At 50.1% G+C, this 120,784-nt stretch overlaps 6 protein-coding genes across 9 annotated transcripts; 3 read left to right on the top strand and 3 right to left on the bottom strand.

Moving 5' to 3' along the window:
- Window positions 1-4,501: 4,501 nt before the first annotated feature.
- Window positions 4,502-12,513, top strand: GNPNAT1 (glucosamine-phosphate N-acetyltransferase 1). 2 transcript variants are annotated; one of them, XM_069018625.1, is made up of 6 exons: window positions 4,502-4,584; window positions 7,073-7,260; window positions 8,463-8,525; window positions 9,682-9,809; window positions 10,411-10,472; window positions 10,713-12,513. In XM_069018625.1, exons 1-6 carry the CDS (start codon window positions 4,505-4,507, stop codon window positions 10,858-10,860), a joined length of 669 nt encoding a protein of 222 aa, XP_068874726.1. In that variant the 5' UTR covers window positions 4,502-4,504; the 3' UTR covers window positions 10,861-12,513. The 2 variants fall into 2 exon arrangements, with proteins under 2 accessions (XP_068874726.1, XP_068874728.1); XM_069018627.1 differs by lacking the exon at window positions 4,502-4,584 and adding an exon at window positions 4,651-5,652.
- A 1,002-nt stretch (window positions 12,514-13,515) lies between these two features.
- Window positions 13,516-30,514, bottom strand: STYX (serine/threonine/tyrosine interacting protein). The gene is made up of 11 exons (XM_069018628.1): window positions 30,260-30,514; window positions 21,403-21,435; window positions 20,526-20,579; window positions 19,714-19,811; window positions 19,236-19,296; window positions 18,424-18,460; window positions 17,850-17,889; window positions 17,715-17,765; window positions 17,170-17,242; window positions 16,568-16,661; window positions 13,516-16,379 (listed from the first exon to the last, which is right to left on the bottom strand). Exons 1-11 carry the CDS (start codon window positions 30,314-30,316, stop codon window positions 16,306-16,308), a joined length of 672 nt encoding a protein of 223 aa, XP_068874729.1. The 5' UTR covers window positions 30,317-30,514; the 3' UTR covers window positions 13,516-16,305.
- A 2,450-nt stretch (window positions 30,515-32,964) lies between these two features.
- On the bottom strand, window positions 32,965-43,823 carry PSMC6 (proteasome 26S subunit, ATPase 6). The gene is made up of 14 exons (XM_069018629.1): window positions 43,698-43,823; window positions 42,860-42,939; window positions 42,579-42,618; window positions 42,158-42,210; window positions 39,951-40,018; window positions 39,435-39,549; window positions 38,817-38,904; window positions 37,936-37,997; window positions 37,731-37,854; window positions 37,550-37,611; window positions 36,455-36,575; window positions 36,284-36,364; window positions 34,002-34,073; window positions 32,965-33,461 (listed from the first exon to the last, which is right to left on the bottom strand). The coding sequence occupies exons 1-14, from the start codon at window positions 43,819-43,821 to the stop codon at window positions 33,343-33,345; spliced, it is 1,209 nt and encodes a 402-aa protein (XP_068874730.1). The 5' UTR covers window positions 43,822-43,823; the 3' UTR covers window positions 32,965-33,342.
- Window positions 43,824-46,061: 2,238 nt separating this feature from the next.
- ERO1A (endoplasmic reticulum oxidoreductase 1 alpha) lies at window positions 46,062-65,600 on the top strand. Its single transcript, XM_069018630.1, has 16 exons — window positions 46,062-46,192; window positions 53,378-53,497; window positions 54,785-54,868; window positions 56,352-56,390; window positions 57,312-57,388; window positions 57,480-57,553; window positions 58,236-58,356; window positions 58,753-58,790; window positions 59,916-59,927; window positions 61,095-61,121; window positions 61,292-61,384; window positions 62,616-62,862; window positions 63,702-63,771; window positions 63,913-63,999; window positions 64,312-64,445; window positions 65,205-65,600. Exons 1-16 carry the CDS (start codon window positions 46,109-46,111, stop codon window positions 65,263-65,265), a joined length of 1,368 nt encoding a protein of 455 aa, XP_068874731.1. The 5' UTR covers window positions 46,062-46,108; the 3' UTR covers window positions 65,266-65,600.
- A 1,931-nt stretch (window positions 65,601-67,531) lies between these two features.
- Window positions 67,532-82,367, bottom strand: GPR137C (G protein-coupled receptor 137C). The gene is made up of 7 exons (XM_069018631.1): window positions 81,934-82,367; window positions 74,654-74,697; window positions 73,793-74,021; window positions 71,285-71,434; window positions 70,650-70,772; window positions 70,440-70,555; window positions 67,532-69,574 (listed from the first exon to the last, which is right to left on the bottom strand). Exons 1-7 carry the CDS (start codon window positions 82,264-82,266, stop codon window positions 69,427-69,429), a joined length of 1,143 nt encoding a protein of 380 aa, XP_068874732.1. The 5' UTR covers window positions 82,267-82,367; the 3' UTR covers window positions 67,532-69,426.
- Window positions 82,368-82,632: 265 nt separating this feature from the next.
- TXNDC16 (thioredoxin domain containing 16) lies at window positions 82,633-120,206 on the top strand. 3 transcript variants are annotated; one of them, XM_069018632.1, is made up of 21 exons: window positions 82,633-82,688; window positions 82,987-83,251; window positions 88,171-88,374; window positions 89,338-89,420; window positions 90,162-90,235; window positions 91,009-91,083; window positions 91,399-91,520; window positions 92,020-92,110; window positions 94,099-94,255; window positions 95,347-95,513; window positions 95,834-95,894; window positions 97,366-97,504; window positions 98,213-98,359; window positions 98,824-98,883; window positions 105,429-105,597; window positions 105,890-106,026; window positions 110,417-110,501; window positions 114,142-114,280; window positions 114,843-115,003; window positions 116,848-117,038; window positions 117,990-120,206. In XM_069018632.1, exons 3-21 carry the CDS (start codon window positions 88,206-88,208, stop codon window positions 118,262-118,264), a joined length of 2,502 nt encoding a protein of 833 aa, XP_068874733.1. In that variant the 5' UTR covers window positions 82,633-82,688; window positions 82,987-83,251; window positions 88,171-88,205; the 3' UTR covers window positions 118,265-120,206. The 3 variants fall into 3 exon arrangements, with proteins under 3 accessions (XP_068874733.1, XP_068874735.1, XP_068874734.1); XM_069018634.1 differs by having other exon boundaries at window positions 116,848-116,947; window positions 117,990-118,140; XM_069018633.1 differs by lacking the exons at window positions 114,142-114,280; window positions 114,843-115,003.
- Window positions 120,207-120,784: the final 578 nt, after the last annotated feature.

Below are 120,784 nucleotides of genomic sequence, written 5' to 3' on the forward strand. Positions count from 1 at the left end.
AGCTGGCCTGGAACACTTCCAGGGATGAGGCAGCCACAGCTTCTCTGGGCAATTTATGCCAGGACCTCCCCACCCTCACAGGGAAGAATTCCTTCCTAATCTCCGATCTAAACCTTCCCTTGTTCAGTTTAAATGCTCCATCCCTTGGATGTATCTGAGACCACCAGTTCCCATGGCTGGCTCAGATCCCAAAGCCCACCTGTCCCCTTCCACCCCCAGGAACAGCTGCCCCTCGCTGGTCTCACACACAGGACTCTTCAAGTCCTTCACTTGGGACACGTAAATATATCCCTTAAATAAATCCCCCAATGCCCATGGAACGGGAGGGCAAGAGATCAGGGCTGTACCTCCTTTGGAGAAGCTTCCTGAGTTTAATGGAGCTCATGGAAATACAACCTTCAGGAAACACAGAGCTCCTTAAGTGCCCCACGGAGGGGACATCAGGTGACAGCGTGTCTGCAGAGACAGTCACTGGGCAAACACCATCTTGGTGCCACCTTGGTGGAAGGGAAAAAGGTAAAAGCTGCTATTTACTCACTAATCCATCCAGGAAAACTCGCTAATCCATTCCAGGCTTATGGAATCCACAGTGTGCTCATTTCACACGGGAAGATCCGTCATCCCGAGCGCTCTGCCTGTGGCAGGTGAGAAAATGCCCTTTTACCCGCAGGGACCCCAAATCTCTGGAGTCACCAGCAATGTGCACACCCCTGTACCTGAAGCACTTTGGGATCAGAAGCACCATTTGGGCTTCATCCCCCATTTCTCACCCTGAAGCCACATTCGTGCTGGATCTGATCCCAGCTCCCATTTTTTGGGATGAGCTGATGTCATTTTACTTCCCCTAAAACAGCCACATCCAAAGGAGGGTGAGAGCCATAATTAAATTTCTTGTTGGAGCTTTTTTTTGTGTATTTTTAAAAATAGACAAAAATACACAAGCCTTTACTGAGCTGGGATATTGGAGCATTAATAAGGTGGGATGTTGTCAGCTTTAGGCAGGGATTTTCTCCATTAAAAAAATGGGTTTGGGACATGGGCAGGAAAGATGGGAAAACCTGAAGACACTGAACATTTCCAGCCTCCATGGATGGCAGCCTGGGGCTGCAACACCCCTGTGGCTCCGAACACTTTCTGGGCAGTTAAATTACATTTGGCTGCTTGGTTAAAGATGGGATAATTATTTCCAGCGAGGCAGACACGGTCCAGATGCACTTCTCCTTCCATAACTGCACTAATGCTATCCCAAACCCCAAGGAAATGCCATTTCCCAGTCCCAGGAGGCCATCTGGATGGCAGCAGAGCTTTGCCAGGTTTCCTCTTGACTTTATTAAGCTGGAGCAGGTATTTAGTTTCTCATTATCCGTCTGCAGGAAACACTTGGGGAGACACAGCAGCATCTTTCTTTCCAAAGATAAACAGGCACTGGGTGCTCTGCAAAATCCAGGTGCCTGGAGCTGGTTTGTGCAGCTCTTCAGACATTTCCACCCCTCAGGATTTATTTGTGGCTGGATACAGCCCTGTCTAAGAGAGGTTAAAAGGGGCTGGTCCCAGGGTATTCCAAGCCCTGAGCATGTTTCCAAAACAGAATGTAAACACTTTTATTGTGGCAAGGATTGCTCCATTCTTCCTGCCTTCTGTCATGCAGCCGAAGGAAAAGGAGAGCACTTTTTCTCTCCTCATAAAGCAGGGTGTGTTCAGGCTCCGACATTTACATCAAACAAGTGCATGGCTCCCTTCCCATCTTTCTGGCTGGCCCGTGGTCATGGATTTGCAATTTCCCTGCTGGCAAATCCGGAGCAGCCGAAGGATATCACTTTGCTGGAGTTTTATTTTCCCCCTCTGCAACAGAAAATGCCACAGCGGAACCCGCGGAGAGGAGATGTGGAAATGAGGAAACCAGTGGAAAGGTGTTATTTCAACTTTCCCCTTGGTCTTCAGCAGCCAAATCCTGGCCTCGGAGATACCAGGGAGCTGTGGCCTTGTTGTTGGCCTCAGAAAGAATTACAGAATATCCTGAGTTGGAAGGAACCCACAGGGATCATGAGTCCAGCTCCTGGCCCTGCACAGACACCCCAACAACCCCACCCTGGGCATCCCTGGCAGTGCTGTCCCAATGCTCCTGGAGCTCTGGCAGCCTTGGGGCTGTGCCCATTCCCTGGGGAGCCTGGGCAGTGCCCAGCACCCTCTGGGGGAAGAACCTTTTCCTGATATCCAACCTAAACCCACCCTGGCACAGCTCCAGCTGTTCCCTCGGGTCCTGTCACTGGTCAGCAGGGAAGCAAAGCCCATCTCAAGGGTGGACTCAGCAAAGTGGCTGATCCCTGACCCAGATTTTTCCATTCTGGGAACAGTAATCCATGTAACTGACCTGTTGGAGTGAGTCCAGAGGAGGCCACCAAGATGATCAGAGGGATGGAGCAGCTCTCCTGCAAGGAAAGGCTGGGAGAGTTGGGATTGTTCAGCCTGGAAAAGACTTCAGGATGACCTAATTGCAGCCTCCAGTACCTGCAGGGAGTCTATAAAAATCATGGAGAGAGACTATTTATAAGGGCATGGAATGACAAGGAAAGTTTTCCCATCCAAATAATTCCCCTGCTCTGGTTTAGACTCTCGCTGCTACAAAATCCACATGCAGAAAGGTTTGTCAGCACCTGTGGTGGGAAATAGCACTGGTCTGCAGGACTGACAAACTCAGCGCGAGAGTTTTAACCCAAACAAAGGAGTTTTCCCCTCATTTCTCAACATTCCACTGCTGCACAGGAGCGCTGGAGGTTGGAAGCTGAGATACACACACAGAGGACAGCACTGCTCAGCTGTTAAACCCCACAGACCAGATGCACCTTCTGGGGCAGGATGTCCCTACACAGCGACTGGATTGTGGGGAGCTGGGAGGATGCACCTGGATAAGGATTGTCCAAAAGTTGCTGCATTCCCACTGCAGATCCAGGACCTCTGCTCTGAGCATCAACGGGGAAAGCTGGGCTGACCCCATGTGGTCATGGCCTTGTTATGGCACGATTCTGGTTTTAAAAAGCATTGACTCTCCACACTTACTTACACGAAAATGTGAAATCTACCTCAAATCTGTAAAATCTTTCCATCAAGGAAAAGGCATCGTGGTGGGAGTTAAGCTAAACCTCTGCCTGTCGTTTTTCACGGAGTGGAAATGTGTCCACACTCACAGCTTCCCCGTCCAACCAGGCAAAGCAGCACAATATAATATTCATTTTTTAGCATGGATGGGACATTCCCAGTCCTCTGAATCCCTCAAAACTTAAGAGAAGGGATAGGATGGGGAAACTCAGGCCCAGTTTGTGCATTTCCTTTGCAAGAAAAGGTTAAATATTGCAGTGGTTCATCTGGCTGCAATCCGGGAGCTTCGCCCCCAGATTTAGGGTGTGCCTGGACCGAGGGAGGTCAGTGTGTGTCATCTGGTCACTCTGGGCCTGAAGAAGTCAAAAATAAGGAATGTTGATTGTTTCCACGGTTACAGGATGATTCATTCTGATGGTAAAATAACAGTCATGTCTCAGAAGTGTTTTGTGTTAATTATTGTGTTCACCAGTTCTCCTGCTCCAGGCAACATGCATGCCCTGACCTCAGCTATTCATAAAACTGTCTCTTGAGATGATCTCAAAGTTGGGGTTTTTTATTGAAAAGGAATTAAAACCCTCACTCATGACATCTGTCAGCCTTGGAGGCTGAACAAGGCTCGTCCCAGCACAAGTCTTGTCCAAGCAGAGCAATGGGAGCCTCCAACAACAATCCCACTGAGATAAAAATTACCAAAGTGAGGGCCTGGAGTGACAGGACAAGGGGCAATGGCTTTGAACTGGAAGAAGGCAGGGTTAGATGGGATAATATGAAGGAATTCTTCTCTGTGAGGGTGGGGAGGCACAGGGTGCCCAGAGAAGCTGAGGCTGCCCCTGGATCCCTGGAAGTGTCCAAGGCCAGGTTGGATGGGGCTTGGAGCAACCTGGGACAGTGGAAGGTGCCCCTGTTCATGGCAGGAGCTGGAACGAGATAATCTTTAAGGTCCTTTCCCACTCAACCCAGTCTGGAATTCCGCGATTCAATGATTTCACACCCGGCAAACACCTCAGCCTCGGTGGCCCTGAGGTGGGGGGTGTGTGTGTGGGAGCTGAGATCTGTCGTGCCTCGCTGCCCTAACCCTTCCCCTCGCCAAGCCCACTGGGACTTCTGTGAAGGGGAAAACCCCTTCAGGCGGCGGGAAGGGCGGCGGGAACGCCGAGCCGGAGCACGGCCCACCCCCGCCACACGTCAGGCCCCGCCACCTTGGCGAGGCCCTGAGGCGGGACACGGCGGGAGGGGCGCGGCCTCTCGGGGGGGGCGTGTCCGGCCCGCCCCCACCCAACCCGCGCGAGGGGGCGGGGCGGGCCCCAAAGGCCGCGAGGGGGCGTGGCCGAGGGGCGGAGGTCGGCGGCGATTGGCTGCGGTCGGCGGCGGTTGGCTGCGATTGGCTGAGGGGGCGCGGGAGGGCATGCGCGCGCGCCGGCCCGGCATGGCCCCGCCCACCCTGCCACGTCCGTGCGGCGCGTGCGGCGGGGCCGGCGCGCGCGGGTGAGTGCGGCGGGGGGCCCTGAGGGGCTGCGGGAGGGGACCCCTCTGAGGGCTCGGTTTGGGGAGGGGCTCCCACCCCCGAGGGGCTGCTTCAGCTCAGGGGCGCTGTGGGGACCCCATCGAGCGGCTGCGTGTGTGTGTGGGGGGGGATGATGGGACCGCCCCGAAGGTCTGTGTGTGGGGCAACAGGATGCCCCCCTCCTCCCCCCCCCACCGAGGGGCTGCGGATGAAGTGAGGGGGTGCCCTCAATAGGCGTTGTATGAGGTGAGGGCACCTCTCTGAGAGGTCGGTTTGGGGAAAGCTCCCACCCCCGAGGAGCAGCTTCAGCTGAGTTGAGCTGTGGGGACCCTCCGAGAGACCGTGTGTGGGGTGAGGGGGTGTGGGACCCCCCCCCCGAGGTTCTGTCTGTGAGGTGTGGAGACCCCCCCGAGGGGCTGTGTGTGAGTGGAGGGCGTGAGGGGACTCCCCCAAAAGGCTGCATGTGAGGTGAGGGTTTGAGGGGATCCCCTCAAGGGGCCGTGTGTGAGGTGGGGAGACCCCCTCGAGGGCTGGGCTGTGCGGGGGGTTCTGCCCCAAGGGGCTGCTCCGGCTCAGGAAAGCTGTGGGGAGCGTCCAAGGGCAGAGCTGGGCGCTGTTACCCCGTACCCCAGAGGTGGGGAGCTGGCAGAGGTCTGGAGAAGCACCCTCCCGGGGCTTTGAGGGTGTCCCCCGGGATGGCAGCTCAGCTCAGGGGATCCCTGGGCATACCCTGCTCCCAACACACGTGGGGATCCCGGGATGCTCCAGGGAAACTTGAGCTGTGCACCAGCACGACCCACAGGCCAGAACTCTTCTCCTTTAATCCTTTTTTTTTTTAATTTTCAATTGGCATTATCCTAAGTCATATTCCTGCCTCCAGAAAATGAGTGTAGCTTTGAACTCCATCCTGCTCCAGCTGTGCCGGAAGTAGTTGGGAAAATGACTCTTAGTTGGTTACTCATTGCTCAAAGAGCATCGAAGCTCCTATTTCCTCCCTGTGCTGTTCGTGGGAGCTAGGTGTGCTGTACCCCGGAGCTGGAGTTCATGAGGTTTGCTTTATTCTGTACAGACACTGTTTGAATGTTGATATGGACACTCGGGAATTCTGGGGGACAGAGGAAAAGTGACATTGGAATAGTTGAGCTGTAGGAACAGAGAAATGTGTAGAAATGTTTCTCTTTGCAATTCATCTTTCCCGCTGTTTCATTTTGAAAATTCACTCGGGATGACAGTTTGTGTTGCTGTTTAATTGCTGTAACAGCAAATTTCTTTTATATGCAAAATTAGGATGAGAACTGGGATTTAAAGGCCAGTGTGTACCAGCAGGTGGCATAAAAAAAGATTTTGTGGGGTTTTTTTTGTTTGTTTTTTTTTTTATTTTAAGGAATTTCAGTTGGGTTTCTGGAGCCACTTTCACTTTTGAGGCTCATTATGCTGTGATGCTTCACATTCTGTTCTGTTCTTTCTCTGGGCCCTGGGGTGTCGTGTTTTAAAAAGTGTCATCCCAAACACTTTTTTTGTTCCTGCTGTTTATTTGGCCTGACCACTGGTGTGTGACTGCTGTATCATTCATGGTGCAGCTAAGGTAATCTGAAGATTTATAAAGAAATTAGAAGTTTTCATGAGCTCTGCTCATACCAGAACTCTGACCAGGTATTCCACAGGGGACAGAGTAAGAATTATTTTCCTTTATCAAAGAATTTCAGGTTGGAAGGGACCTTAAAGCCCATCTCATTCCACAGGGACACCTTCCAGGTTGCTCCAAGCCCTGTCCAGCCTGGCCTTGAATGCAATAAGGCAAATACATCCCTTTGCTTGCTGTCATCCAGAATAACCCCCAGTTCCCCAATCTCTTTAATCATTAACAGGTGTCTCACTGTCACCTTGGCACTGGTGTTTTCCCTGTTAATGGACACTGTGGAGCTGTGCTTGGCAGCTGGGCTCTGCAAACACACAGAGCAAACAGGACAGCCCAGGAGAGGCAGTTTGGGCCGTAGCTGTGGCATCATCTGCTGTGGGATGTGGTGTCTTGTGCCTCAGAGATTAAGTATTTATGGGATGGGACTGGTTGGAAAAAAGTGCATTATTCCCACTGCAGGCTTTAAATTGAACAGGAGTGCAAATGACGTTCAGACAGGTTGTTGGGAGGTTTCTTGAGAGTGATGCTTTCCTTTCCAGCGGGCTGTAAAGGTTAAATACCCTCCTCAAAGCCTTATCAGGCTGGATTTTTCCAAGATAAACACCAAGCTCCGTGTGCTGCCTCTGGCTGCCGTGCGCCGTGTCCGGGTGCACACGCTCTGTTAACCCAGCGGCCTCAGCAGGTGAAGGCTGAGCAGCTTCAGATAAACTGAACAACAGTTTGTTCACCTTTTGTGAAATCCCTGAGGAAAACCCCACAGTGTGCTACAGCCAGGGGAAACAACTCATGTAGAGATGGAACCATGCCTTACCCGTGTCGTTCCGTTCCAGATCTCCGGCTGCAGCCATGATGCCCGTGGCCACCGTGATGCCCGACGACACGCCCATGTTTGACCCCAGAATCCTGCAGGAACTTGACTGGAGCGAGAACACCACGACCTTTTCTCCTGCTATTTCTCCGCTGGATCCAGGGGATGGGCTGGTCCTGAGACCACTTTGCACAGCTGATTTAAATCGAGGTAGAATCCTGATTTATCATCACCAGAAATGGCAGTTGGAGACTGAGTTGATGACATGTATTTCTGCATGAGCCCTCAGTAGATTGGGATTGCTCCTTTTCCCTGATTTGGGTTGTTTTTATCAGTGATGGAATTACAGAACATTCTGAGTTGGAAGGGACCCACATGGATCATTGAGTCCAGCTCCTGAACCTGCACAGGACACCCCAACAATCCCACCTTGTGCCTTGTCCAAATGCTTCTTGAGTTCTTGGGGTTGTGACCACATCCCTGAATGTGAGCACTTGGTGATGCCTTTTCCTGGTCTTAAAATCAGGAGTCACACACGGTTAGAAGGGGAAAAGGGATTTTACCTTGGTATTTATTTTAAGGATCCTTAGGTGTACACGTCCAGGTCATAAGCATCGAGATGTACCCCACCGAGTCTATCTCTGTCTTAGTCTTCTGTCTCCACACCTCTCTCTCCCCCCCCAACATCGGGTATCACATTAGAGGTGTTACTAATTAGCAGATCTATCAAAGGTTCCCCAATGAGAGGCTCAAGTGAGCCCCCCTCCCCAAGGAACTCTCCCCTGGATGGTTCTATCTTGGTTTACAGAATGTGTTCTGGAGAGGACCTTGGGCTCTGGGGCACACTGATCCCCAGCTATGAAGCTTCTAAAATGTTTTGTCTCTTAGCTTAACAAACAAGTCCAAGAATGTAGGCAAAAAAGCACTAGGAATACAGAAGTTGTAAAAAGGTATAACAGGGGTATAAAGGAAAGGGCAAAAATCTTCATGGCATCATTGGCACCATGGATTGGTGCTGTATTGGGTGACCCTAAAAATTTGGTTTACTGTTTAAATCCTAAAATTCAAGTAGACTCTTCCAAATACTCCACAACTTCCCATTCACCATGGTTTTGGAGAGGGAGCACGGTTGTTCATACTGTTCCCTTTAATACCACAGCAGCGTGAACAAGCATCTTGGTGCATGAATTCTCCTTCTGGAATTTAGATACAAAGGTTGTTTTGGATTCATTATTTCAGGCCTACTCGAGCTTTAGCCAATCCTTCAACATTGCTCAATCCCATTGTGGTGGGCTGGTGCCATGGGGATGGTCCCTTTCCAAACAGCTGCATTGGGTTGTTCTGTGCTGCTTGGAGCTGATTGTGTGTCTGTCCCTCACTGAGAGTTGTTTCCCCCCCTCCTTTCCTACCAGGCTTTTTTAAGGTTCTGGGTCAGCTGACGGAAACCGGAGTTGCGAGCCCGGAGCAGTTCATCAGTGAGTACATCATTATTCCTTGGCATTTCCATAGAGCTTGCAGGGAATCAGAGGATACTGATGCTGACAGCAAATCTGCTTGGGTGTGAGGCTCCCGACTGCCTGATGCCAGAGGGAGTGATTAGTTCAGCTCCCCTGAGGCAGCCTTGGCACTCAGCCTTTGGATCCACTTGCAGCTATCCCCAGGGGCTGCTTGGCTGGGACAGGCCTAAATTGTGAAACTGGTTTTTAGACTGAGCTTTAGATACCTGGTAGGATGGATTATTTGGATTGCTCCAAGCCCTGTCCATGCTGGCCTGGAACACTCCCAAGGACGAGGCAGCCACAGCTTCCCTGGACAGCCTGAGCCAGCCCCTCATCTCCCTCTCAGGGAAGAATTCCTTCCCAACATCCCATCTAACCCTGCCCTCTGGCAGTGGGAAGCCATTGCCCCTGGTGCTGTCCCTCCAGGCCCTTGTCCAAAGTCCCTCTCCAGCTTTCTTGGAGCCTACTTTAAGTCCCCTTTAGATCCCACTCCTGGACTGGACAGGCAGGGGGGAAGCAGCCCAGGGATTCAGGGAATCACAGGATCTAAGCCAAATCCACCACTGATCCATGTCCCCAAGTGCCACATCCACACAGCTTTTAAATCCCTCCAGGGATGGGGACTCCCACCACTGCCCTGGGCAGCTGTGCCAGGGCTGGACAACTCTTTCCATGACATTCTTCCCTGTGAGGGTGGGCAGGCCCTGGCACAAGGTGCCCAGAGAAGCTGGGGCTGCCCCTGGATCCCTGCAAGTGTCCAAGGCCAGGTTGGACAGGGCTTGGAGCAGCCTGGGATAGGGGAAGGTGTCCCTGCCCATGGCAGGGGGTGGAATGGGATGGGCTTTAAGGTTCCTCCCAACCCAAACCATTCCATGATTCTATGTGGTAGTGCCTGTGTGCAGAGATGCTCAGCAAGGAGGGTTCTCTGGGCAGATAAGGAAAAGGCTTTTGTGTAATTCCTGCTTTTTCCTGGGTTAGTCTGACCCCGGGGCTTTCATTTTCTGGGGTCTTGGGCGCATCTTCCCTGTGATCCCACAGTGATTTGCAGTCAGAGGCTGCTGCAAGCATCAGACTTCACTGAAATTTAATGTGAGCCTGAATTGCCTGTTCCACTCTGTGCCTGCTCCCACAGAAACCTTTGAGCACATGAAGAGGTCTGGAGATTACTACGTTACCGTGGTGGAGGACACAAACCTGGGGCAGATCGTTGCCACGGCAACGCTGGTTATAGAACATAAATTCACTCACTCCTGTGCCAAGGTAAATCCTGCAGCTGGGAAGGGAGGGAAAGATCCTGTCCCTGACTCTGGGCATGTTGGTTTTATGGTGTTACTGTGTGGTGACAACCTCAAGTTGTACCAGGGGAGGTTTAGGTTGGATATTGGGAAAAAATTCCTCATGGAAAGGGTTGTCCAGCCCTGTACAGGCTGCCCAGGGCAGTGGTGGAGTCCCCATCCCTGAGGAATTTAAAAGCCGTGTGGATGTGGCACTTGGGGACATGGGGCAGTGGTGGCCTTGGCAGTGCTGGGGAAGGGTTGGGCTTGATGGTCTCAGAGGGCTTTTCCAACCTTAAACATTTTAAAAATACATGTTTAAAAAAATCAAACATTTTCTGCATTTAAAAAATGTATCACATCCTTGAGTGCCAAGCTAATAGTAAAAGGAAGCTTTGGCTTTTCCTAAGGAAAAAGATCATTTGGAGGTCTGTCCCATTGTCCCAGTGAGCTTTTGAAGGAGTCACATGTGGTTCTGAGGGAGCAGATGGCTGAGGATCTCCGTGCTGGGAGTGCCAGCCAGGCTGTGAAAACAGGGAGCTGGAAGGGCAATTCCAAGGCTAACAGACACTTGCCTGTGTTTTCAGAGAGGCAGGATAGAAGATGTGGTGGTCAGCGGGGAGTGCAGAGGGAAGCAGCTTGGAAAACTGTGAGTATTCCCCACCTTTGCCATGCAGCAGCGGGTGGGCACCAAACCCTTACACCTTCCACCTTCCTGCCAAGCACCTGGGGAGAATTGAGCCAGCAGGGATCACCAGCTGGGAATAAAATGATGTGCAGGAAAACACAGAGAGTGCTGTCAGCCCTCAGTGTTGTGGCTGTGATAATTTAACTAATTAAATACTCACTGGCCCAGCATTTAACTGCTGATTTTTTTTGTCTTTTCCAGATTAACGTCCACCCTCACCTTGCTAAGTAAGAGACTGAACTGTTACAAAATCACGCTCGAGTGTCTGCCCAAAAATGTGGATTTCTACAAGAAGTTTGGCTATTTGGTATCTGAAGAAAACTACATGTTTCAACGGTTCTTTAATTAACAACTTCTAGGTGTTTTTGGGTTTTTTGGGTTTTTTTTTGGAAAGACTGTTGGTGGAGGAGCTTGTGCTACAAACATTCTCTCCGTGGAAAATTTATATAGTTTATTGCTGCAAATATAACAGTCCCTATAAGTAATGAACATCAAATGTGTAAATCTTGGGGGGAAAAAAAAAATAACTGAGGTTTTAGAAAGGGTCCTCTGGGTTAGAAAATAAGTTTAGAACTAATTTTTACTACTGCTGAGTCGAGGTGAAGCTTTTTTGTTCTAGCTGAGTTACAAAGAACTCGTTAAAGGGATGGTTTTTAACCAAAGGTATATATTTTTATCTCAAATTTTTTCTTGCCTTGTATTTTTCTAAAGGTTTGTGCTTCTTAGTAGCCAAAGGACAGCCCCTGGGACTGTCCTGTTGGCTGTGCTGATGGAAGAATGACGTAGCTGGGTAAGGGATGAGGCTTCTCCTATGCAGAATTAGTGACACAGAACAGGCCTTTGTTCTGTTTTTTTCCATGACACCTCATGGAAATGCTGGTGGTACATCAGAAGTTTTATAGGCACTGTTTTCCAAGACTGGATTTGTTACTGTTGGTGCAGGTTGGGGAGAATCCTTACAGGCTGTGCTGAATTCCCAGTCTAAAAATGGATGTGCTTCTCACTGCAGGGCTCCTGCACTTTAGCTGATAACTTGGTTTTCAGGATAATTACTTTTTTCTGACATAAAAACCCCAAACGTGGTTTGCAACAGGGCAGAGGTAACTGGGAAACTGCAATGTCTGAAGGAATGTACCCCATCCATAGTGGGGTTCTGGCTAGCTATCAATGGGAATGGGATTGGGATTGGAAGATTGAGCTTCACCTGAGAGAGCTGGGGGTGTTCAGCCCTGAGAAGGCTTAGAGCCACTTCCAGTACCTAAAAAGGAGGGAGAGGGACTTTCATAGGGGCAGATAGTGCCAGGACAAGGGGGAATGGCTTCCCACTGCCAGAGGGCAGGGATAGATGGGATATTGGGAAGGAATTGTTCCCTGGGAGGGTGGGGAGGCCCCTGGATCCCTCTAAGTGTTCCAGGCCAGGCTGGACAGGGCTTGGAGCAACCTGGGATGGTGGGAGGTGTCCCTGTTGGACTGAGATTAAGGTCCCTTCCAAGCCAAACCATTCTGGGATTCACTGAACACACCTGGCCCAGTCACTGGAACTCCAGAGGGCCAGGTGGGCTCTGCTTTTGCCAGCAGGGATTTACAGCACAGCAAAGCAGGAGAGAAATTCCCCTTTCTGCTCCCAAGGGAGTGTTGCTGCTGTGGAGCTTCCCTCTTGCTGTAAGACTGGATGAATGATTTTAGCACTTTTGCCAGGGGTGGCAAGCAAATAACGTCCAAAGCCCTGTTGCCAACAGTGGTGTTTTGTGTGGGGAGTGACAAATCCCACATCCATGAATAGGGCATTATACCCAGCCGGGGTTGTTTGTGGGCAGCCAGGCCTTCCACACTGTCCTGCTTTGTGCTCTGGAGAGCGACTCTACAGTGCTGGGGGCTCTGCTTGATCTTCCTGAGGGTTCTCCACTCCATACAGTGTCTCCTTGGTGATGTCTGGTTTATTTATTGATTATTTTTTTAAGGAATATCTTTGTTTAAGCTGAATAAATGACTGCCACCTGTATCTGTGTTTCTCATGGAGTGAGGATGTACTTGTTGAGCAGCAGCACCTGCTGCAGGTACCTGTTCCCCTTCTCTAGGCTGAAAAGAACACTTCCAGCAATTCCATGTGGATTTCTCTCCCAAGAGAAAGCAGATGTGCTCCTCTGAGAGCATCTGCATGGCTTGAGCCCTGACTAATTCTGTAAAGCAGGTCCTGCTTTCTGCTGGCCCAAGTGACTGAGGTGGATTTTCTTGCCTTCCAGAGTTTTAATTAATTTGGAATTTCCACTGACTTAAAGTGGATTATTTGAATTCCATGGTATCTACACCACCTAAACAGCCCCAGGCCCTCATTAAGAGTTAATGAGAAGATCAGAGAGAGGAGCAGGTGCTGTGGCCCGGCTCAGATCATTGTAAAACAGATGAATGGGGTTGAGAGCTGGGAGCTGTGGCTGCATCACAATGGCCCTGCCGGGCACAGCCCCCTCACAGCAGCGCTGAAGGGCTCTTTGTTCACCCCAGAGGTGACATTCCCACCCCTCTGGCAACACAGCAGCTGGAGAGCTGCGAGTGCCCAGGCTGGGGACTTGGAGGTGCCACTGTGGGGTCAGGTGTGCCCCCGGGACACCACAGTCACAGGGGGGTGTTTGAAACTGGCACAGGGACAATGCCACAAGTGCCAGCACTGCACAGCCCCAGGGGGAGGGAACAGCAACTGCAGCAGCCCTGAAATTTATCCACAGTCCACCGGGCTGAAGAGGAAAAAGCAAGGGGCCTTATATGTATTATTTATGTTTGTATTTTAGATCTATTTTTATATACACATATGTATATTGTGTATGTATATATAAAATCTGTATATGTATTTTATGTATATATTAAATCTATATATGACATTTATAATGTATACATATTTTTTTATATACACATACACAGAGAGACTATATATATATATATATATATATATATATATATATAGTATATAAAATCAACCATGACCTCCTTGAAACAAACACCAAACTTTTCATAAATGTCTTCTCCCTGGGAAGCTCTTCCCTGGACCACAGAGGCATGTTTTACATAGTTTTATACATATAATTATATATAGCTATACCTATATATTTTTTTTAATATAGCACAAAAATATATTAAAAATATATATATATATCTCAAAATAGTAGTATTTGGACACACAGTTGATTAATCCTGGAGAATCCCAGAATGGTTTGGGTTGGAAGGGACCTTAAAGCCCATCTCATTCCACCCCCTGCCATGGCCAGGGCTACTTCCACCATCCCAGGTTGCTCCAAGCCCTGTCCAACCTGACCTGGAACACTTGGGTTTTTTTGTCAGAAACCAGCCCCAACAGCTTTACCAGTTTCTCCAGAGGTTGAATTTTACCTCCTCCCCAGGCTTTTAACTTTTTGGCTAACAGCTTTCCCACCCTGAGGAAGAGATGTCCATCTCCTTCACTCTGCTTCCCCTAAGCTGGGAAAGGGAACTTCAGCAGCTTGATGCAGAGCTGTGGCTTCCCAAAGATTTGTGTTTGAACCAGGGAAAATAAAAAATAATAGTTCACCCTCTACTTCTCTTTCAGGTCCACAGTGAGGGACCCTGCTTCCAATTCCTGCCTTTAGCTCAACCCCCCAAAACCAAGTATTGAAACACCTACTGGCAGTGAAACTCCAGGAGACAGACACAGGAAGTTTTAAATAGGCGGCTTAGTAATAGATCTGAGGAAAATTAAATCTCAGAATCCCTTAGGATCTGCCAGGCAGACAGACCAGAATGACTGTAAAAGGCACCAGGAGGGGGTAAGGCCATGAAAAAAACTAGATTGATGAAAAATCCTTAGTCATGGAGCTTGTCAGTAGTAAGTGAGTGTTCCCAGGACCCCAGACATGGACTGGAGAGATGAATCAGTGCCTTCCATCTGTGTTTCATCCCTCCCCTTCCCCAGGGACCTGAAATAGGAAGGGATTTGATGCTTCCCAGCCCAGTTCCAGCAGAAGCTCGTGGCTGGCAGTGCCTGGGAGCTGTGCAGGGCCAGGCACAGCCCCACTGCTGCCATGTGGGAACCTCGTGCTGCAACGGCCGGGAATTCATTTCCCAACAGCCCCAGAGCAGGAACAAACCCTCTACAACTGCAAAACCAGCACTGCCCCCCGAGCCAGGCAGCTGGACACTGACACAATGCAGTTCTCCAGGAGATAAATCACTTCCTTTTTTCCAGCTGAAAAGTTCCTAACTAAAGCATCACACTAGTTATTGCAGATTTTTTTCCCCCTGAAGGAATTCTACTGTTCCATCACTGTTGTAGGTGGCTGAGGCTATCAGTAGGAACAGGAATGTGCTGCTGAATCCTGGTTCAGCACTCCAGGGCCTTCACATTCCATGGGAGCAGAGGTTATGAGGCTGGAAAGCCCTGGAAAGCCTCACCCCCTCACCCTGTGTCCTGGCTCAAGTACCAGCCCTGACTCCCTGAAGGTTTCCTCCTCAGCTATCACCCCCATCTGTTCCAGAGCAGCTCTAGCCCAGACATGGATTTCCAAACCAGGTTCTGACTCCCTGCACGGGCCCTGACAGAGGCCAAGAGCTCCACATGCTCCAGAGGGATCATCCCTCCCCAGACCTTCCCAGGAGATGCAAGGCCAGGCAAAAGAGATCCTCACTGAACAGCTGCCCTGTTCGGATACCTGCCTTCAACTTCCCAGAGCTCTGCTCTCAGGGACCCCCCCAGCACAGGCTGGCCCTTCTGAGGGGACACAGGACAAGTGGCCATCCACACAGAGTGTATCCAAGTGCAGGGGGACAGCTGGATGCTCTGATCCCCAAATCCTGAGGCCATTTTTTCCCTGGTAAAACACAGTCTGGTTACCAAGCTCAGATCCCCAAAATACACAAGTTTTTCCACCAGCTTTGCTCAGTGACCACAGTGCTCCCAAGGAGCCATCATTCCATTCCTGGCTTTTACACAACAAACATTGGGAAATAAAGCAGATGCAGAACCAGGACTGTGCTTGCACAACCTCTGTGCTGCTGAGACAGGAGAGTTACAGCTGCACAAAGCACCCTGGGAATTCCCAATCTGAAAACCTTAAAGCACCAAGAAGTGTTTCCTCAGCTGAGTCTCATGTTTTACAAGACCTGAGGTGAATCCTTTAAGTCCTGATCCCATTATGGACAGTGCTCTGGGCCTCAGTTTTCAAAGACAAATCCAACTTTTACCCCAGATGATGCAACTGCTGCCTTGCAACAGCAACTAGTCCTTGAAAGCCAGTTTGAGGATGCACTGTTCTAGATTGTTCAACTTGAATTAACCTTTATGTTTATGTTTCTAAAGCACATTTCTGCCATAATATATACTGAGAACAAGGTGAATTTTAGCAAACTTTTTCTTTACTAAAGTCTCTTGTTATAAATTACACAAATAACTTTATAAACAAATCCCCCCCGCTTGCATTTTGTTTAAAGTAATAACTTTATATCATACAAATAAAGAAATTTCAAGTATGAAAAGTGCATTATTGCAATAATACCTCTTTGCAAGTCCAAAAATCTTGGTTTAGAATAAAACTGTAAAGTGTAAAAAAGGAGTAAAACAATCAGTGCCATCTATTCATTCAAGAAGTCCAACATCTTAAAAATGATGCTTAGTGTGTTGCAGAGGCAGATTTACACCTGAAAGCAACATGTAATTGAAAAGAAGCTATGTGTGTTCGTTGTTTTGCATTAATTCTTGTTTTGTTTTCCCTAGTTTTCTTCACCTTTCTCAGCAGGAATTCTCACTACAACCAGTGCTTGTCCTCAGCCATCACCCATTCTGTGCTGCTGCCACCTGCATGGTGCCGAGGTCTTCATCCTCCTCGTGCATCCGCTTCAAACTTCCTGCAGGAGGCAAGAGGCAACTTCAGCCACAGGAAACCAGGATATTTAAGCACTTCACACTGAAGTTTAAACTCAGCTTGCACACCAAAAGCAATCCCCCTTCCCAAGAGTTTGGGATTCTGCTGCTAAAGGTTTATGTGGGGAGTGTAAAATTCACCTCGCACCCCCCAGCAGGAGAAGCTTCTCACCTGTGCTGCCAGGTGGGACTGAGAGGGATCTCTCCAGCTGCAGAGGTGACATCATCTGGATGGTTAATTTTGCTAGATAGATGGCTTCATATTCCTGGAAAGGTCCAAAAATGTTTATTGCAATTACTTTGGCATAAAGCTTTGTGAGGATGAGCAGGATCAATTCAGAGAGCATCTCATAGTAAGGCACAGATTTGGGAGGAGGAGAATTCTTTGTTGCTTTGACGTGAATGACAAAAAACCATCGGGAAGTCAGAGGAAAAGAGAAGTTCAAGGATGACTAAAGAAATGGCTTTAAGGAACAAACAACATTCCCTTTGCAGCTCCCTCAGCACCAACCAAGACATTTCAGAGCCTCTGAATCACTGCACAAACCAGAAATTTTTATTTCTCCTCCATTCCTGGATTTGCTTTGTCCAAAGCTTAGGTGGAAGGAAGAGAGGTGCCCACTCATCTTCCTCCCAAAGCTTCACTACAGCTCCTGACATTTCCTTGAAGGGTATTTGTGTAGTATATGTTCAGTCTAAGTAGAAATGTCTGTTTGGCAGGAAGATGAGTCATTAAATGGCTTTTCAGTTCTGATCAGGAATAAAAAAAGTCACCTGAAGTTGATGGACAAATCCAGCATTAGGATTAATACAGAATCTTCTTTCTTGGACATAAGTAAATGCATCCCTTAAAAAGAGAAGGAGAAAACACCTCAGTGAAAAATGGAGTCCTCCTTTAGATTATCAGTTTTTCAAAACTACAGAACCCCTAAACTCTGACCAGAACTGGTCTGCACAACTGGAATTGCTTGCCCAAAGCAGGAAGCAGCAGCTGTACAATTCTGTTTGCCCACCCCAGTGCTCAGCTCCCTTTCCAGTTCAATACAGGCTTGGAACAGCCCCCAGGGCCTCTCCCACGGTTTTATCCATGGATGGAGGCTGGTGCCTTGCTTCTCTCAGCAGCAGGTGCCTAATTCTTAAAAAAAAGGATGTAAACACACCTGCAGTGAAGTGAAATGGAATAATCAGCCCCTGGTAAAGCCTTAGGTAAGGCAGTTGTTACCTGCTGAGACTGAGTGAAAACACAACTGTTTCTGTTCCCTCCAAAATCATTATTCACCTCACACCACATCAATTAAAACCTGAATACCTCTTCTTACCTGTACTTCACCCCAAATGTTTCCATTATGTATGCAATAACTAAGGCAGCACTGGAAAAAAAAAACCAAATAAAAATTAGTAAATTAGATTTCAATTGTTTAAAAATATTTATATCAGGATGGATTATTTCCTACCTTCTAGAAATCCCTGCGTTTCCATGGACAAGAACTTTTCCTGAGAAGGGGAAAAAAAAAAAAAAAACAAATCAACCATATTTGTATAAATTGAATAAAATTCTCCATAACAAGGAAAAACCACATTTCAAAGAACTGGGCAGCAGCAAGGCACATCCAAGAAAAACAGGTGTTGTCTTCCTTCAGCCTGAATTTCTGACTACACTCTGTCCACTGGGATACAGGAACTGGGATTCCTGCTCCAGGGAGGATTCTGAGTGCCAGAATCACCACAGTGCAGATTTCAGGTCCTACATTAGAGAGGGGACAAGAAAATTTCATGCACAGAACACAGAAAATTTCATGCACAGTTGTGTTTCAAGTGAAAAAACCCCAAACCCCCAGAGGTTCATTTTCCAGTTTGAGGCAAAAGAACACTTTGCTCTGAATTTGTCTAATATAGCTCAAATCAAGCATAAGAAACCCCCAAATTTAAGAGAAGCTGATATTTAAGAGCTTCTAATACATACCCCAAGTTAGTTTTAAAGTTTTAACAACACTTTAATAAATGAAGGAAAAGTTAATAGAGTTTTACCTCCACTTTGTAAACTTCCATCAATAAATTCTTTAGTCTGAAAAGAAAATAAAAAATTGTAAGTCTCAAACTTTCAGATTATTTTAAATGCAAGTGGCAGTACCACCTAAATTGGGTATAATTTTTCTATCAGTCTTTATTTACAGTGACAATAAAGCACCTTTATGCAGACTTAAACCTCACTCCAACTGGACATTTGTATTTCTTTTGTACTTTAAACTATTCCTAGAACTGTCAGTGCAAATACAGTGTGAAGGCACCACTGGGTTTTTTGGTGGAAGAAGGAACAAAATGCTTTGGCTCAGCTGCAAACTAAACTAAACTAAAGATACAAACCCACAGCTCAAACCAAGGGTTTGTCCTAGTAATGGGCACTGTTTAATTTACAAGTTACTTTTTAATTCCTCTTCTGTAAACATGTTTTAAGACACTGTGAAACTAACTTACTATTTTGAATTTGGTTTAGAATTTGATACAAGAAACGTAAATACTCTTGGGCTCAAACAGAAATTTCCCCCAGGTCAAGGTCCCCAAAATTCCCCCATGACCAAATCTCTCTGTTTTGTGCCAGCCTTTTTAAATTTTATTTCTTTTTTTTTTTTTTTTGATACCATTACAAGAAGCAGCTCTTACAACTCCACCTGTTTCCATACTTATAAAAAGGAGTTAACTACACTTATTAAAGTATCAATAATAAGGTCAAGAGCTGGTAGCACTTCCAGATGCCTCAGGCTGAGTATCCCAAATGTGAAACTGGTATCTGTTAGTTCAGAAAACTCCTGGGCAACTCCATTCCCAACCCACACACTCACCATAGGGAAAAATCGGATTATATTCTCCACTGGATTATCTGCAATATCCAAGACTAAATACCTGCAATGAAAACAGTTCCTGTGAGTACACAACACCACTGAGTTGCTACTACTGGGACACACAGAGCTGCTACAACTCCTCCACTGCACTCACAGCTGCAGGAGGAACCCAGCACAACCCCCTGGCTTCAATTCCTGCTCTAAACTCCACAACTTCAATCTGTGAGGAAGGGAGTGAGGAATCTCCTCCAACATCTCCTGACAGATTTCCCCTCTCAGGAATCACCTACCACTGAAGACAGTTACTGCAAACTATGGATGATTCAAATCTGCAGATTCACCCAGAGTTCAGGATGAATAAAATTCGTGGTTTGGATTTAAAGTCTTTCTGCACCTCAGCACATTTTTCAAACAGTTCTGAGAGCGTGAAAATATTTGGAAAGAACACAGACACAAAAGAATCTTGATCATTTCTCACCTAAATAACTGTTGGAAGTTTGGTTTAATAAAATTTGCTTCAATGTTTTGCCGTATGCATATTACATGGGTTATTCCATGTTTCTGGAGTATAGGTAGCTGTGGAGAAAGAGAAAAAATCCTTTTTTAAATTGCAGATTCATCTATTACACAGTAATAAAAAGCAAAGCTATACTTAGATACAAACTAGGGCTTTATCAAGGAAAATCTGAGCTGGTTTTCTAGAATTCAGAGTATGAAAATGCCATATTTCAAAAAGAAAAAATTCCTAACAATGACAAAAAAGGAAGGCATTCAATAAATTTGTTTGTCTCTGCCCACCTTTCACTTTGCCTGAAATTGCAAGTGCCTCCAAGAGGGAGGAATTTTCAGCCAGCATTGGATTCTTGCTAGAAACAGACCATGAAAATAAGATCCTTTAAACCATGAGGCAAATTTGCAGAGCTAAGCTGTGCCTTAGCAGTGTTTGACTTTATTGTAGATTTAATTTTCCTTGTTTTAACGTCTGTGTGCGAGTTGCCAGCTCTTTTTGTATTGCAACCCTTCAGCAAAGGAAATAAGAATTGCTAAAGTCTCTCAAATGGTTTAAATTTTCTAAGAAAAATTATATTTAAAACTCAATTTTAATACAAATAGCTCAGACCATCCCACAAATGCACCACATATTCCTTCCACTCTGGCATTTTTCACGTTCCAGTTCAGAACTGCAACCAAATTTACACCTCTATAGATACACTCGAGCAGATCTCCACAGTAACAAATCAAATCACCACAGCAAAGCCTCCCTATGAGAGAATATTCTGAAAATCATACCTTGCTTTTCATAGCTGAAGAATATGGGCCTAAAAATAACCCAGGTAAGATTTCCTAGGAGGCAGAAGAAAAACAGACATTTAATACCAACTCAAAATGATTTGAAATACCACATTTCACTCACCTCAGACCACAGCCATGGACACAAATAATTTAATAATTTACACATGACTGAGATGTGTAATCAATGTCATTTATAGCAGGACAAGGGGAAAAAAAATGGTTTGGCAGGATAAAAGAAACATGATCTTGGTGCAGGAGATCTTGTTTTGGACCAGGAACAAAGTGCTTGATTTGGACTGAGTTCCAGGTTGATTCCTGCACCTCACCCAGCCCCAGATCAAGTGAAGGGAACTCTTAACTTGGTTTATAATCCTGTCTTGTAATTAACTCCAAATTGCTCTCATGGAAAGAGATGCACACAGGGAAATTCCCTAGCTTTGGCCTAGCAGTGGGAAAATACCAGTTTTTAACCATTTATCTCCCCACAATAAAAATATGCAGGTGTGTAGATCTTATCTTGAGCAAAGATTTGAGTGACACCATGGTAGGAAAATTTCAATTGTCCATCCTGCTGGAAAACACTCCCAAGTTTAAGGCAGAAGGCAAAGCTCTGATACATTTTTAGTGATCATTTAAAAACATTCAGAAAGACAAAAATGTAATATTTGGGGGATTGCTGTTTTAGCACAGCAGAGATGCAAACACACCTGTATTCCAAGCTGGCAAATCCTCACCTTAATTAACTAATTAATTCTGTCAGCCATGGTGCTGCCTGACACTTTACAGGTAAAGACTGATTTTGATACCTGCTCTTTTTTCTCCTCATTAAATGCTCCGTGGGTTTTGCCTCAAACAGTAAATAAAAGTGTCCTACCTGCATCTCTCTCCTCATGGGATAGGTCCAATCCTTAAAAAAACCATAAAAATTAAAAATAATTATATATACAACAGAGAAAAACATTCAGGCAGAGATCTGTACGTGCATTTTATAGAGAACAACCACCCTCTAAGCTCTGTACAAGCTCCCTGCTGCACACCAGGCACGTCCCTGCTACCTTTCCACACAGATGCCAGCACCACCCAAGTGCAAGGAACACTATTTGGAAAGTTAATGTGAAGAAACCTCAGATATTCTACAAAGAATCCTTAAGGCTGGAAAAGACCCTTATCAGCTGTACATCCACACCTCAGCTTTCTGCTTAGAAACTTCCCTCTGAAGTGAGGAGGGGAAAAAGAGAAAGGAAAACAGCTTTAGAACATCCTGTACTAGTCAGAGAAGGGAAAGAATTCCTTTGGCTGGTGCATTTCTGCAGCCACTGAAAAAACAGAAGATAACAAGTGGAGCAGGTAACTCCCTTAAAATCCACACTGCCTCACCTCATGAACTTTGACTGTGAATATTCCCGATTCAGCTTGAACAGTTCCAGAAATCTGTGCTCTCCACGACCACAGCAAGCCATTACAGCGAGTCTCCACTATTCCCCATCCTACAGTAAACTGGGAAGGCTCCTCACACTGGAAATAAACACTTGTGTCCACGATCCTGCTGGTCATTTACAGCCCAACACCCCCTGCCACAGAATCCCAGACCCTCAGGACTGGGAAGGTTCACCTCCCATTCCCAGCTGTCCATTTACCACCACAACTGCCCAGAGCAAATGCCAGGATCAACATTTCCATCCTTTGCTCCATCCTGCAGCTCTGCCAAAGCTGAACAGAAAACTGCTCAGGCAGAGACTATTCCTGTCTTTCCTTCCCTACAACTCCCACTGGCCTCTATTAACAGGCTCTTACTCATTCCTTGACCCTCACACATGAAGGAGTTGGAGCTGAGATCCCAGTTACCATCTGGAGGTAAAAAAAAAAATTAAAAAAAGGGACTAGTCAAATATATCCAATAGACTGCATCCATTTATTTACATAACTCTGTTGTTTGATTCACACACACACACCAGCAGCTAAGAAAAAACTTCCCGTGTTCTGATGTCCTCAAAAGTATGGGGAAGTTAAACTTTAAATATTCCAGCTGGGAGGAGAGGTCTGGAGTACAGCAGGAAACTGCAGCACTGTCCACCTGAGCACCTACACTTGTCCCAGTAGCAGTAATTTCACATTAAACCTCTTTTTACTGACACAATAAAAATCCTGTGCTTCCCTCAGACACCCCCACAGTGCACAGGGAAGATTTTCCAGCTCTTGGTAGGGGAATTAGGAAGGATTTTAGTACCAGGGAAGTTATTCCAGAAAAGAAAGCAAACAAACATTAAGCCACTCCAGACAATCCTTTGGATACCACCTGAAGTGGCAGCACAAACAGGGAAATAAAATGCACTGAAATGGGCTTTGCAGAAGACACACACGTAGCTGAATTACTTCTGCATGTTCCAGCTGGAATAATAAACTCCTGAAGTTGAAAGGAGAAATGCTGTGACAAAAAGATGGTATTTACAGAACTGTATCCTTTGAAGGCTGACCTGAGAGGGTTCAGCACAACCCTGCTGGCTTGCTCTGTACACAAAAGCATCATTCACTCCTCCAAAGGCCAGAAACCCCCAGGTTTGTCCAAGTTTAAAACCAACCCTAAGAGCAATAAACTCTGAAAAGCTTAAGCTGCACTCCAGGAATATACAAGCACTTCAGTGGGTTTATTACTCTGTTTGTAGAATTTTAAAAGTCTTAATCTGGAGCACAATGAAAACACAAATTCATCACTATTTTGGCTCAACACCACATTGCAAATATTCCTTTCAAATGCATCAGAGGCAGGAATTTTTTAGTCCCAACAGCTGTAAACTGGGTAAGAATTGAGCAATGCAAGTCCAAAGGGAATCAAATCCCAGAAGACAGCACAGATGTTCTGAACAAGAAAAAAATGTCACCACAGGCCCCAGACATTGGTCTTCAAATGCCCTTCAAGAAGCAAAAAAGATACAGTTTCCAATGGGATTTAGTCTGCAAAATAACTCTCTGAAAGACAGTGTTTAAGGAAAACATTTAATCTGAGATGAGTACACAAACTACTGAAAGAGTGATTTTGGTGATTGCTGACAGCCCTTCAAGGCTTTTCAAACCAACAATGCCAGATTATTCAAATGTTATGCAAAGTTATGTAAAAAACCCTATTTATTAATGGAGCCTGAACCCCAGCACAGGTTCCATTTAAGGAATTCATTCATCAGCCACGTTTTCCACACTGTCTGGAGCACCCAGCAGACAAATAACAACGGAAAGCTTCTCTTTTGATCAGACCAAATGCAAGAATTTTGCTAAGAAAACAAAGGGTGATGCCAGAGGTGGAGGGAAGAACAGCATTCCTTGCTGCCAAGGATTTGGGAGGTTCTCCAGAACAAGCGACAACTCACTGGAAGTCTCACACATCAGTATTTGCAAGACACTAAAGAGATGGAAGTGCAAAAAATAACCTCCAAACCACCAAAGTTTTAAAGATGAGCCACTCCCCTCTGACAGATCTCCCTAAACAAGCAGAAGGGGGAATAAAGCACATTCCAAATCCCTCCCTTCCCCATCCCCAGCCCATCTCCAGCTGAAATAGATGGAAGCTATGAATTAATAGGTAAGACTTGTCCACACTACAAAGAGCTTCTTGGTATCCAATATCCAAACTACACCAAGAGCAGCTCTGCCAACACTTTGGGTAATTTTGTCCATATTTTGCCTTATTTTGTTCTTCCTTAGAACAGTTTAAGGGCAAAAAGTGACATGTGGGCTTTTTTCTGTAAGAGTGACCTTGGCTAGAACTTAATCTAAAAAAAAAAAAAAAAATATTATGATTTTTTTAAATTAGTTTAGCAGCCCTGACATTGAGCCTCTGTACCAAAGCAGAGAGTGTGGTTTTTAAACACAGCACCCAACCTGCATATGCCTCTCCAGAAGGAATGTCCTGAAATGGATCCACGTGACATGGCTTAACTGGTCCCTCACTGAGAGCTGAAGCCTGCAGACCCATCTGATTTTCACACATAAAAGGGACATCCCCAGTCTTTGTCAAAGCTCAGCTCTGGCTGAAAGGCAGTCCCAGTTATGATGGTTAAACTCCTGCTGCCTTATAATTAGTAAAGCCTGTAAACCACAGGCTGGCCCAGGTGAAGGGAGAAGCTCTCTCAGAGGTGCTGAAAAAACCACCAGGAAAAGAAATCAAATCAGTAGTTCAGGAATCAGACATCAGGAAGTCTTTTCCAGATTTCACTGCTGCCTCTCACCTGCTCAGCATCACCCACCCCTGCACTGACTCCTCCTGTTTTCCCAGACCATCACTCAAATCCTTTGGAAAAGCTGCCCACAGCTCCCAGTAAAACCTCCCTGACCACTCCAGGTGTCCAACCCTTTCCCAACTCCCAGACAGCTCCTTCGCTGTTGATTTACAGCATCGCTTTCCTCTCCACACAGATTTCTCTTCCCATCACAATTCATCACAGCAGGACTCCCACATGATGGATTGTGCACCTCAAAAACCCAGGGCTGTCAGAACCCGCTTGCCTGGAGCTGCTTCCCTGTCTAGTGAGGCTGTAACACTCCAAGTCTCTCCTCCAAACCTGCTACAAGGTTCTCCCACAAGTTGGGAAGCTGGAGCAGCAGAAACTGTTACGGCAGCACCAGCCACCGGCTCTGACCTGCTCTGACCTGCTCCAGCTCCTGCACCTGCTCTGGCCAAGAGATCTCCTGGCTCTGCCTTTAAGCACTGCACAGGAAATTAAAATTACAGCCTGACAGTGTTGTATGAGAGCACTCAGAGGGCAGGATTACATCCACTGCCAGCAGCACTGTCACCCCCCTGCCCAGGCTGCAGCTTGGACTGGGGCTGGGTCCTGATCCCACAACAATGACCTCAACACAAAGGCTTTATGCTTAATTCCCAGGCAGCCCTAAGTGTCATTTACACGATGAAATGAGATCACACCTTGGGTTTGAAAGCATTTTACGTATTTTATACAGCCCAACCAAGTGGAGGAGAGGGATGTTATCATTAAAGACCCACACAAAAATCTAAATCAATTTGTAAAATGGAACAACTGCAGAAGAAAACTTGAAATAGCAAAGCAGTAGCAGAGCACGCTCGGTTGCCATCTTTTAATAAGAAAGCAGACAAACTAAATGAGGTACTGAAAGAATATTCAAGGAAAACATTTGAGTATCACTGAAACCTGTCACATCTATCACCGTGAAACATGGTACTTAAGAGCCTCAAAATTAGCTACAAACAGGAATGAAGTGAAAGGTTGTATCTTCAGTTTGTCATGCTTTGTGCTCTTGGACAGTTACATTAAAAATATGGGGGTTTTTATACAAATAGAATTATTTCAGCTGGAAGGGACCTATAGCTATCATTTAGTGCAACTGCCCGACCAGTGTGGCTTAAATATATTTTTCCCCACACAGAAATCCTGGTGCAAGTCTATTAAATTTACAAAATTAGACCAAATCCTTTTGTCCCCTCAAGGCATGGGCATGGCACTAACAAGCTTAGGAAAGGTTTGGACAGTGCTGCTACCCCAAAAGTGGCTGAGGGCTGGTGAAAGAGGCTGGAGAAAGGGTGAGGTGACATTCCCACCCCTGCACAGCTCTTTCATCCCATGGCCACCATACTCAGGAAACGATACAGGGATGGAACCAGTTTTACAGGGAATTCTGTGTATTTGTCAAGAGCACTGAGACAATGGGAAGGCCTCACCAGAGACATTTTTGCTATTGAAAATACAAAGGAATACAAAAGCAGGAAGGTAGAGAAGAGCAGTAATAGCAGGTGGGAACGACAGAGCACACGGAGGAAGGAAGAAGTGGACAACAGGGAAAGAAAGGTTATTTTAGCAGAGAGAAACACAAGCCACAGGAAAGGATAAAAGGTAAAACTAAAGGAAAAGTAGAAATGGAAAGCAGAAACAGAACAATTCTTATTTGCCCCACTCTCTAACACTGGTCCTAAAGACACCTCATTAAACACCGTCAGCACACAGGATCAGCAGCACTGATAAAAACTCTTATCATATAATTGTATTCCAATAAAATTGGAAATAAAGCAGGGGAGGCAGAATCCTTCAGCTTACAGGAAGCACAGAGCCAAGTGCCAGGAGTGCCACACTCATATGGATTATCAGAACTGGTTATAACAGTACAAGAATGGCCTTTTTCACACCCCTCCTTTTGTCAGTTCATGAGTTGGGCTATACTGAGACAATCCTCATGTAGATAAAAATCCCCAAACACACCTTAATTCCCAAATTCTACAAACTGCTCCGCTGGGCCTGTGTGGATCCCACCAGGCTTTCCCTGGATGGGAAGCACAAGTTAATCAGGACTGACAGACTGCTCAACTTCAGCTGCCACAGAGCACTTTTCTGATTTATGCAAAGCAGTCTGATAGTATCCCACAGAGTTGTGATCAAAATCTGTCACCTGATTTACATTTCCCAGCACAACACAGCGTTTGTTCTCCATTTTTTGGGCTCTATTACGTGGGCAGGTAAAAGAATTCTAATGATACAGGCTTCCTACTTATTTTAAAGAGTCTGCAGAGGAAGGGAAAAGCTGTGTTTTAAGGGGGTTATTTGTGTTTCCTATCAAAAGTGAGAGTAAAAAAAGTTTGATAGATTTGTTCCACCTTTAGACAGACTGCATCACTTCATAGTTAAAAAAAGCAGTCAGAAATACATTAGCATTTCAGACTAAATATAGCTGTCAAAAATGTAAATTTCTTTTTTGAAAAAAAATCCCCATGTGCTAAAAAGAACTCAGCTTTTATGCATAATAAAAAGGCAAATATGTCTGCTTAGTCAATACGCTGCTAATTTAATTACAAAACCCATGGAGAGTCCTAAAAAAATTCTAAATACATCATGAACACTTGGCTTGCTCAGCCTGACTGCAAGCAAATATGCTTTAACAAAGAAATAAACTGGTAATTATTGTTGCACTCTCATTATATATATCCTAGTTCTTTTTTTGCTTAAAATTTAATGGGAAAATAATTTCTATTAAATTCCTTCAATTATTCCAGTCCTTACTGACCTTCTTTCCAGAAGTACTAAGATGTCTCAGTACTAATAAGCCAACATGTACTAATTGTTATTAACCTGCCCCTTTTTACTGGGTTTTTAGCCATATTTTTCCCCCCAGTAACACAGAACTTCTCAAATTCAAGAAAGTTTGAGGCCTGACCTTGGAAAATGTGCTGATTTTAGGAAAAAAACCATAAATACCTAAGCTTAGAAATGGTTCCACATCACATATAATCACTATTACTCATAAAACAGAGATTTTCACTATCACCAGCTTATAAAAGGACACACAGTTCACAGACATTCCCGGTATAAACCAGCAAAGCTTTGCCAGAATGATGAGTTCCAGGTTTTCCGGCATTTCCCAAGCTCCCAAAAGTACCAACAGCCAAGAGGTTTAAAAATCCAGCAATCCCTAACACCACTATATGGATTAGGGACAGGGCAAACAACATCCAGGCTGGAAAAGTGACCTATTTATCCAGAGCACATCCCTGCAGCCTGCCCCAGTCAATCCAGGCTGCTCTCTCCCCTCAACACTTTTGCATGTGCCAGGAAGGAATGTGCTGCTGTGCAGCCAACCAGTGATGTGGCTTTATTTTTAATTATTATTATTATTAATAAAGCTGTCACATGGCTACGAGTGTCAGCTGGGAGAAGGGAGCTGGGGGTGGCAGCTGGATTGAGTTAAAGAAGAGGCAAAGCTGCACTTTTGAGCAGCAGGAAGTCAGCCAGGGATTCCCCAAGTTCTCCCTCCTCCCATTCCCAGCATTTTGAAAAAAAAATCTGCCAAGCCAGCATTAAACCACCCATCATCAGCTTCCTGAAATATTAGGGATCACTCCTCATTAAAGAGCCTCCCTGCTGCAATGGACAAGAGATGATCTTCTGCTTTCCAGGAAAATCTGCATTTTGTGGGCAGAATGACTTTAGTTTCCCCAGTCTGCTTCTCCAAAGCACTGTCTTAAGGATTGGGCTTAAGTCTCTCACACTTTGCTTTTAACAATTTACCTTTAACATTCACCACTGGCTTTCGCTTTTCTGCTTCCTCCACATACTTCAACTATTTATTATCTGGTATTCAGAGCTTGGAATTTATTTACATGATCTTGTATTTAGATCAAGTCAGACACAACAGTAGTATGCTGAAAGGAATTCTTACAGTTTTTAGAATCAGTTCTTGAAAATCCCCACTATGTGAAGTTCTAACACGCTACACATCACATTATTTAGAACAGATCACAAAAAAAGCCAAAAGTAAAAGCTACTCTGAAAGACACTGTATCATAATCTCAGTTTTCATCAGTTAAGAGTTGTTAGACTGGCAGCGAGCTCTGTTTTTATTTTTACTTTAACCCCACATTCCTCCTTAGCCATTTTAGATGAAAAGCCACCCAGGCTAATTTAGTTAACCATTCTCAGACAAAACTGTGGATAACACAATTGGTTTCCCCAGAAAGAAAAGATATTTTAAAACAAACAAATTATAAACCTCACAGGGTGGTAGATGATTTGTGTTGAGATACCAAGTGATTATAACTTTGTGAGAACAACTAAATGACTTCTAACACCTCCAGAGCTCTGAAATGATGGGGGTATTAAATCCTGACAACAAAAACAACAAAAAGAGTCACTCCCATTTTTCGGGTAATTTACCACCATAACAGCATTGAGCAATGCTGTTCAAACAGAAATAAATGCTGATGCTTAGAAATGCATGACAATCTATAGACGCCTGAAGAGCTCAGACACTCTCAGCTTCCCTCACGCAGGCTGTGACATTTCGCATTAAATATTTGAGGCCACCAAAGGGGGGGACACTCGCGGCTGTTTGTGACACACAAAAAGGAATCAGCAGCGCCCAGGGTCAGCGCCGGGGAGTTCAGCCAAGTTCAGAAATCAGACACCGCGCTGACCCGGCTCCTGTGACACCGCACGGCTCCGTCTGAGCACACATTGCCACCTGTCCTCGTCCGCAGGGAAGTCCTGGCTCTGGAACACCGTGAAAATACCTCCCCGATGGAGTCACCCGAGCGCCGGATTGTTTCTGGAGGAGCGGAGAGGTGGAAGTGCTCGGAAGGCACACGAAGGTACTCCCTGCTGGGGCTGCTCGCACAGGGGCAGCCAGCGGCACAGGGACACGGCTGCTGGCCTTACAAAGGCAGAGGGACACGCAGGGGGAGCGAAAGGGCGGATAACACAGCCTGTGACACACTGAGCGCAGAAAAGGGGATACAAAAAAAGAGTGGGGGCTGCTGCGGGTGGGCAAAAAGCCAAAGGAGATGAAGCGGGAGGTGCTCCGTTCCCTAAATGTGAGGGCGGCAAGATCGCCCAGAGAAGCTGTGGCTGCCCCAACCCTGGAAGCGCTCAAGGCCATGTTGGACAGGGCTTGGAGCAAGCTGGGATAGTGGGAGGCTTCCAGGCCGGAGGCACCAGAGACGGGAGATACCGGAGGGCCGGGCGTCTGCGAGGGCGATGGAGGGAGCAGAGCCCAGCAGCGACCGGGGAGGGAGGATGCGGTCCGTGGTCGCAGGGGGTGTCACCAGCACAGGGCGGGACACGGACCCGCGGCCTGCGATGGATCCCAGCGGGAACCCCGCGGGAAGGGGCGCGGGAGGCACCGCAGGGCTGTGAGGGGAAGCCCCGGCGGGGCCGCGGGCCGGGCGTGTGCGGGGGGCCGGGCGTGTGCGGGGGGCCGGGACGGGAGCTACCGCTCACCTCAGAGTCCTCTTTGGCCTGCGGCAGCGCGGGGAAGGCCGGCTTGGCGAGCTCCATGGCCGGGCGCTGTCCGGGCGGGGCAGGACCCGGGGCAGGGCGGCTATTTGGGCAGCGGGGCCGCGGGCTCCGGCTCGGGAGCGGCAGGAGATGGAGGCGGCGAAGGAGGAGGCGGCGGCGGCGCGCTCAGCCGCTCGCGCCCGGCCGCCATGCTGCTGCTGCTGCTGCTGCCGCCTCTTCTTCCCTCCTCCTCCTCCTCTTCCCTCCTCTTTCTCCTCCTCCTCCTCCTCCTCCTCCTCCTCCCAGCCTCCCGCCCGCCCCCGGGCCCGCTTCCCCAGCCCCCGCCCCTCTCCGCCCCGCTCCGCCCTTAGCGCTCTCCTGTCTCCTCCCGGGCATCTATCTCCTCGGTTCGTTTAATGGACCTGCTCGCAGCCCCTAAATTCGGAGTAATTCAGCCCAAAGTTTCAGTAACGGGCGAATGCTGAGCAGGGCCCGGCTCGGAGCGCCTCACGCCGGGCGCGCTCCAGGCACGGCGCGGCCATTAACGCTCCCTGTCTCCGTCCCCTGACATTCCCCAGGGCTCCTTCTCACACGCCCGCTTCCATCTTGGCTCTGTCGCCCATGGGAATGAACGCTGCTGCCTCACGTTTTAGCTGGCAACGCCAAGCGGGGCATCTCTGGGCTGCCCAGGGAGGCGGTGGAGTCCCCATGCCTGGTCCAGGGAACGCCTGGACGTGGCCTCAGTGCTCTGGGTTGGGTGACGAGGTGGGGACTGGTCACAGGCTGGGCTCGATGATACCGGAGGTGTTTTCCAACCTGGGATGACTCTGGGATCTCCAATCAGCTCCTCTTTGTGTGAGTGATGCCCTCAGACACCTCAGTGCTGGGGCAAGAACCTGTTTTTCTGCTTTTTGAGGTCCCATGCTCTGATAACTCCAGGAGAGCTGGAGAGGGACTTTGGACAAGGGCGTAGAGAGACAGGACACAGGGAATGGCTGCAAACTGCCAGAGGGCAGGGATGGATGGGAGATTGGTAACTGGGAATTCTGCCCTGTGAGGGTGGGGAGGCCCTGGCACAGGGTGCCCAGAGAAGCTGGGGCTGCCCCTGGATCCCTGGCAGTGTCCCAGGCCAGGTTGGATGGGGCTTGGAGCAACCTGGGATAGTGGAAAGTGTCCCTGCCCATGGCAGGGGGTTGGAACGAGATGGTCCTTAAGCTCCCTTCCAACCCAAACCATTTTATGATTCCATGAGACTTCACTTAAGCTGCAGTTTTTCATTCCTGTGCTTTTTGGTGAACTAAAAACCTACACTGATGTCACTGGAATTTCTGAGGAAAGCTTAGTCAAAGCAAGCAAAGTTAATGGCTTGGTTGCTTAAATAAAATTGCAAGTGTCCTTTTGGAAATACTGGCCCTGGAATTTTAGTCTCAGTTTTTATTTCTAGTGCACCTTTCTGCTGTTTTTACTAAATAAAACTTTGAGAAACCTTCAACAATCACGTTTCAGCAACCACTCCCTCAGCCAAAGGCTCAGATCGCTGTTCACACCACCGTAGTGCTCGGAAATGGGACTTTTATCTCATGTTATTGTTCCAGGCACGCCGGCTGTACAAGCTGCACTCAAAAGGGCGTTAAAACTAAACCTGAGATTTGCATCTTTACACTCCTGACACAGCCACAGTAGGAAGAAAGGTATGTAACAGCCATATAAACAGGGAAATATTGTTGCCTGTCCTGTTTGAACTGTTCTACACCTTACACTACCTGTTTTATCTGTGATGGGAAACAAAACTACAGCTGTTGAAATTGCCAGGGAGATGCTGTGTGTTTCCTGAAGTCAAGAGCTAATCTAATGTACTTGCCTGTCAGCTGAGCATGCCCAGAGTAATCCAATTAGGATAATTAGAAGTAGCCAGAAGTGGTTTAGTGCACTGCTACTCCAGTCCAACATTCAGGTGAGCTGCACAGTGCAGTGGATCTGTGTGCACCCCTGGGGGTGGAACTGCTTGGAAAACAAAAATAAAGCAGATGCCCTTAAAAAAACACCACCACCTTGTTTACTTCTTGCAATAATTAAACACCAGCTCAGGTAAATCCTATTCCCAGAATTCAGCAGCAAATGAGTGTGCCCAGGTGGGCAAAAAGGCCAAAGGCTCCTGGCTTGTCCCAGCCAGTGTGGCCACAGGACCAGGGCAGTGACTGTCCCCTGTGCTGGCACTGCTGGGGCACCTCCAGTCCTGGGGGCAGCTCCGGGCCCCCCATGGAAAGGACATGCAGGGGCTGGAGCGTGTCCAGGACAGGGAATGGAGCTGGGGAAGGGGCTGGAGCCCCAGGAGCGGCTGAGGGAGCTGGGAAAGGGGCTCAGGCTGGAGCAAAGGAGGCTCAGGGGGGACCTTGTGGCTCTGCACAAGTCCCTGACAGGAGGGGGCAGCCGGGAGGGTCGGGCTCTGCTCCCAGGGAACAGGGACAGGAGTAGAGGGAACGGCCTCAAGGTGCACCAGGGGAGGTTTAGATTGGGTATCAGGGAAATTCCTTCATGGAAAAGGTTGTCCAGACCCCACCAGTCCCTCCTCTCTTCAAGGGACAGGCTGCCTCTGTTTGGAATGGGAGGAAGCAGGACTCTAATCCCTACAGAGAAAAGTTGCTCCTCAAACTCAAAAGACACAAAATTCACCTCTCTATGAGAGCTACACACAAAGTCCACCAGGATAAACAGATTTAAACAGGTTTTATTCATAAACTGTTTGGGGAAATGAGATTTACTGATATACAAAAAGTCAAGAAATGAACTGACTTTCTTCTGTTTGTGAGTCCCTTCAGGCACGTTTATAAATTCCCACCATAATTGCTAAGGGAACAACACATCTCCACACATTTGACTGAGCCTGGGCTGTAATGAACATTGCATTTCGGAATTGTACAGAAACACACTTCTGTAGCCAACTTGCAACTAGCATTCCCAAAATTACTAGCTCCATGCTACACAAACACTTTACAATGATAATCAAGAGGTACATTATTTCTCTCTTTTTTTTATGCATTAACCCCGTAGGATGTGTACAATCAATCACAAATTCTATGGTTAATTTACACAGGTTTGTAGTCAAGCTTGGACTCCAGCTTCTTGGAATCAGCCACTTTCCTGACAGCTTTCATGAAATCTTCCTGAACTACGAAGTCATGATCGGCACGGATCGCAAACATCCCTGGGAGGGAGGATTGAACAGTGTGAAGACAGAACATGAAGTTTCACTCAAATCCAAATGAAAACTGATCCAGGTTACACTGCCTGCATGTGGACCTTCCCATGTCTTGGATGTTGGGAAGAGGAGGGAATTCACCTTTCTGAACTAGGGGATTACTAAAAAGAAAACTTGTTTAAACTCTGAGTGTGCATTTAGTGTGTTGCTCAGCCTGCCCATGCAGGCAAACCCCGAATGCACAAATTTTCATGTGGAAAAAGCATAAAATAACATCCACTCTCCAGGCACACAGGTACCAAGAGCCCTGAACTCTCTGCAAAAAGGAGAAAAATGGGTACAATCACTGTTTCTGGAATGAAACTGGTTCTAATGAGACAGTGGGACACATCATGATCAGCCAACAAGTGGTTGGCTCAGATGAGCTCAAGTGAAATGTTCCAGCAGGATGTGTATGAGCTCCTGGGTTTAATGAAGAGAGGAACAGCTCCAAGATTCAGCATTATCCAAGATTTAGCACATCCAAATGAAGAGTTAAGGAATTACCTGCTTCAGTACAGACATTTCTCAAGTCTGCTCCGTTGAAGCCATCTGAAAGCTTCACGATTGCTTCATAATCTGTTCATAAAACACCAATGCCCGTTAGGAAAAAATCACCTTTCCCATTAGGGATGCCAATGAAATACATATCCAGCTACCAAACAGCCACTTGGATTTCAGTGCAAACAGAGAGCTGCCCACTGGGCTGATAAATTAACTGGAATCATCAGCTGTATCAGCCCTTCCATTAAAACAGAAATGCGTGGCAGCCAGAAGCTCATGTTATATAATTAAATCCCAAAGTTACCATCTTGTGGTTACAAGAATCAACATGAAGTGCAAAAACTCCATCAAGTGCAATGTTCTTATCATTTAAATGATGTAAAAACCCAGAAAACTTATCTCCAAGTGATCATAACTCAGTCCCTTTCCACTTCCAACACTCCATCTAAGAAAGGCATTTAATGTCTTAATATATTCAGCCTGATATTTTATGCACACATATTTACTAAAAGGGTGGCCATGGTTATAATTCAGTGAGAATCAACTTCTAATCCACTGTGTCTGTTGAGCCTCCAGCAAGTTCTGATTTTTGCAAGCTGCTTATTAAAATTATCAACTCCCTGGAAAACTTTTCAGTTTCCCTTCTGTATAAAATTCCAAACATTTGAACTGAATGTTTTTATCTCAAGAATCCAAAAACGCCTAAAGATGAGAAGTTCTTCAGCTGTATTTTAATTCCATGTAGTACAATGTCATATAAAAATTCTTTTCATAATTGGAAAGTTAAAAAAACCTAAGTGAGGGGACTAAGCAAGGTTGAACAGTGCAAGGTTTGTGAGTTTAGGGTTTTCAGCAGACAGCAGGATTGAAGCAGGAGAATCTCTTGCTGGAACCTGAGCAGGTTCTCACCTTTGGATTTTAATGCAACTCCCACCTCACCCTGCTTCTAAATCCTGGCCTTCTTTTTGGGATATCAAAGCTGAGTATCACAGTCTTTCCACATCACATTCAGGAATTTAGCAAGGACCTGACACCTCACCTTGCTGAATGACAGAAGGAATGAAGGAGTGATCCTACTCCACTCCAGTGCCAAAGACATGAGAACAGGATGAAGTAGAATCTGAGAATCCCACAATGGTTTGGGTTGGAAGAGATCTTCAAGACCATCTCCTTCCAACCCCTGCCATGGCCAAGGGCACCCTCTACTCGCTCCAAGCCCTGTCCAACCTGGCCTGGAACACTTCCAGGGATCCAGGGGCAGCCACAGCTTCTCTGGGCAACCAGGGCCCCACCACTCTCTCAGCCAAGAATTCCTTCTCAATATCCCATCTAACAGTGTCCTCTGGTGCTGCCTTGTCCTGCCACTTCTCCTGCCACTCCATGCCTTGTAAAAAGTTTCTCTCCAGGAACTTTACCTCCGGTTCATGATTTGCTTTGGAGCTCCTTCTCTCTCTTAGCCTGCAGTCACATGCAGGTTTAAGCCAACACTGCTGCTAAGAAAAGCAATGCCCATCCCTGGCCCTCCCCCAGCTGGCTCCTGCTCTCCCTGTGCTGAGCTGCAGCTGTTGATGCAGCCAGATGGTGACCGGGATCAGCTCCAGGGGCTGCAGGAATCGCTGCTGTCAGCACAGAGGGGGTGGGGGTGGCACGGGGCCCTGGGGCACTGCTGCACTCCCAGGCAGCCAGCACTGCTTTAAAAGCAAATCCCAACCCCAGTTTCCTCCAGGAAAGCCGTGAGGAGTCACTGTGAAAGCAGGACTCTGGGCAGCTCAGAGTAAGAGTCCTTAAATAAACCTTCCCCATTTTATCTTATTATTCTCCCCTTATGCTCCTGAGGGAACGATCCACACCACTACACAGACAACAATTTTCCTCATGCCATCTCCAAACTCCCAAGGTTTCTCCCTGACTTCTAAAGATTGTTGCTTTCAGACCTCTTCATTAACAGTATTTCTTTCATTGAGGGGTGAATGAAAACACTCTCTACTTGCACTAAAAGCTGTTCCTTTAGAAACAGGAAACTGCTTGATGAGAACCACGTTGATTTTCCAGTTTCCAGCTGTGCTCCAAGGTTTTATATTCTGTTTTCCTTTTCAAAGACTTAACAACAGTTCAATCACGATGCATTAAAAAATAAAAGAAGTCGAATTCCAAGAGGGGAAGTTGTGTGGGCACAACAAAGAGTGTAAATGTGGGAATACAGTCAGAATCACTGTAACAACTCATCCTCTTCCCACTTTTACAAACAGCAGTAGGAAGGACATCCAGGTTAACTCCCTACTTACCTATTTCACCATGTTTAGTGATAGGACCTGCGTGAATCTTCAAAATATCTAATCTGGCTTGCTCATTTGGTAGATCGATATCTAGAAAGAATTACAGCTTCAATAAAAGCAGAAACCCACAATTCCCATGGGATATATCCTCCTTCCAGCCACTGGGAAGCAGAAACTCACGGATTTTTCTATCCAGCCTTCCGGGCCGCAGCAGGGCAGGATCCAAGGTGTCAGGTCTGTTTGTAGCCATGATCATTTTAACTCTGTGCAGAGTGTCAAATCCATCCATCTGATTCAACAACTAACAGGAAAAAGAACTTTGGTGTCAAACAACCCCAAACCTTCACAGTCTGATTTGTTTTCCAGCCTAAGTATTTCCACCAAGATGAGAAGCTCTGAATATAAGTCAAAAAAAAAATCCTACAAGGGCTCAAGCTCCCTGAATATTCCATTCCAAGCAATGAAGAGCTGAAGAGAGACACTGAAAATGCTTTGCCCAGAGAAAAGGTCATTGAGCAAAGCTGAGCTTTAACGTGAAACACTTGACTAAAACAATGAGGCAAAGAAAACACTGCAAGGACTAAAGGAGCCAATGGCTGCCTGACACATTTGGACTGTAGTGCACCAAGGCCAGGACATTCCAATTAGACTTGAAGAACAGCCTCTGGAATACTAATCCACACACAGGAAGGCGTTTCATTGTGAGCACTCAAAGCACTTTGATCACAGTGATTTCATTCTCTGTGGAAGGCAGACACATTCTTTTGAACCAGGCAAACTGTTTGCAAACACAGGCCAAGGAAGGTTCCCATTAGCTTCAGAATTCCTAACTGTCACCAGTGGTTTTAATATTCTCTTCACACGACCCAGTTTACCAAAGCAATTAACACAGAAACAAAGAAATACAACTGCTCCTCCTAGCTTTGAAAAGCCAACTGTAACACTCCAAAACTGTCATAGACAAGAGTCTTTGGGACTAAAAGGGTTAGAAAGGGGGCCCTCCAACCTTCAAAGACGCAGGGAGCAGCAGTAAGCAAAGGAAAATATCCTGAATAATTACAGCAGTTTATAAGATTCAATTAATATCCACATTGAACTCATGGCTGAGTTATCAGGATGTGCAGCTGCCTTTTGTAAAAGCAGCATTTAGTTCACTTCTAGTTTAAGATTATGAACCCAGAAAACATTCTGCCAAGCCAGAAACCAGGTAACAATTCACAGCTGTATTATATTTAACGTGGCTGTTCAGGACACAGTCAGGAACTGGACACTCACCTCCATCAGAGTCCTCTGAATTTCTCTATCAGCTGATGTGCCTTCGGAAAAGCGGCGCCCACCTGCAGCACACCAAATCATCAGTTCAGGTATTTGCCTTTTAAACAGGGGGAATTGGCTTTATAGCTGATTTCAGCCTTAAAAGGAGAGCCCAGCCACTCCCCCAAACCATGAGCCTTACCAATAGCATCGATCTCATCCATGAAAATGATGCAGGGCTGATGATCTCTGGCATAATTGAACATCTCTCGGATCAGCCGAGCGCTCTCGCCGATGTATTTGTCCACTATGGAACTCGACACCACCTTGGGAAGCACAGAGGACATGGATGAGGAGGCTGGAGAGCAAACAGACCCTGTGTGTGTGAGGGCACTGCCATTACACACCTTGAGGAAGTTGCAATCCAGCTGGCTGGCAACTGCTCTGGCCAAAAGGGTTTTTCCTGTGCCTGGACAGACAAGAGATTGAAGCTGTTTGATTACTAACTCAACACTGCCTGCCAGTGACTTGGGAAAGAGGGAAAAAAGAAAGGGAAAGGGAGAAAAGGGAAAGGGGGGAAAGGGAGAAAAGGGAAAGGGAGAAAAGGGAAAGGGAGAAAAGGGAAAGGAGAAAAGGGAAGGGAGAAAAGGGAAGGGAGAAAAGGGAAGGGAGAAAAGGGAAGGGAAAGGGGAAAAGGGAAAGGAAGAAGAGGAAGGGGGAGAAAAGGGAGAAAAGTGAAAGGAAAAAAGGGGAGAGGAAAAAAGGGGGAGAGGAAAAAAGGGGGAGAGGAAAAAAAGGGGAGAGGAAAAAAGGGGGAGAGGGAAAAAAGGGGGAGAGGGAAAAAAGGGGGAGAGGGAAAAAAGGGGGAGAGGGAAAAAAGGGGGGAGAGGGAAAAAAGGGGGGAGAGGGAAAAAAGGGGGGAAGGGAAAAAAGGGGGGAAGGGAAAAAAGGGGGAGAGGGAAAAAAGGGGGAGAGGGAAAAAAGGGGGAAAGGAAAAAAGGGAAAAGGAAAAAAGGGAAAAGGAAAAAAGGGAAAAGGAAAAAGAAAACAGAGATAGAGGAGAGAGGGAAGAGAGGGGGAAGAGGGAGGGAAGAGAGGGGGAAGAGAGAGGGAAGAGAGAGGGAGGAGAGAGGGAGGAGAGAGGGAGGAGAGAGGGAGGAGAGAGGGAAGAGAGAGGGAAGGAAAAGGAAAAAACAGAAAGGAAAGGGAGAAAAGGAGAAATAAAGCAAGCTCTTGCCACAGTCTGAAAGCAACAACCAACCACTGGTTCCCCTTTGCTGAGACTCACCAGGGGGGCCGTAGAGCAGGCAGCCTTTTGGAGGGATGATTCCCACACGCTGGAATAATTCTGGGTTTGTAAGTGGCAGTTCAATGACCTATGAAGGAACAGAGAACAAACTGAGACTCTGTGTTTTAAAACAGTTAATGGTGCACCTGCCAGCCTGTTTTTCATGTATCTGCATTTTTGTGTGAGGAACAGTTAAGTAAGAAAATGTCAGAGATCCTATGGATCAATCCACACCCCTGCCCTGGCTCTGCAATGGCTGGTTCCTCTCAATGCTCTCTGCTCAAATCACATCCCTACTATCTTAATTCCACTCCCCAAAACAATCCTGGTAGTTTTTGAGCAATATTCCAGTCTGTTTTGCTGGCCCTCCCACTTGACTTCAAGGCATTCCCACAGCTAAAGTGTCTCAGCTCCTTTAAATCCTCTTCACTACAGCATTATCTTCATTTTAGTCCCAATCCAAGCACTTTAAATGAAGCATGGAAAGCACTAATCTGAGAGGATCCTTGAACAGCCTGATGGTAGTGTAGGGCAAACATCAAAAAGGTGGTTTTGCCCTGGAAAGCTTCACTCAGAGCATTTATCAGTGTCTGGTGGGGGGTTTGAGGCACCGGGTACCTCCCGTAACTCTCGGATCTGTTCCGACAACCCTCCGATCTCGGAATAGGAAACATCTCCTGGGTCCTCATGAGACATGTTATAAACCAGTGGATCCACTTCCCTGGGCAAGTATCTGGAAAACAAGAGTTAAGAGGAGATGTTTTTCATTGTGCAGACACATTGGTAAATTTATGAAGTTATTCCCATCAGTTCTACAGCAATATGAAAATTCTTTCTTCTCCTCCCACCTTATGTGCTGAAAAAAAAACAGGAAAAAACCCAAACCTAGCAAACTTTTTGAAGTTTTAAAACACAGCTTCAAAAATGGCTGAAAACACCACAGTTATTTTTCTAAAGGACATCCAATTACTTTTTAAATCATATAAAACAGACACACTACTCTTCCCTCAAAATAACTGTCCTTATTTAAGCATTGCTTTGCAGAAAATGTTTACAAAATATTACAGAACTGATTATTCCAAGCTTTGTGTAATGTTTTTCCCCCTTTTTATGATGAGAAGAGCAGAATCCTACCTCATAATAGTCAGAGTGGTCATGTCCAGAGCAACTCTTGTCCCTGGCTTCAGCTTACTCTTGTCAAGCTAGCCCCAAAAAAAGGAATTCTGTTAGAACCCCACTCCAACACAATCCCTCATTTTAGCCAAGAGGTTCCCTGGAGTTTGCACTCCTTGCTGCATCCCACACAAGTAAAAACAAGGCTACTGTGTGACACACCAAGCAGTCATTAACTCACCGCCACCACTTTTAAAATAAAGATTATTTTCTAGTCCATCATTAATTTTTAATTTTACTGCTGTCCATCTGACTGGATCAGCGGGATCTAATCCTCCCCTCTGCTCCACACAGAACCAGCTGTTTCAGAATAACTAAACAATCCTCACAAAAAGTTGCACATTTTCCTGTGTCATTACTTCCCATCTTTGAAGTCAGCTGTTTGATTATTACTCTTTCACCTCAGATGCCTCCTCTCCTGCCTCAGCAGTTTTTGCCTGCTTATTTCATTTTTATGGGATTTTTAAACACATTCCAGTACACCCTGCTAAACCCTGCTGGAATTAAAAGAGTTTCTCACCTTGTGTTTCAAAAACTAATTTCTCCTGAGCTTTAAGGACAAGGACACAGCCCATGCTGGATGGGATATTGGGAAGGAATTCCTGGCTGTGAGGGTGGGGAGGCCCTGGCACAGGGTGCCCAGAGCAGCTGTGGCTGCCCCTGGATCCCTGGAAGTGTCCCAGGATCGTTTGGACAGGGCTTGGAGCAAGCTGGGATAGTGGAAGGTGTCCCTGCCCATGGCAGGGGGTGGGACTGGATGGGCTTTTAAGGTGTCTTCCAACCCAAACCATTCTGGGATTCTGGGACATGGCATCTGCACAACAAGGATTTCACCAACCCTTTTCCAGGGTTCCTGGAAGCTTCCCATTGTCCCTGCTGGGGGATTTATAAGGTCCCTTGCCACGTGGGTTCTTGACCCTCTGGCAGGGTTTAGGATCAAGCAGTCCCTCCTCCCTTACTGGGTCACTACTAAGGCCTCTTCCCCGCTCCCTTATCCAAAGAACTTTGTAACAGCTTGGAATTCTCTCAGATTCAACTCTGCCCAACAGATTTAAGTTATACTGCAGTGAGAAGAAAACAAAGAGAAACCACTTGACCTTCTTAGCTAATGCACTTGAGAAAGGGAAGTAATTTTGCTCCCAGTTAAACAGCCTTGCTCTCCTCCCTCCCGAGCAGCAGCAGCTCAGCCACGAGGGCTTTGATCACAAACCCGTCCTTCTAGTCCAGGAGAAATTGTTTGTCTTTGATATTTTGACATTTTGAAAACAATCAGGGGTATATTTTTTTGGTTTTGAGCCTCTGGTAGCAAATCAAAGATCTTTTAAGATAAAAGAATGTTTTTAGTGAAGAATAAACTCCAAAGTGTTGCAATGCCAGGTTCATCCAAGGACAACCTATTCCTTAGGATTCACCTCTGTTTCAATACAGAACATCAAGATTACCTCACATGCCCCACAGTGGAATTAAGTTTACTTATGTCTCAAAATTCTGTAATGAACATCTGTTTCTCTCCAGAAAGAGAAAAAAAATAAAGACATGGATAAAGATAATGGCTTTAAGCAGACAGAGAGTAGGGTGAGATGGGATATTGGGAAGAAATTCTGCCCTGTGAGGGTGGGCAGGCCCTGGCACAGGGTGCCCAGAGAAGCTGGGGTTGCCCCTGGATCCCTGGAAGTGTCCAAAGCCAGGCTGGATGGGGCTTGGAGCAACCTGGGAGAGTGGAAGGTGTCCCCGCCCATGGCAGGGGTGGAATGGGATGGGCTTTAAGCTCCCTTCCAACCCAAACTGTTCCATGATTATGAAATATACCGAAATAATATTAAATCTAAAGTTCAGCACTATGACAGCAACAGTGACGTTATACAATTATCAATTTTCGTAACAATCAATTTTCAGAGAGTCCAAAATCAGGCAGAAGGAAAAAGTTTTGACTCAATCAAAGGAATAAAACACATGCAAGGTCCCAAGAATGCTGGGGAGTGTTTTGTCTCCACGAGGAAGTTACACTAGCACCACCCACAAAGGGAGAGGGGAGCAGGTACCAGTGTAAAATAGTGAACACTGAAGAAGGAAACACTTCACCCCACCAAGGACCCAGTGGATGAAATGCAATGCTAATACTCCAGACTAAAAACAATTTTAATAAATATTCACACAGATCAATTCACCTGACGGCGACAGCCAACCACGTATCTTGGTCCATTTGTTGCCTTCACAATGACTGGAGAGAGAAAATTAGAGAAAAAAACCCAAATTTACTCAATTCACCCTCTGAGTGGTGTTTCTGACCTATCCAGAATGCTTTTCTGCCAATAATCTGATCACCAATATTTTAATTCTTTACTTCTTCATAACTTTAACAAGATTTAAACCTCAAAAGCTTATTATTTTATCCATCCCATAGCTCCATCCCTGGAAGTGTTCCATGCCTGGCTGGAAGGGGCTTGGAGCAGCCTGGGAGAGTGAAGGTGTCCCCACCCATGGCAGGGGTTGGAATGAGATGGGCTTTAAGGTCTCTTCCAACCCAAACCATCCCATGATTCCATGATTTTCACAATCTCAGAGAATATAACAGTTCAGCACACTTACATTTCTCCTCTGTCAGCTGTTTAAGAACCTCGCCAACAATCTGCAAAAGAGCAAATACAGCATTAGCCTAGAGAGAAATTAACATTGCAGAGCTCAGACACACAGAGAAACACTCCCTAACCCAAACACTCAGTTCCTGATGTCAAGGTCCCTGTTTGTTTTACCTGGACTGTTCCCACTTTCTATTTCTTGATGCCAAAAATGGATTTAAAGGTTACTTCCAGGCAGATTCACTGTCAACAAGCAGCACAGGATGCCAACACCTCGTTTCTCTCACATACCTGCCCAACGCTCTGCAAGGCCTTGAGATCATTTTCTGACTTCTCGTACTGCTTGGTGAGCTCTTTCAGCTGTTCCCTTACTAGAAAAGGACAGAAACACAGGATTTTGGTAACTTTCAACCCCACAAGAACACGGGGCCTGACCCTTTTCCAGCAGCAAAGCACAGGAAAAGCAAGAGTGTGGGACACCAGCAAACCCAGCAAGTGACCCTTGTGCGAGTGTGGAGAAGGGAATGGAGCTGGGGAAGGGGCTGGAGCATCAGGGGCAGCTGAGAGAGATGAGGGGGCTCAGCCTGGAGAAAAGGAGGCTCGGGGGAACCTTCTGGCTCTGCACAACTCCCTGGGGGCAGCCAGGGGTTCGGGCTCTGCTCGCAGGGAACAAGGGACAGGACAAGGGGAAACGGCCTCAAGATGTACCGGGGAGATTTAGATTGGACATTAGGGAAAATTTCTTCATGGAAAAGGAGGCCAGTCACTGGGGAAGGGCTGCTGATGGCAGTGGTGGACTCCCCATCCCTGGAGGTGTCCAAGCAATGATCGGACGTGACACTCAGTGCTCTGGTCTATTGACAAGGCGGTGACAGTCCCAGATTGTTTTCGATGATCTTCTCAAACCTAAATGATTCTGTGACGCTCCGGAGCCCTTCCAAGGGGACCGGGACCCAGCCCTTCCGCTGGAAGCACCCACCGCCGTCCACCCCCCGCTCCCCGGGGCCCGACCAGGCCCATGACGAAGCGCGGGCCGAGCCGCGGCCGCCGCGCTCTCTCCCGGGGCTCCGCGGGGCGCTCAGCGGCGCCCACCCCCGATCCCCTCACCGCCCGCCGTGCCCGCGCTCACACTCCTTGAGGCGGCCGTCGATCTCCTTGTGCTCCAGCAGCTTCTTGCGGTAGTCCTGCAGCGCCTTGTCTCTGGGGTCCGCCATGACGAGCAGCCGCTCATAGGGAATGCCGGGAAGGGCCATGGCGGCGGGGGGGCGCTCCCGCCCGGCCCTCAGCGCCGCGCAGCGCCCCCTGCCGCCGCGGAGGACGGCGGCCTGTCGCGACACGCCGCTGCTGTCGTGAGGGGCCGCAGGACCATCAGCTGCGATAGGCGCGGGCTGTGCCAGCGCTGAGAGGCCGCAGCGTGGGTTGAAGAGCGGCCGCGGCCTTGGGTACGGGCGGAGGGGAGAGGAGGTGCAGGGAGACCTCATGGAGGTCATGGAACGGTTTGGGTTGGAGGGGAGCTTAAAGGTACCTCGTTCCACCCCTTTCCACCGCACCTCCCACTGTCCCAGGCTGCTCCAAGCCCCATCCAGCCTGGCCTTGGACGCTGCCAGGGATCCAGGGATAGCCACAACTTCTCTGGGCACCCTGTGCCAGGGCCTCCCCACCCTCCCAGGGCAGAATTCCTTCCCAATCTCCCATCCATCCCTGCCCTCTGGCAGCGGGAAGCCAAGAAAAATGTTGGGATTTCACTCCCTTCCCATGGCTCTGCAAGGGACCTACAACAACAGAGATGAGCTGCTCCCCCAAATCTTGCTTTACCCCAGGACATCATCCCAAAATATGTGCCAGGGAAGGCTGCTGGCATGGGAAGCCTTTTGGCTGCTGTCACTGCCGGGGAGGGATCAGACACCTTCTCATGCTGTGCCTCAGAGTGGATGTACTCCGGGTGAAACCCAGGTTTGGTGTCCTAGAATCCCTCACTGATTTGGGCTGGAAGGGACCTTAAAGACCATCCAAGCCCCTGCCATGGGCAGGAACACCTTCCATTATCTCAGGTTGCTCCAAGCCCCATCCAGCCTGGCCTTGAAAACTTCAAGGAGGGGGCAGCCACAAAATAATAAGCTTTTTAAATTTAAATCTGGTTAATGATTTGGAGGAGCAAAGAATTAAAATATTGGTGATCAGATTATTGGCAGAAAACCACACTGGGTAGTTCAAAAACGCCACTCAGAGGATGAATTGAGTAAATTTGGGGTTTTTTCTCTAATTTTCTCTCTCCAGTCATTGTGAAGGCAACAAATGGACCAAGATACATGGTTCGCTGTCACAGTCAGGTAAATTGATCTGTGTGAATATTTATTAAAAATTTGCTTTGGTCTGGAATATTAGCATTGCATTTCATCCACTGGGTCCTTGGTGGGATGTTTTCTTCTTCTTCAATGCGCACACCACTACGCTCCCCTCTCCCTTTGTGGGTGGTGCTAGTGTAACTTCCTCGTGGAGACAAAACACTCCCCAGCATTCTTGGGACCTCGCACGCCTTTTACTCTTTCGACCGAGCCGAACCCGTTTCTTTCTGCCTCATCTTGATCTGTCACACACCCTTGGGGCTGAGCGCAGGCTGGCGGCTGCACCCGGAGCCCTCCCGTTTGGAGCCAGGGGAGCGCCCCGCGGCCGGCAGCAGCGAGAGCCCCGCGTCCCTCAGGGGCCGCTGGGTGACTGAGCGCGGCCGGCGAGCGCCGCGGTGTCCCGGTCCGTCAGGGGCCCCATGGTGACTGAGCGCGGCCGGCAAGCGCCGCGGTGTCCCGGTCCGTCAGGGGCCCCATGGTGACTGAGCGCTGCCGGCGAGCGCCGCGGTGTCCCCCGTGTCCCTCAGGGGCCGCTGGGTGACTGAGCGCTGCCAGGAAGCGCCGCGGTGTCCCGGTCCGTGAGGGGCCCCATGGTGACTGAGCGCGGCCGGCAAGCGCCGCGGTGTCCCCCGTGTCCCTCAGGTGCCCCTGGGTGACTGCGTGCTGCCGGCGAGCGCCGCGGTGTCCCCCGTGTCCCTCAGGGGCCGCTGGGTGACTGAGCGCTGCCAGGAAGCGCCGCGCTGTCCCCCGTGTCCCTCAGGGGCCGCTGGGTGACTGAGCGCTGCCACGAAGCGCCGCGGTGTCCCGGTCCGTGAGGGGCCGCTGGGTGACTGAGCGCTGCCGGCAAGCGCCGCGGTGTCCCCCGTGTCCCTCAGGGGCCGCTGGGTGACTGAGCGCGGCGCTGTCCCCCGTGTCCCTCAGGGGCCGCTGGGTGACTGAGCGCTGCCAGGAAGCGCCGTGGTGTCCCCCGTGTCCCTCAGGGGCCGCTGGGTGACTCAGCGCTGCCACGAAGCGCCGCGCTGTCCCCCGTGTCCCTCAGGGCCCGCTGGGTGACTCAGCGCTGTCCCCGGGCCGCCGCCCGCCGTGCCCCGGTCCGTGAGGGGCCGCGCGTAGCCGGCGGCGGCCGCGCCCCGAGCGGGGCGGTGCGAGCGGGGCGGCCCCTGCAGCCCGCGCTGCTCCGGGCCCGAGCGCAGAGATGGCGGCCGGGATCCTCCTGCTGGTGCTGCTGGCGCTGCCGGCCGCGCTGCCCCGCGGCGCCGAGCGACGCTGCTTCTGCCAGGTGGGCACTGCCCGGGGACGGGGAGGAGGCGGGATGGGCAGCGGGGCTCGGTGCCAGCGGGAAGGGGGGTGGGAGGTGTCGGGAGGAGAGGGGGATTGATGCGCCTGGTGGAGTTCAGCGTCCGGGTCTGGGGTGGTCAGCACAGGAAGGACGTGGAGGTGCTGGGGGGAGTCCGGAGGAGGGTAGGGAGATGCTCCGAGGGGCTGCAGGAGATTTCCTGTGCGGAAAGGGTGAGAGAGCTGGGGATGTTCAGCTTTGAGGAGACGAGGCTCCGGGGAGAACTTACAGTCCCTTCCAGGGCCTAAAGGGGCTCCAAGAGAGCTGGAGAGGGACCTGGGACAAGGGTATGGAGCGACAGGACGCAGGGAATGGCTTTCCAGTGCAGAGGGCATGGTCAGGTGGGATATTGGGAAGGAATTCTTCCCTGTGAGGGTGGGTAGGACCTGGCACAGGGTGCCCAGAGAAGCTGTGGCTGCCCCTGGATCCCTGGCAGTGTCCAAGGCCAGGCTGGATGGGGCTTGGAACAACCTGGGCTACTGGAAGGTGTCCCTGCCCATGGCAGGGGGTGGAACTGAATGAGTTTTAAAGTCCTTTCTAACCCAAACCATTCCATGATTCTGTGATTCTCTTCCATGCCATCTTAACTGTATTCTCTCCCTGCTCCCATCGGAAAAGGGGAGTGCTCTGACTTGTTGAGCACTTATTCCCCAACCACCCAGGTGCCTCTCCTGGGATGTTTCAGGGATGTCATTACTATAATGCCTGGGAGCTGCTTCATCCATCCCCTCTCCTGCCTTGCTGTTCTCCCAGCTCCACTGTCCAGGGGAGAGTGTGGCTGCAGCAGGCTCCTGCCACCCTGCCATGCCCAGGTGTGAGCTGGGCTGCTCTGCTCCTTAGAGCTCTTCCAGGGTTTATTCCCCTTGTTGTGTGCCAGGTGTGTCTCCACCTGGCCCAGTGAACCTGGTGCAGCTTCTGTTGAGGTACACAATAATCAGAGAATGGGGTACAGTCAACCAAGTAGCTGCATTCAGGGAGAGATCACTCTGCAGTTCCTTCTGTCATCACTTTGCACAAGCAGAGTGGCTGCCCCATCCCTGGAAGTGTCCCAGGCCAGGCTGGACAGTGCTTGGAGCAACCTGGGATAGTGGAAGGTGTCCCTGCCCTTGGAGGGGGTAGAATCAGATGGTCCTTAAGGTCCCTTCCAACTTGAATCATCTCTGTGATAAGTACGTTTGCAAGATCAAGGAGGGAAGATGTCACAATGTGTTTAGTGCTTTATTTCGTTGCCTTTGGAAGAAAAGGAAGCTTTTATAAAGGCTACTCTTGCTGTATTAAATTTCTAGTGTTTAAATGTGGGTCAGCAATTGAGAGTGGAGAAGGAAGACAAAGGGAATTACACTCTTGGCTTTGGCTTTTCCTTCTGGGGTGGCTCTTGACACTTTCAGTTTCCTGTGGAAATGGTAAATAAAAGCTCTGCTGATAAAGAGTTGAAAAACATGCATTAGGATTCTGGATCTCTGCAGGGATTTTCCTTGCAGCTTCCTGTAAGCAGAGAAGTTTGTCTCATAAGGATTGAACGTTGAGTCAGGAGTGTGGAATGGGATAAGGAGCCGTAACCACTAACTGAACTGGCATTCTGGCATGGCAGTGGCTGGCAGGCTCTTTTCCTTGGGCTGGAGGAACTGCGTGGTGCTTTGTGCACTGTTGGGTTGTTGCAACACACTTTTCACTCTGTGGAGCAGCTTGGTTTCCCCTACAAATGTTTAGGTCAAGATTTTTTATTACCTTTAGGAAAGGGTGTCATGTAGGGCAGCATTTCTCAGTCTTTCTAACCACCAAACCTTTTAAATCACACCCGAGGGCTCATCTTTTGGTTAAAAATAATCTGTTGATCCTCTTGTGCAGAGCTGGTCTGGTGGTTTTTATTTGCCACCAAAGAAAATATAGGGCAAGCCTTAAATGATCTGGTTTGCCCTCCTTTGTTTAGATCCTTGAAGGCCTGGTACAGCTTTTGGTTTCCTCCTGTGAACCATCTCATGCTGTCTCATGAGCTTCTCAGCTGAAGAAGCCCCAGTGTGGGTGACTGGAAGAGCTCTGACTTGTCTGCCAGCCTGTGCTGGGACAGTTGACAAGGGCCACTTTTGGGAGTGCTGCTCCAGCAATATTCCAAGTGCTGACTTCAGCAGGCCACGATTCTGGAATGGGTGTTGCACTCCTGTCTGTCTGCACCCAGGGCAATGCCTCACCTGCTTTTTGTCGCTGTTATTTTATCTCCCTTCCTTAGAGACCAACCAGTCATGAAATTTTTATTAGAAACATCCATCTGTTCCTAAAAACACTTGAGTTTCTGATACTGTTTTCTGCTTTCCAAGCTCTGATTAACATTCCAATATCAAAATTCCCTCAAACTTTACAGGCAGCTCATCCCCTCCTCGAGATATTCCTGTTTGCATCACAGCTTTAGTCAGCCATGGATATCTTCTGTATATTCCTGGTAATTATTGTTCACTTGCTGTTTACAGGCTGAGGCAGCTGCATTAAGGTTGTGCTGCAGGTGTTTGGCAGACGGGGATTTTGATGAGGTTTCCGGTCTGGCAGAGGGCTGGTTCCCTTTGGGAATGTTTCTGTGGGCAGGATGCTGTCATTAGGGGTGAGTCTGGGCATTGAGAGTTTCCTCCTTGGTGCCTGGACAGCCTTTCAAGCTGTCCTTGTGTTCCTGTTGAATTGGTGTTCACTCAGCAGCCTCCAGGGCAGGAATTCATTCCTAGTACAGTTCCCAGTTTCTCTGGGGTAGCTTCAGGAGGAGTTTCCAGGCAGAGAGAAGCAGGTATTTGGAGGTACACTCTGCCTCTCTGCTCTGCTGAGAGATCTGGGAGATCTCTGGTGAGATCCCACCTGGAATACTGTGTCCTGCTCTGTGGTCCTTCCAGAGCAGAAGGGACATGGAGCTGTTGGAGCAAGCGCAGAGGAGGCCACCAAGGTGATCAGAGGGATGGAGCAGCTCTCCTATGAGGAAAGGCTGGGAGAGTTGGGATTGTTCAGCCTGGAAAAGACAAGGCTTCAGGGTGGCCTGATTGTGACCTTCCAGTACCTGAAGGGAGCCGACAGGAAAGATGGAGAGAGAGGATTTACAAGGGATGGAGTGCCAGGACAAGGGGAATGGCTTCCCATGGCCAGAGAGCAGGGTTAGATGGGATATAGGGAACTGGGAATTCTTCCCTGTGAGGGTGGGCAGGCCCTGGCACAGGGTGCCCAGAGAAGCTGTGGCTGCCCCTGGATCCCTGGAAGTGTCCAAGGCAAGGTTGAACAGGGCTTGGAGCCACCTGGGCGAGTGGAAGATGGCCATGGCAGGGGGTGGAACTCAATGGTCTTTAAGATCCCTTCCAGCCCAAACCATTCTGGGATGCTGTGACAGCCCTTCAGCCCCTGTGGTTTGACCCCATCCTGAGGCTCCCATGTGAGATTTGTTTTTGTGTGAGTTCTGGAAAACCTAGTCCTTGTTTTCTGGGCAAAAGATGGGGATCAAGCACCTGGAATGGCAGGTACTGCTTCCAGGACAGGTGCAGGAATGACTGTCCTCAGCTGGCTGCCAGCAACTTGCTCCAAGTACACTGGCAAGGATGAAAGAGAAATAATTTCATAGAATCATAGAATATACTGAGTTGGAAGGGACACACAAGGATCATCAAATCCAACTCCTTTGTGCAGGGTGACTGCCAGGAAACTTCTGCTGAGGGAGCAGGGGAAGCATCTGCTCCCCATCAGCCTGGGATTGCTGTGGCTTGTCCAGAAGAACAGACAGTGCCAGGGAAATTGGTACAGGCTAAACCAAACTCCTCAGCCTCTGTGGCATTCCCTTCCCTGTGCCCTGTTGTAGCTGTAGTGGGAGATGAAGGAAGAAGTTTTCCTTCTTTCCTGCCTGGCTGTGGTGTGGGACAAAGCAAGAAGAAAGCCTGAAATCCACTGCTTAGGGAATGTTTCTGCAACGTTCAAGGGAGCAGAAGGAGATGGGAAGAGCAGCCTGACAGGAGGCTGGGATGGAGGTGAAGGAGGTTGAAGCAGAGCCAAACTCGGGGATTACAGAGTCCCCGTGTTGGTGTTCCCAGCCGTGTTACGCCCACCAGGTGGGTCCGTTGGAGTTCGGGATTGCGAGCACGTCGTCCTTGGAGCTTACTCAGCACCCGGAGCCGCTCCTGCCGCGTCTGTCCCGGCGGCTCCGTTGCATCTCTTCCCAGTGGGAAAGCCCAGCCCTGCCGCCAGGTTCTCACACCCAGGCGGGTGGAGCAAAACCCATTACCGGCGCTCTGCTCGGTGATTCACGGTGCCGGCAAGCACCTGGCACGTGTTTGGGACTGGATCCATCCACGGTTTATCTCAAACAACTGTTCTCATTGTCACAGGCTGAAGATGTAGGGGAATGTTTTGTTTGTGGGGTGGGAGGAAGTGTTTTGAGGCACCACCCGCTGGAGAGCACGTTTGACACGTGTTGAAGCTCAACTGCTCTGGCAGCAGGAGTTGAAGTCCCAAACCAAGTGAGTCTGGTTGCATCCAGCACTGAAAAACGGGTTCTGGGGTGGTCATGGGGCAAGAGGGAACCTCTGAAATGAAGACCAAGTCCTGCCAAATGATCTGACCCTGCCACTTCCCTGAGTCTTAAAGTGGCTCAGCTTAAAGCTGTTTGGTGGTGGCATCACTGGGGCTTTCACCAGGGCTCTGAGGAGCCTTGGCTCTGGATGGTCTTGGTGCTGCTTCTCTTCTGTGCTCCTTTGGCTGTGAACTTGGGTAGGTTGGACACACACAGGTTGGGGAAATTACCCATTTCTGCCCAGTCTGACTGAAATCCTTGGAGGAAGAAGGATTGAGCAGAGCTGGAGTTTTCCCAGCACTTTGCCTTTGCCCATTGCCCCCACAGGTGTGTTCAGGGTGACTTAAGGCTGATCCCACCAATAAACTGGTATTTGGAGAGCTCCAAAGCATGACCCCCATCCAGTCCTAAGGATTTTGGGATCATCTGCAGTGCTTCACTCTGGATTATAGTCAGGATGAGGTTGGTTCTGGCTTGAATTGGTCACCAGACGTAACAAAAACAGGCCTGGCCCAAATGGTGCTTCCAGTGGGGGGTTGGTGGGAGCTCCAATGTTCCCACTTACAGGGATGTCATTCCTTTTGAGAGACATCTTTGTCAAGCGTGGCTACAGAGAGCAGCTGAAGATTATCCCCAAATCTTTTTATAGGCCACTTTTAGACCCAACCTTTAAGCTTCCTGCCTTGATGGATGCCAAGATTCCAGGAAATAAAAATGTGGTTGGTTGGTGGTTTGCTGCGGTTTGTTGTTTTGATGTGTTTTTTTAATATATATATAATTTTGAAACAGCTTTAAATTGGGTAACTGGATTAGCAAATTGCTACTGTTTATTTTTACAGGGGTGATTCAGGTTAGTGGAAAGCTTAAATCACTGTTTATCTTCATTACCATGCAAAATGCAGGACAGAATTCAGTAAATGTGTGAGGGTGACACACTGAGCTGCAGTGTAAACACTTAAAATATGAGTGAGCCTCCAAATGATGCTGCCTCAACAAAACAGAGTTGTTCCAGTGGGGTAGGGAATTCTGGCTATTTTTTCCCCCACCTCCCCATTTCATGTGACTCTGTGCTCCATTTCTGCCATCCTCCTCTCAGCTCCATTTCCATGGTGGTAAATATAATGGTTTTATTTAAGTTGTTGTGTAGCTCTTGCTGAATTATGAGGAGCAGCTGAGGGAGCTGGGAAAGGGGCTCAGCCTGGAGAAAAGGAGGCTCAGGGGGGACCCTGTGGCTCTGCACAAGTCCCTGGGTGCAATCAGGGGGAAGTCTGGCTCTGCTCCCAGGGAACAAAGGACAGGACAAGGGGAAATGGCCTCAAGTTGCATCAGGAGAGGTTTAGGTTGGATATTGGGAAAATTCCTTCATGGAAAGGGTTGTCCAGCCCTGGCACAGCTGCCCAGGGTAGTGGTGGATTCATCAGTTGTGGAGAGATTTAAAAGCTCTGTGGATGTGGCACCTGAGGTCACCTGGTCAGTGCTGGGGGAATGGTTGAACTTGGTGATCTTTTCCAACCTAAATGATTCCAGGATTCTGTGATTTCCCCAAGGACTCACTGGGGGCGTGGGGGAAGCAAAACTACTTCTGTGTTGAGCAACTTTGTCTCAGCCAGTAATGGATGTGTCAGGAAACCACAGCTGAATTTGCACTACTTCTTTGTTTGTTTTTTTTTTTCTTCAGGGCTTGCACAAAGCCTGTTGAGTTGTTCAGGATGATGCAAGAAGGATCTGTCAGATTCAGAGCAGATGTTTTCTTGCCAAAAGGCTCTCTGAGGCGAGGAGAGGGACTGTTGCAGTTAATCACAGAATCATGGAATGCTCTGGGTTGGAAGGGACCTTAATGCTCATCCCATTCCATCCCTGCCATGGGCCACCTTCCACTAGCCCAGGTGGCTCCAAGCCCCATCCAACCTGGCCTTGGACACTTCCAGGGATCCAGGGGCAGCCACAGCTTCTCTGGGCACCCTGTGCCAGGGCCTCCCCACCCTCACAGGGAAGAATTCCCAGTTCCCAATATCCCATCTATCCCTGCCCTCTGGCACTGGGAAGCCATTCCCTGTGTCCTGTCCCTCCATCCCCTGTAAATCCTCTCTCTCCATCTTTCCTGTCAGCTCCTTCAGGTACTGAGAGGCTGCAGTTAGGTCAGTCTGGAGCCTTGTCTTTTCCAGGCTGAACAATCCCAACTCTCCCAGCCTTTCCTCACAGGAGAGCTGCTCCATTTGCTGTGGTTCTGATTAAATCAAATCAGTGGCTGCAGCACATCTGATTAACAAGAAGGACTTTCTTTGAGGGCTGTCATTGGTGTCATTGTTGCCTAACTGGTCCCTTATGCAAACTCCAGCCCTCAGCTCTGTGTTATCCTACAGGAATGGCCTCCTGAGGCTCATCCAGAAGGGAACCTGAGCTGGCAGCCTGTGGCTCACAGCTGTCACAGCAGCCATATCCATTCTGCTTAAACTTAACTTGACTTGCTGGTAAAAGGAAAGAAAATGAGGAATTCTTTTATTGTCTGAAGTGTTAAAAAGTTCTGGCCAGGTTGTTTATATTTGATTTATTATTTTGGATGGTTTTGATTTTGATTTTATTGTTTTTTTCTCCTCCAGGTTACTGGTTATTTAGATGACTGCACCTGTGATGTAGAAACCATTGATGCCTTCAACAACTACAAACTTTTTCCTAGACTGAATGAACTCCTGGAAAGTGACTATTTTAGATACTACAAGGTAATTTTCTCGTACAAGAATTGTAGTTATTTGTGTGCTGCTCTCTTTTTTTTTTGCTGATCTTTTAAAAATCAGACACCTGCATTTTAACCCTGATCTTTTAAGGCTGCAGTCAGCAAGCTGGACCCTTCTGTTATGAGAAGAATCTTAATAAGATGCAATGTACCTTGAGGAGGATTTTAAAGATATTTTCTTATCCATTTTTTCCCTCTTAAGCAACACATTAATGAAAGGACTTCCTTTGGTGAGCTGTGCTTTAAAGATGTTGATGACCAGTGATTCATAATGAGAGGATTCATGGTGACTCCCCACTGCCAGGGAAAACCTGGATTAGTTACCCCACACTCAGGTTCATTGATGGCTGTTGCTGCCAGACATTGCATGGATTAGATTCCATGAGCTGCATTCTGCTCCCATTCAGTCAGATTCCCATTGTCCCCCTCCCTTCCAAACCCACCAAATCCTGTTAAATGTTAATTGTTTTGGAAGAATGATACTTGATACCAACTCACAGAAGAGAAAGACTGGGATTTGTTAAAGAAGGTCACATCCTTTCCCCTTGCAGGGTGGGGATTTGTAACAGAGATACTGAGATTGCTCTGAAAGAAGCCTAGAATCCTGGAATCCCAGAATGGTTTGGGTTGGAAGGGACCTTAAAGCCCATCCCATTTCACCCCTGCCATGGCCAGGGACACCTTCCACTAGCCCAGGCTGCTCCAAGCCCCATCCAGCCTGGCCTTGGACACTGCCAGGGATCCAGGGGCAGCCACAGCTGCTCTGGGCACCCTGTGCCAGGGCCTGCCCACCCTCACAGGGCAGAATCTCTTCCCAATCTCCCATCCATCCCTGCCCTCTGGCACTGGGAAGCCATTCCCTGTGTCCTGTCCCTCCATCCCTTGTCCCCAGTCCCTCTGCAGCTCTCCTGGAGCCCCTTTAGGTCCTGCAAGGGGCTCTGAGCTCTCCCTGGATCCTTCTCCAGGTGAACACCCCCAGCTCTCCCAGCCTGGCTCCAGAGCCTTGGAGCTCTGGCCCTCAGAACATTTTGGAATTATGAAAAAGTGCATGTGGGAAAGCAGCAGAGGAAAGATCCAAGCAGGGATTAAAAGCATAACCTGTACTGATAACAAGGATATGAGTGATGGTATCAATCTGGGTCACCAAGGAGTTGTTGGTGTGGGAACAAGCAAGTGCAGAACATGGATTTGTGTTGGAGAACTGGGGAGTGGGAAGTTGGCTTGGCTGCATGGAGGAGATGTGTTATTTCATAGGGTGATGTGTTATTTGCAGGTAAACCTACAGAAACCTTGTCCTTTTTGGGATGACAGCAGTCACTGTGGAATGAGAGACTGTGCTGTACAGCCCTGCCCCTCTGTAAGTACCAAATCCATTCTTTTCCATCTCTTTGTTTCTATTTAACTTTTGCAGACCAAAAGGAAACAACAGACAAGTGACTGAATCTTGTTATTTTAATTATAGCAAAATTCTGGCTCTGATGGAGCTCTCATGGGTGCAGCAACACTGGTGGCCATAAGAAAGGCCAAAATACTAAATTCTGAAAGTTTCAAAAGAGGCTGGGATTTTAAAGCCGACCCTCTGCAAACAGCCAAAAACTTCTCCTGGTCCCTCTTTTATTTTTTCCATTTGTAAGAATTTTTAGGGCAATTCTATTATTGTTTTTGTGTTGATTGACAGAATTTTACCCTGTTGCCCCATGGGGCTGCACCATGTTTTAGTTTTGGCTGATGAATTTGACTAAGAGCTTTCCAGCCCTCTTCTTTTAGAAGAAATGGCTCTTTCAGCATCCTATCTCCCAGGGCACTCTTGTCCCTGTATGCTGGACAAAAGGGGTTTGTTTCCTCAGCTGTAAGAAAACATCCTGACTGCAGATGTCTGCCCAAAAAGAAAGGGGTGAGAAGGTGAGGCAGTCACAACTTGGTGGCTGGTGGTTCCTTTGGGGACATTTCATGTTTTGGTGTTGACAGCCACCACAGGCTGTCTTACTCTCTCACTCTTGGGTTCTAAAATGGAATGATGATTTTTTTTTTTTTCACCTCAAAATAACCCTAAATGTTGTTTAAATTCTTTTTTTTCCCCTTAAAAACTCTATTTTTGGTACTGATTATGATTATTGTGATGGAGCTTTGTTACAATGACCGAAGTTTTAGCTGAAAGTTGTTCTAACAACTGACTGTCCCTCCTGTTCTTAATTATTTTGATTTGGGTCCATTTCATCCTGAAATCAATAAAAACAACTCCTATTGCTTAATTTTTCTCTTCTGTACTCCTTGCCATCATAGTACTTGCTCCTGCAGTGTAGAAGTGGTTTTATTGTCCTCCTGCTCCTGGAGAAAATGGAAGTTGGGGGGAATTTAGGGTCTGGTTGTGTGGGGCTGGCAGGGCTGGTATTCCATGATGGAATGGTCAGAGGGAAGTTTGGAATGTCATGTATCAGGGGCTGGTAGATGCAACATCTGAGGAGGCACCTGGGCTCCTGCCAGGAAGGTGATGCCAGACCTGGACTGACCAGAGGCAGCTCCAGCTCCTCTGGGGTCTGTACTGGCTTTCCCAACTTCCTGCTTGGATAAGCAAAGCAGAGCCTGATGTAGCAGCCTGGAAGGCTGCAGACCTTTGGAGAAGAGGAATCTTGCTGAAAAATCAACATAAACCACTAGGAATATTGCTTTTCCTTGCTCTGGGGAGGAGTGAGGAGTTGCATGTGTTGTAAGCTGGGCCCAATGCTTTGATCACCTTCTCACCTCCAGCAGCTGTGGTAACATCCCAAATCTTTCCCAAAGATGGGGCTGAAAGATCCTGTCAGCCCCACATGTGGGATGTGCTTTGTTCTGTCTTTCAGGATGAAGTCCCTGATGGAATCAGATCTGGAAGTTACAAGGTGGGTGTGTCTGAGCACAAAAGGATGAGGTTTATTTTGTGCCATAGAACGGGCGAGGTTGGAAAAGATCTTTAAGGTCATCGAGTCCAGCTCTCACCCCAGCACCCCCATGTTCATCACTAACCCTTGTCCTCAAGTGCCACAACCACATGTTTTTTGATCACTTCCAGGGATGGGGACTCCCCCACTGCCCTGGGCAGCCTGTTCAATGCCTGACAGCCCTTTCCATGAAGAAATTTTCCCTAATATTCAACCTAAACCTCCTCCCCTGGTACAACTTGTGGCCATTTCCCCTTGTCCTGTCCCTGTTCCCTGCGAGCAGAGCCCAACCTCCCCTGGCTGCCCCCTCCTGTCAGGGACTTGTGCAGAGCCACAAGGTCCCCCCTGAGCCTCCTTTGCTCCAGCCTGAGCCCCTTTCCCAGCTCCCTCAGCTGTTCCTGGTGCTCCAGCCCCTTCCCCAGCTCCATTCCCTTTCCTGGAAAATCTCCAGCCCCTCAGTGTCTTTCATGTCATGAGAGGTCCAAAACTGCCCTAAGGATTTGACCAAGGGTCAATATTTGTCAGAATTCTCTTTGGGCCTAAATTTTTACCCTCTTCAAGTGCTTGGGATGCCACAGAGCCTCTGAGGTGGCTGTCCTGGAACCAGGTATTCCTGACATCTCTCCAAGAGCAGGTGTCACCAGGCACAAAAAGCTCCTGCGGTAGTGCCAGAGGCTGCCCCGAGTCCCTGCAAGACTCGTCAGCATTGCATAAGCCTTTGGGTATCTGCAGACATCCTGTGGAAACACAGGGTGGGGTGAATCATGAAAGGGTTTCTGGGGCTTAACCTGGATAGTGCATTAAAGGCAGAATTGAAACGGCAAAAAAAAAAATTTCCTTTTTAATCCTCATCCCTCCCCACCCCTTTGCTTTCCAACCCAGTACTCAGAAGAAGCCAATAACCTCGCTGAAGAATGTGAAGAGGCCAAGAGACTCGGAGCTGTTGATGACTCTTTGAGGTTTGACTTCTTTTTCCACAATCCTTCCTTGTCTTGAAGGAAAGCTGGGATCAGTGCTCTCTCTGAGACTCTTTCCCCACGGTTTTTGCAGCACAGAAACCCGGCAGGCAGTGCTGCAGTGGACACAGCACGACGACTCCTCGGACAGCTTCTGTGAGGCTGATGGTACGGGCACCTGGGGAGCTGGCAAGGCTGGGAAAGGCATTTAAGCACTTCTGCAGAACTTAAAATCATGGAATGGTTTGGGTTGGAAGGGACCTTAAATCCCATCCCATTCCACCCCCTGCCATGGGCAGGGTCACCTTCCACTGTCCCAGGTGGCTCCAAGCCCCAGTGTCCAGCCTGGCCTTGGACACTTGCAGGGATCCAGGGGCAGCCACAGCTTCTCTGGGCACCCTGTGCCTCCCCACCCTCATTGGGAACAATTCCTTCCCAATATCCAACCTAAATTTCTCCTCTGTCAGTGGGAAGCCATCCCCCCCTTCTCCTGTCCCTACAGTTCCTGAGGTAGAGCTCCTCTCTGGCCTCCCTGTTGTCTCTTCGGATCCTGGAATGTTGCTGTGAGGTCTCTACACAACCTCCTCTTCTCCAGACTGAACAGCCCCAATTTCCAGGCCAAGGTGTAATATTTCAGCAAACCTGGATCATAAATAGCATTTCTGCTCTTTTCCACTCTCCTGACCTCCGTGTTTTGAAAATAATACCCACATATTTCTGATAAAGCTTCCTTGCTGCTCAGGACCTTGCTGTGTTTAGCAAGGTGGGGAAGAGGGGGCTGGATCAGCCTTGGGAAATGTCATTTTCCCTCAGAAAATCCTTGTCACTGACCCAGCACTTTGCTTCACAGACATCCATTCTCCTGATGCTGAGTATGTGGATTTACTCCTGAATCCAGAACGTTACACTGGCTACAAGGGGCCGGATGCCTGGAAAATTTGGAACAGTATTTATGAAGAAAACTGCTTCAAGTAGGTGCTTTGGGGGACAAGTTCCACAAGCCTGAGGGTGCTGATTTCTGCAGAGGGGCAGAAATGAATCCTCATCCTCCTGTCTTTGCTCCTGTGCCTGTGCCAGAGTGGGATCCACCAGGGACAAATCATGTGGCTGTCCCAAAGGAAGACACTTGAGTTTTCCTGCCTGTTTTTCTAAAAAAAGAAGAAAACATCACCAAAACCCCACAGAAACTCACATTTTGCTCTATCTTTTCCCTTCCTGAGTCAAGCTAAAGCACAGAAGGGGTTTTTAGATCCCCTCAGGCTGTTTGACTGCAGAAGTAACTACTTCTGCTCTGCTCTGTTGGTGCACACAAGGAGACAGTAACTTATTTACATATCTCATTTATATGATATTTTTTCCCCTCCTAGGCCTCAGAATGTAAAAAGACCTTTGGCATCTGGCAGAGGTGAGTCATTTATTTATCTCACTAAGTGGGTTAGTAGTGAACTGATCCCAGCTCCAGGAACAGTAAATGTTCTCTGGGCTCCTTCTTCTGCTGGATGAGAAATATCCTGCAGCTCTTGACCAAGTGTAGAATTTCATGGCACCTGGAAGTGGGTTTTTCTAGCATCCACTGTGGAAAAAGAATGTCTGGTCTTCCAGTCCTGGAAAAAAAGTGAGTTTGGGAGGGACTGTGAGCAGGGCTGACCCCTGAGCTCTCGCTGGGTCCCTGGTGTCTGTACTTGGCAGTGCCAAAGCATCTGTGACAGACTGAAATGAGAACCTGGCTGGGATCCTCCATGGAAACCACCCAGGAGGAGAAGCTCTGCCCTAGAGCCAAGGCCAGGCAGTGTAAATGAAAGTAGGGAAGGGGTTTGGAAACATGAAAACATCATCAACCTCCAGCAGTACCCTCTGCCATGATCTCCTCATTTTCCCCTAAATTATGGAGGTGTTTACCCCCCTCCTTTGACCCTGGTGCGAAGGAGTGGCTCTCCTCTCCTCTCCTCTCCTCTCCTCTCCTCTCCTCTCCTCTCCTCTCCTCTCCTCTCCTCTCCTCTCCTCTCCTCTCCTCTCCTCTCCTCTCCTCTCCTCTCCTCTCCTCTCCTCTCCTCTCCTCTCCTCTCCTCTCCTCTCCTCTCCTCTCCTCTCCTCTCCTCTCCTCTCCTCTCCTCTCCTCTCCTCTCCTCTCCTCTCCTCTCCTCTCCTCTCCTCTCCTCTCCTCTCCTCTCCTCTCCTCTCCTCTCCTCTCCTCTCCTCTCCTCTCCTCTCCTCTCCTCTCCTCTCCTCTCCTCTCCTCTCCTCTCCTCTCCTCTCCTCTCCTCTCCTCTCCAATATCAAGTTTAACTTCCTTTGCAAATATTGATCCCTCCTGCATTGGTCAGGCTACTCAGCACCATTGCTCATCCAGTGTCTTCACTGCTGCACTCGGAGTTTTCTGTGTTCAGAACATTTCCAAACCTCCCTGGAGGCTGTCAGAGCAGATGAACAGAGCAGTGCTTGTGCTTTGGAGCTTAATTTTGGTTCTGTGTAAATTTTTGATCCTGTTTTTCTCTCTCTCCCTCCACCATTTGTGCTTTTTTTCCACCAGGAGATGATGGAGGTGAGTGGCACTGTTTGTTTTTACCGATAACAGAAACAAATGGGCTGTCTTTATCCTGCTGTCACAAGCTGTGCCATTAGATAATGCACCTGGTTGGCAAAATTATTAATCAGGCAAACCAGAAATTAGAGTCATGGAATCATAGAATATCCTGAGTGGGATCACAAGGATCATGGAGTCCAACCCCTGGCCCTGCACACACACCCCAACAACCCCACCCTGGGCATCCCTGGCAGTGCTGTCCCAATGCTCCTGGAGCTCTGGCAGCCTCGGGGCCATGCCCATTCCCTGGGGAGCCTGGGCAGTGCCCAGCAGCCTCTGGGGGAAGAACCTTTCCTGATATCCAACCTAAACCTTCCCTGACACAGCTCCAGCCATTCTCTCGGTTCTGTCCCTGGTCACTTGAACAAAACGGGCCCTGTGCAGAGACCCCTGTGAGTTTCCCATCCCATCCTCCTGTGAAGGGCTTAAAAAGTCCACCAGCATTTTTTTAAGAGCACAAGTCCTGTTCAAAGGCAGTCACTGGACTGTGGGAAGCCTTTGGGAGCAGGAATTGTCCTGGGTTATTTTCAGCGCTTCTTGCTGAGAAAGCTTTGAACAGACTCATAATCCCAACAGCCTCTGAAGCTGTAGGAGCTGGGTGCCCAACTCCCTCAGGCCTTGGGAAGGGCTGTTTCCTGGAGTTCTCCATTCCCCACAGCATCTTTTTGTGTCCAAACCATCCCCAAATCCTGATCTCCAGATCTCTTCCAAGCACAGAGCAGGGATAGTGAAACCCTGACTTGTGGGATTCTACACGCTTGGCTGCACTCTGTGGTTTTTTGGTTGGTTTGTTTGTTTGTTTTATAAAAATATCCCTCTCCCCACTCTGCCCAGAAGAGGAAAGCAATCCCTGACCCTTGTTTTTCCCAACACTGTGCTGTTCTGCCTCCCCCCCAGCCCCTTGGGGAAAGCCCACGTGCTGTTTTGAGCTGCTGCCATGCTGTGTTAGAGAAGCATCAGTCACAAGGGTGGGCAGGAGAATTCTCTTCATGCTCTTTTAATGCTCCTTTCCCAATTTCTGCAAACTGGAGTGGGCAGGGGGTCCTCTGGGGCCGGCCTGGGAGGTGAATTCAGGGCATCAGGCTTGGGCTGTACCCTCAGTGATGTGTTTTCCTTTCTTTCCAGGGCAGATGTTTTACAAGTGGCTCAAAGGTAATCCTTGGTCTGAACGTGGCTGCTCTTCCTGGGATGGACACAAAATGGCCAGGGAGTGGGTGGGATTAGTGGCCACACTCAGTGGGATTAGATTCCTGCCTCACTGCCAGGAGAATTGAAAATCCAGTGGGTGCTTTCAGTGTCTTAAATTGCCCTTTTCTTTGCAGGGGTCTGTGTGGAGAAAAGAGCTTTCTACAGGCTCATCTCTGGTCTCCACGCCAGCATCAACATCCACCTGAGTGCCAGGTACCTCCTGCAAGGTAAATCCTGCTTCCTGCCCCAGCTTCCCTGCCTCACCCCAAAGCTGACACTTCCATGGCTCTGCTAAATGCTGGTTGGAGCCTGTTCCAGCAGGATTCAGGCCTATTTGTGCTCTTCCCAGCACCCAGCTGGTGTAACAGGATTAGGGGTGCAGTTGCCACATGCCTCCAGGTCTGGCAGGGGCTGGGCTGTGCTCTGTACCAGGACTTCCAGCACATATTCCCTCTGTTCTTCCTTCAGGGTTATTTTGGAGTGGGTTTCTAACTGTGGATCGAGGCTGTCCCTTCCCAGCCTGGTTTTATGATGGTCACTTCAGCAATAACCTCACCTGTACTGGGAAATGCTTGGCTGGGCTTTCCCAAGACCATTGATCCACTTCCAGCAGCCATTTCCACTTCCATTTCCACTTCCATTTCCTTCCCATGCTTTGATCCATAAGTAGCTGTTTCAGAAATCCCAATTTCCACCCTGGGCTTGAAAATCAAGCTGATAGCTGTGGGAATTTGGGCAAGTCAATTAGATTTAACCAAATAATTGTATTTAAGTCTCCACAGCTCACGTGGGCCTCACCTCGATGTGAGTTAGGCCATGTTGGAGTTGGGAGATGGGATAATGTGGGAAACAACAGAGGCAAGAGATGAGTTGGGGCTGCAGCATCACCTTGGTCTGACTTTTACATCTTCCACTACGTATTTTATATAATAATCTTAAATACATGGTAGGATGAGCAACAGAAATATCCTTTGTGGGCTTGAAAATGGAAAACAGAGGCCAGTCTCCTCTGCTCTTGCTTTTCTGTATCACCAGGAATTCTCTTAAGGTGTCCCTGTTCCTTAGGAAGACTCAGGAACCACCTGAGAAAAGTCTGCAGGAGTTTTGTGTTTGCTGGGGGTTGAACTGAGTTAAAATCATGCCTCCCTTGAACAATTTTGAGGCAAAATTTCTTCACTGGAAGAGGCTTCCCAGGGAAGTGGTGGAATCACCGTCCCTGGAGGTTCAAGCAACCTCCAGGCTGGATGTGGCACTCAAAGGTTGGACTCAGTCAAAGGTTGGACTCAATGATCTTGGAGGTCTTTTCCAACCTTAATGATTCTGTGGTTTTGGGTCAGTGACTTGGAAAAGCTGGGATCTCCCTGGCTGGAATCACATTTCACCATTTCCCCGGAGGGAGGAGATGAAGCAGAGCTAAAGCCCTCCACCTCATGTCTTTGGGGTTTTTTTCTGTCTCAGATACGTGGTCAGAGAAGAAATGGGGCCCCAACGTCACAGAGTTCCAGCAGAGGTTTGATGAAGTCCTCACCAGAGGGGAAGGGCCCAGAAGACTCAAGAACCTCTATTTTCTGTACCTGATAGAGCTGAGGGCCCTCTCCAAAGTGCTGCCCTTCTTTGAGCGCCCGGATTTCCAGCTGTACACCGGGAATAAAAGCCAGGATGCAGAAACAAAACACCTGCTGCTGGAAATCCTCCACCTGGCCAAGTAATTGCACTCAGTACCTGGGGACAGTGGCTCTGGCAACATCCCTGAGTGTGCTTAACCTGTCACGTAAAGCTCCTAGAAAGGCAGGTTCTGGGTTCCTTCCTGGAGTGATTTGTGCAGTAGAATCATAGAAACATGGAATGGTTTGGGTTGCAAAAGACCTTTTTAAGGTCATCCAGTGCAGCCCCCTTGCAATGACATAGTACCAGTAGTGAAGTTTTGCTGGGAGCATATTAATATCTGTATGCAAATTGCAGAATTTGGGTAATTAGTCCCACAGTTTAATAGCCTTGGCTGCCTTTTGGGTTTAGCAGAATTGAATTTAATAACTGCCTACGTGTCAGCCCTAAAATTGGCTACCTGTGTGACTCATCTGTGGGATACCAGGCCTGCCTTCGTGTTTGTGACTAGAAAAACATCCTAAATATCTTGGTAACAGAGGTTTGGGCTGTTGGATGGAGTTTGGAGTAAAAGGAATGGAAGATACTGGAACCAGACAGAAAAGGATATCTCTGAAAGTGATCAGTGTTTGATTTATCTTGTCACCCTCCTGTGCTTCTGTCTGTCAGAAAACACTGAAATTGCTTGAAAACCATCGAGCAAGGGCTAAAAATGTCTCCAAGGTGAGATGCCAGCTCAGTTGAATGAGATAATAGAATCCTGGAGTGGTTTGGGTTGGAAGGGACCTTAAATCATCTTATTCCAGTCCTTGGGGTTGGATGTAAGATTAGAACATGTCTGGAGATGTCCAGTGCCTCCCACCTCTGTTTATCCCCACCCCTGACTGCAGCCATACAACCGACCTGGGCAGAAACCAAACTCTCTTCACTCCCTTCCAGGTCTTTCCCGCTGCATTTCGATGAAAACTCCTTCTTTGCAGGGAATAAAAAGGAAGCTGCTAAACTAAAGGTAATTTCTGCCAAGGACCCCACTGCAGGAGGCTTTTCCCTACCTCAGCCCCACTGAATTCCAGGATTAATTTGGATTAATACCTGGAAGGAGCCCTAATTAGTGCATAACCATGACCAATGTGAATTTCTTTTCCCCCAGGAGGAATTTAGGCTGCACTTCAAGAATATTTCCAAGATCATGGACTGTGTTGGCTGCTTCAAGTGCCGGCTGTGGGGGAAGTTGCAGGTGAGGCTTGTCAGCAGTGTCTGGGAGCACCTGGTGCTGGGACTGGTGTGGATGTGGTCCTTGGACACCCATCAGCTCCTGGATACAGCTCAGGGCTGCTGGATTCCCTACCTGTGCAGGCAGCAGGAAGCAGCTGATCCCAGCTTGCTCAGCCTGGAAGCAGCTGCCTGTGGAAACTGGGATGACCCAAGAGAGGCGAGGGGGTGCCGAGCCTGGGTTAAGTGAAATCCTCTTTCCCTGTTAAGATGATGTTGCCCAGGTGGAGGGAGGTTTGAAGGTGCTGTTCAATGATCCTGTTTGATCCCTGCACAGACACAGGGCTTGGGCACAGCACTGAAGATCCTCTTCTCAGAGAACCTCATCGAAAAGATTCCCGAGAGCGGCCCTTCCTATGGATTCCAGCTGACCAGACAAGAAATTGTGGCCTTATTTAATGCCTTTGGAAGGTGAGTTTGAGACTTTGCCCTCTACTTTTGCACAAGTTGCTGTGTGACATCCACTTTCAGCTCTAATTTCAGTCAGCTCTCAGCAGTTTTGGTGGGGACTCTTGTCATAGTCTGGTATCAGGTGGTGTTGATATGGAGTGCAAGAGTTGGGATAATTTGAAGTATTCTTTATACTCTACGTTCCTGTAAGGAAATCAAGGAAGTATTTGTGTTAAGATAAAAAGAATTTCATCATTTTTAAGGGACTGTGTGACTCTGTCCTTGAAACACTTTGTTCCAGGCATGGGCTGCTCTCCTTAGGCCCCTCCTGCAGGTTGTTCCCTTCCACAAGTTCATTCCTAGATCTGTTTGCCATGATTGAATTTAACAGTCCAGCCCCTTGAGGAGAGCTGGATGAAGAGTTTTTTGCAGAAAAGGAGGATAATGAGGCCTTGAGGAGGAGATTTCAGGACACTCTGGTTACACATGAGCTGTTTGTGATGTTGAGAGACCAGGAGTTTCTGGCAAACAGGGTTTTCCAAGGATGAGTTCTTTAACATCCTGTTCCACTGTGATTCCCAGTGTTTGCTTTAAAAAGAGGCAGGGGAATTAGTGAACGGCCTGCTTGTAACCTCAACCTAATTTAGCTGGAATTCCAAATCCTCTCTTCCCAAGAGCTGCTTGAAGCTTTGCTTGATACAGCCCCTTTCTCCCAGATTTTGAATAATTCACAACATGGATGCTGCTGTAACGTTTCCCTTTTGCTCCCCTTGCACACAGGGTTTCAACCAGCGTGAAAGAACTGGAAAACTTTAGGAATATCTTACAAAACATGAGGTGAATTCAGTGGAGAAAGAGAGACTTGTGGACAAACACCATCATTCCATCACACTCTGACTTAAACCCTGGAAACCACTTGCTGGGCCTCCTGTTCCCAGCTGATTGTCTGTAACCTGCTGAGGAGATATTTTGTACAAGGGAAAGAAAAAAAAGCTATTTTTTTTTTGTATAAAAGTGGGGACTATATGTAAATTTTATTTTATATATTGGAGGATCATTTGGAATAACTCTTTGAAATATTGCTGTGCTATTTGGATGGATCAGACCCGTGGCCTTGCCTTCGGAAGCTGGAGGTAGGGCAAGAACCGTGCCATTGAATAAATTTGGGGGAAGTTCCTTGTCTGCTCCATGATTCCAACCAGCCCCTCACTCACAGTGTGCCTACACCAACTTCCTGCTGCATAAAAAAACAACTTCAAGGGATTGGAGGAGCTGCTGCTGTCCCAAGGTGAATTCCTCTTCTTTGGGAAACGTTTTGTGGGAACAGGCGGTTCCTGGTGCTCCTTGCACCCACTGAAGGCTGGGAAGATGCACCAAGAAGGATCATGCTGGAGGAGCCCCAGCTCTTTCCATGTGGCACCTGGAGGCTGCCATTCCTCACTCAGGAAAAGTGGAACCCACCCTCAGCTGCACCCGACTGTCCATGGGGCAGCAGCTGCTGCCAGGACCCCAATCCCAGCCTGCTCCCGGCTTTTCTGCCCCTCCCAGCCTGTGCAAGTGGGTTTGGCCCCTTTTGGGGTCTGCTCCCTGGAGGCAGGGCTAAAATGGGAAAGGAAGTGCCAGGCATGGGGCTGCTGCTCCTTGGAGATGGCACCGAGGGAGGCAGGGGAATTCTGCTGCTCCAAGGACAAGCAGTGGGCCAGAGCTGCTGGGAAAGGGCAGGGGGTCCCTCCTGGGGTGGGCACAGCCCCTGGATCCCCCACAGCCATAAGGGGTGAGATCCCCTGTTCCTGCTTCCAGCCAGCCCCCAGCTGCACCATCCAACATCCAGCACTGCACCAGGGACAAAGGATAGGCTTGGACGTGGGCAGTGCTGCTGGAAAACAGACCCCCCGAGGCTGGATCTGTGTGGAAACCCCTCTGCTTTCCACCCTAAAATGTGGGAAGAGCAGGGAGAGGCAGCTCCAGCAGAGCTGCTGCTGTTTGGCTTGAGGCCGTGTGGGTGTGGATAAACCTGGAAAAGGAACAAGGGAAGCTCCAGGTCTGGAGCTGGGGCTTTGGGGATCCAGTCCTGGGAAAGGACAAAGCACAGCCCGTGGCCAGAAGTGTCTCTGACCAGCCCTGGGAGCTGCTTTGAGCACATTGTACCTCTCAAGATGGAGACACAGAACCATGGAATATCCTGAGCTGGAGGGTCCCACCAGGATCATTCAGTCCAACTCCTGGCCCTGCACAGACACCCCAACAACCCCAGCCTGGGCATCCCTGGCAGCGCTGCCCAAACGCTCCTGGAGCTCTGGCAGCCTCGGGGCCGTGCCCATTCCCTGGGGAGCCTGGGCAGTGCCCAGCACCCTCTGGGGGAAGAGCCTTTCCCTGATATCCAGCCTGACCCTGCCTGGCACAGCTCCAGCCGTTTCCTCGGGACAGAGCATCCCTCAGGGCTGCAGCCAGAGAAACACCAGAGGATAAACCCCCTGTGCCACCCCCAGCTCAGCCCTCAGAGCCCATCCCACAGAGCTCCCAGCCCTGTGGCAGCAAAGCAGTCAGATGTGCCAGGTCCTGGCAGGGCACAGGGGGACCACAGGGCCACACCTGGAGCTGGCTGGGGCACCCTGGGAACCATCCCAGCACAGAAAATCCTTTTTTTAATTATTATTTTTTTAATTTTTTATTTATTTCAACAGAGTAGTGCTTGGTTACAGTTTAGTGAAGAACAAATAGGTACATTCATTGGCCACAGCTCCTGGGGCAGCAGCTGCTGCCCGCCTGCAAAGCCAGAACACTGTTAAACCATACCAAAAAAAAAAAAAAAACCAAAAGAAAGTTTAATGAAAGGCAACTATGCATTAAAAAAGTCATTGTAACTTCTCAGCTATAAATTACTTCAGTAAAACACGGGACCGGCCCCGGGAGGAGCGGTCAGTTCGGAATCCACCGGACAAAGGAGTAAAACCCAAACGCTTGGCCAGTCGCTCAGGGGTCCATCAGCAACGAGGCTCACTGCCCTGACCTGCCATCCCAAATCCAGGAAGATCGTAGTGTGGGTGTGTGCTTCAGTGCAAGAGGAACAATGAGCCTGTAGCCCTTGGATTTTGTAGTATTTTTAATTATTCTTTTTTTTTTTTTGCACTACACTCCTTTCCCTCCAAAGTAAAACTTAAAGTGCTCCTAGTGCTTTGGAATTTAAGCCAAGAACAGGGGCCACGAGTGTCACTTGCTGTCTTTGGAGACTTATGGCAGCAGAAGGAAGGGTGACAGTGCCTGGCCCTTCACCAGCTTCGCCATAAGCCAAGCAGGGATTGAGATGGAGCGACCTGTTCCTGCCAGGAGACAGGGGAGCAGCCGGGGTGGAGCTCTGGGGCAGGGACTCGAGCAAGGGATGTGCTGAGAGTTGCCATCTTTGCCTTCTCCAAAGAAGAAGCGGGATATGCTGCTTTTTTGGGCCAGCACGAGTGCAGGAGGTGAGCAGGGAGAGCAGAGGCCGCGCACAGGGCCGGGGGGTGGTCAGTGGGGCAAGTGACACCGAGCTCAGCAAAGCCCCGGCCTGAGCGGGGCCAGGCTGGCGGGGAGAGGCCGGGGCTGCCCCGGGGCTGGCGCTTCTCTCACACACAGCTCTCGGCACCGAGGCTGCCCCGCTCTCTCCAGCTCGCAGGTCATTGTCCCAGCGCAGCATTCCCTGGCCCCCAGCGTCACAGCGGGCGTGGAGCAGCACAGGGCAGGTTAAAAGCAGCCCCAGGGTGGATTGGCCCCACGGTCAGAGCAGCTCCCTCCCTGCACCAGCGCCTTCAGCCCCAGCTGCTCCGCTCATCCCCGCGGCTGGCTCAGGGACAAGCCAGGAATAACACCAAGCCTCATCTCCAAGAGCCCAGGCCAGGTCAAACTTGGCTATTTTGGTTAAGTAAAGACAGAGAGACCTCTCCCAGCCTGACCCAGCACCACCCCCCCTCTGCACTCCACAGCTCTGGGGGCAGTGGGAGGGCAGAGCAAGGAGCCCAGGGATCAGATCCCTGTGGTTTCTGCCCCTTCCCTCTGCAACAGCAACGTTCCACAGGCAGCCACACACCCCCTGCACCTCAGTGGGGACCCAGCAGTTCACATTCACTTCAGGTTAAAACTCTTGGTTATCTGCTAAATGCAATTTAATACTGAGGGGGACGAGGGGAGCCCCACTGTGGGCAGCGAGGAGGGGGAGCAGGGCCAGCACCCAGCGGGTGCAGCAGCCCTGGATTCACACACATTCCTGCACACACACTCCTGCTGAGCCAGCTCCAGCCTCTCCCTGCAGGGAAAAGCCAGCCCTGTCCCTCAGCCACGGGCCAGCGGGGTGGTCACGAGGCCAGCAGGAACGCTGACCTCACTCAGCTCTGAGCCGCAGGCCCAGGTAGGACAGGGCAGCAGCCAGGTGGGACCAGCAGGCAGAGCAAGACCCCCCGAGCCCCGAGGCTTCACCCAGCCCTGCCAGGTGGGAATATGGCACAGTAAACTCCAGCATCCAGTGCCGGGAGCCCTGCCCGGACAGAGCTCCCCGCTCCCAGGGAGGCAGGATGCAGAGTCCTTCAGGGAACACGTCTTTGCAGGAAGACAGTGCCTCTCCCAGCTCTGGATGTGCAATTAAAAGAGTAACTAGAACAGTCTCAGGCCAAGCACAGCCCGAGCAAGATTCGTTCCTTCCAAGTGTGCAGATAAAAGTGCAAATATGCATTTGATGTTTCTTTTCTAGTGAGGAAGCTCTGGTGCATTTAGCTGCCAACATCTTGAAGACCAGACCAAGGAAAAAAAAAAGCTTCCAGAGAGTTCAGCTTCACTTTGCTACATGGTACCTTAAAGTCACAGTTCTCTGACTTAACTGCCTGCAGCCCTGGGCTCAGTCCCGCGCGCAGCTGCGGCAGGTAGTGGAATGTTTGTGTCATGAGTTAGATGCTTTGGGGGGAGAGGAGGAAAAGAGGAAAACCAGGTTACAATCCTATACATGAGTGCCACTCTGGGAAGAGAGGGAGCCTCCTCAGTTCTGTGGGGCAGGGTGGGAGCTGTGGTGGTGGTTGATCTCCGAGCCGCCGGCGGCGCAGAGCAAGGGCGCGCTGTCCGCGGCGCTCCCGCTGTCGGTCCCGGCCAGGGAGCCGTAGCAGCCCGAGCACTGAGGGGTGGCCAAGCTGCAGGAGAGACAGAAAAAACAGACTGAGGGGTGGCCAAGCTGCAGGAGAGAACAGTAAAAAACAAGCACGGACTTTTAGGGATGAATAATTTCGCTCCGCCAAACTTCTGCTCCCAGCACTGGTCAGGGTGTCAAAGTTTGAAGGCACAATAGCGCCAAGGAACTTGGCTTTGATGAGACAGCTACAAGAACAAGAGCACCAGGCCCCACAACACTGGTCAAGAAGAGCCAGAACCTCTGAACTGCTCACTACACCCCTGGGCAGCAAGTGAGGGACTCGGAAGTGAAGTGGAAAGGAAGTATTCCAAGGCCAGGCTGGACAGGGCTTGGAGCAACCTGGTGCAGTGGAAGGTGTCCCTGCCCATGGGGTGGAACAAGAAGGTTTTAAGGTCCCTTCCAGCCCAAACCATTCCATGATGACAGGTGACAGGGCTGCCAGGATGCCTCATAAGAGTTTTGCTGGGGATACCTGACCATTCTCATCCACACCAGAGGTTCCTGCAGAGTTTTGTCCCAGGTCCCTCCCAGGACTTCACCGGCTCTCACCTCCCAGAGGAGAAACCCCTCTGGAGATCATTTCAGAGCCCTCTGAAATGGATCCCAGCCCTCCTGAATGAGATCTCCTGTGTGCCATCACTACCTGTGAGCACCATCCACATCCACCTCTCTGAGCTGGTCACTTCTCTCCAATAAAAACAGCTCCTTGTGAGCTGCAGAAGGGAACAAAAGCTCTGTCAGAGCCTCCCTGCCCCATCCACCTTGCCCAAGCTGCCTCTTCCACCAAAATTTTTCCTAGGAGCAGAAGCCAGGAGCTCTGTTGCTTCCCCAGAGGGCAGCAGAGCAGCAGCACAACCCTTACTCACCCTCCTTCCCTGCCCCCGAGCCGTGACAAGTCATCGTCGCTGTCGTAGCGCCTCGGATTGTCGAAGAAATAGGCCCTGGAGCTGTAGCTGTGGCTGTTGACCATCCCTGCTGGAGTCTGCCAAGGAGAAAGGAGTTAGGCCAGAACCAAAACATTCCCAAGAGTCACCCCAGGGGCTCCTCCCTGCACAGAGGAACTTGCCCAGGCCTACCAGGTTCTGGCTCAGTCTCTGAGCACGGAAGAACAGCACCACGAAAGTGGTTGGCACCAGCTCCCAGAGGAACAGGACCACTCCAAACACCACGTACTCCTCGCTGCTCACCTCCACGTGCACCTGTGGGCACAAGGCAGAGGGTCTGTGTCATCCCAGCCACCCACAGAGCTCCCAAAAGCTGGAACTGGGAGTGCAGAGAAACCCTCCAAAGGCAGGAGTCCCTAAAGCAGCACAGTGACCTTCACCTGCCTGCTGCTGCTGGTTTGGGGTGAGCTGGTTCTGCTCAGAGCGTGCTACCAGGGCACTGGGAGCTCGCTCCCCACACCAGTGGCTCTCCCTCACACACAGCCACGCCTGATTAAGCATTGCTGTTCTGCTCTAGTTGACTTGTCCCACCTCTCCCTCAAAAGAACAGTTGGCAGGCTGAGAGGGAAGAGCACAACAGGGAATCCTTCCTGAAGAATTGGCTGGAGAGAGGAAGACTCAGGTTTGCTGGGTGGAGAGAGCTTCTGAAAGCAGAAAGGCAGCTCATGTGGGGGTTCACACCCCCCAGAGCCCCCTTTTCACCCTCACAGGATGAGGAGTGACTGCATTTCACTTCACTGGGTCTGGATTGGGGGTCACACACTCACCTTGTCTGAAAGGTTGTCCCAGCCATAGTTAAAAGGACCAGGAACATTGTCTGGAGATATGGCCACAGCTACCAGGTTATAGCAAGCCCTTGAGGAGTACAGGAGGGCCACTACAGATCCCACCAGAATAGCCTGGCAGACAGATGTTCCCTAGGACAGGAAGAAATAAAAGGAGTTGCAATACAGAGCTGTGATGTTCTTCCCCGTTCCCTTAAATGCATGAGCAGCTGTGCAGCCAAGAATGACCCAGAACATTTGTATGTTGTTGCTAAAATATTCAGAGCTGGGTAAGAGCTTTCTCATGTGATGAGTTCATTGCAGGAGCTGCACAGCCAGAGCTGCCTGGGAGCAGGGAAGGATCTGAGGCACTGGAGTGTCACTGGCAGGACTTTGTCAGTCAGCTCCAAACTGGGGGTCCAGGGAGATGCTGCTGCACCCCCTGCCTTCCTCTGGGAATCTCCACAAGGCCAACAACCAACCACCAGGAAAATCAACTTCTGCTTTACACCCCATCAGACCCTGCAGAGGTGTTTCACTTGCAGCAGCTCAGCACCCCAACATTGCATGGTGTTTGTCTAGAAAAGAAGCCCAAACATGTGGGGTGGGCAGAAAGACCCAGAGCTTGAACTCCTGAAGGGAGCCCACAGGAAAGATGGAGAGACACCATTTACAGTGGCCTGGAGGGACAGGACAAGGGAATGCCTTCAAACAGACAGAGGGCAGGGATGGATGGGATATTGGGAAGGAATTCCTGGCTGGAAGGGTGGGGAGGCCCTGGAACAGGGTGCCCAGAGGAGCTGTGGCTGCCCCTGGATCCCTGGAATTGTCCAAGGCCAGGTCAGATGGGGTTTGGAGCAACCTGGGACAGTGGAAGGTGTCCCTGCCCATGGCAGGGGGTGGAACTGGATGGGATTTAAGATCCCTTCCAACCCAAACCATTCTGGGACAAACCTAGTCCTTGTTAAATCCATCCATGAATCCCCTTCAATGACTGCTGGGAGGCACCAAGCCAGTGAGGGGGCAAACACCCCTCAGCACCTGAGCTGCCTTTGTGTTTAGAGAATCTGCTGGGGAAGCTCATCTCACTGGCCTGCTCCACATCCCAGCTCTGCTTTCCCAGATTTGGAGCTCAGGACAGGATCTTGAGAGAGTCAGTAGGAGAGAGGTGCCAACAGCCAAGTGACAGCACCGAAGCCCAGAACACATCCTGCTGTCACTGGTGGTGAGCCCGTGCTGCTCAGGCCAGCACAATGAGGCACAAAGGCTGCTGAAGCAAATCTCCAGCTCACAAGGAGCACAGGGCAGGAGCTGGCTGCAGTCCAGCCTTTCCCATGGCTCCAACTTCCCTACCTTCAGTGTGGAGGCAGCAGCCTCCAGCCTTGCTGCGTGGCTTTGAGTTCTGGGGCATCTGTGGAACATTTCTGCTCATCCCCACCCTGTTTCTGCAGCAGTTTCTCACACACAACGTCAGGGGATGCCCCCAAGGCAGGGGAGGGAGGCAGAGACCTTTAGCAGACAGCCAGGGTGAGTATCCAAGTGGAGAGCTTCCCTGGAGCACAGGCCAGGGGCAGCCTCGAGCACGTGAGGAGAGGAAGCTCCTGCACTGGGGGAACTGGGTGAGTTAATGAGTGTCCAGAGCCAGTCAGAGCTGGAGACCAGGCCCAGGCCAGCAGGGGTGGGAGCAGGTTCTCTGCTCCTGCCTGCTCCTGGCTCACTACAGACCTGGATGCAACCTGCAGCCTCTGGACAGCTGTCACAGGAGCCAGGTAGGACACCAGTCCCAGCCCACACATCCTGGATTCTGGGAAGCCACCGATGCCCTCTGCTGCTTAAGGAGCCAGACATCTCCTACAGAAGGCCTCAGCTTCAACTGGCTGTGCTCAGGTGCTCTGGTTTTTCCTCTAAATGTTTCCAGGTACTCAAGTGGACACTGATTGCAGCCTCCTGCCACACTGCTGGTGTGGCTTTTCCACTCTCCTACCTGCTGGAAAAGAGCTGTATGTGTTCAGGCCTTCACCTATGCTGCTTTGGGACAGGACCTACAGCAACCTCTCCTCCCATTCCAAGATGCTCATCTCATCCAGGACCTCTCATCCTGCCCAAGCAGAGCCCAGCTAAAGCTGGATTTCTGGGGGATTCCCTTTGCAGGGAAGCATGACACACCCACCACAGGTAAAACACACAGCAAAAACTGCATCTGCTGCTCTTAGAGAGCCCTCTCTTCAAGGCAAACCCAGGATTTTCTGTGCCTAAAAAGCAGAAGCAGCTCATAAATCTGTTATGCCAAAGCTGCAGACAAAGCATTCCCCTAAAACATGCAGGAAACATCATTCCCACAGCAGGAGCATGCACTTTGTGGAGGGAGGAATCCAAGAGTTGCCACCTCCCCACCGGAAGGAGAATCTGAGCAAGAGCAGCTCAGGTGCCACCAGGCCAGCGCTGCCCTGAGTGAGCACACCCAGATCCAGCTGAGCAGTCCCAGTGGGAGTTCCCAAGGCATTTACCCACCTTGGACTCGAGGTAGACATTGGCTGAGGACATCTTCCCCAGCTTGCACATGCAGCAGGCCAGGGAGATGGCGCAGAGGATGAAGAGGCTGTCGTTGACCAGGGCCCGGGCCAGGACCGTCCACCTCAGCTGCTTCTCCGGGACCTCGCCGTGGATCAGCATTGCACAGGTTAAATTCACAACTAGGAACAGGAGGCTGGTGAGGATGGAGCCCAAGTACAACAGGACCCTGGAGAGATGGTGAGGGGAAAAATGGTGACTGAGGCAAGTCCAGGTTCATTCTGCACGTCCCTTCCAGCAAATTTCAGGGGTTGCATTGGCAGCCCAAGGCTGCAGAGGATTTGTTGGAGCTGCTCTCATAACACATGAGCAGCGTAAGCAGTCATGAGTTACAAGACTCATCTTCTGACAGTCAGGTTCTTATCTTGCAGATTTTAAGTGTTGCTCCAGCTCTGCATTAACTCCAGTCAATAAGCCATGAGTCATCACAACCACTGCAACTCCTTTATTGAGAGCCACTGGAGCTTGCATTTTCCACCCTGGGTTTCCCTGGGAAGCACCTGAGCTGCACAAACCTGGGGCTCACCCATTGCTCAAGCCTTGTTCTGCACATCTTTCCTGGGCTGGGACAGCTCAGAGCAACTCTAAGAGTTCACCCAGGACAACTGGGATGCTTGAGCTCCCTTGGCACCCCTGACACTCCCAGTCCTGCTCCAAGGCATAGCTCTGCTCCTTTGTCAGAGCACAGGGGTGGAATTAGAGCTCTGTTCAGCCTTTGGGGCCTGACCCCCCCATTCCCAGCACTGCAGCCAGTTCCCCTGGGACCAGCTTTGAAGGGAAGGTCAGGACAGCAGCACTTACTTGTACTTGTTGAATTCAGCTGCACATTTCACTTTGAATATGACCTGCAGGAAAGATTTGCACAGGGTTATTTTACACAGCCTACAGTTTCCTTGGTCAAGAGATAAAAAAGGAAGCCAGAGCTGGACATCTCCAAGGACTCTGGATTTTTTATTAGCACCAAGTCTTGCTCTGGACCAAAGACTGGTACTTTTTTCCTTGTACAAGCCCAGCCCAAATACAGGTAGCCAACAACCATAAACATATTTAACACCCCATATCTGAAAAGCACTTTAACACCACACCTTAAAGACTTCAAAAAAAAGAAGGGAGTTTAGCACTTAAAAGTCATTAAAGTCCTTCAAAAATACATCTCCTTTTCCCAGTGTTTTGGGCTGTTTTAGGACCTCAGCCATGCTGGATTTCCATGTTAGAGAAGTAGGGACAGTTTAGGAAGGTGCAGGCACTCCCAAGTCACAGCTCAGATGGGAGTTCCTGCTGCAAAGGGACAGGGAAGCAGTGCTCCCACTGGTCAGGAAAACAGCCATGGCAGGAACAGGGTTGTGACCAGCTCCAGGTACAGACCCCATCAGGAAGGATCCCAGAGCTGGGGTCACATTCAGCCACAGGCAAAGCTCATGTCCTGATCAGAGACCTTGAAGGAACTTGGGAAGAGACAGAGACACATCCAGACAGATCCCACCTGTACTTGTGGGATCACTGCACAGGTGTGGAGGTTCAGTTTCTCTTCTCCCACAAGGAGCCTTCCCTGTCAGCAGTGAAGGATCACTCATCTCCTCCCAGGCATCCTTAGTCAGCTTTTATCCTGGTGGGATTCCTTGGCTCTTGCTTCCAAGTCAGCACTGAGGTAGAAATGGCACATGAGCTTCAGGAATCAGGCTGCTGCCAACGGGATTTCCAGAGACATTTCAGGATCTGAGGCTTGTCTGAGCCACTGCAGTGGTTCCAAGCATTTCAAAGGACATTGGACAGCTTCAGTGATTCTCTTCCAAGAGTCACTTCCACTGCCTGCCTCTTCTTCCCAAGGCTGAGGGAGGAGGAGCTCAATTTAGTGGGTAATGAGACATGGCTCTTCAGCAGAGGGAGGTATCCAGCCTCAGGAATGTTCTCTATCCCATTGTCCTGGCCCAGACAAGTGCAGAGTGGGGCACAATCCTCTGTGAGCCCTAAAACTCATCTGAGTTACAGGAAACTGGGCCTTGGAAGGGCCACGTGGTGACTCCAAAACAGAAATATCCCTGAATCCTCCATCATTTGCCTGTAGGTGACATTCAAGCACTTTGGGAGTGTCATGGAATCACTGAATTGCTGAGGTTGGAAGAGCCCTCCAAGGTCATCCAGCACAACCACGAATCCAGCACCACCACATTCACCACTAAACCATGTCCTGAAGTGCCACATCCACGTGTTTTTTAAACACTTCCAGGGATGAGGACTCCACCACTGCCCTGAGCCTGTTCCAACACCTGACCACCCTTCCAGTGAAGAATTCTTTCCTAACATCCAGTCTAAATATTCCCTGGCACAACTTGAGGCTGTTTCCTCTTGTCCTGTCAAAACAAGCATTGGTGGCATCCAGCTGGGAAACTCCTGGTTCAGCACCCATTCCAGCAGCATGGAAATCCATGGAGGAATCTGTACTCCTGCTGTGACTCCCTGAAGAGCTGTCTGTAACCTCAGCCTCTGAGCAGCACTGCAGAGTCCCTGGCTTGTATTCCAGCTGGGAATGTTGAGTTCTCAGCTTGCAACAGCCCCTCAGCTGAGTGGGGAGGTGCCCCTGGCTCACAGGAAGATGCTGTTTTGGGCAGGACTCTGTCCCCAAAGCCTCCCCTGCAGCCCCGGGGATTAAGGCACACAAAGCTGAGTCAGGGTTAAGAGTGCAACAGCAATTTGAGCCTCAGGCTTGGCCCGCTGCCATGGAAAGCAGAGGGAGACCACAGCTCCAGCCTCACACTTTTATTAGCCCCTGGATAGTTATTCCCATAACTTCAGGAAGGGAGCAGACACCACTGTGTTGGTGGTTTTAGTTATTAAGGCTGATAAGTTATCTGAAGGTTGCTTTTCCTTCCCAGGGACTGGGTCAGGAGGTGGCACCACCAGTGTGCACAGGGTGTCTCTGGGTTCTTATCCTTGAGACAAGCTCTGAGCCTCCTGCACGGGGCTCTGCTGCTCTCTGAGCCCAAGGACGGCCGAGGCAGAGGGTTCTGCTGTGAAAAATCCAGCACAGAGAGCTCAGGAACGATCCTGTTCTTCAGAAAAACAGGAAAAATAGACCCCTGTGCTTCAGTAGGCCAAGCTGTGAGCAGCAATCCTTGCAAACTGAACGGTTCCTTCAGATCTGAGCTGAGCCCAGCTCCAGAAGTCAAGCATGAAAACAGGGAACAGAGGTCTCAGCAGCCCAGAGCAGCAAGACTGGGAACATTTACTCCTGAACAAGTCTTTTACAGCAGTTTGGAATACTCAGGTGCCTTTCCAGAGCCATGGATCCCCTGAGCATTCCACATGAGCCAGAAGGTGAGGCTGAGATGAGTTACAGACCCCAAAGCCCCCTGTGCTGCCAGAGGCTTTTGGATTTGTGACGAGAGGATTTATCCCATAAAAGTGATTTCCTTGTTCACATCACAGCCCAGGGAGCCCCTAAGGGTCTGTTCAAGAGACACACTCACCCTTAGAAGGTGCACTGGAGGTGTCACAGCTGCTAAGGGAAGATAAGTGACACATCCCAGATCCCACAGATGAATCCAAGGACCACTCCCAGTACCTGCACAAGGCAGGATCTTAACCCTAACAGCACTTAGGCTGTTCTCAACAGATCTGAAAGATCCAGGAATTTGTCACTGCCCACTGGAATCAAATTCTCTTTTGCTTCATAAAGACAGCACCAGTTTGGGCTCTGCAGATACAAGACACAGCTGTGCCCTGCCCCAGCACAGCTCAGCTGCAGGAGCATCCCCAGACAGATCCCTTCTCTCACCACACGAGATAATGGGAGCACAGCACAGACTATTTTGGGATCACACCTTGTACCAAGCGTGCAAACCCCCCCCTCAGCCCACAGAGGAAAAGCTGGAACTCTCCCTGAGGATCTCTCACCATCCTCATTAATACCGAGATCATTCCATGCCATCATGGACACAGGCTGCAACTTTGCATGTTCCCTCCTTTCCTAGAATAGCTGGTCCCCAGCACGGCCACCTGTTCATCTGGGAACCAGGGGAATCAGCAGCTATGGGATGGAGCAGTTTGGGGTTTCAGCAATCCCTCACCAGCTGTCCCTGCGAGGCAGAGGGCACTGCCAGGTGTCTGCGAGACAGGGAAGGTGAAAGAGGGAAATGAAGGATGGAGACTTTTCCAGTTTTCCATCTGAGGAGATCCAGGACAGTAAAGACAAACATCTCCCAGGCTGGATGCTCTTTCCATGCCTGTCTGCTGCAGGGCAATTAGAGCAGGAAGAGATGAAAGGGCTGATGTCATCTCATCAGATGGAGCACTTAGAGAAACACACACAGGTGAAGGGCTCTGGCCACGCCACCAGTCCCACCAGGCCAACATTCCTTACTCATCCCTGTGCCAGCTGCTGATTCCCAGGACAAGCAGGGGTGCCAAGTGCTCGGGAAGGTCCTTAAGATCAAGGTTGTTGTTCCTGCATTTCATGGAATCATTTGAGTTGGAGAAGACCTCCAAGACCATCAACCTGCGCCTGCTGCCCACCTTGTCACCAGCCCAGAGCTCTGAGTGCCACCTCCAGGACTCCAAACCTCCCTGGGCAGCTCCTTCCAATGCCTGACAACCCTTTCCATGAAGAAATCTTCCCTAATATCCAATCTAAACCTCCCCTGGTGCAACCTGAGGCCTTTTCCTCTCATCCCTTGTTCCCTGGGAGCAGAGCCCAACCCCCACCTGGTTGCACCCTCCTGTCAGGGAGTTGTGGAGAGTCAGGAGGTCCCCCCTGAGCCTCCTTTTCCCTCCAGGTTAAATATCCTGAGCTGCCTCCATGTATTTCCATTTCCATGCAGCATGCTCCTGACAAAGACCTGGGGAAAAGCTGGAAGTGGCAGACTCTTGGGAAAGATGGCATTATTCAAGCAGCTGGCAGAACAAGCTAGTCCAAAGGCAAGGCAAAGGAACATCCTAGGCTGGATATCTGAGCTATTGAGGCAAGATTGGGAATGGATCTGAGGAATTCTGACCTGATGGACTGTGAACTCCAGATTCCCAGGAAAGGACTCGTTCTAGTACAGGCTGAAGCACAAAGGAAGAGATGCTCCCAAGCTAAAGGCATTACACCTTTTGATGTTCCAGATGGAAAAAGTATCCCAAGGGAGCCTACAAGAGAGCTGGAGAGGGACTTTGGAGAAGAGCATGGAATAAAAGGACACAGGGAATGGCTTCCCACTACCAGAGGGCAGGGATAGATGAGATATTGGGAAGAAATTCTTCCCCATGAGAGTGAGGTGGCCCTGGCACAGGTTGCCCAGAGAAGCTGTGGCTGCCCCTGGATCCCTGGAAGTGTCCAAGGCCAGGTTGGAGCAACCTGGGACAGGGGAAGGTGTCGCTGCCCTTGGCAGGGGGTGGAATAGGATGAGCTTTAAGGTCCCTTCCAACTCAAACCATTCTGGGATTCTGTGAAAAAGAAATACACATCCCACACTCGTTCTGTCAGGTCTCTGCATCCCCTCAGGAATCTCCAGGGCCAAGATGGGATAGGAAGAGGACAGCCTGTCCCAGAGAGGAGGAACACCAGGCAGTTTAGCAAATTTGAATTTCAGCCCCAAAGCAGCCTGGAGCGTTAAGCAATGCCACTTCTCCACGGGTATCTGCTCCCTGGAGCTTCTTCCCCACCACCATTCCATCCTCAGCCTCCACACAGCCTGAGGAGCCCCATAAACCGAGCAAGATCAGCTTGAATAACAGCACAGGCCATTTTCTTCCCCAGATGCCGTTTCTCCAGCATCTCCACAAAGGAGGCTCTGTGTACAGGGACAATGAGCCAGGCCCTCAGCACAGCAGCAGCCCGTGCTTTTATCCAAGGACATCTCGGATTAGGATGCCACCCCCAGGGCAGCAGAAGCCCAGTGTCCTTCCACAGGCTGCTGCCAAGTGGCCCTTAAAAAGTGGGAATGGATGGGCACGTTCTGCTGGAGTCACACCAATAAACACACCAGTCACCTCTAGAACATGGGAGCCAGGAAAGCACCAGAGGCTTTCCATCCAGCTGCCCTCTTTCTCCCAAATCACTGGAGCTTCACCACTGAGATAACCCAAAAACCCCAGAGAGTGATGGACACCCCTCCTGGTGGCACCAGGGAAGCGTCAGGCCCTCCCTGGAGCTGAGCAAGCAGACCCATTTTCACAAGTCACTTTATCCTTCCCCACTCCAGATTCGCAGCTCTTATTTCCTCAGACAGGATTTCCCTTGGCTCTAGGTCTTCAAGGAGAAAGAAGTGGGATATATGCAGAGTTCACTGAAAAACAGATATCGTGGGAGGAGGAGAAGCCTGGGAATCTATTTGGATTTACTTTAAGAGGACCTTTAAACAAGCCTGCAGAGGGGCAAATCTGCTTTCAAATCCAGTGACCTAGAGGAAAACAGAAATCCAGCCACTCTGTGGAGCAGAGCACAGAATCCCTGCCTTTCCAGGGACACAAACCCCTCCTGGCTGGAGCAATTGGGAGGTCAGGCTCCCTTGAACAGACAAGACAGATTTGTGCACTCTATGCACCATTTGTTATTCCACTGCCACTCCATCAACAACACCTCCGACAGCTTTTGCAACAGGCAGCTCACCCCCCCAAAGCCTCCAGGTGTTTATTGGGAGAAAAGAGAGGGGGGGAAAAGAACCCAAACAGCTGAACAACCCCACTGCTCCAAGTATCATGTGAATGCTGGTGTCCTGGGGAAAATGAAATCATAACTCCCGTGGGTGACACATCGGAGCGACGGAGCGATTTCGCTGTGTGCTAGCGATTCCTTTGTGAGGCTGGGGAACAGCTGAGAGCTGCAGAGCAAAGAATCCCAACAACAACAACAAAGCTGGAAGGAAAAAAAAAGTGGTGACTTGTTTCATAAATAGGCAGCGAACCGGGAGGCAGGCGAGCAGAGGGCTGCTCACGAGAAACTGGAGCAGAAACAAAATATTCAGGAGGAAGATGGGGAGGGGAGAGCCAGGGCTTTAGGAGATAAAGGCAAGTGGAAGGACTAAGGGAAGGAGGCTAAAAATCACAACACGAGTGATGGGAAACCCAGAAAAGCAGGGACACAGCTCGGTGACAATAACAAGCGGCTCTGCACCGTCCCAGCAGCGATCGTGGTGCTGGGAAGGGGCTCCCCTCAGCTGCCCCGGGCTGTTGTGTGAGGGATCTCGGGGTTTTTTTGTCTGACAAGCTGCGGAACAACAAGCCCGGTTCGCAGCGGAGCGATGGAGAGAAGGAGGGAGCGCAGCAACAATAGCAGAAGAGGCTCTGGCTGGTGACGTAATGGTTGGCATCACTCCAGGCCAGAGCAGCCCCTGCTGCTGCCACTTTCTGGTCCCCTTTGCACAAGGGGAATCAATTAAAACAAGATGCAAAACAGTCCCTCAAGTGATGCCTCCCCCACAAACACCCCTGCCGTGGGTCTGGGGTGCAAAGAGGAAAACCCCACCTGGGAGCAGGGCATCTCCCTGCACCCCCAAATCCCAAATTCAGGGCATGTGCCTGTCCCCCCCCCACCCCGGGGTCTGCAGTCAGGGTACAGCCCTGCACCCCAAACCCCTGATGCTGGGATTTTGGGCACACTTTTAGCTCACACCATCCCCCCCAAATCCCACCCCGCCCCCCCAAGCTTGGATTAAGGGCACAATCCCTGTGCTTCTCCCCAAGCCTGGATTCAGGGCACAATCCCCGTGCCTCCCCCCCGGGCTTGGATTCAGGGCACAATCCCTGCATGCCCCCAGCCTGTCCCAAAGTCTGCACCGAGGGCTGGATCCAGGGCACAATCCCTGTGCCTCCCTCCAAGGCGGGATTCAGGGCATATCCCTGTGCCGCCGTCCAAGCTGGGATCCAGGGCACAGCCCTGCATCCCCCCAGCCTGTCCCAAAGCCTCAGCGAGGGCAGAGCCCCAGGATCGCCTCCCAGCCTCACCTGGACACTCACATCCCCATCCCACCCCCACGCCTCGGCTCCAGGGCGCTCCAAGTTTGGAGAGGCGGCTGAAGAGGAGCTTCCAGCCCCGGTGTCCCGCAGGGTGGAGGTTTGGGAAAGGGAATTTCGGAGAGGTTTTGCCCGAAGGCAAAACTTACCTCGGCGAAATAGAGGTTGAGAAGGCAGAGGCTGGAGAAGAGGAGGCAGCCGGGCAGGCAGTACAGGAGCCAGTGGGCGAAGGGCTGCTGGAGGCGGAGGGCCTGCAGGGAATTCTGCAGGTAGAAGGAGAACAGGGTGGTCCTGAGGGCTGCCCAGAGCAGGCAGAGGAAGAGGCAGAGCGTGTGGTAACTCAGCCGCCGCTCGCGGTAGTAGAGCAGCAGCCAGAGCTGCAGGTAGGCGAAGAGGAAGAGCGCGGCGTAGAGCGCCGTGTGGAGCACGGTGAGCCCCAGCTCCACGGCGTAGGGCACGGCCGCCCCCTCAGCGAGGGCCATGGGGCAGCGGGAGGCACCGACCCCCTCCCTGCCTTCCCTCAGCCCCGGCTGGACACCCCCATGCAACAAAGGGGAGCCTCCCCCCCCACACACTTCTTCTTTTCTTCCTCCCCCTTCTTCTTCTTCTCCTCCTCCTCCTTCTCCCTCCCGCCCGCCCGGCTGCACCGCCCGCCCGCCCGCCGCCAAACAACTCCGTGCCGGGGACAGCCGGCTGAGCCCGCTGATTTGAGGGGCGGCGGCGCGCGCCCCCCATTGGCCGCCCGCCGGCCCCGCCCCCCGCCGCGCCCATCCGCCGCTCCCACTGGCCGGCGCCGCCTGTCAATCACCCGCGCGACGCCCCCGCCGCGCCGCCGCTTTGCTTCTTGGGTTGGCGACGCCGCCCGCTCTCCATCACTTCCTCCTTCCCTGAGAGGCGGCGAGGGGTGAGAGAGAGGGACGGAGAGGGATGAGAGAGGAGAAAGAGATGAGGAGGATGAGGGAGGGGCGAAGGGATGAGGGGAGCGCTGAGGGGCCCCCCGGAGGAGCCGCGGGGATCTGGGCACCCCGGCAGGCAGAGTCGGGGTGCGGGAACATGCCCGCTGCAGGCTGGGTCCGTGGCGGTGTGGGGATGTCCGGGTGCCGCTCACAGACCGTCGGTGCGGGAACATCCCCGCTGCAGGCTGGGTCCCTGGCGGTGTGGGGGTGTCCGGGTGCCGCTCACAGACCGTCTGTTCCATGCAGGCGGCCATCCCCGTGGGTGCTGGGACAGCTCAGGGACCCGCGCTGCGAAGAGGTTTCGGCTCCGGCTGGAGGATACCGAGAGGCCTCGCTCGGCTCAGGGGTCCCATCGCCGGGCTGGCACAGACCCACCAGCGCTGGTTTGGGCATCCCGCGTGTTCCAGCCGTGCAGCCAAGCCACCGGCCAGAGCGACAGCCCGGGGCGGGATGCTGGCCTAGCACCGCGGAGGAGGGATGAGGACGTCGGCATTAACGCCCGGGACACCAGGTAAGTGACAGCCCTGTGCCGTCCGGAGCTTGCGTCCAATGCCGGCTGTTTCCCAGGGATTTCGGGGTCGAAGTGGTGGAATTCAGCCGGTGGTGATGCTGTCAGGGAAGCGGTGGATTCATCACCCTTGGAAGTGTTCACGAACCACAGGAACGTGGGGACATGGGTTAGTGATGGGCTTGGCAGTGCTGGGGGAATGGTTGGAATCGTTGGTCGTAGAGGTTTTTTCCAACCTGTAAGATTCCATGGTTCCATGCTGCAGGCTGCCTGCTGTCCATGGGAATCCAAGCCCTCCTCTCCTGGGTGTGGGCAGAGGGAAAGGCTGCAGCATGTCCCTCCTGCAGCCTTGGATAGCAAGTGAGACCCAGCTGCTGGGAAGTTGGACCTGGAGGTGAAAATGAAAGTGAAACTCTTCTGGAAGTGGCAGGATAAGGGGCAGGGTGGGAGCATCACTGCAAAAATCCAGGCAAAGCACACTGGGCAGCAGGCTAGGGTGCACTTGGATGTTTCCCAGAGAAGGATCCCTGTGCTTCAAGGTGCTCCCACAGCTGCCCCTGTAGGCAGTAGGGAGATGGAGAGGGTGGAAAGGGCTGGTAGTCACTTCAGTCCCATAATTGCAGGCTCATCCCAAAGTTCTGGAGAAGCATCTCATTGTTATTCCAGCTCCAAACGCTGGGGAATTGCAGCTTTTTCACCCTACTCAAATTACTTGTGTCCAAGAACTTACCTTTGGAAAATTTGAAAGGAGTTGGGTTGAGCTCTGTGCCAGCAAATTTGGTAGTGCTAATGAACCTGTGATAATTATCATGGGTTTGTGATAATTAATTTGTCTGCTGTGTAGGAAAAGTCTGGAGTAGGGAGGGGAAGTGTGTAGTGAAAAGTAGGAAAAGTAATACAATTCCAGGTAAGGAATTGTGGGTTGGTTGGGTTGGAAGAGACCTTAAAACTGATCTGGTTCCACCTCCTGCCATGGGCAGGGACACCTTCCACTGTCCCAGGCTGCTCCAAGCCCCATCCAACCTGGCCTTGGACACTTGCAGGGATCCAGGGGCAGCCACAGCTTCTCTGGGCACCCTGTGCCAGGGCATCCCTACCCTCACAGCCAGGAATTCAATCCCAGTATCCCATCCAACCCTGCCCTATGGCAGTGGGAAGCCATTTCCCCTTGGGGAATGCTTGGACTCAATGGTCCTAGAGGTCTTTTCCAACCTGAGAAATTCTGTCATTTTTCTGGATCACCTAAAGGAAACTTGTTTGCACAGACAAAAATGCAGGGAGAGCCATCACTGTTCTGCTCTGCCTTGTGTTTTGGAGCAGCAGCAGGAGGAATATTTGTGCTGGGGCATCCATTTGAATTGGAGAGAGAGCTTCAGCCTGTCCACCCTGCTGTAGCTAAGGGATTGAGTCAGCTCCAATGGATTTGGGGTCTGGTTTGTGTCCTTCCCGCCAGGAAATTTGGGAGAGCAGCTCACTGGTTAAGTGCTGCCAGAAGGGTGTGGAAGGCAGGCGAGAATCCTGCCAAAAATTGTGCCAGCTGGGTGTGGGGTGAGTGTCCTGCTGCAAAGAGAGACCTATCTGGGTCCGTCAGCACAGCAGAGCTTGAAGTGACTCCATTTAGGAACATCCTAAATACTCGGGGTTTAGGAGTTGAAACTTAGCAGCTGAGGGCTGGGAGATGATGGGATGGGATCAGATGAACTCAGAGCAGCAGTGCAGTGTATTTCTGGGGAGACACTGGCACAGGATTCCCAGAGAAGCTGTGGCTGTCCCTGGATCCCTGGAAGTGTCCAAGGCCAGGTTGGATGGGGCTTAGAGCACCCTGGGCTAGTGGAAGGTGTCCCTGCCCATGGCAGGGATGGAACTTTGGTCTTTAAGGTCCCTTCCAACCCAAATCATTCAGGGATTCTGTGAGGATGTTTGGACAAGACGTAAAGTTTAGATTTTATATCACTGGCATTAAAATCCAGGCTGATGGTGTTTCTTCTGAGTTCAGGGAAGCCCGTGGATGATGGAGATGGTACCAGCTGGCTGTGCAGTCCATAATTCCACTAGGACAGCAGTTCATCCTTGTCTTGTGACTCTTAAATCCCACCCCACGATATCCTCCTTTGAGGAAGCTCAGCTTCCTCAGTGATAACTCTTGGCAGCTGGGATCTGGGTGAGGAAAAGTGTCAGGGAAAGCAGCTGGGATCAGAGGTGATCCCAGCCCCTGGATTCCACTGTGGGGTTCCCAAGCAAAACTGACGTGGCACAAGCAATTTACGCCCCCACAAGAGTTTGTGCTGGGTGTCTCTGGTGGATTTGGTTTCACTTCAGGTCACCTACAGTGACCTTAACCACCTTGCCTGGCTCTGTCTTGGAATTATGACAGTGGAAACATGAGCCAGGCCTGGCATCCGTCAGTGCTGTGCTAGGCTGTCCCTTGTCCATGGGCTTAAGATTTCCCAGCAGTGACACAGAGCTGGTTCACACATCTGTGGTATTTTCACACATCTCTGGCAATCCTGCAGGTGTCAGTGGCACAGGGTTGTGGCTGTTTCCAGCCCTAGGGTGTCAATTTTCCATTGATGGGGAAGAGGTGACAGAGGAAATGGCCTAAAAGCTGAATATTCAGGTCTGGGTTGATGAGGAACAGAGGGAAGCTGCTGGGAGGGTGGAGTGATGAGGAGGGAAGAGGACATGCATAGGGAGAGGGTGAGCACACGTTTTTCACAGAATCCCAGAATGGTTTGGGTTGGAAGGGACCTTAAACCCCATCTCATTCCACCCCCTGCCATGGGCAGGGACACCTTCCACTAGCCCAGGCTGCTCCAAGCCCCATCCAACCTGGCCTGGGACACTTCCAGGGATCCAGGGGCAGCCACAGCTTCTCTGGGAACCCTGTGCCAGGGCATCCCCACTCTCACAGAGAAGAATTCCTTCCCAATCTCCCATCCATCCCTGCCCCCTGGCAGTGGGAAGCCATTCCCTTGTCCTGTCCCTCCATCCCTTGTCCCCAGTCCCTCTCCAGCTCTCCTGGAGCCCCTTTAGGCCCTGCAAGGGGCTCTGAGCTCTCCTTGGTGGCTGGAGTTATGTTTTAAACTGCTGACCCTCTCCTCCAGGTATAATCCTGTGACATCCATGAGTCCTTGGAGGCTGCTCCTCTTCCTTCCTTGACAGTAAGCTCTCTCATTTGGCCTGGGCTCCTTCCCACATGCCAGGATTGTGTTTATTTTTCCATCCTGCCGTAGCCAAGTCTGTCATGTAATAAACATCCCCCCCCACCCCCAGCCTGATCCCTGTCCCCTCTGTAAGCCAGGGGAACAGATGGGAGGGCATGGGACCAGAAATGCCTGACACTGCCCAAAGCTGGAAAGGAGACAACTGGAGATTTTGAGATGAAAAGAAAAAAATTAATGTGTTTCCACCTCTGTTGTGCCTTCAGGCCTGATCCAAACCCCTCAGCTCTGGGAGAAGGAGGCTGTGAAGGCTGAGTGTGCCTGGCTGTCAGTAACTCCTCACTCCTGGAGCATGGCAGAGGGTCTTTCCCTGCTTGTTTTTGGAGTGTTTGAGCTTGGGTTGATCCCAGGGCAGCCGTGGTGAGCTGACATCCTCTGGCAGGGTGTTGGAGGGAATGACAGCCCATGGACACAGGGGTTCTTGTTGAGGGAAGCAGCTGCAGCTCATGATGCAAATTCTGCATGGATTCAGTTCCAGCTTTGTCCCTTTGTTGAGCAGGGAGCAGCCACGCTCCAGCAGCAGAGACCAATCCCTGAGGAGCAGGCTGGGAAGGAATGGAGTGGGAAGAAGGTGGCTTCTCATCCTTAGGGCTCTTTAACCTCCTCACATCATCTGCCACGGCCTGAAGGGAGCAGAATCCCAGAATCCCAGATGGGTTTGGGTTGGGAGGGACTTTAAAGATCATCTTGTTCCATCCTAGAGGTACCCTAGAGACTTCCCATCAAAATCAAATCTGTTCAGGAAAATTCACACTTAGTATATGTATTCTCTGGGAAAGTCAAGGTGGCTACTGAGAAGTGGCAAAATCAGTAGCCAGGAGCAGAAGAGATTTTACAGAATTCTTGTCTGTCTTATTGCTACACATATTTTAGGTCCAAGGTAATCTAAACTTTTAAATTAATCCTTTAAAGGTTAAATTGTATAGAACGTCTGATCACAGAGAAGAACCCAGCAGTATATATAAAAATAGCATCCATTTAAGTTACATAAATCCTTATAAATATAAGAGAGAAATCAGTTATTCTATAAAAAAAATAATTTGGAACATGTGTTCCTGAAGCACCAGCACCACATCCTCATGCTGAGGGCTTCAGCTACCAAATCTTTATAAATATACCTGCAAAATTCTTCCTCACTCTGACCAGAAACAAGTGTCAGAAGATGCACATTTCTATTTTGCACTGGAACAGGAGGTCTCCTGTTTGAATCTCCAATGGCCATTTGATTTTTGGCAACCTCAACATGTCCCATCCCTTTGCAAACACCTTTCAGGGCCACATAAATTCTGTTGGCATCCTCGGAGCTTTTTAGCAGGAATTGAGACAGTTTGGGCGGGGGTTTGTGGATGATGCTGTCACTGCTGCGCTGCCTGTGCATGGAATTTTTGTTTGACTCAAAAGAAATAAAAAGGAGGGAAGAAAAGCAAGCCCTAAGCTGAAAGCACTGAGGGTCTGTGCACTTGAAGGTGCCACTCAGAGGGAAGAGAGTGGCCTCTGCTGTCCTCTTTGCAGTTGTCTGAGTCACCTGGGGATTGAGTGACTAATTCATAATTTCCTCAAGATGTTTGTGTCGTATTAATAATAATTTCCACAGCTGGAAGTTGTGGTCATGTAACGGAGACTAAAACAGAGAAACACTCTTATATGTGTTTGCTTGTGTTTATGTATTATATATTTATTTTTTTCTTATTTTTCCCCCAGTTGTGACTCTCCTATGCCTGTAGCTGGGAACAGCCATGTCAGCCCAAAAGGACAGATGGGTTTCTCTCTTGGTTTTCCTGCTCTTCTGTGCCTCCTCCATCCCAAGGAGTGGGAGCGTGGGCCTGCAGCAGGAGCTGAGCCCCCAGCACTATTTCAGTGGCTTGGAAGCTGGGAAAGCATCCCTGGCTTTTTTCACCCCCAGTGGTACGTGTTTAATGGGAATTTACATCAGCCTGGGGGCTCAGCAAGGCTTGGGTGGGAATGGAGCAATCACAGAATCATGGAATGGTTTGGGTTGGAGGGAACATTAAAGCCCATCCAGTGCCACCCCCTGCCATGGGCAGGGACACCTCCCACTATCCCAGGTTGCTCCAAGCCCCATCCAGCCTGGCCTTGGACACTTCCAGGGATCCAGGGGCAGCCACAGCTTCTCTGGGAATTCCATCTCAGCCCCTTATCACTTTCCCATCTAGGAATTCCTTCCCAATCTCCCATCCGTCCTCTGGCAGTGGGAAGCCATTCCCTGTGTCCTGTCCCTCCACCCCTTGTAAAGAGTCTCTTCATCTTTCTCCTTGGCTCCTTCAGGCACTGGAAGGCTGCAGTTAGTTCACCCCAGAGCCTTCTATTTTCCAATTCTCTCAGCCTTTCCTCTAGCAGAGCTGCTTCATGCTTCTAATCAGCTTGTGGCCCTCCTTAATGAAGAGGCAATTCTTGAGATTTTTAAACCCAAGAGGGTTTTGAAGAGCTGGTCAAGCGCTGCGTTTTGCACAGTTCCAAGTGCTCCTGACAGGCAGAGTCCCTTGGGATGGGTTCTTTCCTGGCTGTGTCCTCAGGCATGGTCCCTCAAACATCTTCATTCATTTTCTGGATTATTTTCTGGAGGAGAAAGCCAATTTCCTAAGGAATTGTCCCCTCAAAGGGCTGGCTTTCTCTTCCATAATACCTGCTAGAAAAAGGGGGATCCCTTCCATGAGGGAGAACCAAAGGCTGTCATGGATTAGGAGGAAATCCTTGGCCTTGCTTTTGTTCTTTGTGATCCCTGGATGTGGTTCCCCAAAGAAATTGGTGTGGGCTGAGGCACATCTCCCACATCTCTGTGTGTGTGACAGGAGGATGATCCTGACCCTGAGGACTTTCAGAGGATTTTTTTTTTTTGGTGTGTTTCAGTTTCTCCTGGTGCCCAGCCCTTCTTGGAGCAGATTGAGAGCTCAGCTGAGGCCCTCCAGGACTATGGCATTTCCGTGGTGAAGGTCAGTGGGGCTCAGGGATGCTGCTGGATGCGATGGAGTAAGGAGGAGTTGAGAGGAGATGAGCAGGGAAGGGATGAGCACAGATTTTTCATAGAATCGTGGAATCACAGAGCAGTTCTGGTTCAAGAGGACCTTAAAGCTCATCTCTTTCTACTCCCTGCCATGGGCAGGGACACCTTCCACTATCCCAGCTTGCTCCAAGCCCTGTCCAACCTGGCCTGGAACACTTCTGGGGATGGAAAATCCACAATTTCTCTGGGCAGCCTGTTCCAGTGTCCATGTTCCGTGATGGATGAGGTTGGTTCACTTCTTTTCAGCTCAGTGCAATAAATATTTCATACAAAGGAGTTTTTAGCTGAAATTTTATGCAGATTCACTTGAGGGAGTTACAAATTCAGGCAAGTGTAGTTAGACTCTAAGAAGTGCTTATATCTTTATATTTGGATTTATTTCATTTCCTCCAGCTACGGGCTATGCTCAGTAAGCAAGCACTGATCTGTCATTTTGGGTATCCTGGGCAGCTCATGGGGGCTTTTCATCCCATCTGACCCAAATTAGCAGGCTGAGCTGGAGAACTGAAGTACAAACTCCACTCTCCATCTCTGGTCTCCATTTTGGTGTATTTTCCCCTCCTGAAGGTTTGGAAAAGCTGGATTTACACTCCTGAATGGAAGAAAGCTGTAGGGGGTGTGTGTAGTCATTGTGGGGTCGAATCTGTAATTACATGTATTTTCTTTCTAGGTGAATTGTCCCAAAGAGGATGCCTCAAGATATTGTGGAAAAGAAAATGCATTGAGGAAAGCTTTTCTGTTCAGGTGAGGGGTGTTTCTGGGCACTGTTTGAAGGAAACACTGTCACAGTCAGAGATGTCTGTGGAGGAGTGAGAGGATCCATGAGGACAGCTGTGACCTGCATAGTTTAGCAAAAGGTGCCCCCAAAATTCCAACACAGGCAAAGGAGATGCTTTGTCCTCAGTGTGAAACCTCCCATCCTGTCCCATGTTCCTTGGAGCAGCAGAGGGATGAGCTGTGGAATGAAACCACGGGAGAAATTGTCCATCAGTGTTCTCCTGTCTGCATTGCCTTCCACCCCAGACCACAAGATTTTGGGTCTAGTCCTAGAAAGAAACACTTTCTGATGCTCTCCCTGTTGGTGGGGTTAACTGCTCTGACCTGGGTGGGAAGGTTCAGCTCCTGGTCTCTCCAAGGGTTCTCACCTGGAAGCTTTTCCACATGTTAGCTCAGTTCTCATTGACTGTTGTACTGATAATCATGGAATAATTTAAGGTTGGAAAAGACCTTTAAGATCATCAAGTCCAACCATTCCAAAGATCTTTAAGATCACCAAGTCCAACCATTCCCCCAGCACTACCAAGGCCACCGTGTCCCCAAGTGCAGCAGGAAGCTGCTCAACCAATGGTACCTGGGCTTGAACGATTCCCACCTCGGATCAAAGGCATCTCAAGCAATGTTCTGCTGTTCCTCCATCGTCCTCCCTATCCTGTGCCTGCCTTGGCTCCCTTTTCCAGGTGTGATCCATGCAGTGAATCTCTCTCAGTTCCTTTGGTGACTCTCTCTTCCCTCCCCAGAGGAAACCGGCTGATCCGAGAGTTCCCCACCGATGCCCTGTTCGACGTGAACTCCGTTGTCGCCAACGTTTTGTTGTAAGTCCAGACCACATCCCACTCTCTGAAATCCTTTTCCTTTCTATTCCCACTTATTGCCAGCCCCAGGTATCCCAGGGGCTGCTCTCAGCCAAGCAGGTTTGGCTTTGCTTCTCTCTTCATTATGGTTTGACCCTGTTAAACCTTTTCCCTTGAGACAGCTCACCAGCACACACCCAGGCACGTCCAGTTGGCTGTGAATCTTTAATCTGCCAGCAAGAAGCTGGAATTTTACCCTCTTTTCCCCATCATGCTTGTGTGGCTGCAAATTGACTCTTCAACCAGTTGCTAATGGGGTTTTTTCTGCCTCCTCAGTGCCCTGCTCTTTAATGAAGTTAAATATGTCGAAACACTGGCAGACCTTGAGAACGTTGAAAATGGGTTGAAAGGGAAGTCCAACATGGTCTTTGCCTACGTACCAGCTACTGGGACAGCAGGTATGGACACTCAGCTTTCCATCTTTGCTCTCTTCCCCCAGCCTTTTTTTAGTAAAATACCCAGGAGCTGAGTTTCTGACCCAAAATCCTGCAAATGAAATCCTGAAAGGGCCACCCAGCCACAAGATCTATGCTTCCACATGACTTGCTTTGTTTCCAAAGGGATCAGTTGCACCAGAAAAGTTTTGCTGGGAGCATAAACCTTGAGAGATGGACTTGGGGAGGGAAAGCAAGCCAGTGGTTGCTGTCTTAAAAAAATAAATAAATCCCTGGGCAGATCTCTGGCTCTGCAGTGGAATGGATTCTCACACAGCACCTGTTTGCTGGGGTCAGGAACGGGACCCAGCTCCAGCTGCTCACTTCCTTTCACAGTTTGTCTTCAGACAGACTCAGTGACATTGTACTGAGAGTTGGTGAAAGCCTGGGAATTCCTATTGACACCTGGGAAGGATGGAACAGGAGATGAGGAGCTGAGTCCAGCTTGCCTTTTTCTTTCCAGAGCACAGGGCTGTGATGGAGGCAGCGTTTGTCTATGGGACCATCCACCAGTTTGTCCTGACAACTGAGGCAGTGCTGCTGAAAGCCACCAGGTATGTCCAGACACACCCCCACCATGGAGAGCTGCTTCCCTGCACTGTTTGCCTCACTCCTGGTGTCTCAGATTCCCAAATCAGCTGTGGGATGGCATTAGGATGTTGTGTCAAGGGTGGAGAGTTAGATTTGTTTTCCAAAAGCTGCTGGTTGTGTTCCTGGCTGTGGAGTAGCCTTGCTGTTTGTGGCTGTATTGGGTGGGATTTCACAGGAGAAGAGCCCTCTGTCTCCTTTCCATGGCTGATGGATCAAACCTCAGCCGTGGGTTTTCAGGAGAGTTGATGTTAAAATCTTAAAGTGCTCCCACCTTGTGCTGTGATATCCAAGGGCAAGAACTGTAGCACTGCTGATGGATTTGGGAATTCCCATCCCATGGCTTCACTGGCCATCCCCTTCCCACACAGGAGGAGCTTTAGAATGCAGATCCTTCCATGAGACTTGCTGCTGCTGTGACCTCCTGCAGGCAGGAAAATGAGGGAGGAAGGTGGGAACATCACATGAGGTGTTGCTTCCTCAGCCAGCAGTGTGCCCAGGTGGCCAGGAAGTCCAGTGGCACCTGGCTTGTACCAGCAGTGATGTGGCCACAGGCCCAGGCAGTGACTGTCCCTTGTGCTGGACACTGCTGAGGCCACACCTCACATCCTGGGGTCAGTTCTTGGCCCCTCATGACAAGAAGACACTGAGGGGCTGGAGATTTTCCAGAGAAGGGAATGGAGCTGGGGAAGGGGCTGGAGCACCAGGAACAGCTGAGGGAGCTGGGAAAGGGGCTCAGGCTGGAGCAAAGGAGGCTCAGGGGGGACCTTGTGGCTCTGCACAAGTCCCTGACAGGAGGGGGCAGCCGGGGGGGTCGGGCTCTGCTGGCAGGGAACAGGGACAGGAGGAGAGGGAACGGCCTCAAGTTGGGCCAGGAAAGGTTTAGATTGGATATTAGGGAAAATTTCTGCATGGAAAGGGTTGCCATGTGTCAGAACAGCCTGCCCAGGGCAATGGTGGAGTCTCCCTCCCTGGAAGTGATCAAAAAAACACGTGGATGTGGCACTTGGAGACATGGGTTAGTGATGGCCTTGGCAGTGCTGGGGGAACAGCTGGACTCGATCATCTTGGAGGGCTTTTCCAACATTAATAACTCCATAATGATTTACCTGGGATTTTGTCACGGGTGACACCAGGGCAGGCACCAGGGTGGCTCTTCCCGAGGTGCCATCCCGTCCCTGCAGGATATCGGGAAGTGTGCTGTGCCTCCCACTAGGTGGCACGGCTGTCATTGCACAGGAATTGGCTCAATTCTCCTCAAAGCAGCGCCGCCACCTCCCGAGCTGCTGAAATGGTGGGAGCTTCTCCAACAGGAGCAGCTCCCAGCCAATCGGACCAGCAGGATTTGAGGTCTTAATACTGCACTTTGCTCTTCCGTGGAGAGCTCTTAAATCCCTGTCCAAAGAAGGTGATCCCTGTTTTAGGGGTAGGGAATGGGGGCATTGGAAAAGGGAAGTGACTTCCCAAAGTTACCCATAGACCAACAGCAGTGATGGTGTCACAACCAACCAGGGATACCTTCCACTAGCCCAGGCTGCTCCAAGCCCCATCCAGCCTGGCCTTGGACACTTCCAGGGATCCAGGGGCAGCCCCAGCTTCTCTGGGCACCCTGTGCCAGGGCATCCCCACTCTCACAGAGAAGAATTCCTTCCTGACATCCCATCCATCCCTGCTCTCTGGCACTGGGAAGCCATTCCCTGTGTCCTGTCCCTCCATCCCTTGTCCCCAGTCCCTCTCCAGCTCTCCTGGAGCCCCTTTAGGCCCTGGAGGGGGCTCTGAGATCTCCCTGGAGCCTTCTCTTGTGCAGCTGAACACCCCCAGCTCTCCCAGCCCGTTCCACAACCCTGCAAACCCTGAACTTGAGGATCATCTGTGAAACACGTCAGCAAACCTGGTCCTTCTGTCAGGGCACTTTGAGCCCTGCCCAGGGTGGGTTTTGTTTCCTCTCCCACAGCCATGATGACCCTGATGTCTCGTCTGCCTGGCTCTTGTTCTGCCACTGCCAGCTGGCCACAGACCCAGCCCAGCCCTGCAGGAGGACAGCCCTGGGACAGCCCCTGACCCTGCTCAACATCCACAGGCACCTCAAGCTCATGGGGGCTCCTTTGGTGGTAGGACTGGGAAGGAGGAGCGGCTGGGGTGGGAGGGCAGCTGGGGAGAGATGTGAGGATGAGGGAGGTGAGAGCAGAGAGAAAGGCTGAGTGTAGGAATCTGCCCCTTCCAGGGTGGGTCCAGGCAAGGAACAGGAATCATGTGGTGCAACTGCCTCACGAGTTCAGGGCTGGCCAAAACTTAAATAAATTATTGAGGGCATTTTCCAAATGACTCTTAAGGACTGACCACCTTGATATGAAGCTTGTCCCAGTGTTTGATCATGCTCTTGGTAAAGAAACCTTCCTGAGGTTCTGTCTAAACCTCCCCTGATGCAGCTCTGAACCATTTCTACATGTTCTGTCCCTGGATTCGCTGAGATATCAGAGTTTCCCTCTCCACATCCCCTCAGGAAGCTGTGGAGAGCAATGGGGTCATCCCTCAGCCTCCTTTTCTCCAAACTAGACAACCCTAAAGTCCTCAGCTGCTCCTGTAGGCTCCCTGCAGGGGGCTCAGCACCCTCTGGAATTCGATATCAGTCCTTCACACCTTGGTGATCCCAAGGAACAGGAGGTTCCCTCCTATTTCCTCCTTCCACGGGGCAGAGAACTTCAGCAGCCTCCTGTTCCCACTGGTCATCCCTGCCCATCCAAAAGGATGAGCAGATGAGCTGGGAAGTGCCTCTTTCAGCCATTTTCCTGGGTGAGGCCAATGGAGGGAAGGCACTGCATCGAGCACCTCTTCTGTGCTGTCATGAAGCAGCACGTCCAAGGCAGGAAGGGAAGGATTCCAGCTCTTACATGTTGTGGCTGGGATTTTCAAACTGCCCCAGGGAATGGATGCCAGGTAAATAAAGATGAGTGGAGATTTGACATCTGGAGTTGCTAAGCCACAAAAAGCCCCACGCAAAAATAAAGCCCAGGGAAGGTGATGACATGTTGGAACAGTTTAACTGGGTTTGTGTGCGTTCTGCTTCCGTGGAGGTTTTAGAATTGGGGTTGGAAGTTTTTTCCTGAGGATTTCTAGGGAAGGATTTCCTGAGGCTGGGGAAGAGCTGAGGTACCTTCAACTTGTAGACCTGTGCTGCAGCATAACCCTGGGTGTTCTCCAGACAGAGGTTGCTGAGGACCCCGAGAAGGTCTCCACTGTTCACTTGCAGCTTGGGCTGCCCCTGGTGTTCATCCTGAGCCAGAAAGAGACCTACGAGGCTGACAGGAGGACAGCAGAGTTTGTGGCCTGGCAGCTCCTGGGGAAAGCAGGAGTTGCCCTTTTATCCAGGTATTTCTCTCAGGTGTTTTGGGGTTCTCCTTGCTTTTTGGGGGGTTTCTGAGCTCACTTACCCCAGCACCAGATGACAGTCAGTGGGCTTACAGTTGGATGGGAGGCAGTAAAACCAGGCTGTATCCTGGGACAGGGTGTCACATTTAAGGATTTGTCCAGAATCAGATTAGTTTGGAAGTGTTGCTGGCTTAGGGGTGGAAAAGTATTCAGACTAAGAGAGATTTTGGAAAGGAAGCTTAGCACTGGTGGAATTAGGGCAGAAAGAGGAGGGGTGACCTTCCATGTGACCATCTAATGCTCACTTTGTGTTTTGGAAGGGACCTCGTAGATCTGAACGTTCTGCACCGGTCAAACATCGCCCTCAAGACACCAGATGAGGTTGGATGCTGGATTTCTTTATTGGACAACTCTTACTGCCCTGCCTGGCCATGATGCTCTGGAGGGGTGATGGGGTGTTGCTCATCTCTGGTGTTATGTGACAGCATTCCCTCAAGCTCGAGGGGAAGTGTTTTTCCCAAGTTGCACATGTGTGTGCAACAGGTTATGCAGAGAATCTGTGGATTTCCCATCCCTGGAAGTGTCCAAGGCCAGGTTGGACGGGGCTTGGAGCAACCTGGGACAGTGGAAGGTGTCCCTGCCCATGGCAGGGGGTGGGATGGGATGATCTTTAATTTTCCTTCCATGATTCCATGATTTGGGTGCTGCAGAGCCATTGTGCCTGCTGGGAAAGAGAAAATTGTGAGTTCATTTTGGGTTCAAAACATAGAGTGACATCTCCACTACACCTTAAGGCAACACAGGGTTGTGAACTACATCCAAGTGCAAATTCTCCAAAGATTTGGACTTCTAAAGGCCTTAGGAAAGGGACTGAGTGTGAAAGGAAGAGCAAACAACCAAAGGTCTGTGCTGAGCTGATGTAACCCAGTGCCTCTGGCAGTGAGCTGGGAAAAGGGCAGGGTGTGAATTAAATGAGGTTGATCAGGATGAGTTAAACTCTGGAGGGACCTGACCCAGCTTGTGAGGCAGGCTGGAATTGGGTGCTGGCAGATGCCAGGGAACAGGAGATGCCCCAGATTACCTGAACTGTCACACTTGTGATTGCAGAGGTGCAGGATCAGACCTGAGTGTCCCCTCAGGGCTTCCCATTGCCTGCTGAGAGATGTGCAGGTTGGGTGGCTCTGGGAGCCCGTGGGAGGTGCCAGCACTTTGTCATTTCTCTCAGCTCCTGATGAACTTCCCATTTTCTCTCCAGTGCCTTTGTCTGAGCTGGTGCCAACACCGGAGAGAAAGTTTTAAGCTGACAGTCTCATTTCTGAGAAATCCATGTTGCTTTTTCTTCCTTCCATGGGTTGGCAGTCCCTGTGCACTTGGGAACATTTCTCCTGGCTGAGCTCCATGAGATAAAGGATTTTTTGTGCTGGTTTCCCAGGCTGTGATGGGCTCCTTGGACCCAGCCTGACCCCCTCTAATGAGGGGACATCCAAGTGGCCCCTGTACCTCCTCCCTGCTCTCCTTCCCTGCTTGGCCACTGGGATTTTTCCTGCAGTGCTGGATCTGTGTTAAGTTGCTGGGAGGTGGGGCTGGTGTTCACTTTCACCACAGGATCCCTCATAGCCACGTTTTTTCACAAGGAAGCATCAGCCTGGAGTGAGAAAAACTCATGCACAGGAGAAGCTGGCCCAAAGAAACATAACCCAGACATTCCCCTGTTTGGCAGCTTTGGGGATCTGTGACATATCCCAAAAACAAGGAGTTGGGAGATCAGTGCCCCATCAGCCTTGAGTTTGGTGTGCAGACAGAATAAGCAGAGGGGGATGCTGTGCTCCCACTGATTTATTGTTTTCCTTAGGGAATGCCAATCCAATACCTGGTCTTGGAAGACACTGATGAAGTTATAACCCTGGTGGAAGATAAGAGCAAGGTCAAACAAATCCAGGAGGATGAGGAGGAGGAGGAAGATGAGGATGAGAAAGAGAATAACAATCAAGGTGTGCAGTTAATCAGTGAAAAGCTGATTGTTGTCAGCCAGAAGGTGCAATCAGCATCAGACACGTGGCAAAGCATCGGAGAACCCTTGCAAAGCATCACAGTCACCTCATGGTGGCCACAAAGGGGCTCTTTCATTCCCTGAGATCACTGGAACGTGACATACAGGTCTCATTTCTAGGGGAAACAGCGGGGAGAAAAATCAGAGCTGTTAGAGGAACAGTTGCTGTGTGAGGGACAGGGATGTGCTTGGTTGCACCAGCTCCAAAGGTGTGGGGGGGTTAAAGTGCACCCAGCACTGTCCTCTGCAAGCATCTGAAGAGCCTCAGAATCATCCATCCCTTTGGAAGGGTTTGAGAGACGTTTTTGTAAGGGCAGATCCAGACTTGCCTCCTTCAGGGAGAAAACTCCGGTCCCTGCAATGCATAACTGAAAATGCATTTGTTCTCCGTGCAAAATTGGGGTGTTTCCTTAAAAAAGGGGGGCAGGATCCTAGAGGAGCTTGAAGAGTAGTGTTCTAATCCAGGGGCAGAGCTGGTGGGAGGTGGGATTAGGGCATTTTGGGGGGTTTGTCTGTGTGGCTGTGCCTCCTCTCCCCATACAAGGCAGTCACTCACCCCATGTCTCTGCTGAGAGGTTCTGGATGTGCTGGGGTGGCCCAGGGGGCTGCAGTTCCCCAGGCCCTGGGCACACCTCTGGCTCCTTTGCAGATATTCAGGATGACCAGGTGGTGGAAGCAGTTTCCAGGGACAAGAAGAGAGAGCTGCCCCTGGAGCAGGTCCTTGTCCTGACAGAGGAGAACTTCCACTCTTCCCTCTCGGAGGCTGCCCCAACAGTGGTGCTGTTTTATGCCAGCTGTGAGTATGAAATGTGGCCTGACTGTCCCTTCTCTAACCTTGGGAGGCTCTCCATGCTTTCCATGATCCTGGAGAGATCCTGGAGACAAATTGTGACCATAAATCCATGCCACATCCTGCCCCATGGACACTAATAACGATCAGGTTATATCAATTCTTCTCATTGACTGATAATAGCAGGTACAGATCTGATATTTAGAGATTTGTAGCCTTCATTTTATAGGGAAAAAAAGTGGGACAAGAGGGGAAATTAATATAGTGTGAACTCATGGGATGGTCTAGACAACCTGGTTGCTGTGTGCTGAAGCATAAAGTTACATTTTCCTTCCTTATTTCAAATCTTACAGAGCTTGGAGCACCTCAGGATGCAGAGATTGATAGTGTGACATTGTCAGGGAGCAGGGTGGGGCTGGCTGTCCCCTGGCTGTCCCTCAGGGCTGTGTTTCCCCTCTCCTGTGTTTCAGGGGAAGCCGTGTCCCTGGCAGTGCTGCGCTCCTACTCCGAGGTGGCCGCTCACCTGAAGGGTAAGGAACCCCAGGCTTCAGGGCTTTCACCTGCTCCTACTGGCAGTAGGAGCCAGGACATGGATGGTACCTCATTCCCTCCCCTAGAATACACTCATTTTCCCCCTCAAACTCCTAAGGAAGTCATATCCACACCAGGTTGTTTAGGAACACTCCTTTGTGTCTTATTTACGGATCTTCACTGAGTCTCTGCTCCCAGGGAACAAGCAACAGGACAGGAGGAAATGGCCTCGAGTTGCACCAGGGGAGGTTTAAATTGGATATTAGGGAAAATTTCTTCACAGAAAGGGTTGTCCAGCCCTGGCACAGCTGCCCAGGGCACTGGTGGAGTCCCCATCCCTGGAGGGATTTTAGAGCCATGTGGATGTGGCACTTGGGGACGTGGCTCAGTGGTGGCCTTGGCAGTGCTGGGGGAACAGCTGGACTCAATGACCTTGGAAGGCTTTTCCAACCTAAACAATTCCATGATTTTATGATTCCAGATGTCCCATCCCTGGAAGTGTTCAAGGCCAGGTTGGACGGGGCTTGGAGCAACCTGGGCTAGTGGAAGGTGTCCCTGCCCTTTCCAATCCAAACCGCTCTGTGATCCCATTATGTTGGGATGTTGGTGGCCACAGTGACTGCATGAGGGAGAATTTGGGAAGGGCCAAGGCAGAGCCCCAGTGGCAGTGGGTAACACAGAGCAGCAAACAGCAGGAACTGTGGCCTGGAACATGAAAAAAGGGTCCTGTTTGTGCCCCTCAGGGCCCCATCCTGCCCGGGCCCAGGAGATGCCCTACACATCAATGTGCTGGGTGGCACCTCAGCTCTCCTGGAAAAAGGAGCTTTGATTATCCCTGGCTTTGGAGGAAAGCAGGACAGACAGGTGTGGGCAGGCCCAGATCCAGTGTCAGATGTCAGAGGGAGAATTTACAGTGATGGTACCTCCAGGGCCTGGAGACTGGCTCAGTTATGTGGGAATTCTCACAGGTGGCCACAGAACTCCATGAATAACACAGTGATGGTGAACAAGCAGCAACACTTAGAGCCAGCACATCATGGAATCTGGGAACAAAGGCAGGAGGGAGGGATCCTTCAGGAGAGCCTGTGCAGTGTAAGCCCCACATCCAGGCCTTCAACCCCACCCCACTCTGGTTTGTGGAGAGAAGTGGGTTCTTACATGGGCTGAATCTCTTCCAGAGGTGCCTTTTTCTCCCCTTGGCTGCAGGGGACACTGAGGTGGCTTCATCCCACTGCAGCACATCAGGGAAGTCACATGGATCTGGGCAAGAGCTATTCCAGCACCTCTGGAGGTGGCAGGTGCCTTCCCTTGGTTTTTCTTCTCCATCCAGGCTCATTTTTCCTGGTGCTGGAACACAGTGCCAGCAGGACTCAGCAATGGGGACACATCTGGAGTGTGCAGTTCCCCAGAGTTTTCTGGGAAGCAGCTGCAGTGGGAGTTGCTCACAAGAAGCTCTCCTGGGAATGCTGCAGACAGTGCTGTGGGCTGGAGGAAAGCAGCTCTGCATTCATGGTTTGCCTGAAGGGAAAGTCACCAGCAGCTTTGGTCTGGACTGAAATCCCAGGAATAAACAGGAAGGGACAGGAGAGGTTGTTGTTGTTGTTGTTAGAGATATTGGGTTGTTGGTGGTTTGGGGTTTCTTTTGGACTTCCCCAGCAGCCAGAGCAGCTGAAGAAGCGACACAGGAGAGTCTGTGGGTAAAACCTGGCCTCTTCCCAAGCCAGTGGCCAACCCTTGGCGGGTTCTGCACAGCCAGGATTTCACCATGTGTGTTTTGAATCACTTGATAGCAATCTCAGTGCAGGGAAGCAGCCACAGACAGATTCTCAACAGAGATCATGAATTCACTGGGGTCAGGGCCTTTCCTCTGTGATCACTGGGGTCCCTCCAGAGACTCCCAGGCCAGATGTGACCCTATGGAATGACTCCAGTCTGGTTCCTCTGCCGTGACTTCGGAGCAGATGCAGAACAGCTGCATTGGTGGATCTGGAGATCCTTTTTCTCTGCTGCTGAGGGAGCCTCAGGAAACTGGGAGAACCCGCTACCAGAGGAGCTGAAAACCTCAGAGGATGCTGTTCCCCGGGCTCTCAGTGATGGCTGGATCAGGAAGACCTTGAGCTGTGCAGGACTGAGAATAAGATGTGGGGTGTGGCCTGGGGTACTCTCAGCTCCCCAGAAGCCCTGGTATTCCTGCCTGCTCCGGGGTGGGTGGAGCTTCCTTCCCAAGGGCTGGGAAGCCACGAGCAGCTGTCTGAGGAGTGAATCACCCGTGCTGGAGGCACATCTTGAATTGCAGAACGAGGTCCTGCTCCTGATGCCAATTCTTTGTGCAAAATGGCACTGAGAATAGGCCATGTGTGATCAAACACGGGAAAGGAGGAGGCTGCAGACTGGAATGACCCTGTGAGTCATCCCATACCAGATGCTCAGCAGATCCTCACCAAGTGAAGTTTACAGCCCTCAAGTGTTTTCCTTTTGTTGAGAGATCCAGTTTAGCAGGAGACAAAAGAGGAGCATCTCTGCCTTGCTGAACTGAGGCATTTTCTACTCTTGGAGCAAGAATGTCCCAATCCCAGTCCCACCGGGGCTCAATGCTGCACCTCTGGTTTGCTTTTGCAAGACAGGAATTTTTGGAAGCAGGGTTAAGAGCAGAGGATGTGAAGGTGAGACAGTGCTGAACGTTTCTTAGATGTGTCATTGGCCTTCTTGGCAAAGGAGAGAGGAATTCAATATCTAAGAAGAGCAATGTGTTGTGATGAAAAATGGTTCTGCCTCTCTCCTCTGTGCTTGTGAAGTCATCTTGACCAGGGACTTACAAAAGCAGGGGGTGCAGTTGTGGCTCAAAAGCAGGAAAATCAGCTGCATGATTTGGCAATGGATATCCACAGAGCCTGACTCTGAAGTGAGGATTTAGGGGTTCGTTGTGTGATGTTTTCCAGGTAGTTGTTCCCATTCTGTATCAGATTCTTCCTCTTGAAGTGCAGCACTTCATCCATAACTTCTCTTTCATGTTGTAGCCTCTGGAACACTCTTCAAGTGAGCTGGTTTCTTAATACAATCATGGAATTGTTTAGGTTGGAAAAGCCTTCCAAGGTCATTGAGTCCAGCTGTTCCCCCAGCACTGCCAAAGCCACCACTGATCCATGTCCCCAAGTGCCACATCCACATGGCTCTAAAATCCCTCCAGGGATGGGGACTCCACCACTGCCCTGGGCAGCTGTGCCAGGGCTGGACAACCCTTTCTGTGAAGAAATTTTCCCTAATATCCAACCTAAACCTCCCCTGGCCCAGCCTGAGGCCGTTCCCTCTCCTCCTGTCCCTGTTCCCTGGGAGCAGAGCCCGACCCCCCCGGCTGCCCCCTCCTGTCAGGGACTTGTGCAGAGCCACAAGGTCCCCCCTGAGCCTCCTTTGCTCCAGGCTGAGCCCCTTTCCCAGCTCCCTCAGCCTCTCTTGGTGCTCCAGCCCCTTCCCCAGCTCCATTCCTTTCCCTGAACACTCTCCAGCACCGTGCCAGTCCTGCCTTCCAAATAATTACAAGTTCAGATGATGATAAGTTCAAGGGATTCCTGATTTTTCTTGTTCCCTATAGCACTGATGGTTTGTCTTGTCCTGGTTTTCTAAGACCTCTAGGACAGCGGTTCTTGCTGTTGCTGGATTTAGTAGCACCTAAAACCACAGGACAGCAGAATTTTGTGTTCCTTTCACCTTTCTTCCCACTCAGCAGTGAGCACAGTCCCTTGCTGAGTTACTCAGTTCCTGAAAGTGCTGCTCGTTCAGTCATGAATGATCTGGTGCAGGTTGGGATGGGAGAGGGCCCATCCTGTACCAGGCATTTTTCAGGCCAGATGGGGCTCCTTCAGAGCACATGGTAGCTAATTCCCTGAACTAATACCCAAATGTTAAAATTCATATTTGAAGGAGCCTCAAGCAGCTTCACAACTCGATTTTAACAGGACATCAAAGCCCCATTTTCATGGAATTATTTTCCAGAGTTGGGCAAGACACAAGATGATGTGGTAAGAGATGATGAGAACCAGCTATACTGGATCAGAGGTGTGAAGTAAATCTGAGGTCAGGCTTTCAGTTTGAGATCTTCTTGCAGAGTCTGGGAATGACACAAACCATTTCTGCTCTCGTGGAGTGTTTTGACAACTCCTGCCTGTCTGAGTGGATTTGCAGGCCCTTCACTTGTGCTGCTTCCTGCTTTTTCTGCACAGGAGTTTGACACAAGGCAGAGCAGCAGCAAACTCCTCGTGTGAGCTGCAATGCAGAACCTCAGATGGAGGTTGCAGAAAATGGTCCTGTGGGAGGCCAGGGATACAGGGATAAGGGATAGGAATTCATGCTGAGGTCACCTCTGCCTTCACCCCCATGGGCAGCAATCCTCATGGAATCCCAGCATGGTTTGGGTTGGGAGGGACTTTAAATCCCATCCCATCCCATCCCACCCCTGCCATGGGCAGGGACACCTTCCACTATCCCATGTTGCTCCAAGCCCCGTCCAGCCTGGCCTGGAACCCAACCAGGGATTAGGGGTCCACAACTCCTCTGGGCAACAGGGGTTTGTGCAACACTCAGCTGTGCTCAGTTCTCAGGAACTCGGTTCAGTATTTGGTCAGCCTTCCCCACCCTGGCATGGGTCACTGCTTGACCCTGCCCAGTGATCTCACTGCCCCCTCCAGAGCACCCCTGACGTGGTGTTAGATTTTATTGTTTCTCCCTTACTGGCAATTTCCAGGCAAAACTTGGTTGGGTTTTTCCTCAGGAGGGATGTCTTCTAAACTGCTCCAGGTTCTCATTTGCTTAAACCTTTCCATAAAAAGTGTTTCCCAGGCTGACTTGCTGGGCTCTGCAGAGCTTTCACCAGGGCAGATGAACATAATTTTCCTCCCATGGCCTGCAGATGCTGTTGAGAGTCCATCCCTTTTCTGCACCACTGGTGGTACCTTTGCATCCTGCTTCTCCTCATGGAATGCTGCTGTCCTTACACTTTGCCCTTCAAATTGCTTTCTGCCCCTCTGGGCTTGGGATCAAAACCAGACTGGATGTGTTTTATTCCACCAGCCAGGCCTTTAATGAAAACAGTGATCAGAATCAAACCCAGGACACGAGAGAAGAAAGCTTGGCTGGTTTCTCTTTGAGAAATCCTCATCATCTGCCCCAACCCTGGTTTCTGAAGGACTCTTTGCCATGGTCTGCCTCTGTGTGTGTACTTGTCTCTAGGTTTCATCCCGTCTTTCCCATGGAGCTGTTGAGTCCTGTTCAAAGAAATTTAGGGAAGGAATGAAGATTTCTGAGATAGGGCATTCCTGCTGTGGGCATGGACAGCTGTACACTGTCCTTGCTCAAGCCCCTGGGGCAGCTCAGGTGAGGCTGGAAGCCAGGGGAAGAGAGGGAGTGAAGCTGGTCAGGATTTAGGTCAGGCTTAGCCGTGGACCAGCAACAGCAGCATGTGCTGGGCTTCACCCAGCCTAAAGATCAAAGAAAGGCTGTTAAGGTCCCTGGAAGTGTCCAAGGCCAGGTTGGACAGGGCTCAGAGCAACCCTGGGATAGTGGAAGGTGTCCCTGCCCATGGCAGGGGTGGAATGGGATGAGTTTTAAGATCCCTTCCAACCCAAACCATTCTGTGACTTCAGGGTTCTTTGCTGAAGGAAATGCTGGAGTTGCACAAATCTTGGGCTCCTGGAGAGCACACAGGGAACCAACTTTTCATTTGTTTCGCTTCTTACCAATCTCTTGAGTTTATGGTGTTGGTGAGACCCACAAAAAGCCTTTCTAGGACATTTCCCAGGACCCAGAGTTGGACTGACTGCTCTGTAATTCCCAAGTGCTCTTCCTTTCCCACTCCCTTGCTTTTGAGACCCCTTTCTTAAGGTCCTACAGGTGTCTGCTGCTGGCTTGGGTGAGATCACAGAAAATCCTGAGTCAGAAGGGATCCACAAGCATCATCAAGCCCAACTCCTGGCTGTGCACAGGACACCCCAAGAATCCCACCCTGTGCCTGAGGGCACTGGATGGGGGGAATGCCACCAGCCTGTGGCATTAAATCTCTCTTCCACCCCCTTTAACTGCTCCGTGTGCATTTGGCTCCGTGCTCGAGGTAGAACAGACATTATTCAATATTGAACACCTTAATAAATGCAAAAGTCTTGGCTGCATCCTCCTCCTCCATGCCAAGCTTTATCTTCCCTCTTTCCTGTCAGTGCCTGCATTATTTCTTTCTCTTGGCCTTATTCCTAAGGTATTTCCAGTACCTTTCCCTACTGCCTTTTAAGCTCCTGGACAGTTGCCTCAGGGTTTCGTGGTGTCCCTTGGAGTTACCAGCAGATGTGAGTGTCTCTGGGAATGAGGGATTTCAAGAGGGAGATGGGCTGTACTCAAAGGGATCATGTATTTGGGGCTGGATTTTAGTAGCTTTCTGGCAGCATTAATACAAATACAGACAATAATATCCACCAAGATAATAAAAAGCTCTCTTTTCCAACCGATCTATTATTCATTTTAGTTTTTCCTATCATTCATGAGTATTTATTTTCCACTCTAGGAACCCCTGGGGTTTTGCTGTCCCGGGTGAACTGCTGGGACTGGCCTGGCCTTTGCTCCCAGGAGAATGTCACCCAGTTCCCCACCATCAGGATTTACAAGGAGGGACAACAATCCAGGACATACAATGGCATGTGGGGAACAGAGGAGCTGAGCAGCTTCATCCTGCTGTGAGTGACAAATCCCCACTGGCACCTCTGCCACCATCCAATGCAGGAATTCCTTCTTTATTATTTTCAGTGGGGATCCCAAGGCTCTCAGTTTGGCTCAGGCTGTTCTCTCTTCACTGTAACCAGCTCCAGCACCTCTCTGGGCCTTCCCAGATGATCATTTTTGTCTCTGATGAGGTGTCACACTTGTCTCATTGGGTTGGGGCCTTGCTGGATTGAGGTTGCCCTCTTGTCTCTTCATCCCAAATGCAGAGGAGACAGCAGCCCAAGTTGTGTCTCTGCTTTTCCACAGGAGCCAGGTTTCCTGCCCACTGAAGCTGACCACCATGGATGAAGCAGAAGGATATTTAAGAGGGGAGTTTCCACCTGAGCTCTCATCCCATCACCACACCTCGCTCCTGGGAGTTTTTAGCACAGCCACCAGCGAAGGTTTGTCGGTATTGGTGGGTTAAGCACTCTCCAGCTTCATTCCTGGTGGCACAGGGATGCTTCCAGCTGCTTGGGAGTTCACAACACAGCCTGCCCAGCACTGCCTTCTTCAGTTTTACAGTGAGAGGGTAGCAGGTGATCCCAGATGTGGGATCTCAGGTCCATACCCTGGCTCAGAGGACATTCAGCTTCTGTGGGAGTAGTAACTTCCCAGGGCTGTCCCTGTTGTATCTCCTGCCCCTTACCCTGAAGAGTTTGGCTCTGTCCTCTTTATGAGTCCCTTCAGAGTAGTTGTAGGCTGGCATTAAATTCCCTCTTAGCCTCTGGTTTAGCCCAGATCCATCAGCCTCTTCCTGTAGTCCATGTACAACCTGTCACAGCATATTCTTCCTTAAGAAAGGAAGAGACCCACTCTTGGATCTTGCTGCCTTCTCCTAAAAAAGTGGTAACCCCAGTTCTTGTAACACAAAATCCAAAACCTTTCTTTTTTAAAAAAACAAAACAGCAATAAGGTAAAATAGAAATTTCCTGCATCAAAAGGAATAAAATGTGAATAACTCAATGAAATCCACTTGTGGATTTTGAGGTAGGTGGACATAGCAATGCAATGTGTTAGCAAGGGAGAGGGAATAAAGCCAGTCTGGAGGGGGAACATCAGGGAAAGCACAGAATCAAAGTTTGGGTTGGAAGGGACCTTAAAGCCCATCCCATTCCACCCCCTGCCATGGGCAGAGACACCTTCCACTGTCCCAGGTTGCTCCAAGCCCCATCCAACCTGGCCTTGGACATTCCAGGGATCCAGGGGCAGCCCCAGCTTCTCTGGGCACCCTGTGCCAGGGCCTCACAGTTGGGAACTGGGACCTTCCAACCCCAAAGACTCTCAGTTGCCACCTTCCCCTAGGAATTGCTGCCTTAAAAAAAGGAGAACGTTCTGACCTTGCTTAAGATCAAACTTTCAGACTATTTTTCATTTTAAAGCTCCCTTGTGCCTCTAAACTTTGGTTTAATGCAAACCAAGCTACTTTCTCACAGCAGAGGGTCCAGAGGGAAGAGGTAAGAACAAGACAGAACGTCTGCAACCAACTGGAAAACACTTGGGCTGCGTTCCCTGAGCCAGCTGACAGCCAATTCCCTGCCTTCCTCTGGAGATCCTACCTGGAAAATACAGCAGGAAATCCTACTGATCCCAAAAAACCTTTAGTCCAGCCCAGAGAAGCTGTGGCTGCCCCTGGATCCCTGGAAGAGTCCAAGGCCAAGTTGGATGGGGCTTGGAGCAGCCTGGGATAGGGGAAGGTGTCCCTGCCCATGGCAGGGGGTGGGACTGGATGGGATTTAAGGTCCCTTCCAACCCAAATTGTTCTGGGATTCTCCAGAGAAGTTGTTCATTTCCTTCCATGCAAACAAGAGCCTTGGAGGTTTCCAGGCAGCTCTTTGTGGATCCTGTAGGGTTGCCTCTTCCCTCAGGGCACATTCCTTCTGCCATCCAGAATGGCATCCTCAGGCTGGGGTAACTCAGCCACAGGGAGATGAAATTTGGGATATCTTTTCCACCAGTGCATTAACTGGAGGTGCTGGAGCTGTGATGCAGAGAGCCTGAGGGAGCAGAAACCTGGAGCCAGCTGTTCTGGCACCAACCCAGGCTGGAGTCAGGAGAAGCACATTGTTCATCTTATCACCCTGCAGACTTACCTGGAATTCCCAACCATTTTCTCATGGCAGCATTCCTGCTCTAACCCGGAGCAGTGGTACACAGTGTCACTGCTGTTTCCAGTGAACTGAAACAGAGCAATGACATGTCCTGCTAAATAAATCCTGGATGTTTTCCAACCCTCAGCATCAGGACTATGCTAAGAAGCCCTCTGGGGGGTCTGAGCTAAAAGGGGCTTGTTGGAAAAATCATAAATAAAATTAATTAGGAAGAGGTGAATGTATTACGAGGGCAATGAACGAGTGAGCATTTTCCTGGACACTCAGAGAACTTTTAGGAGATAAATTCATTTTTGATGCAGCAGCTGGGAGCACCCTTGGAAGTATGACTGTCCTAAACCCTGTGGCAGATGTTTGAAAAGATCCCTGAGCTCTGGTGCCTCACAAGGCCTGGCAGCATCACTGGAAGCCGAGTGAGAGATGCTGCAGGTGGTGCTGTGCTGGAGAGCACGGCCAGGAGATGCCTCCTTCCAGAGGGATAAGGGGTGGTGCTCAGATCCTGCTTCCCAAAACTCTGTGGGGATTTTAGACCCTTCCTCATCTGGCAGCTTGATTCCTTCTCGTTCCCAAATGAGTGAAGTGGTGCTTGCACAATTCAGGGCAGCTGGGATTCCAGCTCAAGGAATGTGCTGCGGAGCATGATCAGCCCCCTCAGGGAATTAAAATTGTGCATTCAGGGGGGACTAATTTCCTAGGAAATATTTAAATAGATTTGTTGAAGTGCTTCCTGTCTGCAGTGGAGCTGTGTGAATTTGGGGGGATTTTGGGTACAGAGCAAAGAACCTGTCCCTGGAGAAATATGGGCTGGTGTGTGGCTCTGGGTCTGGCACAGCCAGAAATAGGGAAAAATTTGAAGTGTGATGGGGAGGGAGAATCTCATCAGGTCAAGGAATAAGCCTGGTATTGCTGGAGGTTGTCCTGACTTAGGAGAGAATTCCTGCAGCCAGGGCAGCACCTCAAGACAAGCTCATATCTCAAGTGAGGATTTAAACCTGGCAAAGTGCTTGGTGGAGGAACTTGGGATGGGAGCTTTTCTTTCAGCACTGATAAAATCAAGTAACCAAGGACCAAGAGAGCTGGAAAGCAACATCCAAGAGTGGTTTCTCTGTAGCAGCTGGAAAGGGACTTTGGACAAGGGCCTGGAGTGACAGGACAAGGGGGAATGGCTTCCTACTGCCAGAGGTTAGATGGGATATTGGGAACTGGGAATTCTTGGCTAGGAGGGTGCTGAGGCCCTGGCACAGGGTGCCCAGAGAAGCTGTGACTGCCCCTGGATCCCTGGAGGTGTCCAAGGCAAGGTTGAACAGGGCTTGGAGCCACCTGGGATAGTGGGAAGTGCCCACAGCAGGGGGTGGAACAGGATGAGCTTTAAGGTCCCTTCCAACCCAGGCCATTCAGAAATTCTATGATAATGGCTGAGCCCTCAATGAGCTCCTTAAGGAACTCCTTCCATTGAAAAAGGAAAACAGTTGAAATGAAAGTTTATGGGCCACATGGGAAACAGTGGAAAATACAGCTTGGAGTGCAGCTGCAAAACAGGAATCAAAGAACCAAAAAGTGACCAGTTGGGAGGCAGCTCCATCCATTGAGCTCTGAGTCACTGTTCCCAGGAGCTTGGGCTGTGTGACAGTGAACGTTCTGAGGAGCAGTCACTGGTGTCTGACAGCAGTTTATATTGTGACTGTTATCTGAGGTACCCCCTTAGTTCTCAGGAAAAACCTGGCTTCTCCAAAGAGAAGGATTTCTCCCTCTCCTTGGGTCAGAAGTGCCGTTTTTGTTGCTTTTCAGTTGCACAATGCAAAGGAGGAGGGGGGTGGTGGTGTTGAAATCCTCCCTGTTCTCACCCCACCTTTGGCAGCAGCTGTTTGAAGCTCTGATCTCTGCATTTCACAAGCTCCCCACCATGCCTTGCACATTCCCACAAAGCTTGGATTTCCCATGGATCCACTGCCTGAAACCACAGCCAAGCTGGACATGGCTTGGAGCAAGCTGGGATAGTGGAAGGTGTCCCTGCTCATGGCAGGGGGTGGAATGGGATGAGCTTTAAGGTCCTTTCCAACCCAAATCATTCTGGGATTCTGTGAAATTGGAGGCTTTTTGTAAGGGAATAAACCAGCTCTGCAGTCAGCTTTGTTTTGGAGCTGTGACCAAGAGATCCCAGCCTGGTCTTTGCCTATCCTGCAGCAGCCCCAGCCTGCTCAGAGGAGCTGGATAAATCAAGAGGCACTTGAGGGAGAGGTTGGTTTATCACCAGGCTCTTAGCCCTATTCCAGTAAAGCCATCACCCATCATTTCTCAAAGGTCACTGGGATTTGTAGGATTTCTGTTTAGACTTATAATTGCTCTCCTGTTTCCAAGAACGCTTACGTACTGTAAGTCCTTAAGACATTTCATTTTCCTCTGTCCTGCAGATCCTGGAGGCTCAGTGCTGGTGGCTGAAGAGCAAACACTGTTCTCATCATGGGAATTTTCCCCTGATCCTTGGTCGCTGCCTGCTCCTCCTCCCATGGCCTGCAGCCCTGAGCTGCAGTAATTTTCTTGTGAGCCTCTAATCCTGGTTTAGTTCCTGAAAATCTGCTCTGTCAGGATGTTATGTGTGCAGGCATCGATCAGGTTTCCAGGAAAAAAAAATCTCAACACCTCTCTTTCTATTGTTTATTCTTGTATCTTTGTCTTTTTCCAGCCAGGGCAGCTTTTGAAGAGGCAGGAAACATCCTCAGTGGCCACGTAAGGATGGGGATGTATTTTGAAGATGACGCCTTGGCTTTGTAAGTGGTTTCTCTTTTTCTTTGGGAAGAATTCAAGCTGATCTGCACTGAGAGAAAGGCAGTGCCTGGAGCAAGTGTCACTGTGCTGAGTGACAGCTACAAGTGACTTATTCCTGCAGGGAGATGGGTCAGGACTCATCCAAAGGGAATGGTCACCTTGGCTCTGCCACTGGTTCTCAGCCTATCCATGGTCACCTCTCTGGGCCCTGTTGAAATGAGCAGTCACTTCTCTTCCTGCTGGTTTTATTCCCTCCAGGAATTTTCAGCCCCCGTGGATCTGGTTGTGTTCCTCATAGAAACAGGAGCAAACCTTTCTGAAAATAAAAAGCAGGCTGGAAAAATTACACCATCAGTGTGAGAGGGAGAAAAAGTCCTGCCTTTCTCTTCCCATGAGGAAGAGGTGATGGATTGTCAGTGCAGTGCCTTTCCTTGCTCTGGTGGTTGCTCCCAGTTGCCAAGAGCAGCCAGAAAAGAAGCTGCTTGTGACTACCTGGGGTGGACATTGAGTCTGGGTGCTGGAAAAGGCTTTGGAAGCTGGGAAATAAATGCTGTCTTGCCTTGGAGCTGCATTCCTGGTGGAATTGCATCCCTGACTTGAAGCCAAATGGAGCTAATGGGTCTTACCTGTGTCATTAACAATCCAGCAAGGGGCAAAGTCCTTTGGGTTAGAGTGTGAGAGGTGCCTCAGTGCCTAGAACTGCAGCTGGATCCAGGGGGAGTCTCCAGCTCGTCCTGGCATCTCATTTCCATCAGGAATTAGCTATCAAGGCAGAGTTACAAATCCCAGAAGGTCCTTGGCCTGTTTTCCAGGTGTGGGTTTAAGAGCCTGCAATGCAGCAGGGAATTATTTCCCTGAGTTCCTCAGAGATGTGGTGCATTCCTGACGAGACACGGGCGTTTCTGTGGTGAGCACGGAGAATAAAAGTGCCAACACCTCGGGAATACATCTTCATTAACCAAACTGTGATCCAGGCATCAGGGGGAACCTGGGACCCCCAGTTAAGACTTTTCTTCCCTGAGGATTTCAGCCCAGCTGATAGAAGGAAAAAAAAAACCAAAAAGCAGAGGACAGGGTGATCTCTCAAGGTACCAGGAAAAAAAGCCTGTGTTCTCTCAGAGCTGACACATGCAGGAATCCACCTCCCTGCTCCTGCTCCAGGAGCCTGCAGCCTGCTCCTGTTTAGCAGGAATATTTAGTACAGTTTATATTGATAGTCCTTCAGCCAAATTTGGATTTTGGCTGTGATTTGTGGGTGAACTACTGTAGCTGATGGGCTTCTCAACTGTAAGCTGAAAGTAAACACTTACAGGAATTCCTTGTGCAAGAGCCAGGCTCACTTCCCTTCTTCAGAAAAAGCCATTCTTCAGCTCAGTGCTCAAGGAGAAAATATTTGTGGCTCCCAGGTCATGGAAAGCTGATTCCCCTTTTGTGCATCCTGTAGACCTTTTCCAGAGAAAAGGCTGCAGGATACACAAAGTCTGTTGTCAGCAAAGTTGTTTGCTCAGCAGGCACCTGCTGGGCTGGTCCCTAATGAAGGGGAAAAAGGCATTGAGGAAGAAATGCTTTGAATGAGGTCGTTATTTATTTCCACATCCATGTCAGAGATTCCTGCCAAGTATTTGTTTGCAGATGGTTTTGATTGAAATGCAAGACTCGTGTTACCCACTGAATGGTCCTGCTGTATAAATAGAAAGCTGTGGTGAGCAACAATTGAACCCCTCAGGACCAGGAAGAGGAGAAGGGATTTCAGGATAGATTCTAGCTGGGGAATTTGGTGATTTTCTGGAATTATGTAAGATACTTCGTCATAGAATCCCAGAATGGTTTGGGTTGGAAGGGACCTTAAAACTCATCTCGTTCCACCATGTGCAGGGACACCTTCCACTAGCCCAGGTTGCTCCAAGCCCCATCCAACCTGGCCTGGGACACTTTCAGGGATGGGACAGTTTCTCTGGAAGCCTCTTCCAGTGCCTCACCACCCTCACAGATGCTTATCAAAGCCTGCTGGACAAGTTGATGTGTTTTAGATACAGGGAACAAGAGTTCTCACTCCTCTGAGCCACGACCAAGCCAAAGAATCTCTTTACAAGCTGTAGAAGTTTAATAAGTTAAAAATCCCTGAATTCAATTTTTTTGGGGGGGTTTTGCCACTCTTGATCTACAGTAAATACAGGTTAATTTGCAAAGCAATGAAGAGGGAAGTTAAGGATCTTCCTCACAGCCCAAAGGATTTGCAGAGGTGTGAGAATCAACTTCTTTTGAGTAGCAGAACTTGGGAGTCCAGACTGGGGGAGGAAAGCTTAGCTCAGGGCTGGATTTACAAAGATAAACTAAAAAAAGTTGAAATGGCTCAGATAAATCCAAGAACAGTTTAGCAATTGTTTCCCCAGATTTGAAGGCCTCAGATTTGAAGTCCATGCTTCCTGGAAGAGTTGGACTTCAGTGATCCTTGTGGGTCCCTTCCAACTGAGGATATTCTGTGATTCTTGACCACAACATCAGCACAGGTCTGGGGTGGCCCTTAGAAGTTTGCAGTGGGTGTGTTATTCCCAGAGAGATCAGTGCTGTGATGGAGGATGGGAAAGGCCTCCACAAGAGTTGGACACCATGGAAATGAGTTACCTGCAGTTCCCTCCACTTGCTTTGTCATTGATGATCTAAAGAAAGTCTTCCCTGTGAGGGTGGGCAGGCCCTGGCACAGGGTGCCCAGAGCAGCTGTGGCTGCCCCATCCCTGGCAGTGTCCAAGGCCAGGCTGGACAGGGCTTGGAGCAGCCTGGGACAGTGGGAGGTGTCCCTGCCCATGGCAGGAGGTGGAACTGGATGAACTTTAAGGTCCCTTCCAACCCAAACCATTCTGGGATTCTTTGGTGTCACAGCCTTTGAGAAATTGCCAGGAGCCTTTGAAAAACAAGCCACACATGCCCCCAAAAAACTGCAGAGGCAGCTGATTTCCCTTGGCACACCCTTCCTCTGGGCAGTGCCATCTGGAGCCTCCAGGGCTGAAGTTCCTCAAACTTCCAGAAAATTGCTGTCCTGGCTTGGTGTCTCCCCTGGCCTTTCATTGCTCAGACTTCTCCTATTTCTGCTTTTCCCACTTTCTCAGCTTTTCTTTGAGTACCTTGAACCCTCTTACCAGAAGGACTTCAGGAATTTAAGGATGATCTGGCTGCTCCACCAAGAGAGGGTGGGGGCAGCCTGTGTGTGTTGCTCTAATGTGGGGCTTGGACTTCACCAAAATTTTGGGGATTGTTCACTGAGACAAGAACTGGATCTCCTGGAGGTCGTTTTGTGTGGGTTGTGTCGCTTGGATGGAATCTGAGACCTTCCATTTGCCTTGGCTTGGGAGGCAGAGCGAAGCCCTGGGTGGGTGTTTGCACCACCCAACCTTAGGTGTAAAAAGGAAGGAGAAGTAGGAATGGAATCCCAGAATCCCAGAATGGTTTGGTTTGGAAGAAACCTCAAAGCCCATCCCGTTCCACTATCCCAGGACACCTTCCACTACCACAGGTTGCTCCAAGCCCCGTCCAACCTGACCTTGGACATTCCAAGGATGGGACATGTCTCCAGGAGGATGCCAGCTCTGTGTGCAGCACATTTGGGGTGTGTCCAACCCCCCTGTGCCCATCCCTCTTTTTCAGATCCCAAAAATACTCCGTGTCCCCCCCTGCCCTGCTCCTTGCCCGCAGCGGAGGCCGGAGCGTGGAAGGCATCGCTCTGTCCAAACACAGCGTGCAGGACGTGGTGCAGATGATCAGATATGAACTGCTGGACATTTTTGTGAGTAAAAATAAAATCAAAACGTCCTTTTTCCATCACAGTTGTTTGCAGAGCCCTGATTACAGCGTGGAGTTCTGCACAGCGGCCATGCCTGCTCGTTATTTTTCATCGTGCCGAGTTTGTTTTTAAATTTTATGACTTAGAGCAGGCAGTCTGGATAGAAATCTGCTGTTTGCTGTGTGGTCTTGGAGCAGGAGACCCTGGAGTTGAGGGACTGGCCTCAGAGTCACTCACTCTGCAGTGCTTGGCCTCTCACAGGGTCTATTCCCTATTCCCAGGGCTTTTTCCATGTGCCATTCGGAGCCTGGCTGTAGCCTCTGCCTGCTCTGCTCACATCCCCATCTCCAAGCTCACAGCTGCTGCCACAGACTTGGTGAGCTTGGGTTGGGCAAAGACATCTCCAGGTGCACCAGAATCCCAGCCCTCTTGCAGCTTCCCATGTTCCACACAGACACTGCAGCCTTGCTTAACCCCTGCACCCTCATGTACGAGCAGAAAGTGGAATTTTCTCCCGTTTTCTCCTCCCTGTAACCCCCAGTTTCTTGTTTGTGACGTCTTGCAGCCAGAAATCACCGTGCCAAATCTGCCTCAGTACTTGCAGCTCAGAAAGCCCTTCCTCATCCTGTTCAGTGCTGGTGGCATCAGTCAGATGGAAAGCAAGGAAATGCTGAAGCTGGCAAAAGGAAGAGCCCAGCAGGCGTTTGTGGCTTGCTGGTTGAACCTGTGAGTGTTTGAAAATCTCTCCTTTCCCTTAACTCGCTCTGAGCCTTGGAGAAAAAAAACCCCTGAGGCTGCAATTACTGAGAACATGAGCTGGTAATGTGATTATTGGGTCTGAAATCATCAGCAGTTGGGAGGTCAAACCATTGAGCAATGGTTCAGTCAAGTGTTCTGGGCAGCTGCAAAAATCTCCTGACAAAGTAAAATTAGTAAATATTTAATTGATGGCAGAAATCATTTTCGATAGAGGAGGAAAATGTTCCCTAGTGCTTGTAGCAGCTTGACCCTGGGTCTGGTGTTACTTGTATTTTTTGTTGCATGTGGGAGGGAAAAAAAAAAAAAAATGGAAATTTGCCCTCCTGGAATGTGTTCTGGTGATTTTCCACCAGCAATTAGAGGGAATGACTGGTCATTGACTGGGGAAATAAAGTTTTCACAAGAAGGTTCTACCAGAAGCCTCATAAATTAAACTTAAAAAATATTCAAGAAACAAAATTAATTCAAGACCTAAGAAATAGAAAGTTGTAGGAATGGCGATTTTTTTTTTTTTTTTTAAATCCTCCCCTTCTTAGTTGCAGTTTGAATTTTTGGCCTCTGTTTGTTTTGCCCAAACCCAGAGAAACTTCAGTGGCTTAATCATAACGTGCTTTGAAGTCTGGGAAGTGCCGTCCAGCGTGGGCTGGAGTTTAGCTGAGGGGGAAAATGCACATGTGTTCAGAGAGAAAGGGATTGGGCTGCCAGTAATGCACCAGAAACGAGAGCCCTGGAACTTCCCCACCTACACATCTGCCTTTGCTCTGCCTTCCTGAGGCACAGAAAGCCTTCCTGTGCCAGGGCTAAGTGGCACTGCCACAAAGCAGGGCAGAATCCCAGCGTGGTTTGGGGTGGAAAGGACCTTAAAGATCGTCCAGTTCCATCCCTGCCATGGGCAGGGACACCTTCCACTGTCCCAGGCTGCTCCAAGCTGGCCTGGAACACTTCCAGGGATCCAGGGACAGCCACAGCTGCTCTGGGCACCCTGTGCCAGGGCCTCCCCACCCTCACAGGGAAGAATTCCTTCCCAAATCCTATCTAGCCCTGCCCTCTGGCAGTGGGAAGCCATTCCCCCTTATCCTGTCACTTCATGTACTTGTCAAAAGTCCCTCATCCTAGAGAGAAGCCCTCATTCCCAGGGCAAGAGCCAGCTCAGACCTGGGCCATCACTCTCAGCCCTCAGATGGTGCTGGAATGACTCAGAACCTTTGTGGGCCTGCTGTCCCTCTGTCTCAGTGTCCTGTTTTCACTCTCTTTGTGTCACTTGAGGGGTTTGCCTTTCCATCCCTGTGGAATTGCTGTCACTGTGGGGCTGTGGCAGCAGCTGGCCTGGAAGGAGCTGGCAGCTGTCCCTGCAGGCAGGGTCTGACCCCGGGGGGCTGCAGGATCTGTCCCACTCTTGTCCCAGCTGTTCTTAGAAGCTTTCCCACCTTTTTTCCACCTTTCTGCAGGGTTTGCCCTGCTCAAGGATTTCTTCACACATCCAGGCTGTTGTCTGCTCTCTCTCCATTGGATCCTAACACGTTCCTTAAGGCATTAAGCTTATATATGTAGTGCCATGAGCTTAGAATGAGGGAATCCTGCAATGGTTTGGGTTGCAAGGGACAGTAAAGCCCATCCCATTTGTCCATGGGCAGGGACACCTCCCACTATCCCAGGTTGCTCCAAGCCCTGTCCAGCCTGGCCTTGGACACTTCCAGGGATGATGCTTCTACAGTCCCACAAAACTGCACTTTGCTGGGTGGGACCCTTTGGTGATTTTTTGGCTCTCAGTCCTGTTGTGCTGCCAATCCTGAATCTCCTCTTCCCAACAGGAAGAAGACTCCAGTGGGACACGGGATCCTGAGGAAATACTTTTCCACCACGCCTTCCTTGCCCGTTCTCCTCTGGGTGAACCTCCACGCTGGGGGTCAGGTATTCAAGTTCCCACCAGAGCAGTCCATCACTGAGATGAACATCTTGTCTTGGCTGGAGAAGCTCCAAGCTGGACTGGAGATTCCCAGCAGTAAGTGGGCACAGGTTTATAACGTTCCCAAGCACACACTGTGAGCTCCAGTCTGTTTATGAGAAGATACTACGTGCAATAAATTGTCTGCCCTGGAATTTAACGATGGAAAAACCAGCTCTGCTTGTTAGAGCTGCAGAAGTACAAATAGTCCAGCCAGGAGAGAATGCCCACACTCACAAGTTTGCTTTGGGACTGTTTAATGCTCAGAGCCAAACGTGGATAGTTTGGATTTGGCATCTTTTCCCTGTGATAATCCCCAAATCTGGCTGTGTTTTCCCATTCCCAAACACAGCTTGCTAATAAGAAACCTCCCAGTTCCCAGTTGTCAGTGTAAGAAGTGGCTGCTCTTTGGGCACCCTCCTGCCCAATTTCTTTTTTGGATGGGAGAGGATAAGGAAGCTGCTTTTTACTGGGTTGTTTCAGACATGAAGGGTTGGTTTGTGCTGTGAAGCTTTTCACTGCATCCCTCCTGTCCTGATCAGCCCGATGAGGCTTTGGAGGAAGCCAGCATGGATATGCCTTCCTCAGGAGAGCTGGAAAGGGGCTTTGGACAAGGCATGGAGGGACAGGACACAGGGAATGGCTTCCCACTACCAGAGGGCAGGGATGGATGGGATATTGGGGAGGAATTCCTGGCTGGGAGGGTGGGCAGGCCCTGGCACAGGGTGCCCAGAGAAGCTGTGGCTGCCCCTGGATCCCTGGAAGTGTCCAAGGCCAGGTTGGACGGGGCTTGGAGCAGCCTGGGGTAATGGGAGGTGTCCCTGCCCATGGCAGGGGGTGGAGCAAGATGGGATTTAAGGTCCTTTCCAACCCAAACCATTCTGGAATTCTGTTCATTTTGTATTCATTGGAAGGGGAAAAAAAGCCGTAATTCCTTGGAAAGAGAAATTTCCCTGGAGGTGGGGCATAACTCTTTACCTGCTAACTGGGACTGTATTTGCTGCTCAGGTACCTTGTCTGAGGAGGACTGGAAGCCACCACTCCCTGCTTACGACTTCCTCCAGATGATGGAGCCATCCGTGCCTGAGCTCTCTGCCCGCTCCGGGGACACCGCGGTGCCACACCCACCCAAAAGCCCCGGAGGGGACACTGCTGCCACCGGGGAAGAGCCACCCCAGGAGAGCAGGGCAGAGGAAGTTGGTTCCCCTGGGAGGGACCTGCGGGGCACAGCCTCGAGGCTGGCAGCGAGGGACAAGCAGGGCAAGAGACACAGCGAGCTCTGAGAGCTGGGGTGGGGAAAAGTGTGGGACTGCCCTGGAAAACCTCTCACTTTCCCAGCCTTCACTCCAAGGAGAGAAGTGGTTTCAGCTCTCAAGGAATGGTGAAGGGAAAGGCCACTCCCTGCTGCAGAGTGCTGGTGGCTTCTGATGCCAGAGACGTGTCTGTGCATCCCACATGTTGTTCCCTGGCTGCTGCTGGGAGCTCACTGAGCAACAAACTGCACCGGAAAAGACAAATCAGCCCTGCTCTGTAGATTCCCTGAATCTCAGAGCTGCTTCAGTTGCCCCTGAGTAGAAAGGGGTGAGTGATTCCAAGATAAAAAGCCCATTTCTCTCCTCCCTGGTTGCAGGAGAAGCTCTACTGATGTGTGTCAGCAAATGCTGCGATTCCATCTGCGCTGGAACCGTGTGGAGCTGGGAGGGCCAGCATTCCACCACTCCAGAGCTGCTCCAGCCAGCCCCCCATTGTGTTTACACCTGACTTGTGACCCAAATCCGTGAGCATGTTCATCCTCAGGGGGGAAGAGGAGAGGATCTGGTCGAAGCAGATTTATTACAGAGGCCAGAGCTCAGGTCACACAACAGCCCTGAATAGCTGGGACAAAACTCTGCCAGCAAATCTCGAGGGTGGGCAGGTTGGGAGATGGCTTTCCTCACTGCTGGCATTTCCTTGGTCCTGAGCCCAGGGGGTTATTTGCAGCCTCGATTTGTCTTTGCTCTCGGTGACAGCATCGGGGTTGGTGCCTCCTGAGCTGGAATGGCACAGGGAGCAAGGTCTGTGGGAAGCTCAGCGCTGTGGCAGAGGGGAGGGAGATGAAGGGCAAGGCTGGACCCTTCCAAGATGGGATGGAGCTGCTTCAGATCCAAAACTAAGTGGGGAGATGCAAAACCTGGGGAAGTGGCTTTCCAGCCTCTGCCCATCTCCTGGGGACAAGAAGCAGCAGGGGGTTGAAAGCAGAAGGTCTGTAAGGTCCCTTCTGACCCAAACCATTCTCAGATTCCATGAACATCCCACTCCCTTCAATGAACATCTCCCTTCCACTGCACCACTGAGACATGACAGAAGGGTCAGATCCTACTCCTTAGGGCTCTGAAACTACTGGAAAGAGGAAGAAATGCTGAGAGCATTGCAAACTCTGTATTTCTCATCCTGCAAGGAGCACACATGGCTGTGAGGCTTTTGAAATATCCAGAAATAGATCATTAGTCCTGGGCTCTCCTGGAAGCCTTTAATTGCAAGAGACCATTTTTGGACTGAATGACAGGCTTTGAGCAAGAATGTATATATTTAAAGGAATAAACTGCAGCCTGCTGATCAAAAGCATTATCCCCAAGGGAAGGGTGTGAACAGATCCTTGGTGTGTTCCCATCACTCCTCTGCTCCATAAGCTCCTTACGCTGCTGAATTCCATAAATGGAATGTTGGTCATTTCCCATCCTGTCCCTGATCATCGAATCCCAGAATGGGTTGGGTTGGAAGGGACCTTAAAAGATCATCTCATCCCACCCTTGCCATGGCAGGGACACCTTCCCCTATCCCAGGTTGCTCCAAGCCTCGTCCAGCCTGGCCTGGGACACTTCCAGGGATCCAGGGGCAGCCACAGCTTCTCTGGGAATTCTATTCCAGGGCCTCCCCACCCTCACAGGGAAGAATTCCCTCCTGATATCCCATCCAACCCTGCCCTCTGGCAGTTTGAAGTGCAATAATCGGGTTTTTCATGGCATCTTAAATAAACTCCTCTCAAGTAGGCTCCTCTGCATCTGTTTTGGGTGGTGGGAGCAGTGCGTGCCCCTCATCAGCAGGATCCCTTCCTTCCGCAGGGCTTGTGGAAGACAAGGAGCATTCCCACGTCCCCACTTTTATCCACGTGTCCTTTTCCAGCCCTTCTCCCGTGCGGGACTGGGGCAGGAGTTTGTCACTAGGGGTCAGTGCCACATCTCCGTTGTGGCTTCGCAAATCGCTGCCTCTCCCAGTGCTGCCGGATTGACGCTGGAGCGTCACCACCGAGGCGCTGGAGGTCAGGAACAGCTTCCCACTGGGATCCTGATGGGATGCTGCTGGATGAGGAGCTGTTTAGCTGGGGACTACTGGCTCTGTCCACAGCACCACCAGTGGGATCCATCAGCTCCAGCCTCCCAGGTTGGGTTGGGATGCCCGGAGCTTGGGGCTGAGTCCCCCTTGCAGGTACCAGCACAGAGACGTGGGAAAGGGATGTGCTTATCCATGTCCCACCACTGCCAGAATCCAGCTGGATGGGCAGCTGTGGGTTTGCTCTGGATGCAGGTCAGGGTCCTGGACCACATCAGGTGGATTTAGGTTCATTGGGGTTTTATTTTTCAGTACAAAATGTCTTTTCCGTTGTGTAACCCAAACAGGCACTCGGGGAAAACCGTGGAGGCAGAAATGTGTCAGGATCTGTATGGACAGGGTGAAGACGTCAGGGATGCTGAGGGCAGTGTGAGGGGATCTGCATCCCAAAGTTTCCTCATCCACCAGAGGAAACGCTCCAGCACGTGGCTGTT

This window comes from Aphelocoma coerulescens, chromosome 5 (genome assembly GCF_041296385.1).
Source record: "Aphelocoma coerulescens isolate FSJ_1873_10779 chromosome 5, UR_Acoe_1.0, whole genome shotgun sequence".
NCBI lineage: Eukaryota > Metazoa > Chordata > Aves > Passeriformes > Corvidae > Aphelocoma > Aphelocoma coerulescens.

Excerpts from the sequence above, each read along its gene's own strand:
- GNPNAT1 (XM_069018625.1), top strand. The coding sequence starts at position 4,505 with ATGCGCGCGCGCCGGCCCGGCATGGCCCCGCCCACCCTGCCACGTCCG. Across the intron at positions 9,810-10,410 it reads TCACTCACTCCTGTGCCAAG|AGAGGCAGGATAGAAGATGT; the intron begins GTAAATCCTGCA and ends CTGTGTTTTCAG. Across the intron at positions 10,473-10,712 it reads GGGAAGCAGCTTGGAAAACT|ATTAACGTCCACCCTCACCT; the intron begins GTGAGTATTCCC and ends TGTCTTTTCCAG.
- STYX (XM_069018628.1), bottom strand. The coding sequence starts at position 30,316 with ATGGAGCTCGCCAAGCCGGCCTTCCCCGCGCTGCCGCAGGCCAAAGAG. Across the intron at positions 20,580-21,402 it reads CCATGAGGAGAGAGATGCAG|GAAATCTTACCTGGGTTATT; the intron begins GTAGGACACTTT and ends TCTGCCTCCTAG. Across the intron at positions 19,812-20,525 it reads CTTCAGCTATGAAAAGCAAG|CTACCTATACTCCAGAAACA; the intron begins GTATGATTTTCA and ends CTTTCTCCACAG.
- PSMC6 (XM_069018629.1), bottom strand. The coding sequence starts at position 43,821 with ATGGCCCTTCCCGGCATTCCCTATGAGCGGCTGCTCGTCATGGCGGAC. Across the intron at positions 37,855-37,935 it reads TGGATTGCAACTTCCTCAAG|GTGGTGTCGAGTTCCATAGT; the intron begins GTGTGTAATGGC and ends GTGCTTCCCAAG. Across the intron at positions 36,365-36,454 it reads AAGGCTGGATAGAAAAATCC|ATATCGATCTACCAAATGAG; the intron begins GTGAGTTTCTGC and ends AATTCTTTCTAG.
- ERO1A (XM_069018630.1), top strand. The coding sequence starts at position 46,109 with ATGGCGGCCGGGATCCTCCTGCTGGTGCTGCTGGCGCTGCCGGCCGCG. Across the intron at positions 46,193-53,377 it reads AGCGACGCTGCTTCTGCCAG|GTTACTGGTTATTTAGATGA; the intron begins GTGGGCACTGCC and ends TTTCTCCTCCAG. Across the intron at positions 58,357-58,752 it reads TATGAAGAAAACTGCTTCAA|GCCTCAGAATGTAAAAAGAC; the intron begins GTAGGTGCTTTG and ends TTCCCCTCCTAG.
- GPR137C (XM_069018631.1), bottom strand. The coding sequence starts at position 82,266 with ATGGCCCTCGCTGAGGGGGCGGCCGTGCCCTACGCCGTGGAGCTGGGG. Across the intron at positions 71,435-73,792 it reads ATGTCTACCTCGAGTCCAAG|GGAACATCTGTCTGCCAGGC; the intron begins GTGGGTAAATGC and ends TTCCTGTCCTAG. Across the intron at positions 69,575-70,439 it reads CTCGGGGGCAGGGAAGGAGG|CTTGGCCACCCCTCAGTGCT; the intron begins GTGAGTAAGGGT and ends TCTCTCCTGCAG.
- TXNDC16 (XM_069018632.1), top strand. The coding sequence starts at position 88,206 with ATGTCAGCCCAAAAGGACAGATGGGTTTCTCTCTTGGTTTTCCTGCTC. Across the intron at positions 98,360-98,823 it reads GGTGCTGTTTTATGCCAGCT|GGGAAGCCGTGTCCCTGGCA; the intron begins GTGAGTATGAAA and ends CCTGTGTTTCAG. Across the intron at positions 115,004-116,847 it reads GTGGCTTGCTGGTTGAACCT|GAAGAAGACTCCAGTGGGAC; the intron begins GTGAGTGTTTGA and ends TCTTCCCAACAG.